At 46.0% G+C, this 144,179-nt stretch overlaps 2 protein-coding genes and 1 non-coding gene across 10 annotated transcripts; 1 reads left to right on the forward strand and 2 right to left on the reverse strand.

The window, feature by feature from the left end:
* The first annotated feature begins 78,220 nt into the window (after nt 1–78,220).
* On the forward strand, nt 78,221–78,302 carry TRNAS-AGA (transfer RNA serine (anticodon AGA)). Its single transcript has one exon. It is a non-coding gene; the product is annotated as a tRNA-Ser (tRNA).
* Nucleotides 78,303–78,669: 367 nt separating this feature from the next.
* Nucleotides 78,670–85,672, reverse strand: LOC123160037 (uncharacterized). Of its 7 annotated transcripts, none has more exons than XM_044577858.1 (11): nt 85,510–85,672; nt 84,946–85,006; nt 84,762–84,818; nt 82,037–82,157; nt 81,252–81,319; nt 80,560–80,700; nt 79,831–79,872; nt 79,703–79,735; nt 79,311–79,444; nt 79,075–79,173; nt 78,670–78,992 (listed from the first exon to the last, which is right to left on the reverse strand). In XM_044577858.1, exons 4-11 carry the CDS (start codon nt 82,129–82,131, stop codon nt 78,864–78,866), a joined length of 741 nt encoding a protein of 246 aa, XP_044433793.1. In that variant the 5' UTR covers nt 82,132–82,157; nt 84,762–84,818; nt 84,946–85,006; nt 85,510–85,672; the 3' UTR covers nt 78,670–78,863. The 7 variants fall into 7 exon arrangements, with proteins under 7 accessions (XP_044433793.1, XP_044433791.1, XP_044433794.1 ...); XM_044577856.1 differs by having other exon boundaries at nt 82,037–82,161; XM_044577859.1 differs by having other exon boundaries at nt 84,946–84,998; nt 85,510–85,613.
* A 17,673-nt stretch (nt 85,673–103,345) lies between these two features.
* LOC123161641 (uncharacterized) lies at nt 103,346–109,632 on the reverse strand. 2 transcript variants are annotated; one of them, XM_044579452.1, is made up of 3 exons: nt 109,242–109,632; nt 106,419–108,574; nt 103,346–105,823 (listed from the first exon to the last, which is right to left on the reverse strand). In XM_044579452.1, exons 2-3 carry the CDS (start codon nt 108,541–108,543, stop codon nt 103,758–103,760), a joined length of 4,191 nt encoding a protein of 1,396 aa, XP_044435387.1. In that variant the 5' UTR covers nt 108,544–108,574; nt 109,242–109,632; the 3' UTR covers nt 103,346–103,757. The 2 variants fall into 2 exon arrangements, with proteins under 2 accessions (XP_044435387.1, XP_044435388.1); XM_044579453.1 differs by having other exon boundaries at nt 109,095–109,632.
* Nucleotides 109,633–144,179: the final 34,547 nt, after the last annotated feature.

The raw sequence follows: 144,179 nt of genomic DNA on the forward strand, positions 1-144,179 counted from the left end.
CGTGTATCTCTTTGTGTTTCGAGGATCTAGCACATGTGTGACTGTATCTTGTTGGTTTGAGTGATTCTCTCGTGTTTCCTCTCATTTTCCCCCTCGTGTTCTTCATGTTCCTCGTTGGGATCCGCTCCTTTCCTGAAAGATCGGCCATCTAGGGTACCACCCTACATCACTTGGGTTTCGATGCAATGAAGAGCCTCCTCCTTCTCTCCTGACCGAACATGTAGTCCTTTCGGTTTGAAAATGGAAGGATGGTGCATTGCTCTATATGTTATTGTCCATATATCTGTCCATGGGTGAGCTCACAGAATGGTGGTAGAGTACATGTGAAAGATAAAATCATCTGAAACTCGGTTTTTCAACCTGGATCCGGCCCCTGAAAAGTTGTCGACGCCGACGAAGAGCATGATGGACGCGTACCACGTTTAGTTATGCTTGTTTTGGCCGGTAATGGAGCTCAAATGGAGTTCGTATGGCCAAATTGTGGTCCTTTTCTGCATACAACATCGGGGGACGGCCCATGGATTCTACTTTCAGGGTAAGTTGATCGCGCCGACGAGCCATCTTTCACCATTCGGGATGCCCTATAATTTTTTGTGTGCATAAACATAATGAGGAAGAGCTGTTATGTACTTTATCATTTAAGAATAATGCATCTGATGGTGAAAAAGTGAGGGTGGTAGCGGGGCGGGCGATAGACCATGTAAAGCATGAATTCTTGGGTTTCGATGCAACAAGGAGCCTCCTACTTCTCTCCTGACTGAACATGTAGTCTTTCTAGTTTGAAAATGGAAGGATGGTGCATTGCTCTAGATTTTATTGTCCATGTATCTACCCGTGGGTGAGCTCACAAAAGGGTGGTATAGTACACGCCAAAGATAAAATAATCCGAAACTTGGTTTTTCAACCTGGATCCGGCCCCCGAAAAGTTGTTGACGCCGATGAAGAGGGTGATGGACACATACCATGATTAGTCGTGATTGTTTTGGCCGGTGATGGAGCTCAAATGGAGTTCATATGGCCAAATTCTTGTCCTTTTGTGGATACAACATCGGGGGACGGCCTGTGAAATCTACTTTCAGGGTAAGTTCACTGCACCGATGAGCCATCTTGCACCATTCGGGATGCCATATAATTTTTTGTGTGCATAAACATAATGAGGAAGAGCTGTTATGTACTTTATCATTTAAGAATAATGTATCTACTGGTGAAAAAGTGAGGGTGGCAGCGGGGCGGGCGATAGACCATGTAAAGCATGAATTCTTGGGTTTCGATGCAACAAGGAGCCTCCTCCTTCTGTCCTGACTGAACCTGTTGTCTTTCTGGTTTGAAAATGGAAGGATGGTGCATTGCTCTATATGTTATTGTCATATATCTGTCCGTGGGTGAACTCACAAAAGGGTGGTGGAGTACACGTCAAAGATAAAATCATCCGAAACTTGACTTTTCAGCCCCCGAAATGTTGTCGATGACGATGAAGAGGGTGGTGGACGCGTACTACGTTTAGTTGTGATCATTTAGGCCAGTGATGGAGCTCAAATGGAGTTCATATAGAAAAATTGTGGTCCTTTCGTGGATAAATCATCGGGGGACAGCCCGTGAAATTAACTTTCAGGGTAAGTTGATCGCGCCGACGAGCCATCTGTCACCATTCGGGATGCCCTATAATTTTTTGTGTGCATAAACATAATGAGGAAGAGCTGTTATGTACTTTATCATTTAAGAATAATGCATCTGCTGGTGAAAAAGTGAAGGTGGTAGCGGGGCGGGCGATAGACCATGTAAAGCATGAATTCTTGGGTTTCGATGCAACAAGGAGCCTCCTCCTTCTCTCCTGACTGAACATGTAGTCTCTCCGGTTTAAAAATGGAAGGACAGTGTATTGATCTATATGTTATTGTCCATATATATGTCCGTGGGTGAGATCATAGAAGGGTGGTAGAGTAAACGTGAAAGATAAAATCATCCGATACTCGGTTTTTAACCTGGATCCGGCCCCCAAAATGTTGTTGGCACGGACGAAGAGGGTCATGGACGCGTAACACATTTAGTTGTGATCATTTTGGTGGGTGATGGACCTCAAATGGAGTTCGTATCGCCAAATTGTGGTCCTTTTGTGGATACAACATCGGGGGATGGCACGTGCATTCAACATTTAGGGTAAGTTTGCACCATTCGGGATGCCCTATAATTTTTAATGTGCATAAACATAATGAGGAAGAGCTGTTATGTACTTTATCGTGTAATAATAACGCATCTGTTGGAGAAAAAGTGAGGGTGGTAGTGGGGCGGGCGATAGACCATATAAAGCATGAATTCTTGGGTTTCGATGCAACGAAGAGCCTCCTCCTTCTGTCCTGATTGAACCTGTAGTCTTTCCGAATTGAAAATGGAAGGATGATGCATTGCTCTATATGTTATTGTCCATATATCTGTCCGTGGGTGAGCTCACAGAAGGGTGGTAGAGTACTGGTGAAAGATAAAATCATCCGAAACTCAGTTTTTTAACCTGGACCCGGTCCCCGAAATGTTGTCGACGCCGACAACGAGGGTGATGGACATGTAGCACGTTTATTTGCGGGTGATGGAGCTAAATGGAATTTGTATCGCCAAATTGTGGTCATTTTGTGGATACCATATCGGGGGATGGCCTGTAAATTCAACTGTCAGGGTAAGTTGATCGCGCCGATGAGCCATCTTGCACCATTCGGGATGCCCTATAATTTTTCGTGTGCATAAACATAATGAGGAAGAGCTGTTATGTAATTTATCATTTAAGAATAATGCATCTACTGGTGAAAAAGTGAGGGTGGTAGCGGGGCGGGCGATAGACCATGTGAAGCATGAATTCTTGGGTTATGACGCAACGAGGAGCCTCCTCTGATGTAGGGTAGAACCCTAGATGCCCGATCTTTCACGAAATGGAGGAGATCCTACGAATAACACAAGGGGAAACATGAGAGGAATCACCCAAACCAACGAGATTCGATTACACATGTGCTAGATCCTCGAAACACAAGAAGATAGACGATCCATATAAAACAAAGGACGATACAAGAAGTAACTAGTTCATCTCCGTGAGGAAGCCTTGAGGGGGTCTTCCCATGAGGGGTCTTGAATCCGCTTGTGGAATCTTCTCCGAAGAGGTCGTGAACTCTAATGGAGAAGTAATGATGTAGGGTAGAACCCTAGTTGCCTGATCTTTCACGAAAGGAGCGGATCCCAACGAGGAACACAAAGAACACGAGGGGAAACACAAGGGAAAACACGAGAGAATCACTCAAACCAACAAGATTCGGTCACACATATGCTAGATCCTCGAAACACAAAGAGATACATGATCCGAATCCAACAAAGGACGATACAAGAGGTAACTAGTTCATCTCCGTGAGGAGGCCTTGAGGAGTCATCCCATGAAGGGGTCTTGAATCCAAAGTGGATTTTCTCCCTAGAGGTCGCGGTCTCTCTCGGTGGAGTAGAACCGTATGGATGAGCAAAGCTCTATCTCAAGTATAAGCTAAACCAATGCTAACCCTAGAAAGAGGGAGGAGGAGTATATATAGTCTAGGAGGGCGAAGGGGTATAGGGGCCTCGGCCCTTTACTGTGTGCAGACAGACGGGGCCGGACGTCTGGGCGTCGGGCCTGATGTCCGGGCCTTCTCGAGGGGACGGATATCCGGGCTAGGGGGGCAGATGTCCGGGCTGGCGGGGTTGGCCTCGGTGCTCTCTGGATAGAGGGCGCTGGATTTCTGGACTTGGCCGGATGTCCGGGGCCTGTAGGTGCTTGGCGGCTGCTGTGGACGACGCTCCAGGGGCCGGTTGTCCGGGGCTTGGGGCCGGATGTCCAGGACCTGGGGACTTCTCCGGTTCCTTCCGACGTTCTTCTTCGGGAGGGCCTTCTTGGTACCTGATCATGCACAACATTCCGGACTTAGGTAGTAGCCATGTCTCGAGTTGTAACATCCCAAATTTTCAATTTGGAATGTTACACATGGATCATTCATGCATATCATATTTTATTGCATTTCGTTTCGCGATCCTCGAAATCCTAAGCAACTCAAGGACCCTCGAAGAGAGTTGGGGATTTCATTGTTTTCATATTTGAATTTTATCAAATATTGAAACGAGGATTATTGGTTTTAATTATTTTTCTCTCCAAAAATATTTCAGATTAAAATATATGAGAGAGATAATATGAATTCTCCAAAATAATTGAAGTATTGGAGGAAAAATATTAAAATCAAATATTTGATTTTATTCGGATTTTATTGCTATTTTATTTGCAATAGAAAAATTGCACGTTTTTCAAATTTGCATTTTAGGGCCAAGAAAATGTTCATCTTGTTCTAAATATTTTATTTAGATGGTAAAATTTGTTTTGGCATTTTTAGATTTTTATTTACATTTCTAGGATTTATTTAAGTTTCGGCAAAATTATTAAAAAAAAATCTTCTCTTCACCGACTGGGCCGAAGCCCAGCCAGCCGGCCCAGCCCAGCCGCGTCGTCCGCCTCGTCCCCGACGCGGAGACCGCCGCCGCCTGCGGCGCTGAGTCTGCCCAGGACTCTCCCCGCGCCGCCTTGCCCCCTCCCCCAAGCTAGCCCCCCTCCTTTATATACGCCGCCTCAGACCCCCTCACCACCACCCGAAACACGCCGCCCGCCGAACCCCGCCCCCAGCGCCGTCGCCGCCCTGCCGCCTAGTGCCGCGCTGCCGCCTGCCCTTGCCACCGCCGCTGCCCACGCACCCCGCCGCCGCAGCCCACCTCACCAGAGCCACCCCACCTAGGCGGAACTCGTCGGAGGTATAAGCCGATGTTGCCGACGTTCGGTTTTATTTTAAAACCAATCTGGTTTTTTTTTAGAAAACCCTAGGTTCGTTTTTTTAGGATAGGTCGGTTTTTTCAGTTTAGTTTATTTAGCGGACGTTCGTCCGTATGTTTGTTTTAACGAACGGTGTTCACTCATTAGCCGCAGACAGCGAATGTTCGTTCATTAGCCTGTTCGTCAGTTTTTCTTTTTCTCGGATTTTTCGCGATTATTTTCGATCGCGATTTCTGATCTGATTTTCGTTTCAGTTTATCTTTTCGCTCGTTTATCGGAATCAGGCGATTCAAGCGCCTAGATCTTCGTCTCAAAACCCTCTTTCTGTTTAATGAAATGGAACAAGATTTTAGTACTTTAAAATTTGACTTTAGTCCAGATTAGTAAACGGATCTTGTTTCTTTAGCAGTTTGAGTTTCGTTGCTCCGTTTGATTTGATTCTTTTTGCAAACCGGAGTTCTTAAGTTGAACTTTCTGGTTAGTTCTTCTTATTTGAGATTTATCCGTGCTTCTTTGCTTGATTGCTTATGTATGCTATTGTTTGTTTGCGATAGAATTTCCGGAGTGCGAAGCGTGCTACTACGAGTCCCTAGGTTTTGCGGATCGTCAGCAAGGCAAGTAACACATTGATCATACTCTTTTCATACCCAGTTTTTATGCATTAGCTCCAATCCTCAAACATTGCAAGATTAGGATGTGATTAACATGTGGGTTGGGAAGTAGTTGATGTGGTAGAACCTATTGCCATGTTATATTCAAACCCTTGGGAGTTACTTTTACGTATTGCTTATATTGCTATGCTATGCTCATAGACGTGGTTTGGGTGAGTGAATCCATGACAGATGTGAGATGATTTAATTAATGGTTCAACTTAAGGTGGCAACTTTAATACACATCTGGGTGGATTGCTTGTTGGGCACCTGGAGAATCCAGTGTTGTCCTAGGATATCCCGGAGTACCCGTGTGATAATCCTAAGGTCCGCCACCCAGGCTCAAAGGGAACTAAGATATTTTCATGCTAGAAACTTCCGTGTGCAGCCACAAGCTATTATGGGCTCTAGCATAGTTGAGTAGGTTGCATGAGCTCTTGAAGAGTGGATCAGCAGGTAGAGGGATGTAGGTTGGTATGCTCTGCCCGGAGTAAAGAGTTAATGTTTCTGAAAGACTGTGTCTCGGTCATCCGTTTCTCAAACACCATGTAGTGCCAGAAATCCAACGGAGGAGATCGAGCCTTGTGGGTAAAAGTGCGCAAACCTCTGCAGAGTGTACAATCTAATCATGGTTAGCTGTGTCCCCGGTTATGGATATCTTGAGTATCTAGTACTTGGATTATCCTAAGTATCTCATCACTCTAAATTAATATTGTTGGGTTGATAATTACTTTTAATTGGGATTGAGTTGGAGGAACCTTCTCAATGATGTTTCAACTACCATGATAGTTAAAATAAAACTTATTCCTTTGTTATAGGGGGAAATTGGCTTTTCGCAAAGCTATAACCATAGAGCTTTCCACCAGCCAAATATGCATGTAGTGATAGCATTATTTTGTTCTTGCTCTACTGTGTTATATTGCCAGCATATTCCATGTGCTGACCCATTTCCGGGCTGCAACGTATTATGTTGCAAACTTTTCAAATGAGGAGTAAGGTTCGTTAGGTCGTTGTCGTGCAGCTCAGCTATGCCGTTGGAGTTGATGGACTCACTTTATCTTCCAAGCCTTCCGCTGTTATCGTATTAGATGGCCTTAAGCCATATTTATTGTAATAAGTTCTCTTCTGAGACATTCGATGTAATAAGTGTGTGATTGCTACTCCATTATAAATCCTTCGAGTATTGTGTGTGTCAGCATTACCGATCCAAGGATGACACTGAAGCACAGAGACTTGAACGTTTGAGGTCGGGTCGCTACAAGATGGTATCAGAGCACACGCCGAGTGTAGGACACGACCACTAAGATAAGCAATAGGTCACTCTTCTCCACTCATTTCTGACTCCTCTCCATTTTCTACTCTTTAGGATGGCGGATTTGAAGAACAAGTTTGCACAACCGGATGAAGACACACCTTTTGGACGCCACTTGAAGGAAGTCACTAGGTACCTGAACATCAGAATACCAAGCTTCACCAGGACTTACAACGCCACTTTACCAGAAGAGGAGCGCTGGATGATTCAAGTTCAAGTTCCAGGAAGGACGTTCTCGCCAACCACTAAGCCCATAGAATTTTCTTTTGAAGCACCCACCTGTAGTCTAGGCAAGAGCATGGCAGCCCACATTACCATGGGACGCATTGGAGAAGTCTACAACAAGGATCTCAAGGACACTATTTATCAGATATGTGGGCGCCGAGATGAGCAATGGGAGATGATCAGCACCAAGAAGGACAGATCCATTGCAGCTTTCATCTAGGAGTTAAACCAGCACATGCGACGCGAGGAGAATCAGATGTGCGCAGACATGATATATTTGAAGAAGGCGAAGACAAGGATCATCGAGCTGGAAGAAGAACTTAAGTCTACATGCGATGGATATGAGGAGGAAATTGCAACACTATTGGAGAAGAATGACGACTTGATAAAGAAGATCGGAGTATTCATGGGAGACCCCATGCCAGGAGGAGAGGACAACAACTCAATTTGCCCGGAGAACTACATCATCATCGATGACACTGACTCTGACCCAAGTGAAGATGACTTTGAAGACAAAGCTGGAGCAGACATCATGGAGTCTTCCACCGATCAAAATTTCTAGATGACCACCAAATGATTAGTAGTATTCCCCCATGTATATAGTAGTAGTTGAGCACTTTTTACGATAGTTCTAGACCGTTTGTATAACCTTACTTGATTGATTGAGTGAAATGATTGTGTTTGTCTCATATGCATATGGGTAGTGCTTTCTCACTAGACCCCTTTTCTATTCTAATCTCTCCCCTCTAAACCCGCCAGATGCCTCCAAGACGTGACACCAGATTTGCCTTCCCGCTAGAACTCACTCAGTTGATCCAGCAGCAGAATGCCTTGATGCAATTGTTAGTCCAGAACCAAGGCAACACCAAGAACAAGCCGCCTCCAGTTGACAACTTAGCTCGCTTTCTGAGGTTGCAGCCGCCGGTGTTTTCCAGTAGCACCGAGCCTATAGTAGCATATGATTGGCTACGCCATATTGGAAGGGAGTTGACCACCGCAGGTTGCATAGATGCTGAGAAGGTGTGCTTTGCCGCACATCAATTGGATGGACCAGCAGCCTCATGGTGGGAGAATTATATGACCACTTTCCCCATAGCCAACGTCACTTGGGATCAGTTTCAGCAAGCTTTCTGTACAGCCCATGTCTCAACTCGAGCTATGTGCATGAAGAAGCGTGAGTTTCGCAACTTACGCCAGGGGAACCATACTGTGGCTCAGTACATGGATGAGTTTAGCAAGTTATCTCGCTATGCCCCTTACGATGTGGCCACAGATGCTGCGAAGCAGGAGAAGTTTATGGAAGGGCTGAATGATGAAATGAGCATGCAGTTGATGGTGGCAACATTCAACAACTACCAGGAGTTGGTAGATAAGGCTCTTATGATTGAAGGGAAGCAACAGCAGATTGAGAGCCGTAAGAGGAAGTATGGACAAGGAAGGTATAACTCAGGAGCTCAGCAGAAACCTCGCCTAACCCCGAACTCGGGAGGACTTGTTCATAACCATGGAGGTTATAACCATAAGGGAGGAAGTTCGCACAACCACAATGGTTCTAAGAATGGGACTTGGAACGGAACAAGCAACAATCAGAACCACCCCAATCCAGCCACACCCGCCAAGAGAGACCTAAGTCACATTACTTGCTTCAAGTGCGGGAAGACTGGACACTATGCCACGGAGTGCCCTGAAGCGAAGAATGGAAATGGTAATGGGAGCGCTGGGAAGAAGCCCAATCCATTCAACAAAGGACAAGTGAACCACGTTCACATGGAGGAGGTTGAAGAGCACCCAGACGCAGTTATTGGTAAGTTTTTGGTTAACTCTTTTACCGCCCTTGTTCTTGTTGATACTGGTGCATCACATTCATACATATCAAGGGGATTCGTGGATAAGTTTAAACTACCAACCCAAACCCTTAGGACCCCTCTGTTAGTGAGTTCACCTGGAGCAGAGTATATGGCTAGTCGATGGTGCGACCAGATACCCCTAACCATTGGTAACCATGTTTTCCCGTCAGACCTAATAATTTTGGAGTCACAAGGATTGGATGTGATATTAGGCATGGACTGGATGTCAAAGTATGGAGGAAGCATTGACTGTGCTAGTAAGTCGATTTATCTCACCACCCCGGAGCAAAAACGGATTAAGTATGTATCTAGGCATGCGCCTAGGAGGAGCCAAGTAAATACCCTCACGGGAGTTGTTTAGGAGGAAGTGCCTATAGTGAAGGATTGCCCGGATGTTTTTCCAGAGGAGTTATGAGGCATGCCACCGGATCGTGACATCGAGTTTTTGATAGAGCTATTGCCAGGTACAGGGCCAATATCAAAGAGACCATACCGGATGCCCGCAAATGATCTAGAGGAGATTAAGAATCCGATCAAGGAATTATTGGAGAAATGTTATATTCGACGGAGTTCATCACCATGGGGAGCCCCAGTGCTTATGGTTGAGAAGAAGGATAAGTCTCTAAGAATGGTTGTTGATTATCGTGCGTTAAATGAGGTGACGATCAAGAACAAATACCCACTGTCGATGATCAATGATTTGTTTGACCAACTGCAAGGAGCTAAGGTGTTTTCAAAGATCAATCTGCAATCAGGGTAACACCAGCTGAAGATTCGTGAGAAGGATATACCAAAGACAACATTCACCACACGGTACGGGTTGTATGAATATACGGTCATGTCATTTGGACTGACTAACACCCCTGCCTATTTCGTGAGCATGATGAACAAAGTGTTCATTGAATATTTGGATAAGTTTGTTGTGGTGTTCATTGATGATATAATGGTATACTCAAAGAATGAGGAGGAGCACGAAGAGCATTTGCATTTAGTTCTCAAGAAACTCTGGGAACACCAATTGTATGCCAAGTTCAGCAAATGTGAGTTTTGGTTGAAGGAAGCCGGACTCCTTGGATATGTTATATCAGGAGAAGGTATAGCAGTAGACCCCACCAAGGTTCAAATAGTCACTAAATGGTTGGCACCCACTTCAGTTAGCGAGATCCGCAGTTTTCTTGGACTCGCAGGATACTATCAAAGATTCATTGAGAATTTTTCCAATATTGAAAGCCAATGACGGAGTTATTGAAGAAGGATACCAAATTTAAATGGACGGAAGAACGTGAGGCAAGTTTTCAGGAGTTAAGAAACGTTTGACTACAGCCCCAGTGCTGATTCTGCCGGATATCCGCAAGGATTTCCAAGTGTATTGCGACGCCTCTCGCCTAGGACATGGAAGTGTGCTTATGCAGGATAGAAGAGTTGTTTTATATGCCTCACGACAACTAAAACCGCACGAATTGAATTATGCCACGCATGAGTTGGAGTTAGCAGCAGTAGTGCATGCGCTCAAGACTTGGAGACATTACCTTATTGGAAATCGTTGTGATGTGTACACGGATCATAAGAGTTTGAAGTACATTTTCACACAGAAGGAGTTAAACCTTAGGCAGAGGAGATGGTTGGAGCTTATAAAGGATTATGACAGGAAGCTACACTATCATCCAGGCAAGGCCAATGTCGTAGCAGATGCCTTGAGTCGGAAGAGTTATGCTAACACCCTAGTGACCACGGGATTGCCAAAGGAGTTAGCAGAGGATCTCAGGGAACTTCGATTGGAGATTGTTCCTAGAGGTTTTGATGCAACAATGGAAGTTCAGTCTACATTGTTAGGAAAGATTCGGGAGGCACAGAAAGATGACAAAGAGATTGCCGAGATAAAAGAAAGAATGGGCAAAGGAAAGGCCAAAGGTTTTCGTGAGGATGAGCACGACACCTTATGGTTGGAGGACCGTGTTTATGTGCCCAATAACATAGAGATCAGGAAGTTAATACTTCAGGAGGCTCATGACTCCCCATACTCGATACACCCCAGAAACACCAAGATGTATCTGGATTTGAAGGAACGTTTCTGGTGGACTGGTATGAAGAAGGATATTGCCAAGTATGTAGCTATATGTGATGTGTGTCAGAGAGTGAAGGCAGAGCATCAAAAGCCAGCAGGATTGTTACAGCCTATGCCGATACCCGAATTGAAGTGGGATAAACTTGGCATGGATTTCATCACTGGATTGCCCAGGACCAAATCAGGATATGATTCTATATGGGTAGTAGTTGATCGCTTGACCAAAGTGGCTCACTTTATCCCAGTGAAAACAACCTATACCAGTGCGAAGTTGGCCAAGATATACATGACCAGGATCGTATGTCTGCATGGAGTTCCAAGGACCATAGTATCAGATAGAGGAACATAGTTTACCTCAAAGTTTTGGCATCAACTGCACCAGACTTTGGGAACGAGATTGGAGTTCAGTACAACATTTCACCCACAGACGGATGGACAGACTGAGAGAGTCAACCAAATTCTAGAGGATATGTTGAGAGCTTGTGCGCTGGATTATGGATCTAGTTGGGATGACAATTTGCCCTACGCAGAGTTCTCATACAACAATAGCTACCAGGCCAGTTTGAAGATGGCACCGTTCGAAGCCCTGTATGGATGAAGGTGCAGAACACCATTGATGTGGGATGAAGTTGGAGATCGACAGTTGTTTGGACCAGACTTGATCAAGGAGTCTAAAGAGAAGGTTAAGTTGATTCACGATAGCTCAGTCCAGGCAGAAGAGTTATGCTGATTCAAAACGCAAGGAGGTAACCTATGAAATTGGAGATAGAGCATATTTGCAAGTGTCACCCTTGCGAGGAGTGAAACATTTTGGAGTCAAGGGAAAGTTAGCCTCAAGATTTGTAGGACCTTATCGAATTTTGGAATGTATGGGAGAAGTTGCCTACAAGTTGGAGTTACCTGAAGGACTGTCAGGAGTTCATGATGTGTTTCACGTTTCACAGTTGAAGAAGTGTCATGCTGAGATGGCGATATACCGTTAAGAGATACAGTACCCTTGGAGGCAATTCAGTTGGACAGTGATCTGACCTATGAGGAGAAGCCAGTCAGGATTCTTGAATTTTCCAGCCGAGTCACCCGCAGCAAGGTTATCAAGTTTTGCAAAATTTAGCGTAGCCACCATACCGAGGATGAAGCCACCTGGGAACGAGAGGATGATCTTCGCAAAGACCACCCACACCTATTTTCTAGCCAACCCGAATCTCGAGGGCGAGATTCATCTTAAGGGGGGTAGGTTTGTAACATCCCAAATTTTCAATTTGGATTGTTACACATAGATCATTCATGCATATCATATTTTATTGCATTTCGTTTCGCAATCCTTGAAATCCTAAGCAACTCAAGGACTCTCGGAGAGAGTTGGGGATTTCATTGTTTTCATATTTGAATTTTATCAAATATTGAAACGAGGATTATCGGTTTTAATTATTTTTCTCTCCAAAAATATTTCATATTAAAATATATGAGAGAGATAATATGACTTCTCCAAAATAATTGAAATATTGGAGGAAAAATATTAAAAATCAAATATTTGATTTTATTCAGATTTTATTGCTATTTTATTTGCATTAGAAAAATTGCACATTTTTCAAAGTTGCATTTTAGGGCCAAGAAAATGTTCATCTTGTTCTAAATATTTTATTGAGACGGTGAAAATTTGTTTTGGCATTTTTAGATTTTTATTTATTTTTCTAGGATTTATTTAAATTTCGGCGAAATTATTTTAAAAAATCTTCTCTTCGCCGACTGGGCCGAAACCCAGCCAGCCGGCCCAGCCCAGCCGCGCCGTCCGCCTCGTCCCTGATGTGGAGGCCACCGCTGCCCGCGACGTCGAGTCCGGTCAGGACTCTCCCCGCGCCGCCTTGCCCCCTCCCCAAGCTAGCCCCCCCTCCTTTATATACGCTGCCCCAGACCCCCTCACCACCACCCGAACCCCGCCGCCACCTAGCTCGCGTCGCCGCCGCCGTCGCCGCCCCGCCGCCTAGCACCGCGCCGCCGCCTGCCGTTGCCACCGCCGCCGCCGCAACCCACCTCGCCAGAGCCGCCCCGCCTCGTCCTGACCTCGCCGGAGGTATAAGCCACCGTTGCCGCCATTTGGTTTTATTTTAAAACCGATCCGGTTTTTTTAGAAAACCCTAGGTTCATTTTTTTAGGATAGATCGGGTTTTTTTTTCGGGTTTAGTTTATTTAGCGGATGTTCGTCCGTACATTCGTTTTAACAAATGGTGTTCACTCATTAGCCGCAGACAGCGAACGTTCGTTCATTAGCCTGTTCGTCAGTTTTTCTTTTTCTCGGATTTTTCGCGATTATTTTCGATCGCGATTTCTGATCCGATTTTCGTTTCAGTTTATCTTTTAGCTCGTTTATCGGAATCATGTGATTTAAGTGCCTAGATCTTCGTCTCGAAACCCTCTTTCTGTTTAATGAACTTGAACAAGATTTTGGTACTGTAAAATTTGACTTTAGTCCAGATTAGTAAACGGATCTTGTTTCTTAAGCAGTTTGAGTTTCGTTGCTCCGTTTGATTTGATTCTTTTTGCAAACCGGAGTTCTTAAGTTGAACTTTCTAGTTAGTTCTTCTTATATGAGATTTACCCGTGCTTATTTGCTTGATTGCTTATGTATGATATTGTTTGTTTGCGATAGAATTTCCGGAGTGCGAAGCGTGCTACTAAGAGTCCTTAGGTTTTGCGGATCGTCAGCAAGGCAAGTAACACATTGATCATACTCCTTTCATACCCAGTTTTTATGCATTTCCTCCAATCCTCAAACATTGCATGATTAGGATGTGATTAACATGTGGGTTGGGAAGTAGTTGATGAGGTAGAACCTATTGCCCTGTTATATTCAAACCCTTGGGAGTTACTTCTACGTATTGCTTATATTGCTATGCTATGCTCGTAGACGTGGTTTGGGTGAGTGAATCCATGACAGATGTGAGATGATTTAATTAATGGTTCAACTTAAGGTGGCAACTTTAATACACATCTGGGTGGATTGCTTGTTGGGCACCTGGATAATCCAGTGTTGTCCTAGGATATCCCTGAGTGCCCGTGTGATAATCCTAAGGTCCGGCACCCAGGCTCAAAGGGAACTGAGATATTTTCATGCTAGAAACTTCCTTGTGCAGCCACAAGCTATTATGGGCTCTAGCATAGGTGAGTAGGTTGCAGGAGCTCTTGAAGAGGTGGATCAACAGGTAGAGGGATGTAGGTTCGTATGGTCTGCCCGGAGTAAAGAGTTAATGTTTCTGAAAGACTGTGTCTTGGTCATCCATTTCTCAAACACCAAGTAGTGCGAGAGATCCAACGGAGGAGATCGAGTCTTGTGCAGAAAAGTGTGCAAACCTCTGCAGAGTGTACAATCTAACCATGGTTAGCCGTGTCCCCGGTTATGGACATCTTGAGTATCTAGTACTTGGATTATCTTAAGTATCTCATCACTCTAAATTAATATTGTTGGGTTGATAATTACTTTTAATTGGGATTGAGTTGGAGGAACCTTCTCAATGATGTTTCAACTACCATGATAGTTAAAATAAAACTTATTCCTTTGTTGTAGGAAAAAATTGGCTTTTCGCAAAACTATAACCATAGAGCTTTCCACCAGCCAAATATGCATGTAGTGATAGCATTATTCTGTTCTTGCTCTACTGTGTTATATTGCCAGCATATTCCATGTGCTGACCCATTCCCGGGCTGCAACGTATTATGTTGCAGACTTTTCAGACGAGGAGTAAGGTTCGTTAGGTCGTTGTCGTGCAGCTCAGCTATGCCGTTGGAGTTGATGGACTCACTTTATCTTCCAAGCCTTCCGCTGTTATCGTATTAGATGGCCTTAAGCCATATTTATTGTAATAAGTTCTCTTCTGAGACATTCGATGTAATAAGTGTGTGATTGCTACTCTGTTATAAATCCTTCGAGTACTGTGTGTGTCAGCATTACCGATCCAGGGATGACACTGAAACACAGAGACTTGACCGTTTGAGATCGGGTAGCTACACGAGTGGATCGTATGTAATATCACTAAGTAAAGAAGTCACCTCGGTCTCGAGAGCTCTAACTCGTTCTCGTGTCATGGTCCTTTTGGCACTTGGTGAGACAATGGTAGGTCCATGGGGATGACCATAGGATGCTCCATATCATCTCCCCTCCCTTGGGAAAGATCCGAACTCGGATCAAAATCCTCATCACCATAGTAGGGGGAGAGATCTTTGACGTTGAAGATGTCGCTCACGGAGTACTAGTCGCGTGGGGTGCTGATCTTGTAGGCATTGTTGTTGTAGCGTTCAAGCACCTTGAAGGGACCATCGGCTCGTGGTAGAAGTTGGGACTTGCGTTGTTGGGGAAGCGGTCCTTGTGAAGGTGTAGCCACTCAAGATCTCCAATGTTGAATACCATGGGTTGTTTGTTGATGTTGAGCTTTTTCGCGAGTCATTGTACTTGGCGCTCGATGGTGTGCATTGTATCTTCATACATCCTCTTGAGGTAGTTCACTGGGGCACTCGCGTCCATGTTGATGCGCTCTTGTAGTGGTAGGGGAAGAATGTCCAATGGGGACAACGGGTTGAAACCATAGACAACCTCGAAAGGAGACTTGCCGGTAGTCGAATGTCTTGCACGGTTGTAGGCGTACTCAGCGATGGGTAGGCACTCCTCCCACTCCTTGATGTTCTTCTTGATCAACACACATAGTAGAGTGGAGAGTGTTTGGTTTGTCACCTCCGTTTGGCTGTCAGTTTGGGGCTGGTATGCCGAAGAGAACAAGAGCTTGATTCCGAGCTTGGCGCATATGGTCTTCCAAAAGTAGCTTAAGAACTTGACATCCCGGTCGGAGACAATCGTCTTTGGCACTCCATGTAGGCGCAAGATTTCCCTACAAAAAAGATTTGCAACATGTGAAGCATCGTCTATCTTGGTGCATGGTATGAAATGTGCCATTTTAGAAAACCGATCCACAACAACAAACACAGAATCCTTTTCATTTCTAGTTCTAGGCAAACCAAGGACCAAATCCATGCTAATATCTTCCGATGGGTGATATGGAATTGGAAGGGGCATATAAAGACCATGGGATTCTGCTTTGGACTTAGCTTTGTGACATGTAGGGCATGGGTTGGTGAAGCGTGAGACGTCGTGGAACATCTTGGGACGAAAGTAGTTCTTGGATAGCATAATGAATGTCTTGTCGCATCCAAAGTGTCCCATTAGTCCTCCTCCATGAGATTCTTGCAAAAGTAACAAACAAAGAGAAGACTCGGGAATACATAGTTTGTTAGCTCTCATAAGATAATCATCTTTGATGTAATAGCGTTCCCAAGATGTATGAGTCAAACATTTGGCATATGGAACAGGAAAAGTAGGATCATGCGCATACAAGTCTTTTATGTGCTCAAAGCCAATGACATTCAATTCAAGTTTGGTAACACACATGCATACGCGGGAAAGATCATCCGCCACAACATTTTCCTTACCTTTGATATATTTGATGACATAAGGAAATGACTGAATGAACTCACTCCACTTAGCATGACGCTTGTTCAATTTGGTTGGACCCTTGAGATATTTAAGCGTTCATGGTCGGTATGAATGACAAATTCATGAGGGCAAAGATAATGTTCCCATTCATGCAAAACGCGCACTAAAGCATATAGCTCTTTGTCATGGATGGGATAATTAAGTTGCGCGCCGGAAAGGTTTTCACTAAAGTAAGCTATGGGGCGCTTTTCTTGCGTTAACACACCTCCTATGCCATTACCACTAGCATCGCAATGAATTTCAAAGGGTTTTTCAAAGTTGGGTAATACATCTTGGCATTCCTGCAATAGAGAAGATACCACTAAAGGTAGATTGTGAGAATTGTTAGTTATGGGTGCCTCGTCCTTGCACAAAAGGACATAGTGCATGACACTTGATGGGTTCTAAAACACTTCTCTTATCTCACTTTTGGTGGCAAATAGGACTAAGTTCTTCTAGTCACTCGTCGTGGAGGCACTCAATTTTGGCTTGTGGCGCTCACTCTCTTTTGGGTGGTTCGCTCTCTCACTATTCTCTCCATGATGGGTGGCTTGCTTTTCGGCGATCACTTGGCTAGGAGACATAGGTCATAGCACGTACTCCTTTCTCTTCATCTTGAAGCTATAGTGATTTGTTCGCCTGTTGTGGATGACATCTCGGTCAAATTACCATGGTCGCCCAAGAAGAAGGTGGCAACCGAACATCCGAACAACATCACACTCCAAAATGTCTTCGTATGCTCCGATCTTGAAGGAAACTTGCACCATATAGTCGACTTGGATTGTGCCGGAGTCGCCTAGTGATTGAACTTTGTAGGGATGCGGGTGCTTCATCTTGACCAATCGGAGCTTGGAGCATATCTCTTCACTTGCCAAGTTATGGCAACTCCCTCCGTTGATGATGACCTTCATAGACCTTCCATTGATGCCGGCCTTGGTGTGGAAGGTATGGCATCTTTGGTCTTTGTCTTGTTGATGTTGAAGTGTCAAGACCTTGGAGACGACGAGAGCGGGGCTCGGATCCTCGTCACAAAAGACATGATCATCTTCATCTTCGTTCACGCGCCGGTGCATGGCCACTTGCTCAAGGGCTTCCAATTCCTCTTCACTCATGGAGTCATAGGTTCCGTCATCGTTGAGGATCATGGTGTGCTTGTTGGTACACTCAAAGGACTTGTGGCCTCGGCCGCCAAAGGACGTGATGGAATTTGTCTTGACGGTCTCATCGGTTGGAGTTGTATATGATGAAGATCTCGGCTTGAAGTTGCTTGTAGTAGGAGGACGACTTGAGGTTGTCGAAGTTTTCATGAAACTTGATTTGTCGCCGTTGCTTATAGAAGGCTTGGTTGAGCTAGAAGGTGTTGGAGTCGTTGAAGCTTGGGTGTTGGAGAAGCCGTAGCTCTTGGAAGAGTACTTGGCATACTTGAAGTCATCTTGCACTTGTCGTTCTGCCTTGGTAGCTTGATGCAGTAACTCGATGAGGTTTGAGTAAGGTTGGAAGTCGGCGATCTTCTTGATAGGATGATTGAGTCCATTCAAGAAACGTGTCATAGTTTGCTCATCGTCTTCCGTGACATTAGCTCTTATCATGGCAATCTCCATTTCCTTGTAGTACTCTTCAACGCTCTTGGTTCCTCACTTGAGGAGTTGGGGTTTCTTGAAGAGGTCGCGGTTGTAGTAGGTTGGCATGAAACATGCTCTCATGACATCCTTCATTTGCTCCCAAGTGGTGATGGGTGGTTCACCTCTTGCTTCTCGTATCTCAATGACTTGTTCCCACCATATGAGGACATAGTCTTGGAACTCAAGGGATGCCATGGCGATCTTCTTCTCTTCCTCATAGTTGTGCATATGAAAGATCTTGTCGACCTTCAATGCCCATGAAAGGTACTCTTCGGAATCATTTCTTCCCTAGAACTTGGGCATGGTGAACTAGAGCTTGCTGTAGCGTTGCTCATCATTATGTTGGGGTCGGGGATGATGCTGCCCATGTTGTGGAGGATTGTCAACCTCATGTTGCTCTTGTCTTGGAGGATTGTCATTGTCGAGTTGCTCTTGACGAACTTGTGGTTCTTGTCGAGCTTGCATAGGAACTTGAGGAGCTTGTCGGGGAAATCCGATGCGGAGCATCCTACAGTCATCCCCATGGATCTACCTTCGTCTCCCAAGACACCACATGGACCGATGAAACGAGCTTATGCAAGGGCTATCGTGAACGAGGTTAACTCTCTCCTTGTTAAACTCTCCTTTGACCCACTTGAAACATGGCTACTACCTCAAACGGAGATGCTTTGTGTGCTTAGGTACCAAGGAAGCAACCAAGGAGAAGTTACGGTGCAACATGGACAACAAGAGCATGAAGAAAATCTTCCCAACGCAGAAATCCCAGTACAACCGCCCATGTACCGCCCAACTACCGCCCGACCGGCATAACCTCTTGACTACCACCCAACTAACGGTCCAGCTTCTGTAATCGAGCGGTGCAAGGCCGGTACAGCGCCGGTTTGTCCCCATAACAGCCACCAGACCGGTACAACCGCCCCAAGCACCGGTATAACAGCTGAGCACATCCGGAAACACCTCCAGGAAGCAGTACCTGAGCTCCAAGTGGTACAACCGCCACCATGACCGGTACTACCGCCCTGCCTGTGCACAGTGTAAGGGGTTTCACCCCATGTATCCCTAACTTACCTCTTGGACTACATATACTCGTCCCCCAGCTCCGTATTAGGGTTAGCGTTGTGTTAGCTCATATGCGAGATAGAGCTTCGCTCATCCATCCGGATCTACTCCACCACGAGGGACCGACACCTCTTCGGAGAAGATCCACCTTGGATTCAAGACCCCCTCACGGGTGGACCTCATCAAGATCCCCTTTGGAGATGAACTAGCTACCCTATGTATCGTCCTTTGTCGGATTCGGATCGTGTATCTCTTTGTGTTTCGAGGACCTAGCACATGTGTGATCGTTCTTGTTGGTTTGAGTTTTCTCTCCTCGTGTTTTCCCTCGTGTTCTTCGTAGGATCCCTTCCAATCATGAAAGATCGGCCACCTAGGGTTCTACCCTACATCACAATCGTGCTTGATAGTACCTCTCTTGGTCTTCTTCACGAAGTGCCCCTTGTTCTTCGTGCCTATGGCGGTTGCATGCGGCAATGGTGCGGCTTGTGTCGTGGAGTGCACGTTGCGCCTCAAGTGCTTGCGCTTTTTGTCATAGTTGTTCTTGACGTTGTGCCTTGACATCTTGCTCGTCTTGGTGTTGTCTCGCTCATTCTTCCTCTTGTTGGCGTAGACATTGCCGTTCTTGTGCTTGCGCGAATGTAACTTGGTTTTGATGATGACGATGCTCTTGCGCTTGAAGTTGCTCTTAATGATCTGTGTCGTGTAGGGGACTGCGGTTTTCTTGATGATCTTGACACGTGGCTCATCGAAGAGTGTTTGATGTCAGAGTACTTAAGCCGGAGATGGTGTCGTCGGAGTGTCGACTCGAGCGGCTCCGTCTTGAGTAGGACAAAGAGGAAGAAGAGCAGTTGACCAACAAGGCACGAATCTCGTCCATTCTTGCATTGCTCTTTTGTTTTTGTTCGTCGAGCTTATTGTGGAAGTAGTCTCTTGTACGTTGCTCGGAGAGGCGTAAGCCGGTGGCGAGATTGTCGATGAGGTCGCTCATTGCTTGTTGTTCTTGATGCAAAGCTCGTTGTGCACCAAAGAGGTGGCTCTTGGTGATGTTGGAGGACATGTCATCATCTTGCTCAATGAAGAGTGGGTTGGTAGAAGAACTTGGCCTATCCAGCATTCCAAGCAAATATGTGAGTGGGTGAAAGAGAAGAACTTATACCAAATGTACCTTGATCGATGTTGAAGATGAATCAATGATCACTCAAATGTGTAACAAGGAAATGGCACAATTGGCACCAATTCTTGCTGGTTCTCACACCTAAATCTTATAGTGGAGCTCGGTTAATATGGTGGCACAAAATTGATGCAATTGTTAGTGAGACTCAATAATGTTGGAAAAGATTTGCAAATTTGCAATGCAACAAGTAGACCAATAGCAAGATATGGTACACGGAAACACACACACGGATAGATAAATGGGGTCGTGCAACCAAGGAATGAGTCAAAATGTGGAATCCATGAAAATGCTCTTGTTGCACAACACTAGAGAGACGCTAGCACGATTGCACAATAGGTGGATAGGAAACTTGTGCACAACCTACTAAGCAAAAACAAATCTATCCAATTTCTAGCAGTATTAATTCTCGATGATATGATCCATGATCAAGTATAAATCTAATGTAGTAATTATGGCTGCTAAAGCTTCTAGTCTTGTCTTTTGTTAAAAGCTTGTTGGTCTTGTATTGAGTCCTCATCATACATAAAGAAATATGCATGATATGTTGTGACACAAAAGAATATACCAAGATATGTACCAAAATGATATGGTATGTATGCAATGGGAGCTATGATCACTAATGTGCACAAGTTGCGTTGCGGGCAATACTCAAAGGCTAGTCTAGATAGGCAAGATATGCAAAATTGGGCTATGGTGGTTATCAATGTAATGGCAAGGAGTAGACAAAGCTGTCGTTGAGGTTACCGTCCTTGCTTATGGTTGAAGGTGTTAAAATTGTTGAGCGGTTGTTGTCGATGACGAGTCCGTGGTGAAGATGAGTGGCGGTGGTGTTGATGTCGAACCGTCCCTAAGTTGCCGAAACGCGATAGGATACAGAAACTGATGCGGAGCATCCCATGGTCATCCCCATGGACACTACCTCGACTATCCAAGCTATAAGTGGACCCATGACAAGAGCAAGAGCTCGTGCTATTCAATCCGAGGTGACATCACTCCTACTTGAGTTTCCCTCTCCTTCGAGTGAGACATGGCTACTGCCTAAGTCCGAGGCGCTATGTGTGATCAAGTACAACGCACAAGCCACGAGCCGAGAGCTGAAGAAGAAGAAGAGACATGCGTCAGCTCTCTGTTCAGCCCGGAACTTCCGGCCAGAGCCCAGAACTTCCGGCCGACCTGGAGCTTCCGACCTCCGACGAACCAGACCAGCCCGGGCGTGCCAACTCTCTGGTTAGCCCGGAACCAGCCCGAAACCTGGGCTGGACCTTCCGGCCCCCGGACGCCAGCTTAGCTTCTCTCGTGCCAACTCTCTAGTTAGGCCGGACCCTCCCCGGAACCTGGTCCGGTACTTCCGGCCATGCCTGCGTGCAGTGACTTGGGCCGAGGCCCGTGTACCCTTTCGCCCCCGAGACTATATATACTCTTCTCCTACCTACATTTTAGGGTTAGCAAAGTAGTAGCTCATTGAGAAGCTTTGCTCTCCACTTGATCCCCTTCTCCTTAGGAGTTCACGGCCTCTACGGAGAAGATCCCCCAAGTGGATTCAGAACCCCTAATGGGAAGACCCCTCAAGACCTCCTCACAGAGAAGATCGTGCCACTTTTATCGGCCCTTGTTGATCGTGGATCTTGTATCTCTTTTGTGTTTCGAGGATCTAGCATATGTGTGACCGAATCTTGTTGGTTTAAGTGATTTCTCCCATGTTTCCTTTATGTTTTCCCTTTGTGTTCTTCGTGTTCCTCGCGGGATCCACTCCTTTCGTGAAAGATCAGATATCTAGGGTTCTACCCTACATCATTAGGGTATCATGAGCCACGTTGATCACGATTTCGGAGCCTCCCTTTTTGTTTTCTTGCCTAATTTTGTTGTGATCCGTTCCAATTTTGAAAATCCTCACAAAAATAGCCCTCCCAATTTTTTGTGATTTGTTGGTGTGATGAAGTTTTCTTGGATTTGATTCATGAATTTTGTGTGCGGCTCGTAGATCTAGCTTCCCCGCCCTTCCTTCCACCCAAATTTTTCTTTTCTCCTTCAGATTTGGGGTTTTCCCGAATTTTTCCGCCCAAATCCAAGATCCCCAATATCATGTTCTTGCAGAATCGCAACCCCCTAGAACTTTCGGCTCCTCCCGGACCTTCCGCCACCGGGCCTTCCGGTCTAGACAGAAAGTCTGCACTTCTTCGGTGACCTCCGCTAATTCGACAACTCCGACTACGGTGCAGCGGCATCTTCGCCAACATACTGTAGACCGTGCACTACGACATCAGCAACAATCACATCATTTTGACACTTTCAACCATAGGCAAGGACGGTAACTTCGATGGCATCTTTGTCTACGCCTTGCCATTGCAATTGATAACTCCATAGCCTTCGTCTTTGCGTCCCTTACCCATGGATACTAGCCTTTGAGTATTGCCAACAACGTCACCTGTGCACATTAGTGATCATCATCTCGTTGCATATATCATATCATATCATATCGGTATCTTGATATCATCTCTTGTGCCACAAGGTTGTCATAGCATATACACAATTGCTACCTTGGTTCATCAACTTTTGCATGAGAAAGATCCAAACAAGCTTTTAAGCAAAAGAGGAAATGATGAGGACATCAATACCATTGTTACATCCACAGTCCCTACTACTATACATACTGGACCAATTACTAGAGCTCGTGCATGCCAATTAAATTACCTGGTACTTTCATTTCTTGGTAATGATTCTAATGTTCATGAGAATATGATGTTGCCTAAATTGGATACATTTTTTGCTTACAAATGAAGGGATGGACATTGGAGCAAGATCAAGCATGGAGATGATGGCATGCGCAAGGGGAACAAGAACGAAGTTACAAGTGATGATTTCAGGACTTTGAAGCCACCATAATGAGTGCATGAAACCTTGGACGAAATATACAAGATGCCACTTCATAAATTTAGTCCAGAGGCTATTATAGGTGTTGCGCCACCTTATTTTTGGGCTAGGCCCATGTAATTTCGAAATAGTCAAGTATAGGTTGTTTGTAGGGTCCGTATGTGTGGAGAAACAAGAGTTAGGGTTGGTTTCGTACCCCTCCTCCACGGGCCATTAAATTCCCCCCTCTTCCTCCAAATATACAACCCTTAGGGCATCGTTTAGACTTTGGGTTTTGTTTAGATTAAAAGTTTTCCATAGCTGCAACTTCATGTACTTCGTTTGTGTTCAATGACCAGACAAAGGCGTCACAGAAACCCACCTTCATTAATAAAACTTTCCTCATATATTTGCAATATCCATATTGCAATCTCAGTTTCTTACTTGTTCTTCGTTTGCTCGCAGGAAACAGACCCTAGTAGTCAGGTTGATCGTGGTCCAGTGTGGTCAATAACCTCTCGGACTTGGTTTAGCGATTGCTAAGGCGTGACGTCCTCGCACGTTCGTAGTCAGATCGTCAAAGTCTACTCCTCCGAAACGATATTCACCATCTCATCGAAAGACGGGACACCTTTGCCTCTATCAAGTGGTATCATATTTCCAGGTTGCTCGGTGAGATTTTACAATTTTTCGTAGTTTAGATCGAGTCTGTTCTTCATACCTACAGTCCACGGAAAAGCAAAAAAAATATTTAGGGTTAGTCATCTTATCCAAACCAGTTTGAGCCATTGCATAATCTTTTTATGGTTTTTTGCTTTGTTGAATTTGCGGTTGCATCGTCGTGTCCAGTTGCGGGTCTTAGCGTCTAGTCTTTTAGAGTTTCGAGTTCTGGTCATAAGTTGTCACGTCGCCGCCGCACCATCATCATCGCCCCTGCCATCTACCACCACCGCTTATCCGCCACCGATCCATATCCATATACCATCACCAATCCGTATCCATATACCACCACCAATCCATATCCATATACCACCACCGCTACCATATACCACCACCGCTGCCATATCTTACCATCATATATCCACCACCAATCTGAGTTTTTTTCATATTAGGTTTGTTTTCGAGATCCATCTATTTTCCGATTTGTGTTTCCTTGCCTGAGTAGGTTTCGGAGACCCCCGGCAGTTTTTCGGCCAAAATTTCAGCAGTCGAAAATATTTTTTCCCTATCCTGTTTTTAGGCTTTTCTGAGTCTTTTGAGACACTCGCCATCATAGTGATTTTTTGTCGCACTTTTTCATCGTTGCTGCCCTGATTTTCGAAAAAAAAGTTGTCAAAACAATTTCGTGCCTATCCTGTTAGTTTGACTTGGGAAGAGTTTTGAGACACTCGCCATTATAGTGATTTTTCGCAAAAAAAAGAGGAGCGCAAAAAATTATACAATTTTTTTTAGAGTGTGCTTTGTCCTTGTTTACATGTCGCGCTGTGATTTTTTTCGTGTTCTAGGCTCGCGTCTCTAGTACGGTCTAGCTTAGGACCAGCACAATACCGTCGTCGAGCGTTTATTCAACTTTGCATCTCTGAATTGATTATTGCTGACCCTTTTTGCTACCATATTATAAGCCTTCCTAGCTCCACATACATCTACGTCGTGCGTTTGACTCTCCCTGGTAATCGCTCTATCCAAGCTTTGAGAGTTTTGACTACAATGGTTGCCGATCACCGCCTGCTGCTAGGTAATGTCGGATTTCGGGTTCTGGCAGACCCTTGAGGTTCGAACACTGGGATGCGCGCGGAGATCTCTCCCCTACCGATATACGTCCGATCTCCTCACGTGATCTAAGCTAGAAACGAGGAACAACACAAGGGACACGAGATTTATACTAGTTCGGGCCACCATTGTGGTGTAATACCCTACTCCAGTGTGTGGTGTGGTGGATTGCCTCAGTGGCTGATGATGAACAGTACTAGGGAAGAACAGCCTCACGAGAGGTGTTCTTGAGCTGGTGCGATGAACTGCTTGGGCGAGTTCGATCGCCTCTCTCTCTCTCTCTCTTTCCTAGGGCTCTATCCGATCTGGTCAGATCCTTCTTACTCTGTGGTGACTAGCTCTATTTATAGAGGCCCTGGGCCTCTCCCCAAACAATGAGCGGGAAGGGTGCCAACAATTGGCCATTTTGAAGGGGAACATCTAGTACAAGTTATCCTGACCAAAGGTGGTCTTCGGCTGCCAAAAGCACTAGTGATGACGCCGTCTTGGGCTCCACGGTGACCTCCATCCTGCTGCTCTGTTGGTTTTGGTCTAGTTGCACCGGAATGGTAACCTTTGCTTGATGCCTTGGCTTGTGCTTGCCCCCTTTGCACCGAAAGGGAAACAAGGACATTGCGCAGGCCGGTGCCCGCCTGGCGCCCGCCTGGTCTCGATCGTCATGGCTTGCATCATGGGCTCCTCGCGAGGTACCCCTGCCTTGATCTCTCCGCCTCCTCGCGAGCCTGCCTAATGAGGCCGCTCCTGAGGAAGCCTCTTGCCGTCCGCCCCGCGAGGCTTGGCCCCTCGCGAGGGTCCTGAGCTTGAGCTAATAAAGATGGGCCGCGTTGGGACCCCACTTGAGCCACGCCGCAGGCCGCAGGCAGGCAAGTCTGGGGACCCCCGTTCCCAGAACGCCGACAGGTAAGAACTGGTAAGAATTTGAGATTTGCTTGACGGATTTGTGACACCCACCACCACCAACAATTAGAAGTCTGTAGGGTCATATTCTTGTGTGTTTCTATTGCTGCTAACCATGGCAGGATCACAAGCCGACCAGATTAACTGGGAGAACTTGACGAACAACGAGCTTCATGATAAGTTTCAGCAAATGATGAGTGGACAAGTGGAAGATGTGCTAAACCGATTTGAAGAGGCCATGGAGAAGATAGATGGCATTGAGAAGGCGTTCGAAACAAAGCTCGATAACAAGTTTAATGAATTACTCACGCGTCTTCCACAACCACTGCCCGCTGCACCTGTTGCACCTCTACAACAACAACAACAACAACAACAACAACAACAACAACAACAACAACAACAACAACGCCTTCCAAATCAAGTGGGACAGGCACAGCACGTTCCCCTTGAGCCTGGTCAAACTTCTGGTGCCGCTGTACCTACTGTTGATGCTTCTGTAGCTCATGCTGCTACTGTAGAGGTGGAGGACCATTACGAGGATGAGGTTGATCAAAATCGGAACTACGTGCAACCACCAGCACGACCACCACCAGGTCGTCCTCATGCATATCATCACAACGGTAGGGCTGCATCACCACCAGAGGTACGAGGTCATGACCATCTTCCTAAACTAAAGTTGAATATTTCACCAATTGAGGGTAGATATGTTCCTGATATATATCTTACTTGGGAGTTAGAAACTGAACAACAATTTACATGTTTACAATATCCTGAGGAGAGACGTGTTCCTGCTGCTGTTTGTGCTTTCACTAGTTTTGCATGTGTTTGGTGGTCTGAACATTGTAGATTATATCATATTCCATCTACTTGGGCTGCTTTCAAAACTGCTATGCGTACTCACTGGGTTCCACCATATTATCAACGTGAATTACTTCAAAAATTGCAGCATTTAAGACAAGGAATTTTTTTGTAGAAGAATATTATCAGGAATTACAAACTGGCATGATTATATGTGGTATTGTTGAGGATAATGAAGCTATGCTTGCACGTTTTATGGGTGGATTAAATAAAGAGATTCAGACCATTCTAGAGTATAAGGAATATAATAATATCACTCGTTTATTCCATCTTTCTTGCAAAGCTGAATGTGAAGTGCAGGATCGACAGGCATTGGCACGTACTAACTTTTCTGCAGGTCAACCTTCATCATGGACACCGCGTCCTTCCTTACTTCCACACGTTCTGCTGCACCGGCACCTCCGTCAGCTGCCTCCTTCAACTATGATACAAGAAAGCAGGCACAACCACCACTATCTGCCAAGAGCACACCTTCTAGGCTTGCACAGAGCTATTCTTCATCCATGGCATCAACAGGGCAAACACATGATATTATTTGTCGTCATTGCAAGGGTGGAGGTCATTATGCGAAAGAATGCCCATCTAAGCATGTGATGATTGTTAATGAGGATGGTGGGTATGAGTCGCGAGTAACTATGATGAGGAGACTTTGACTCTTATTACAAGTGAAGAACACGATGGAGATGATTTTGATCATGAGACGCAATACATGGCTGCTGAAGATGCTAACATGTATGAATGTATAGTTGCTCAAAGTGTTTTGAGTGTGCATGTTACACAAGCTGAGCAAAATCAGAGGCATAATTTGTTCCATACAAAGGGAGTTGTGAAGGAACGTTTTGTTCACGTCATCCAGATGGAGGGAGTTGTAACAACTTGGCTAGCATGGAGATGGTGGAGAATCTATCTCGCACTACAAGACCACATCCACATCCTTACTACATCCACTGGTTCAACAACAATGACAAGGTTAAGGTAACATGTACTGTTCGTGTGCATTTTAGTATCTCTACATATGTTGCTTATGTTGATTGTGATGTGGTACCCATGCAAGTGTGTTCCTTATTACTTGGTAGACCATGGAAATTTGATAAAAAATCTGTACACCATGGTAGAAACAATCAACATACTCTTGTTCATAAGGATAAACATATTACTTTGCTTCCCATGTCTCCTGATTCCATTTTGAAAGATGATATTAATAGAGCTAATAAAGCAAAACAGGAGAACAATAAGAGTGAAAATCAGATTGTGGCAAAAGAATTTGAGCAACAAATGAAGCCTAATAATAAACCATCTAGTGTTGCTTCTGAAATTAAATTGAAAAGTGCATGTTTACTCTCCACCAAGTCTGATATTAATGAGCTAGATTTTAGCAAATCTGTTTGCTATGCATTTGTGTGCAAAGAGGCATTATTTTCATTTGAGGACGTGCCTTCCTCTTTGCCTCCTGCTGTTACTAACATTTTGCAGGAGTTCGCTGACGTCTTTCCACAAGACGTGCCACCAGGATTACCTCCTATTAGAGGGATTGACTTAATTCTCGGTGCATCGCTACCCAACCGTGCACCATACCATACCAATCCAAAGGAGACGAAGGAGATTATGCGTCAAGTCCAGGAGCTGCTCGATAAAGGTTATATACGCGAATCCCTTAGTCCTTGTGTTGTATGGTGGAACCCTAGAGGGAGATCTTTCACGAATTGGAGGGGAAATCCCCAAAAACACGAAGAAAACGAAGAACACAAGAGAGGGGAAACACTCAAATTGACTAGATCCAATCACACATATGCTAGATCCAAGAACACACAAGAGGTCACAATGATTCAAGGACAACAAAGAAAAGATACAAGGTAACTAGTTCGTCCCAATCCTATGAGGAGAGAGGTCTTGATGATCCTATGATGGGGATCTTTCCCTAGATGGGGGGCTTGAATCCACTAGGGATCTTCTCCATAGTAGGTCTTTATCTCCATGGGAGAGGTCTCTCTCACACAAGAGGAGGTACAAGGAGCAAAGCTCACTAATGTCTCTCATATACTTTTCTCTCCTTCTAATGAACTAGGGGAGGTGTTTATATAGTCTAGGGACGAATTGTGAGAGACAGGGGGATACAAGGGTCCAAAACTCAAAAGTGCATGCTGGCACATGGAGGGGTTCGCGCACCCGGACCGGTCAGGGCCACCGCCCGAGGGGTGGCTGTAGGGGGCCGGGCACCCGGGGGTTGATGGCCCGGCACCCGGTGCAGGCTGGGGCCAAGCCCAGGAGGAGGCCGGGCACCCCGGGGTGGCGGGGGCAGCGCCCAGGCAGGGGGCCGGGCACCCATGGCGGCTAGGGGCTCTCCCAACTGGCTGTAGGAGGTGGCCAGGCACCCGGGCTGCTGGTGGCCGGGCACCCGGGGTAGTCCGGTGCCTCCTTTGCTTTGTGTCTCAAGCGTCCTTCTTCTGTCTCCTCCTCCATAGGTGCTTGCGTCTCCATCCTCGCCTCTTCACGGTCTTCTTCTTGGTACCTAAGAGTGCATTGAGTTTCCGTTTGAGGTAGAATCTGACTCTCGTGTGAATCCGAAAGAAACTTGAAGAGGAAAGAGTTAACCTCGGTTTCGACGGCGAGTGCGCAAACTCTCGTCATAGGTACTCTCCGTGCTTGTGGTGGTGGTGTGACGTCCATGGTGATGGTCGAGGGATGCTCCGCATCATCTCCCCCCCCCCCTTGGGAGACATCCGTCCATGGATCGTGATCTTCATCACCATGGGAAAGAGAGGGCGTCGCCGTGTAGAAGTGGACAATCACCAAGTACTCAACATCTTCAAGATTGAAATGGGCACTCTCCAATGTCGCGCCGTCTTGTGTTTCCTTCAAAAGGAGAAAGTACAACAAACACTTGGAAAAACAAATGTGGTTAGCGTTAGTGCAAAACCAAGCATTCAAGAGGTGATTCACCAAACAAGTGTCGTCATCTAGCATAGCATATGATGTGACAAGGGATTGTGACATGTCATGTAAGCACATAAATCGAGCAATATCAAGGACATCATGGAAACAAGCATGTAAAAGTGAGGTAGCGATGCAAATATGTGTGACAAGAAGATAAGCATCTACCTCAAGCTCATAGCAATCATGCATAAGGCGTTCAATAAATGGTCTATGGTATGCATATGAAGCATTCACAACACCAAAATAAATGAAGTGTCTAAAGTGCACGACAATCCAAGCGTAACGTGCATGGGGTGTAGTGAATATAGCATGGCAATAGTGGCTATCAACCGCATGAAAAGAACAAGTATGAATCATCGGTGATGCGACAAGGCAAGCAATCATAGGAAGCAAGTCGTGTAAGCTAGTAGTGCGAAGATGCAACATACGAGAGGAAATCATGGCAATCATCTTATGTGAGCAAATAATAGGCATAGGCAATGCACATGACATACCACAAGCACGATTACAAAGCAAGATCAATGTATCATCATAGGAATGGATCACAAAGGAAACGTGGCAAGAAAAAGCAATGTCTCCACCAAGCTTGCAAATACACATACAAGTAGTAGAATCAATCATCATGTGTAATGCAAAGCATGGGTCACAAATGCATGGTAAAGGCATATGAATAAGCATGTCATGCAAAGTGAACATGGCAAGATGGGCATATAATATGTAATGGACAATAACCCATAGCCAAGTGAGGGCCATGTAGAAGAAATGCGCGAAGTCTTTGCGCGAAGAGAGCGGTGGGAAAGACAATCCATGGGATCCGAAGTCATCATTGCTCTCTAGAGCTCGTTTTGTCAACTCGTGGGATTTCAAGGTTGACAAGTATTCATGGGTACCTACACAAAAAAAATACAAAGGAAAAATTGTGTGCGCGTGATAGATGTACACATCATCCATTATGATGCGTACGTGCATGTGTTAGTTAGCACGAAATATCCAATGCTCAAATAAATGAGATGTGTGATATAGAAACATGTCATCCATCATGAGAGGTTTGTTGTTACGTATAGTATAATGGAGACTCAAATTTTTTAATGCATCATAAGAAATATTTAGAGCATTGTTATTCATGGAATGCATATGGTGCACGCAATCATGGGAATCATGCAAAGTATGGAATGCATCAAAATTTCCTAATATGTATGAGGAAACTGTGGGGGTCTCCTCATGAGAAATGTTGGACACATCATATGGAGAAAATGGACAACATCCAAAACAATGCATATTCGAATCTAGGTGGTCATGGCATGGCATATGAGATAAATGATGCAAAGGAAGCATATCAATATCATCACAAGAAAAACAAATGCCAATAACCATTGGCTTGTCATCTATGCCATATGTGCAAATTGGGTTAATTTTAATGGCATATGCATAGTCACTATGAAGAGATTGCAAATATGACATATGGTTGATCTCATGCATAGCATATGACAAGTCAAGCGGATTGTCAAACATGATGTGACCGAGAGAATTATCACAAGAAATCCTATGTAACATGGCATCGCAACTAATAAACTCCACATGGCAATCATCAAACTCATCATAAATGGGTAAATCATCGCATGGGGAAGTCACACTAGCACGAAGCATGGTAATAGCTGGATCAACATCATGCAAGCAATCAATGTCAAGAATGTCCACAAGTGGAACTAGAGCATCACCTTCACCTATTTTACCATTCTCAATCCGTTCATGTGGTGTAGGTGAGGTGGCAAAGACCAAATGGTGGTCATCTTCATCGTGATGGAACCATGTGGGGGTGCATCATATTCCACCATGGCCATCGTCTTATCCAAAGGAAGGACGAAGTCGTCGCGAATCGGCGCGTCATCATATATGGGACCTAGCCCCAAATGAGAAGACACAATAGAGGTAGAGGTTAAGTTATTAGAAATTGAAATGGCCACACATGCCCTATCAACTACCTCACTCTCTCTATGTGGTGGTGGTTCACTCACTCTCTCAAGGTAGGTGCATTCAATGTCACATATGGTGGAGTCACTCAAATCACTCAAGCGGTGGTGGTGGTGGCTCTCCTCACATGGGAATTGGGGCAGCTCATCATATATGGGGCTAGTGGTGAAGTCACTCTCACTCTCAATATGGTGGAAAAAGTCACTCAAGTCATCATGCGTCACCGTGGTCGAAGGGAAGATCCCATGCTCAACCATGTTGTCGTCGTCGCCGTGGATGAAGGCCGAAGATGTCACCTCATCACTCTCCTCCGTGACCGAAGGGAAAATTCCATGCTCGATCATCTCGTCACCATCACCGTGGATGAAGGCCGAGTAGGCGTACTCGTCGGAGGTAGGCGAAGATGTCGTACGTCCAAAGACAAAGATGCCTTGATAACACTTGGTGAAGATGCCGAAGTTGTGGTAGTAGTCGTAGCTTCTTCTCGGTGGTGACGGTGTTGTTGTAGTCGATGCCGCTCTTCGTTTCCATACACCTTGGGCTTGCGGTCGTCTCGGCGGTCGTCTCGAAGATGATGACGGTACCGCATGGTACTCTCATCGTGTGGCCGTTCTGAAGACTTGCGACTGGAGCGTCTCTACCTTGAAGATGACGAAGACTTGTAGTTGGCCCACACGTGTCGGATGTCATCCAATTGTGCATCCGATTTGGTGTCGATGTAGTCCCTTGTCCGTGCTTCGCTTTGGTGAATGTCGACGGTGATTCGCTCAATGCCTCGCATTGCTTGTTGTAGTCCGAAGATGGACGTTTTGGTGCTGTAGTTGTTCGCACCGTCGTTGTCGTGGAAGACCAGAAATGAAATGCCTTGCCTATCCATCACAAGACTCGAGCACATGTAAGTGGAAGAAAGGAAAGAACTAGACCAAATGTACCTTTCAAATCTTGAAGATGGATCAATGATCACTCAATAATGTATCAAGGAAATAACACAATTGGTACCGGATCTTGTCAATTCTCACACCAGCACAAGTAAGGCTTATGGTGGAGCTCGGTGAGGATAGTGTCGGTGTACAAAAGGAGGGGTACACTTTTTGTACCCCTATAACTGTGCATGGGCAGTCTGAGCCACGGGCACCACCACACCAAGCAAGGAAAGGGAGGTGAGCCAGGGAAAGACCAAAGCTCAAGAGGACTGGAGCAACGCCAAGGCCAAGACCACGAAGAGCAAAGGGGACGAAGCGGACTCCCCCGGCAAGATCCTTGCCGGGAGACAGTTTTAGCAACCCCGGCAAGACCCTTGCCGCGGCAACTCGCCCCACACCTATGGAGCAGATCACCCTTGAGTTCACTGCCCCCATGGGGCAAGGATTCGGGAGACATCCCCATGGTGGCATGCAGATCTTTGTGAAGGTATTCAAGATAAGTTACGCACTATAGAAGATGACGACCCTTGGCGGGATCCCAACCAAGGAAGACCACAAGCCCCCCGGCAAGCGCCTTGCCGGGAATGACAGCAGGCACCTCGGCAAGACCCTTGCCGGGGCCCCGGCAAGGCCCTTGCCGAGGACACCTGCAGGACCACCATCAGGCCCACGCCAACCAAGTCTCCACCGCCATTCGCGTACAGCTGCCGACCCAACCAACTAGGCAGGCACCTGCGTGGTGGCATGCAAATCTTCGTGAAGACACCACCACCATGCCACCTCAGCTGCCTGCCTACCTACATGGCACCACGGGCATCGCTGGCCAGGGCGCGTGTCGACGCGAGGAGGAGCGGCGACGGACGGGACAGGCTTCGCCCCCGTCCGCGATAAAGCAAGGACACCTAAGCAAGACGCATTAAATGTGCCTTGTCATGTAACGCGAGGGATAACCTCGCATCACTCTATCCTTTCCACCTCCTGTGTGCCACTGTGGCGACCCCTTTTTCTATAAAAGGAGGCCCGGGGCGACCAGGAGAGGGATTCGGCTTTTTGGAGCTCCTCACGCCCCATAGCTAGCTCAAGAACATAGATATACAATCCACCAAAGCAGGAGTAGGGTTTTACGCATCCTCGCGGCCCGAACCTGGATAAATGAACCGTGTGCTATCTGTTTGATCCGCTCTTCTCACGACCCCGCACCCCGCTAACCATAGTAGGGATTCTTGTGATCCCATAGGTGTTGTTCCCACCGACATCTTTGGCGCGCCAGGTAGGGGGCGCAGTTGTGAGAATCGGCTCTAGCAGTTAGCCCAGCATTCCTTCGTATTCGTGGCTCTTTGGAGAAGGAAGGAGGCCGGAAGATCAGCACTCGAGCGACTACAAACAGGAGCTAAGTCACATTAAACCCCGGATATTTCCATTCTATTATATAAAGTTATTATCCTCGAAGTTGTCGTTCTTTGTACAAAAAGAAACCTGTACGAAAATGGGGCCCTCCCCGATTGGCAATGCCTTTGTTCTGTTTCGAGTCCGCTCAACAGTTCAAATGGCTGCGTTGGAAACGGTAGGGTAGCCTTCAGCAATTGGCAAGGCTCTCGACTCTGACTTGAGTCAAACTCGATAGTTCAAGCGGCTGCGTTAAGGGTGGTAAGGTGGCTCACCCGGCAGCATGTTCGCCCGGCAGGCCAATGGGGACCCGTCCCCAAAACGCCGCCCTGGGTTTCCGCGCTGGCAAGCCTACCCAGCTAGCGTAGGGTGGACGTACAAAGAGGTAACAAACAGGGAAATAGCATGCATAATCCCAAAAGTACTTCAAAGTTATGTTACATCACATCATTGCTGTGGTTCTAACTAAAGATAAAATTTGTCTTGGTCGAGAACCCGCAGCGGCGATGAAGAACGGGATGCCTAATTCCGACGCTGGCCTTCCACCCTCTTGATTTCGTCGATGCAGTCGATGATGGGCTTGATGCGCTCCTTGAGCACCGTGAGGTCAGTACCATCAGGCAAGCTATCCATCGCGACTTCAAAGTCAAGGTCGGGATTCTAGTACGTCATCCTGGTGAGGACCTTGGTCACGACCCTCCGGCAAAGTCGCCGGGCCTCCCCGGCCGACGTGGCCGCTCTACTGGAGTGGGGATAAGCCAAGGCTCCGAGGACGCCCTCGAAGAACTGGGTCAGCTTGGCGTTGACGGTCCCGCTGCGCTCAGGGCATACCTCACATTTGGCATCCCCATGGTGGCCAACTGCGAGGTGACCCTGCCTGGGACGTCCTCCAGACGGCTGATCCATCTGTTCTCGCCCGCCACATATTCCTGGTGGGAGGCGGCCTCGTTCGCCCACAGTTGCTTCTCCTCCTCCAGGCTCCTGGTCAAGGTCTCCTCCCGAGCCGTGCTCTCCGACAACATCTTCTCGAGATTCTCCAGCTTCAGCTTGAGATCTCTGATGGAGTTTTGCGCTTCGGAGAGCTCCCCGGCCCTGCTGATGACCGCTCCTTGCGCCTCTACCAAGGCGTTGTTGAGCATGCTCTTCTCGTTGGACAGCTTGAGGGCCTGCTCCTTCAGCTTGTCCCGCTCTACCTCCAACTCCTTCACCTTGCCGGCATGGGCCAGAGCTTGGGCATCGAGTGCCTCTTTGTGCCTCTGCTCCAGCTCGCGAGTCCGTCGCACGACAAGGGCCTTGAGCTCCTCATCCTTGCCACGGAGCGTTGCGGCAAGCTTCGCTTCACGCACGAAGAGGTCCTCTTCCTGGGAATCCAATGCGGCTTGATGCTGGTTCCGGGCGGCCTCGGCCGCGGCAGCCAAGTTCACTGCCTTTTCCTGGGCCTTCTCGATGTCAGCCATCTTCATGGTGAGCTTTACATCGCGCTTGGCCAATTCCTCCTGAAAGGCCCTCTGCTCCTCGCGAGTCTGGTGAAACCAGGTCTGCGTCTCAGCAACGCGCGCCTTGAAGTCCACCTCCGCCTTGTCCACCGTTGCCATCCTGGACTTGACCTTGTCCAGGCAAGCACGGTAGAGCACTTGGAGCTTCCGGAAATTGGCCCCCATGGCACGGAAAAGCTGCTCTTGCGGAGAACCATCGCCGCCAACGCCCGGCTCATTGACCACCTCGAGCCCGGTGGCGGCAAGCACCTCACCGTCAAAGACTTCCCCTTCGGCGGGCGCTCGGGAACTTGACGCCCCTGGAAGATGGACGAAAAGATCGTCGCCCACCTTCAGATAGCTGCCGGGGCCCAAGGTTGAGGAGGAGGGAGGCTGATCATCAACCACCTCTTCCTCGGCAGAGGCCTTGCCGGCTTCCCCGGCAGGCCCACCGCTGGCACCCTCGGCAGAAGCCTCGCCAGTCGCCTTGGCGGCCCCCGCAGCGGTGTCCTCAGCGACATCCTTGGCAGCCTCATCGGCGGCGACCTCGTCAGCATCCTTGGCGTCCTCCTCGGTGGCAATCCTGTCGGCCTCCGCCGCGGCCTCCTCAGCAATATTCCCAACAACAGTGTCCACGCCCTCCATATTTGTTGAAGGAGGGCCTGGGCAGTAATGGGAGCAATGAAGCCAAGAAAAAGAATAAGGAAAAAACAGAGACGGAGGACAGGCGACTCACCAGTGCCAGGCTGTGAAGCAGAAGTCCCCTCCCCGCCAGCATTTGGCGCCGTGGCAGAGTCACCAGCGCCCAAGTTCCCCTGTTCCTCCATGGGTGTGGGCTCCGTGCTTGATGCCCTTGCCGGGGACGCCCCTCGCGGCGGCGTAGTCGATGGGGGTGGTGTGTTGGGGGTAGCCCTCCGCGGCTCCTCCTGCTGCTGCTCCCCTCCTACAAACACGATAAGGTCAACACCATAGCATCGAACGCCTACCACATGTCAAATAAGAGGAGGGTAACGAACTTACGCTGGGGGCTATGCCGGGGGCTGCTGTCCGGGCTGCTCAACAACACCAGTGGTGTCTTTGAAGCCCCAGCCGAGGGCTGACTGCTCGCCGAGGCCTTCGCCCTCTTCACCCTCTGGGCCAACGTCTCTGCATCCCTGCAAAAGCAAAAACGGATCAACATGAGTGACTTAATTTGGGGAAATGGAAATGGCAGTAAGAAACGGAGTACTTACTCGTCATCCATCTCCTCTTCTTCCACCACTTTCCTTTTCCTCTTCGGGCTGAGAGGCCCAAGATCAAAAGGGACCTCCGTGTCAACATCCGAGTCGACATCTGCCAGAGGAGGCGAAGAAGGCGGAGTTTGTGCACGCCCGGATGAGGAAGGGACTGTTGCCTTCTTCTTCTCAGCGGCCTTCATCAGCCTCTTCGCTGCCGTGGCCCTCGTGTGACGCCCGGACCCCTCCAGGGTCAATTGAGGCCGTGTGGCCCTGCCGTGCCGGACCGGCTCGCCGGAGCCAGACCGCCACAGGACTCGCCCTCTTCCCCTGGCTGGCGTCGAGCCCGCCTCCACATCCTCCTCCCTCGACGACTCGTCGGCCGCATCTTCGACAAGCAGAGCTCCCGTGTCGGTGCTGCTAACCTCCCCGGAGGCCGCCGCCCACCGGGTGAGCTCCTCTTCCTCCGCAGCTGTTGCGGCCTTGTCCTCCACACCCCCGGCGCTGCCGGCCTCCATGGCAAGTTGTGCCTCCCTCGCCCTAGTGGCGATGTAGTCCAGCTTTGCCTGGGTGGTGTCCATGACAAGCCACCGCTCGGCGTCAGCATTGACATATACCTTGATCAAGGTGTCGAAGAATTGCTACACATCGGCATCCTTCGGCTCCTTCCAGCTCGGGACAGGGCTGTGCGCGTTACAGTCCGGCATCATAGCGATGATCTCGGACTGACGTGAATTATTGCACAACGGGACCACCCCCGCTGGCAACTTGAAAAACGACCCCTTGATGGCCTTGCCGACCTTTGCGGCAGCCCTCGCGGCCTTACCGGTCCGTTCGACCTCGCCATCACGACCCACATCAAGCTGAAAAAGCCGCTGGCAGAAGTGGACATGCGCCATCACCGTGAAATTGTGGTCGAGACCAGGGCGGAGTCGCATGATGTCAGCCGGATTCGTAAAGAGCCAGGCTGGCCTCCCCTTGTTATGCAACGGGGCGATCCGGCGGCGAATGAAGTCCGCCCCGATCATTTCAAGGGTGAGTCTAGTCCGGGTCAGCCGGATAATCCTGGTGGTAGCGACAGTGAGCCTCTCGTCGGCGGTGTCAACATCGCTCCAATCGCTACCACAGACCGGCGGCACTCGGCGGACCTTGCAGAATTCCGGCGGGTCTTCATCTTCAATCCAAGACCACCGGCCACGCCATTCCTCCCACCTCTCCTTCACCGCACTGTCCGGGTACGCCCCCTTGGATCTTGGGATCCAGGTGACGCAACCAGAGACGGCACCTCCCGGTTGGATCTGAGGGGAGAAATAATGGCGGAAGAGTGCTGTGTTCGGCTGCACCCCGGCAAAGCCTTCGCAAAGATGCGCCAAGAAAGCCATGCACGCCACTACATTCGGAGTAAAATCCAAGAGGCGAAAACCGAAGGTGTGCATAATGTCGCAGAAGAAATCGGAAAAGGGGGGCATAACCCGCAAGAAAGGTAATCGACGAAAAAGGGATACCGATTTGGGGAAGGATCGGCGCAAGCGGCAGGAATGACGCGCATCGCCGGATGTCCCGAATTCTCTCCCCCCGTCTTCACTCCCCATAGAGGCCTGAAGGAGGCCCAGAGCTCATGAACATCAACCATCGAGGGGAAGAAGAAGGCGGATTTCGTCCGGTCCCCTGATAGCGCACTCTCCGGTGGCTCCATAGTCCCAGCGCCCTTAGCCACCCCCTTGCCCTTGGCGGATTTGGGTGCCATGGCGGCTAAGAAAGTTGGAGGACTGAGGGAGGGGGATGGCGAAGCAACAACGGCATGCAATGACGGAAGCTTAGGAAGGAAGGAAGGAAGAGAGGAAACGGCGGTCTGAGATAGGAGAAGGCACGAGGAAAGAGGAGAAAGTGAGCAGCGCGCCCACGGGTATTCCTTCTTATGGGGAAAATGCGGGCCTCCTCCTTTCACATTAACTGTGACGTGACACATGCATGCTGAGACCAACCCCATGCATGCCGCCCACGTCACACACGCCTCCCCATGCCGCACCACCCGCGGGAGTCGTGGGAAGCGCAGCGCGTGAAGAATCTTACCACGGTAAAAACCGCCCCGCCTTCCCACGCACCGTTTTTGGGCCTAGCCCAACAACGCGTTGCGCTTATGTGTGGCCCAGGCCCGGGGGCTCCTGTCAGTTTACAAAAAGAGGGGTACACTTTTTGTACCCCTATAACTGTGCACGGGCAGTCTGAGCCACGGGCACCACCACACCAAGCAAGGCAAGGGAGGTGAGCCAGGGAAAGACTAAAGCTCAAGAGAACTGGAGCAACGCCAAGGCCAAGACCACGAAGAGCAAAGGGGACGAAGCGGACTCCCCCCTCAAGATCCTTGCCGGGAGACAGTTTTAGCAACCCCGGCAAGACCCTTGCCGTGGCAACTCGCCCCACACCTACGGAGCAGATCACCCTTGAGTCCACTGCCCCCATGGGGCAAGGATTCAGGACACATCCCCATGGTGGCATGCAGATCTTTGTGAAGACATTCAAGATAAGATACGCACTATAGAAGATGACGACCCTTGGCGGGATCCCAACCAAGGAAGACCACAAGGCCCCGGGCAAGCGCCTTGCCGGGGATGACAGCACGCGCCTCGGCACGACCCTTGTCGGGGCCCCGGCAAGGCCCTTGCCAAGGACACCCGCAGGACCACCATCAGGCCCACGCCAACCAAGTGTCAGGACCCCGACTCAATGCCACATCAATCTAGCATGTAACACCTCATATCACTTTGTGGCCTCACGCACGGTATTCCCACGGGTGTCACCTTACCTTTACCCGGGACCGTTTGCGCCTTTTGGCACACGTATATGAAAGTGTCGCTAGCATCTATATGATAAGGAGCCCGGGCTGACATGGCTAGTCGTAAACCCAAAGTGGCACAAACTTACAGGGACAGGCATCCATGACCCAGCATCGAACGTGTCGGTCATCAGCGAGTGAATCCAGGCTGTAGCACTGGGCTAGCAGGACTCCGGTGAACCGGGCTGTAGCGGGCTAACAGGACTCCGGTATTCATCGCGTGACATTTCCCCGAAGGGACAGACACAGGAACGAAGAAGGACACATGCCGGCCAGCCTAAGTGTTCCGGAGCAGTAGCAAGCTACCATGGCTCGGTGGAAACACTAGGAGACATTTCCCGGTAAGAGAGGCTACTAAAGATAAACAACTAGATAGTCAGATCCCACACATACCAAGCATTTCAATAACATACACACAATATGCTCGATATGTGCAATACAACATGGCATCACAAATGACTCTACGACTCAGATAGTTTATTCAATAGGCTCCGAGGAGCGAGATATTACAAACAGGGGTCTCATGACCCAACAATCAGAGCATACAAATCAAAGCACAAGCGGAAGCTTAACATGTCTGAGTACAGACAACTATAAATGAAAAAGGCTGAGAAGCCTGACTATCTACCAGATCCTGCCGAGGGCACAAGATCGTAGCTGAGGTAACAAGCTAAACGTCGAAGTCCAAGCGGAACTACTAGTGAGACTGAAGTCTCTCTGCAAAAACATAAAATAGGCAAACGTGAGTACAAATGTACCCAGCAAGACTTACATCAGAACTAACTACATATGCATCATTATCAACAAGGGGGATGGTGGAGTTTGACTGCAGCAAGCCAGCTTTGACTCGGTGGCTAACCTGAACTACGACCGCAAACAACTCTTTTGAGGTGGCGCACACGAGTCCACATATTCACCATATCAATACACCACTATGGATCCGCTCTCGTCTCCCTACGAGAACGCCATCCATAGCACTCACGCTTATCTTGCGTATTTTAGGGTATCCACTTTCACTTGTCTATGAACTGTACAAGGGGTCCAAGTTTCCATATCCAAGGAATCCGGCTATTCGAATAGATGATGTTAACCCTGCAGGGGTGTACTTCTTCACACACGCTCTCGCCACTTATCGCCCTGTACACGTCATGTACCTCGGCAACCTTCAAGCGGAAGCCGGGCGAGGGAGTCGGCCACGACCTGACTAACCGAACAAGTCTCTAGTCCAGGTTTATCGCCTATTCGGGTTCCATCCGCAAGGAGATCCGGCCGGGGTGTCGCTCACGGCCCCAAACGATGTGAGCAGGGTTCCCAAGCCCACCATCCGGGTGCCACTTGGTACACCGTGCCACTGTGCCTAGTCTGTCCCAAGCCCACCTGTACCGGGTGCCACTTGGTAGACTACTAACACTACCTACAAACACCAGAAACTAGTTGCAACTCCTGGACAGAGATCATGTTGATTAATAAGTCGAGAGGGGTCGAGTTACCGGAACCCAATGTGTGGTAGTAACTGGTCATGGATCACAAACACAGAACTTAGTTCCTGAGGACGGCTGCAATGAGACAACCCACCATGTACTCCTACATGGCCTCTCACTGCTACCTTTACCAAATCGTGTTCACACACTTAGCTCACACACAGTAGGACATGTTCACACGCCTCTGATTCATCCCCGATGAATCAGACCTGACTCAACTCTAAGCAGTAGCAGGCATGACAAACAAGCATGAATGAGTAGGCACAACAGGGCTCAAACAACTCCTACTCATGCTAGTGGGTTTCATCTATTTACTGTGGCAATGACAGGTCATGCAGAGGATAAAGGGGTTCAACTACCGCAGCAAGTAACAAATATGTCGTTGTTGTCCTAATGCAGTAATAGAGAGCAGGAGCGAGAGAGTGGGATTGTATCGGAATGAACAAGGGGGTTTTGCTTGCCTGGCACTTCTGAAGATAGCATTGAGTCTTCATTAGTGTCAACGATCACATCATCGGTACAACGTCTACCGAGGGGGAACAACACCGGCAAACACAGAAGAAACACGATCAATGCAATGCACAATATGATGCATGCTATGACATGGCAATATGAATGTGTTTTGGGCTAATGCACCTAGCTATGATTTAAATGAAGTTGGTTTGAATACAAGATTCAAATTCAAACTCCATATGTGATTATTTAAATGCTCTTTATTTGTTTTGTCCAAAACAGAGGACAAACATTGCTCAAACATGCATGAAAACGGTACAGATGGATTCCTTGAATTTTTCTGATAATTTTTCATATATAATTTATTTCATTTGGAGTTACGATTAAATTACTATGAATTTTAGAAGTTTTGGACATTTTCTGAAAATAATAAATCATTTAAGATTTATTTAAATTCCAGAAAGGAATTATTGTGTCAGCATGACCTCATGCTGACCTCAGCAGGTCAGCGGGCGCCTTCCAGGTCAAACTGACCTGTGGGCCCTGCGTGTCAGTGTCTGGACTAACTAACCTAATTAAAATTAACCCTAACTAACTTGGTTAGCCGGGCGGGGCCCGCATGTCAGTGAGTCAGTGGCTTAATTAAAATTAGTTATTAACTTAACCAAAAGTTAGCAGGGGACGGGCCCACACGTCAGTGACCCAGGGGGGTCAAATCCCTGGTCAACCGGGGCTAATCCACCGGCGTCTAGCCGCCGGCAACGACCAGACGCGGCGGTGGCTCGCCGGAGTTGCGCCAGATACGACGGATCGACGCGCCAAGGGCACCAGGAGGTAGCCCGTGCCCGTGCGCATCTAGGGGGACCAACGGGAGGTGTGGGGGTGGCCGGGGTTCGCCGGAGTGGAGCCCGAGGCGGCGGCCAGAGCTCGAGGGTTCGCGGGACCGGCGCTGCGGTGCACGGGAGGACGAGTGGTTAGGTGCTTTGGGTTCCTAAGGTTGCGGTGAGCACGCTGGTGGGCTCGGGAGCGAGCTGCGGTGGCTGTGGCCACGGCCACGCCATGGCCGGCGGCGAGATGCTTCGGTCATGGTTGGGGATCGGGGCTAGAGCTCGCGAAGGACGACGAGGAAAGGGGGAATCGGGTCAAAGGCTCACCGCGGAGCTGCAGGGATGGTTAGTGGGCTCGGGGGCGCGCCGGAGTGGCCGAATCGGCGGAGAAGGGCGCCGGGGCCGAAGCTTGAAGACGATGACGAAGGCGGCTGCTCGGGGCCCTTCTAGTCGCGTGAGACGACGAGGAGGACGAGGGCGGAACAGCGGAGCTCGGAAGCGCGTCGGAGAGGAGAGGGGGTGGCGGTGGCCGCGAGGGAGCTCGTCGGCGGCGACGGCTGCGTTCGGGCGAGTGAGAGAGAGGAAGCAGAGGAGAGGGATGAGCTCGAGGGAGTGAGCGAGAGGGACCAGGGGGCTGCGTGGCGATGCTAGAAGGCCGTGGCGTTGCGGTGGAAGCAGGAGGTGGCAGGGGAAGCAGGAGGTGGCCGAGGCGCGTGGCCGCGCGCGCCGGGCGCGTGCCCGTCCTCCTGGCAGAGGAGGAAGGCGACAGGGGGGTAGCGGTGGCGGGCTGGGCCGCCAGCTGGAGTTGGGCCAGGTAAGTGGGCGCCAGGTAAGTCCTTCTGCTCTTTTTTAAATTTTCTGTTCTGTTTTATTTTTATTTAATTCTTTTGCCACTGTTTTGAATTTAAAATAATTCAAACAATGCCAAAAGCTCCTCTGAATATTTTTATTTGGCTAGATGGACTTTTCCAAAAGCTCATAAAATATTTCAGGGGTATTTGAAATTATATTCTAGTTATATGAATATAATTCAAATTCAAATAGCTAATGATTTAAATTCAAAGTCCCAAAAATAAATCCTTTTAAAATGTTCATTATTTTTGGTTTGGATCAAAACCCTTGCCAAAAATATTAAACATCTAAGAAGAGCATTTTGGAACAATGAATGAGATTTTAGGGTTTTTGCCCTTCTTTTATTTAGGGTTTTGAGGCTTCTGAATTCCTCAGTTCAAGTTTCAAAAATTTAAACATGATGCACAGATGGAAGCAAGCATAGGTCAGGCCAGAACTAGGGATGTGACAACTCACCCCCACTAAACAAGAATCTCGTCTCGAGATTCAAGCGTAGGGTAAGATGAAGGGGAACGCAACCTAACACAATCTTCACGATCCAGGTTGCCCTTCATAAGAACATTGATTCGATCACCATCATTGTCTTGATGTCTTGCTCCGAGAACTCCAACCAACATGACATGGAGGGAAGAAGGAGACTCTAGAAGCGTCAATCTTCTCGAAGATCGAACAACTCAGGATTAACTCACGGAATGAGACATAGCAACCTCTCTCGAGCTGAGACACTAAACATACATCCATGGGAATGGAGTGAAGCAGATGACGAAGGTTCACTAGGTAGACAACAATTTCACGCTTAAGAAGGTGGTAATTGATTGTCAACGTAGCGAGGAGTTGAGTTGCCATGATACCACCACGAGGCATCTTAGGGATGGTGACTCGTAGATATATCCCCTTAAGTGGCAAAAAGAATTACCTTTGATTCAAGGATCATTGAAACTCTTTATACCAGCTTAAGGCAAATCATAATCGATCATTTAGAGGGGTTCGGTAGAATGGCATACTCGAACTTGGATGATGTGGATTACCTTGTTGAAGACAACGTAATGGATGAATTTGCTTACCACCGGAAATGGAAGAGACCCATGGTAGAATGGCACATTGGTGGTGCAAGCTGGGAACAGAATGCAAATGCTGGGAATGATTCTGGTAACTGGGGAAGAACCCAGCAATAGAGAGTGAATTCACTGTTTGAAAAGGTCATAGCATTGCCGAGGAAACTAAGAGCACTATGCAGTCAATGTCGACGATCAAACCTAGCACTTGCGCGTGCTCTCAAGAACTTGAGCATTTCCATAATCATCAAGATTTTACCAATATCCGTGTCAAGGATCCTGGCAACACAACTTACTACCATGATGAATACCGGTGGAAGATGCAGATGCAAAGGAAGATAACACTTTCTCAGATTTCACCCTTGGCGGGGCCAAGGAAATAAAATCTGGATGATCGACCGAGAGACATTTAGCACTCCGCTTCTAATGTTCTCCTTGACGTGCTAGTGTAACCCATTCATAGATATGGTTTGATAATGAGAACATCAAGTAAAGGTCGGACTTCGGGAGCAACAGAATCCATAAGGAACAGTTACGGAGGTAAATCCTACGAAATCCTTATGGGGAGGTGGCCAACTTCCTCAAACAAGATACTACAATAATAGGTCTTCCAGCTGGGTGTGTTGGCCACGACATCCACTTTACCGGTTATCGAGGGACCAATATTATAGTTCTTGGGAAATGTTCCAACCATCATATCTGCCTGAGACTCAGATCTGGTTGGTGTCAGGATATTCCAGACTCATCGAGTCTAGGAAGAAAAATGAAAGTTTGCAACACAAATCGACGAAATGACATTGCGAGATTCTCGAGAAATGAACTACGATAGCAAGCTCCAAAACATGAGCTGGTTCTGCTACACATGTGTGAACACGCTGCCTCAGACAAACATGATCACATGGTAGTCTTACAATAAAACACTACCGAGTTCTAGTTGGGAACCATCAGCGAGGATATCAAAGTTCTTTCATAAGTCCGGATTAGCTCTTATGAAGATACTCCTTCTCCTTGAACAAATCAGTCAGTGGCTTGGTGTGCTAGGATACACATATGGAATGAAGATGATCAGTCTATCAAACCACAGAATACTTCGCACGTGCATAACTGACTTGGGATGGTTCCAGAGGAGGTAAAAACATGCTTTCTCGAATTCACGGCGGCAACTTACATCAAATGCACGTGAATCAAAGGAAGTCACTTCTTTCATCCAAACATATACTTCATGAACGGGGCATGAAGAAAATGCCTATAAAAGTTTCCAACACTAGGTTGATGTTCAACAAAATCATGGAGGAGATAAGGATGTTGTCAATGGGCTCAACAACAATTCATCGGAATTTCCATATCACTGGACTTCCACCATCATGTGAACACGGTGATAGCATTGGTCAGACCAAAAGATGTAATGGTATATGCTCGAGGGATCAACCACGAGTAAGACAACATTACGAGCATCGTTGGTACTGATTTGATTGACGATAGCCCACACTCAAATCAAAGGATTGATAAGACAATAGGTCCAGCAACTGATCACAGGGACCAATCGATGAAGATATCATCTTTCTTCAACACACACTACACAAGAATATCCCTTTGGAACGAACTAAGTTAGGCAAGCTTTTATCTTCCAACTCTCCAAGTTGTTGTCTAGCTTAACCAACTAGCTCAGGGATATCTAACACCGATTTTTGGGGAAGGGGGTGGTTTACAAGAAACCAACTTGATCACGAGCTCAACATAGCGGTCAGGTGACAACCTGGTAATACTTCCGAGAAGATATTCGGAAAATCACGAACCACCGGTATGTTACTAAGCTCGAGAGCAATCTTTCTTTTCAGGGCAAGATGATATGATCAAATGAGCGAGGACTTGACAACATCCTAACTCATCAATCAAAGAGTGCACCAGGAAATAAGGACTAGGTAGCACAATCAACCTTAGGGCGATGATTCAAAAATCAACATGCTAAGAATGAGGTTATTGTCCATTAACTACCAAGCAACAAGGTTGCTAGGAGTATTGAATTCACACATCACGATTCACTTGTCGGCATTCCGGTTGCGACAACACGGAACCGAGGGATGAATAATGATGGCGAGAAGTATCACTACATCAAGAATTCACAAGAGCCGGTGCAATCCTCATGAAAATCCTGACATAAAGACGGTAATACTTCAGGGTAGAACAGAATCAAAAGCTGGGCTGGCATTTTGATCTGCGGAGCATGACTACCTTGACCCAATCCTAGATATGGATGAGGTACTGGAGTTCATTTCTCCTAGTCATTCTGGAATAGAATGGCTTGATGGACCACAAGAGTAATAGGTATCGATGAACGATTGCACGCATACTCTAGACTATCAATTGATAGACGAGGGCCAGAAAACAACTAAAGAGGGACAACTCAAAGGAACATATGATTTTCCAAGTTGTGGATGCATGGACTAGCATGTCGAACGAATTCAACATATTTCTTCCGGATAACCCATGCAGAAAGGTAGAACTGGCAGAGTCACAATATAGAATCGAGAACCCATCGAGAGCACTCTGATTGTGATCTTTCGATCAGCGAGGAACATCTGCCATAAACGGTTCATAGTATTTGGAAGAAGGAAATACCACGAACATCGAGGACTAATGCAAGGGTTACTAATAACCTAAAGGAACGAGAAAAACTATCAACATGAAGCAAGTAGGGTGAATCTCGGGTTCAAAACCCAGGAGTAGAATACCTACTACTAAGTGGCATCACGGGATGCTTTCGAGGATAAAGGCCAGAATCATCACACTGGGACACAAATCATGGCTAAATTACTAGATGATCCCCTAAGACACCTAGGGTCATAATACCAGCTCCAACATATATGTCAAGGCAATAAAGTACCTCAACTCACCGATTAGTGTGGTTAATCTGGCCCAAAGGAACATCGAAATGGGAGGAAGGAATTTGCAAATTGCTTCAAACTATTTAGAAACCTGGGATGACTCGGACAGCATAACGGCTGTAAATGCTCAGAAAAGATTTGAGACATTCACAAAATGGTGGCATAACCACTCAGAAGCACAATACCAAGGTTTCGAGATCAACAATTAACATACAGAAGTCGTAGGAGCTGAACTCAAGTTTAAATTGAACAATCTTATAAGTCTACGGATTAGTAACACGTGATCCTGATAGATAGATGAGAAGGCCTAGTTCCTTAACCCCGTAGGAAGGATAAGATGACTCGGATCAGAAGGGCATAAGGTATAAGGAGTAAAAAGAGCCTTACGTTCCATCCCACAATCAATTCCCTTATATAACTAAAGAATTTCTAGACTCAACTTCGACCAGTTTGGCTTGGTAATCCTACAGGCAGTCAAGCTCTGATACCAACGCTGTCAGGACCCCGACTCAATGCCACATCGATCTAGCATGTAACACCTCATATCACTTTGCGGCCTCACGCACGGTATTCCCACGGGTGTCGCCTTACCTTTACCCGGGACCGTTTGCGCCTTTTGGCACACGTATATGACAGTGTCGCTAGCATCCATATGATAAGGAGCCCGGGCTGACATGGCTAGTCGTAAACCCAAAGTGGCACAAACTTACAGGGACAGGCATCCATGACCCAGCATCGAACGTGTCGGTCATCAGCGAGTGAATCCAGGCTGTAGCACTGGGCTAGCAGGACTCCGGTGAACCGGGCTGTAGCGGGCTAACAGGACTCCGGTATTCATCGCGTGACATTTCCCCGAAGGGACAGACACAGGAACGAAGAAGGACACATGCCGGCCAGCCTAAGTGTTCCGGAGCAGTAGCAAGCTACCATGGCTCGGTGGAAACACTAGGAGACATTTCCCGGTAAGAGAGGCTACTAAAGATAAACAACTAGATAGTCAGATCCCACACATACCAAGCATTTCAATAACATACACACAATATGCTCGATATGTGCAATACAACATGGCATCACAAAATGACTCTACGACTCAAGTAGTTTATTCAATAGGCTCCGAGGAGCGAGATATTACAAACATGGGTCTCATGACCCAACAATCAGAGCATACAAGTCAAAGCACAAGCGGAAGCTTAACATGTCTGAGTACAGACAACTATAAATGAAAAAGGCTGAGAAGCCTGACTATCTACCAGATCCTGCCGAGGGCACAAGATCGTAGCTGAGGTAACAAGCTAAACGTCGAAGTCCAAGCGGAACTACTAGTGAGACTGAAGTCTCTCTGCAAAAACATAAATTAGGCAAACGTGAGTACAAATGTACCCAGCAAGACTTACATCAGAACTAACTACATATGCATCATTATCAACAAGGGGATGGTGGAGTTTAACTGCAGCAAGCCAGCTTTGACTCGGTGGCTAACCTGAACTACGACTGCAAGTAACTCTTTTGAGGTGGCGCACACGAGTCCACATATTCACCATATCAATACACCACTATGGATCCGCTCCCGTCTCCCTACGAGAACGCCATCCATAGCACTCACGCTTATCTTGCGTATTTTAGAGTATCCACTTTCACTTGTCTATGAACTATGCAAGGGGTCCAAGTTTCCATATCCGAGGAATCCGGCTATTCGAATAGATGATGTTAACCCTGCAGGGGTGTACTTCTTCACACACGCTCTCGCCACTTACCGCCCTGTACACGTCATGTACCTCGGCAACCTTCAAGCGGAAGCCGGGCGAGGGAGTCGGCCACGACCTGACTAACCGAACAAGTCTCTAGTCCAGGTTTATCGCCTATTCGGGTTCCATCCGCAAGGAGATCCGGCCGGGGTGTCGCTCACGGCCCCAAACGATGTGAGCAGGGTTCCCAAGCCCACCATCCGGGTGCCACTTGGTACACCGTGCCACTGTGCCTAGTCTGTCCCAAGCCCACCTGTACCGGGTGCCACTTGGTAGACTACTAACACTACCTACAAACACCAGAAACTAGTTGCAACTCCTGGACAGAGATCATGTTGATTAATAAGTCGAGAGGGGTCGAGTTACCGGAACCCAATGTGTGGTAGTAACTGGTCATGGATCACAAACACAGAACTCAGTTCCTGAGGACGGCTGCAATGAGACAACCCACCATGTACTCCTACATGGCCTCTCACCGCTACCTTTACCAAATCGTGTTCACACACTTAGCTCACACACAGTAGGACATGTTCACACGCCTCTGATTCATCCCCGATGAATCAGACCTGACTCAACTCTAAGCAGTAGCAGGCATGACAAACAAGCATGAATGAGTAGGCACAACAGGGCTCAAACAACTCCTACTCATGCTAGTGGGTTTCATCTATTTACTGTGGCAATGACAGGTCATGCAAAGGATAAAGGGGTTCAGCTACCGCAGCAAGTAACAAATATGTCGTTGTTGTCCTAATGCAGTAAAAGAGAGCAGGAGCGAGAGAGTGGGATTTTATCGGAATGAACAAGGGGGTTTTGCTTGCCTGGCACTTCTGAAGATAGCATTGAGTCTTCATCAGTGTCAACGATCACATCGTCGGTACAACGTCTATCGAGGGGGAACAACACCGGCAAACACAGAAGAAACACGATCAATGCAATGCACAATATGATGCATGCTATGACATGGCAATATGAATGTGTTTTGGGCTAATGCACCTAGCTATGATTTAAATGAAGTTGGTTTGAATACAAGATTCAAATTCAAACTCCATATGTGATTATTTAAATGCTCTTTATTTGTTTTGTCCAAAACAGAGGACAAACATTGCTCAAACATGCATGAAAATGGTACAGATGGATTCCTTGAATTTTTTTGATAATTTTTCATATATAATTTATTTCATTTGGAGTTACGGTTAAATTACTATGAATTTTAGAAGTTTTGGACATTTTCTGAAAATAATAAATCATTTAAGATTTATTTAAATTCCAGAAAGGAATTATTGCGTCAGCATGACCTCATGCTGACCTTAGCAGGTCAGCGGGCGCCGTCCCGGTCAAACTGACCTGTGGGCCCTGCGTGTCAGTGTCTGGACTAACTAACCTAATTAAAATTAACCCTAACTAACTTGGTTAGCCGGGCGGGGCCCGCATGTCAGTGAGTCAGTGGCTTAATTAAAATTAGTTATTAACTTAACCAAAAGTTAGCAGGGGACGGGCCCACACGTCAGTGACCCAGGGGGGGTCAAATCCCTGGTCAACTGGGGCCAATCCACCGGCGTCTAGCCGCCGGCAACGACCAGACGCGGCGGTGGCTCGCCGGAGTTGCGCCAGAGACGACGGATCGACGCGCCAAGGGCACCAGGAGGTAGCCCGTGCCCGTGCGCATCTAGGGGGACCAACGGGAGGTGCGGGGTGGCCGGGGTTCGCCGGAGTGGAGCCCGAGGCGGCGGCCGGAGCTCGGGGGTTCGCAGGACCGGCGCTGCGGTGCACGGGAGGACGAGTGGTTAGGTGCTTTGGGTTCCTAAGGTTGCGGTGAGCACGCTGGTGGGCTCGGGAGCGAGCTGTGGTGGCTGTGGCCACGGCCACGCCATGGCCGGCGGCGAGATGCTTCGGTCATGGTTGGGGATCGGGGCTAGAGCTCGCGAAGGATGACGAGGAAAGGGGGAATCGGGTCAAAGGCTCACTGCGGAGCTGCAGGGATGGTTAGTGGGCTCGGGGGCGCGCTGGAGTGGCCGAATCGACGGAGAAGGGCGCCGGGGCCGAAGCTTGAAGACGATGATGATGGCGGCTGCTCGGGGCCCTTCTGGTCGCGTGAGACGACGAGGAGGACGAGGGCGGAACAGCGGAGCTCGGAAGCGCGTCGGAGAGGAGAGGGGGTGGCGGTGGCCGCGAGGGAGCTCGTCGGCGGCGACGGCTGCGTTCGGGCAAGTGAGAGAGAGGAAGCAGAGGAGAGGGATGAGCTCGAGGAGTGAGCGAGAGGGACCAGGGGGCTGCGTGGCGATGCTAGAAGGCCGTGGCGTTGCGGTGGATAGTAGGAGGTGGCCGGGGAAGCAGGAGGTGGCCGAGTGCGCGTGGCCGCGTGCGCCGGGCGCGGTGCCCGTCCTGCCTGGCAGAGGAGGAAGGCGACAGGGGGGTAGCGGTGGCGGGCTGGGGCCGCCAGCTGGAGTTGGGCCAGGTAAGTGGGCGCCAGGTAAGTCCTTCTGCTCTTTTTTAAATTTTCTGTTCTGTTTTATTTTTATTTAATTCTTTTGCCACTGTTTTGAAATTAAAATAATTCAAACAATGCCAAAAGCTCCTATGAATATTTTTATTTGCTAGATGGACTTTTCCAAAAGCTCATAAAATATTTCAGGGGTATTTGAAATTATATTCTAGTTATATGAATATAATTCAAATTCAAATAGCTAATGATTTAAATTCAAAGTCCCAAAAATAAATCCTTTAAAATGTTCATATTTTTGGTTTGGATCAAAACCCTTGCCAAAAATATTAAACATCTAAGAAGAGCATTTTGGAACAATGAATGAGATTTTAGGGTTTTTGCCCTTCTTTTATTTAGGGTTTTGAGGCTTCTGAATTCCTCAGTTCAAGTTTCAAAAATTTAAACATGATGCACAGATGGAAGCAAGCGTAGGTCAGGCCAGAACTAGGGATGTGACACCAAGTCTCCATCGCCGTTCGCGTACAGCTGCCGACCCAACCAACTGGGCAGGCACCTGCGTGGCGGCATGCAAATCTTCGTGAAGACACCACCACCGTGCCACCTCAGCTGCCTGCCTGCCTACATGGCACCACGGGCATCGCTGGCCAGGGTGCGTGTCGACGCGAGGAGGAGCGGCGACGGACGGGACAGGCTTCGCCCCCGTCCCCGATAAAGCAAGGACACCTAAGCAAGACGCATTAAATGCGCCTTGTCATGTAATGCGAGGGATAACCTCGCATCAGTGTATCCTTTCCACCTCCTGTGTGCCACTGTGGCGACCCCTTTTTCTATAAAAGGAGGCCCGAGGCGAGCAGGAGAAGGATTCGGCTTTTTGGAGCTCCTCACGCCCCATAGCTAGCTCAAGAACACAGATATACAATCCACCAAAGCAGTAGTAGGGTTTTACGCATCCTCGCGGCTCGATCCTGGATAAACGAACTGTGTGCTATCTGTTTGATCCGCTCTTCTCACGACCCCACGCCCCGCTAACCGTAGTAGGGATTCATGTGATCCCATAGGTGTCGTTCCCACCGACGGATAGTGGCACAAAAAATTTATGCAAAATGTTAGCAAGAGTCAATAATGTTGGAAAAGATTCACAATTTCGCAAGTGAAACAAGTAGACAAATAGCAAAGGGTGGCACACGGAAACAAACACATGGATAGATAAATGGGGTCGTGCAACCAAGGAATGAGCACATAATGTGGAATCCACGGAAAACGCTTGTGTTGCATAACTCAAGAGAGACACTAGCACGATTGCTCAATAGGCGGATACGACACTTGTACACAACCTATCAACTTTCTATCCAAGTATGTTATATATGTATGATGTTCCCGGTGTTCTTCTCAAGATGATCCAAGATGATCGGATATGACAATCTTATGTGCAATGTGGTATGATGCTATGGCTCTCACTCACAAGCTCTTTGCTCTCTTTTCCTTTTTGCTTAAAAGCTTATTCTTTTTTTATATGGCCACTATGCAAAATTCACAAACCAAGATAGCAATTCTGTATATGCGGGAACAATCTTGTGACACAAGAGATGATATGATACCAAGAAGATACCAATATTATACGGTATGTATGCAATGGAAGGTGCAGATCACTAATGTGCACAAGTAACGTTGCCGGCAATACTCATTGGCTAGTCTCGATAGGAAAGTGACGCAAAATGGGCTAAGGGGTTAACAATGTAATGGCAAGAATGTACAATGATGGGATACCATGATACCAAGATGATATAGAGGTTACCGTTCTTGCTTACGGTTAGGGTGTCAAAATGGTGAAGTGGTCGATGTCGAGTCCTTGTTGAAGGTGAGCGGCGGTGTTGTTGAAGTCGAACCGTTCCTAGTTAGCCGAAACACCGTAGGAAATGGAAAAACCGCAAACTCAAAATCTCAAAGGAAAATGTCAAATGGTGGTAGCAGAATGTGTAGGTGGTTCCGGAGTTAGCAATGCGGAAGTGGTGGTGGTGGTTGATGACGAAGCTACCATCCCTATGAAGGAAATATGCCCTAGAGGCAATAATAAAGTTATTATTTATTTCCTTATTTCATGATAAATGTTTATTATTCATGCTAGAATTGTATTAACCGGAAACATGATACATGTGTGAATACATAGACAAACATATAGTCACTAGTATGCCTCTACTTGACTAGCTCATTAATCAAAGATGGTTATGTTTCCTAACCATGGACATGTGTTGTCATTTGATTAATGGGATCACATCATTAGGAGAATAATGTGATTCACATGACCCATTCCGTTAGCCTAGCACTTGATCGTTTAGTATGTTGCTATTGCTTTCTTCATGACTTATACAAAGTTCCTGCAACTATGAGATTGTGCAACTCACGTTTACCGGAAGAACACTTTGTGTGCTACCAAACGTCACAACGTAACTGGGTGATTATAAAGGTGCTCTACAGGTGTTTTCGAAGGTACATGTTGGGTTGGCATAATTCGAGATTAGGTTTTGTCACTCCGATTGTCGGAGAGGTATCTCTGGGCCCTCTCGGTAATACTCATCACCTAAGCCTTGCAAGCATTGTAACTAATGAGTTAGTTATAAGATGATGTGTTACATAACGAGTAAAGAGACTTGCCGGTAACGAGATTGAACTAGGTATTGGATACCGATGATCAAATCTCGAGCAAGTAACATACCGATGACAAAGGGAACAACGTATGTTGTTATGCGGTTTGACCGATAAAGATCTTCGTAGAATATGTAGGAACCAATATGGGAATCCAGGTTCCGCTATTGGTTATTGACCGAGAATAGTTCTAGGTCATGTCTACATAGTTCTCGAACCCGTAGGGTCCGCACGCTTAACGTTACGATGACAGTTTTATTATGAGTTTACAAGTTTTGATGTACCGAAGTTTGTTCGGAGTCCCGGATGTGATCACGGACATGACGAGGAGTCTCGAAATGGTCGAGACATAAAGATTGATATATTGGACGACTATATTCGGACACAGGAAGTGTTCCGGGTGATTTCGGAGAAAACCGGAGTGCCGGAGGGTTACCGGAACCCCCCCTCCCCCGGAGAGTTAATGGGCCACATGGGCCTTGGTGGGAAGAGAGAGGGGCGGCCAGGAAGGGCCGTGCGCCCCCTCTCCCTCTGGTCTAAATTGGACTAGGAGGGGGGGCGGCGCCCCCCTCTTTCCTTCCCCTCCTCTCCCCCTTCCTTCCCCTCCTAGTAGGAGTAGGAAAGGAGGAGTCCTACTCCTACTAGGAGGAGGACTCCTCCTCCTGGCGCGCCCAACAAGGGCCGGCCGGCCTCCCCCCTCCCTCCTTTATATACGGGGGCAGGGGGCACCCCATAGACACACAAGTTGATCTACGGATCGTTCCTTAGCCGTGTGCGGTGCCCCCCTCCACCATATTCCACCTCGGTCATATCGTCGCGGAGTTTAGACGAAGCCCTGCGCCGGTAGAGCATCATCATCGTCACCACGCCGTCATGCTGACGGAACTCATCCCCGAAGCTTTGCTGGATCGGAGCCCGGGGATCGTCATCGAGCTGAATGTGTGCTGAACTCGGAGGTGCCGTACGTTCAGTACTTGGATCGGTCGGATCGTGAAGACGTACGACTGCATCAACCGCGTTGTCATAACGCTTCCGCTTACGGTCTACAAGGGTACGTGGACAACAGTCTCCCCTCTCGTTGTTATGCCATCACCATGATCTTGCGTGTGCGTAGGAATTTTTTTGAAATTACTACGTTCCCCTACACCCTAAGTAGCCGAAACACCTTAGGAGACTCAAGTCACCACTCAAGCAACCACAAATGCTATATGGAGCAAAAATGGGTTAGGTGCGGAAAGCTATGGTGGTTTTGCGGATGATATGGTGGATGGCCTATGCAAAGATACAAAAATGCCAAAATTTTGATGGAGTAAAATGGTGTTGGAACCTATGTATATGGAAGGGGGATTTCAATAGCTACTCAATGAGCTAAAGAACGTCAAATCGGACTCCGGGAGCGAAAGTTATGGCCAAAATGGTTTTTGTTGGTGGGCTGATTCGGGGGGGTGCGGGTGCCCGGGGGTTGGAGGTGCGGGCACCCGGGGTGATCGGTGGGGTTGGGCGGAAGAAGTGGCCCAGGGGTCCGGGTGCCCGGGGGTAACGGGTGCGGGCACCCGGGGTGGTCAGCGGGGATGGTCGGGGGATCCGGGTGCCCGGGGGTGTCGGATTTGGGCGGAAAGTTGTGGCAAAATGGGAGAAATTGGTGGATTTCGTGGAGGGAAAGGTGGAGATGGATGGGGGAAGGCTAGATCCACTTGAAACCAAGCAAATACATGGATCAAATCCAACAAAACCTCATCAAACCAATAAATCGCAAAAAATTGGGGTTATTTTTGGTGGGGAATTTTCGAAATTGGGGAAGAACACAACAAATTAGGCTAGAGAAAAAGAAGGGGGCTCCAATTTTGTGAGAAACCATGGCTCATGATACCAAGATGTTGTACGGTGGAACCCTGGAGGGAGATCTTTCACGAATTGGAAGGGAAATCCCCAAGAACACGAAGAACACAAGAGAGGGGAAACACTCAAATTGACTAGATCCAATCACACATATGCTAGATCCAAGAACACACAAGAGGTCACAATGATTCAAGGACAACAAAGAAAAGATACAAAGTAACTAGTTCACCCCAATCCTATGAGGAGAGAGGTCTTGATAATCCTATGATGGGGATCTTTCCCTAGATGGGGCTTGAATCCACTAGGGATCTTCTCCATAGGAGGTCTTGATCTCCATGGGAGAGGTCTCTCTCTGACAAGAGGAGGTACAAGGAGCAAAGCTCACTAATGTCTCTCATATACTTTTCTCTCTTTCTAATGAGCTAGGGGAGGTGTTTATATAGTCTAGGGACGAATTGTGACAGAGAGGGGGATACAAGGGTCCAAAACCCAAAAGTGCGTGCAGGCACGCGGAAGGGTCCGGGCACCCGGGGTGAGACTGGTCGGGCACCCGGACCGGTCAGGGCCACCGCCCGAGGGGTGGCTGTAGGGGGGCGGGCACCCGGGGGTTGATGGCCCGGGCACCCTGTGCGGGCTAGGACCGAGCCCAGGAGGAGGCAGGGCACCCGGGGGTGCGGGGAGCGCCCAGGCAGGGGGCCGGGCACCCGGGGCGGCCAGGGGCTCTCCCAGCCGGCTATAGGAGGTGGCCGGGCACCCGGGGTAGTCCGGCGCCTCCTTTGCTTTGCGTCTCGAGCGTCCTTCTTCCATCTCCTCCTCCATAGGTGCTTGCGTCTCCGTCCTCGCCTCTTCGCGGTCTTCTTATTGGTACCTAAGAGTGCATAGAGTTTCTGTTTGAGGTAGAATCCGACTCTCATGTGAATCCGAAAGAAACTTGAAGAGGAAAGAGTTAACCTCGGTTTCGATGGCGAGTGCGCAAACTCTCGTCATTGGTTCTCTCCATGCTTGCGGTGGTGGTGTGACGTCCATGGTGATGGTCGAGGGATGCTCCGCATCACCTTGTGTTGTTCCTATTATTCTAGTGCCGAAAAAGGATGGTACATCGCGTATGTGTGTTGATTGTATTAATAATGTTACTATTCGTTATCGTCACCCTATTCCTAGGCTAGATGATATGCTTGATGAATTGAGTGGCTCTATAATATTCTCCAAAGTTGATTTGCATAGTGGATACCATCAAATTCGTATGAAATTGGGGGATGAATGGAAAACAACATTTAAAACTAAGTTTGGATTATATGAGTGGTTAGTCATGCCTTTTGGGTTAACTAATGCACCTAGTACTTTCATGAGATTAATGAACGAAGTTTTATGTGATTTCATTGGACGATTTGTGGTAGTCTATTTTGATGATATACTGATTTATAGCAAATCTTTGGAGAAACATTTGGAGCATTTACGTGCTTTTTTTGTTGCTTTATGTGATGCACATTTGTTTGGTAACCTTGGGAAGTGCACCTTTTGCACTGATCGAGTATCTTTTCTTGGCTATGTTGTTACTCCACAGGGAATTGAAGTTGATAAAGCCAAGATTAAAGCTATGGAGAGTTGGCCGCAGCCCAAAATGGTCACACAAGTGAGGAGTTTTCTTGGACTCGCTGGTTTCTATAGGCATTTTGTGAGAGATTTCAGCACCATTGCTGCTCCTCTCAATGATCTTGCAAAAGAAGGATGTTCCTTTTGTTTGGGGTACCGCACAGGAAGAAGCCTTCACGGTATTGAAAGATAAGTTGACACATGCTCCTTTACTCCAACTTCCTGATTTTACTAAGACTTTTGAGCTTGAATGTGATGCTAGTGGAATTGGATTAGGAGGTGTGTTATTACAAGATGGCAAACCTATTACATACTTTTTTGAAAAAATGAGTGGGCCTAGTTTGAACTATTCTACTTATGATAAAGAATTATATGCTCTTGTTCGGACCTTAGAAACATGGCAACATTATGTATGGCCCAAAGAATTTGTTATACATTCTGATCATCAATCTTTGAAACACATTAAAAGTCAAGCAAAACTGAACCGTAGACATACTAAATGGGTTGAATTCATTGAGACTTTCCCTTATGTCATTAAACACAAGAAGGGTAAAGAAAATGTTGCTGCTGATGCATTGTCTCATCGTTATTCTATACTTTCACAACTTGGGTTACCTCTGTGACATCCAAGATGAACCGGACCTTGAGCAGCCACATCGCCCCCTGCGGCCCTGCCGTGACGACTGGATGCCCGTGGACGCCTCCAACCGCTCCCGACGTTGCCACCACGCCAACGCCTCCTTCAGCCACCGCACCATGCCCGCTCCTCCCCACATCCATCTCGCACCTCTCCAGCACTGAGGCGGAGAGATGGGGAACTGGGGCGCCTCCACACCTCGGCAACGACCCTAGCCTAGCCAAAGCGACAACTCCCTCCGACGATGACGTGGGGGAGGGCTCTGATGGTGAGGGTCACCGGCGGCCTGGGCGGGCGCATCCACAAAGAAGAGAAGGGGGTGGGGATGCGGCGGGAGGGGGAACCGAGAGATGAGGCGAGAGTCAGCCTGATGCCCATTTATATCGGGAAAGGGCGGCGTAGCAGTGTCACGGGATTGGACTCGAGGCTTCGAGAGAGACAAGAAAAATTATACAAAATCGCAGTGCAGGACACGTACAGCCTAGAAGGCCCAGTCAAAATGCAAACCTCTTAAGAAAACACACGTGAAAAACACTACAGGCCCAAGATGAAAAAAGAGATATGATCGAAGGTTCTACCATGGGTCACACGCGTCAAGTCCACATAGTGGGGATAGCAAACGTGGCAAATGAAGGGAATGAAGCACTTCCGTCACATGCGTAATTTTTACAGCTACCGTGAAAAAAATTCCAAAAAACCCAGGTAAATCGAACCCTTACGGGCCTAGTCTTCTTAGTATTCGTAGAATATGTAGGAGCCAATATGAGCATCCAGGTTCCGCTGTTGGTTATTGACCGGAGATGTGTCTCGGTCATGTCTACATAGTTCTCGAACCCGTAGGGTCCGCACGCTTAACGTTCGATGACGATTTGTATTATGAGTTATGTGATTTGATGACCGAAGTTTGTTCGGAGTCCCGGATGAGATCACGAACATGACGAGGAGTCTCGAAATGGTTGAGACATAAAGAATGATATATTGGACGATGTTATTCGAACACCGGAAGAGTTCCGAGAGGTACCGGGTAAAAACGGAGTGTGGGAGGGGTTACCGGAACCCCTCGGGGAAGTAATGGGCCAACATGGGCCTTAGGGAAGAGACAGGACAGGCCACGAGGAGGTGGTGCCCCCCCCCCATGGGGAGTTCGAATAGGACTAGGGGAGGGGGGCGGCCCCCCTTTTCCCTCTCCGTCTCCCTCTCCCTTCCTTCTTTCCCCTTCCACCAAGTGGAATCCTACTAGGACTTGGAGTCCTAGTAGGACTCCTCTCTCTTGGCGCGCCCTACATGGGCCGGCCGGCCTCCCCCTCTCCTTCTTTATATATGAAGGTAGGGGCACCCTAGAACACATAAGATCAATTGTCTTAGCCGTGTGCGGTGCCCCCTCCACAGTTTAATACCTCAGTCATATCTTCGTAGCGCTTAGGTGAAGCCCTGCGTCGGTAACTTCATCATCACCGTCACCACGCCATCGTGCTGACGGAACTCTCCCTTGTCCTCAACTGTATCAAGAGCTTGAGGGACGTCATCATGTTGAACGTGTGCTGAACACAGAGGTGCCATACGTTCGGTGCTTGGATCGATTGGATCATGAAGACGTTCGACTACATCAACCGCGTTACTAAACGCTTCCGCTTTCGGTCTACGAGGGTACGTGGACACACTCTCCCCTCTCGTTGCTATGCATCTACTAGATAGATCTTGTGTGATCATAGGAAATTTTTTGAAATACTGCGTTCCCCAACACATCGATCCCTCATCTCCGGCGAGACCTCTTTGCGGCCCGGCGAGGCATGGCGCGGGGCCACCTCCGGCTTCCCGGCCTCCCTGCGATGCTTCCAGAGGGTATGCTTTGAGACTGGGGCCTCCTGCCATGGCACGATGCGCCAAGAAGACGCCACCAAGAGGGCCTCCACCATCGCCCCCACAGGGGCCTCCGCCGCGGCCGAGCTCTCGGACGCCGGCGAGAGGCCGAGGCCGGAGACCACGGGGCGCTCCCCATGGCACGAGGAGGAGACGGAACACGGACTGGCCGCAATGGCGTGCTGATGTGGCGACCTCAACGGAGGGAGAGCTAGCGCAGAGGACGGGTGGCCGCCGTTGCCGGAGCGGGAGGGTGGCCGCCGTAGCCGGAGCAGCTAGCGACGGGAAGGTGGACGCCGGCGCCGGAGTAGTGCACGGCGGGGAAGAGGAGGAGGGAGAGGGAGCGCTCTAGGGGGAGGGAGCGCTCTAGGTTAGGCTTCTGTCTTCCACAATTGTATTAATTGCGATCACGACTAGAAGGTCTTTTGTCATTGTAGGACCTTGACTTGGAACTTCTTTCTTTGCTTCTACTCTTGTAGAACTTGTTGAAGTTCTTCACCATTAGGCTCAATTCTTCATTGAAGACTTGTTTCTCACTTGATGATGTAGGAGCATCACATGAAGCTTTGTAAGCACAACTAGACTTGTTGCGAAGCTCTTCTTTATCCTTGAGTGACATCTCATGAGCAAAAATTCTACCAATGACTTCTGTTGGCTCGAGATCTCTGTAATTGGGCATCATTTGGATCAATGTGCACACGGTATCATATTTTCCATCCAAGGCTCTTAGGATCTTCTTGATGATGAATTTGTCGGTCGTTGATGTCGCTTGAAGGTACGTCGGTATTTCCCCAAAGAGGAAGGGATGATGCAGCACATCGGCGGTAGGTATTTCCCTCAGATATGAAACCAAGGTTATCGAACTAGTAGGAGAACTAAGCAACACAACGTAAACAGTCCCTGTGCATGAACAACAACCACTCGCAACCCGACGTGTTAAAGGGTTGTCAATCCCTTTCGGGTAACGGCGCCAGAAATGGTGCGTGGACGGGAGAAAGTTGTAATAGATTGAATAAATAGATCACAAATAAAATAAAGTGCAGCAAAGTATTTTTGTATTTTTGGTTCTCAAGACAACTGATTTTGTTGAATTCTTCGGGGCATAATCCGTTGAAGAGGATATCGCAAGCTTGAGCATTGTATTGCAACATCTTCAATTCTTCCACGGTTGCTTCACGATTCGGTTCCCTTCCATCGAAGAATTCACCTTGCAGCCAATACACACAATATCCCAAACGGCGGGGTTATGTCCAAGAATATGCATTTTCATCTTATGCTTCCAACAAGCAAACTTAGTACCATCAAAGTAAGGACCTTTATGGTGGTAATTTGGCTCTCTAGATGCCATACTCTCCTAGGTTGTGAAACCAAGGTTATGATCACCAAAGCTATGAAAATCAAGGCAAATGGAGACCAAAGCTCTGATACCACTTGTAGGATCGGAAGTAGGTCTAGAGGGGGGTGATTAGACTACTTGACCAAATAAAAATCTAGCATTTTCCCAATTTTAAGTCTTGGTAGATTTTAACAACTTAACACAAGTCAAGCAATCAACCTACACATGCAATTCTAAGAGTATAGCAGCGGAATGTAAAACATTGCATATGAAGGTAAATGGAGAGGTTTGGAAAGGCAAATGCAATGTAGACACTGAGATTGTTGGCGTGGTTCCAATAGGTGGTGCTATCGTACATCCACGTTGATGGAGACTTCAACCCACGAAGGGTAACGGTTGCGCGAGTCCATGGAGGGCTCCACCCACGAAGGGTCCACGAAGAAGAAACCTTGTCTATCCCACCATGGCCATCGCCCACGAAGGACTTGCCTCACTTGGGTAGAACTTCACGAAGTAGGCAATCTCCTTGCCCTTACAAACTCCTTGGTTCAACTTCACAATCTTGATGGAGGCTCCCAAGTGACACCTAACCAATCTAGGAGACACCACTCTCCAAAAGGTAATAGATGGTGTGTTGATGATGAACTCCTTGCTCTTGTGCTTCAAATTATAGTCTCCTCAACACTCAACTCTCTCTCATAGATTTGGCTATGGTGGAAAGATGATTTGAGTGGAAAGCAACTTGGGGAAGGCTAGAGATCAAGATTCTTGTGGCTGGATTGGAATGTCTTGGTCTCAACACATGAGTAGGTGGTTCTCTATCAGAAAATGAATGCTGGAAGTGTAGGCACGTTCTGATGGCTCTCTCACTTATGGAGAGGAGGGTGGAGGGGTATATATAGCCTCCACACAAAAGATCCAACTCAGTCAGACCGAATGTATGAACTCGGTGAGACCGATTCAGTCCAAAATGTGGACGTTAGGATTTTGGTGGGACCGACATGATCAACTCGGTGGGACCGATGAGCTAGGGTTAGGGCAAAACTTGATCTCGGTTTAACCGATTACTTCAACTCGGTGACACCGATTTCAGTAATAGGTTAACAGAGAGTTGGTTAGGCAAACTCCGTGGGACCAATTGCTCCTTTCGGTGAGACCGAAACGTTACCAAAGAGAAACAGAGAGTTTGCACTGCGAACTCGGTGGGACTGATCGCTCATTTCGGTGAGACCAAAATATTACGAAGGGAAATAGAGAGTTTGCAGTCCCATCTCGGTGAGATCAAGGTCCCTATCGGTGCGACCGAACTGATTAGGGTTTCTGGATATGGCTATGTCAAGTCAACTCGCTGGTGCCGGATGAATCAAATCAGTGGGGCTGAGTTTGACTTTAGCTTTTGCACATATTTGGATTTGAGAAGATGGTTGAGGGATTTGGAGCATATCACTAAGCATTTTGAGCAAGTAGACCGTTAAGAAACACCTCATCCCTTTTAATAGTATTGGCTTTCCTATGGACTCAATGTGATCTTGGATCACTAAATAGAAATGAAGAGCCTTGAGCTTTTGCCAATATTTGTCCTTAGCATTTTGAGGGGTTCACATCTCTAGTCCATGCCATGCCAATCATTGAACTTTCTGAAATAATTATCTTGAAAGGATATTAGTTCAATGAGCTATATGTTGTTATGAATTACCAAAACCACCCAGGGATTAGTTGCACTTTCACACGGCCACCCACCGGCGGATGTAACAGGTCCTTGTCGAGGGTCAGGTTGATCGACCGATTAAGAGGAGTGTTCCACCTAGTCGTGGACCCTTGAGAGCTCTGAGGTTGCGTGCACTGCCTTTCCAGTTCGTCTTCCAGTCTTGTCATTTGGTGATCGGCGGAAAATTCCCCTAACTTATAATCATAATGGTACCAGCCCCTGACATAGTTATATTTGAGGGGGTCTTTGTATTGCTCAAAGTGGTTTGGGATGCCCTTTGTTGTAAGTATAGTGACATGCTTGTCCCACACGGGCTTCTTCCCAACAAAACCACGGCTTCCAAGGGTGTGGTTACTTCATGTCTTTGGTCGCATGTCCCTCCTCCATGTCGACTGGCTCTGCACTACAGGGTTCTCCTGATTTTGCATCTTGAAAATGTTCCGGTCATCTTCACTAATGGTAGGTCACTTCTTCTGGATCTTGAAGAAACCTCCGTGAAGCATTTTCTGGCAGTTGATTTCCAAGAACTCAGGTTCTTGGAAAACTTGTTGATTGCATGGTTGTTTACTTGGTTCTTTGGGTACGATAGCTTGTCATACTTGTTAGGAAACTTGAATCTTGCGTGCACCCTTCTTATGAGGAGTTCTCGGAGATTATGTTTGCCAAAATCCCTTATATCGGACTCATGGATGGAGCAGACTTCTCGAAGGATGAAACCTAGGACGTTGCCGCGGTGAGCCGAGGCCTTCCACGGACTAACAGGCTCACCAATGGATTTAACTCAAGTGACCACAAGCATGTTAGTGCCGATAGCATTTCAGCTCCTAGGTTTCTGCTACTTCTTGGATTTTGGAGCATCCTCCGCCTCCTCCTCATCTCAACAGAATACTCATTTGTATCATCTTCACTAGTACTAGCACCCTTATCAGGATTACTTTCCTCGCCAGGAATATCTTTGTAGCCGTTGCCTCTCACATAGCAGTCATTCGGATTTATCTCCTCCTGCTGAAGATCTTCATCATAATCTTCCTTTCCCTGCGCATCCGTAAATGCCTCTTCTCCGTTGCCTGAATGTGTCAAAGAAGAGCCCACATCGGGTTATCTACAAACAAATAGGACATATACTTAATTTGTATAAGTACAAAATTTCGGCATTACATTTGCTAAAAATAGGACATATTGGTGCTAGAAATTTGACAAAACAGAAATTAATCAATGTTTCGCCAAAACATTGGCAACCCTATAAAGTCCCTGCAAAAAGATACATAGATATATACCGCAAACAATGCATAGCCAACACAAAAATTCAACAACAATTCATCACATGCATCCATCTAAAAAATTCGACAGCGATTGTAACAAATATGTCTATGGACAATTAAATGTTCGTGATTTCAATCACATTTCCTCAAATCCATGTCCAAAACAACTCACAATGTTACAACTACAACTAATTTACTCTAAAATATAGATGTGTAGCAATTGTAACAAATATGTCTCTGAACTTAAAAAAAAGGAGAGATCTCACTTATCGGCGAAATCGAGGTGTTCGCGCCTGGGTAGGGCAACGCTGCACGCTTTGCAACCGGAGCTGCCAGAGGCGAGGTCGAGGTGGTTGGGGTCGGCGGCGCGACGGTTGGGGAGGGGGTAAATCAGCGACATGATTGGTGGGGGAGGGGGCGAGGGCAGCGCGAGCGGCAGCGGCGTTCGAGGAGCTCGACGGTTGCGTCGATGGCACGAGATGAGGCGATGGGCGATGACGAGGGTGGCGGCGGCGGTGCGAGAGAAGTGGAGTGTGTGTGAGCGCGATGCAAAACTTTGCCTATGAAAATTTCCCCCAAATCGGCTAAGACAATGTGAAAAACAGCTATGGCGTTGGTGACAAATCGGCTAAGACAATGTGAAAAATAGATATGGCTTTGGTGTCAGGGGGAAATATTCACAGGCAAAGTTTTGTTTCACGCTATTTTTCACGTAGCTATTTTTAACCAATAGTCTAATTGAATTTCTAAAGTTCAATACAAATGGTGAATAATAAAAGATACGTTAGATACAAGTGCTGCTGAATAATAAAAGATATATAAAATCAACTGCGGTGTCGTTTCTGAATTCTCTCGACGGAAATTTCTACATCCAACAACGTGCTTCGGCTTCTTTTTGTACACTTTTGTTTTGAGCTGGACTTCATCTTCTTCTTGACAGAGGCCAGATTGTTGGTTGTCATGGTCATCTATATCTTCCTTCTTGGACAGGTCTTTATCGCTCTATTCTTTCTACCTTTAATTTGTACAAAAGTTTTCTCACTTCCTAAACCTCCGCACGGCCTTCTTGTCCGTCCAGGTGATTTTCATGTTTGGCTTTTTTCTTCATGCCTCCTTCTAGCCCATCATTATGTGCCGCCACTTCGACTTCAGCACCCTCCTCGTCCTCACCATGACTTGTCCATCGTGTGTAACCAGGCATGAAACTATGTTTCAACAAGTGTATCTTCACACAACCAGTAGAAGGGTCGTTTCGCCTTTGCGATTCATATCTTCCCACACCGCCTGGAAGAAGTGATTTATAGTTCAATTCATATATATCTGTGTGTGTGCGTGTGCGTGCACGCGCACACGTGTGGGCGTGTGTGCTTGTGCGTGCTTGTGCGTGTGCGTGTGTGTGTGTGTGTGTGTGTGTGTGTGTGTGTGTGAGAGAGAGAGAGAGAGAGAGAGAGAGAGAGAGAATCGTTCACTTCATACAATTGCCTAAAAAATAGTCAAAAAATATTTCAGCATTACTACCTTTTGCTAAAAAATGGAAACCTAATATTGGGCACATTACCTCGATTAGATAGTCGTCGATAGATCAAATCCATCGAGGGCAGAGGACGGCTGAGAGACACAAGATTGACAAAAATTAGAAGAGATAATGTTCAGAGCTTGAGCTAGCCACATCTATCTATATATAGAGCTGCATATACTTACAGCGTGCGACCATTTAGAACGTTAGCACAATATATCTGTGAACTGATTGTGGACCCCATATCATATGCTGGTGACGTTGAACAAAATATCACGCCAAAAGTATAAGAAATAGTGCTGGCGTGGTTATTTTTGCGACGTCAGCAATATTCCGCGGATGGTGTGGATGATGGGACCACATACAAGTGGTGTTTCCTAAAATTCCTACGCCAACAATAAGCTCATAGCGATGGCGTACGAATTATGCATACGCTAGCACTATTTGAAAAATATAGTGTTGGCGTTGATCGAAAATGACGTGCCACCAATGAAAATTGTTGCTAGCCGTTTTTCCACTAGTGCATGGTTCACAGATAGCTCTGGTACATATGAGGGTCCAGCCGACAATCATGCGGGCTCGATGGGAGTTGTGCGCGGGTGCTCAGGGGCGGTAGTCAGCGGTGAGGTGCTCCACTATCTATCGGTATGTGTGATGACCACTCCGACACGGCGGATTGCGATGGCCATCGAAAGGTGTTTGCAAGTGATATTTCCCCTAGATCCAATGGTAGCCTTTGGCGGTGATATGCACTCTATGGACGACGACTTGACACAAATGGTATGGTTGTGTAGCGGCAGAAGTCGGTTTTTCCAGCACAAAGCATGCAGTTGCTAGGATCATGGAAAAATGGTAGCGGCAAAACATGATTGACTCTGATGGTGGTGCCTTTTGAGTACCCGGTCTTGAACGAGGTGAAAACCTAGGCCAGGCATGTGTTGGTTATACCTAACAATGATGATTTTTTTTTTTGTCGTTACCTTGCTAAAGGCATTGTTCGGATATACTTGAATTGTTTCTTCTTGGTGAAAACCTGAACTCTAGCCTTTGGTGGTCGGATCCGATGACGGCAGCACTTGAGTGTCACTTCCTTTTAACGAGTCCAAATTATGTGATGATTTTGATAGTTATTTTGTGACTATATGATAGGCTTTGTAAAAATTTACCATATTCGTGCACTACTTTTTGTCGGTATTCCTCACGTAACATCTTTTGGAGCAAATATAGTTTTATGGAAGGAATCCCAGAAAATGATGATGGAATCACGTTAATTAATGTGATAATAAACAACCATAAAAAGGAATGAAGCGAAGGGATAAAGGAGGAGCTCGTGCGGTGCTTCCAGAGCCAAAGGCGGCCTAGCATACGAGTGCGCCCGCTCGTGTGCCCAGTCGTATGAGGTGCCAGCGCCATCGCCTCCACTACTTCCATTGCGGTCATATGGATTGTCTAGCTCTTTTTATAAGTTCACACTTTTGCTTGCGTTGACTAGTGACTGAAGCTTAACATGGTATCAAAGGCTAAGGTCTTGAGTTCAATCCTAGCTTTCGCATTTATTCAAAAATTGCGGCCGCCCATGTTTGTGTCCACACGTATAGGTCTCTTGAGGCATACCTTTGAGTATATCCATGTGTTGACTTTCTACATCACACGTGAGAGGGGGTGTTGAAGAGTATATGTAGATTGTCTAGCCCATGCAGAACCTCGAACACATGAGTGTGCGAAGAATCAATACACGTAGATGTGGGGACTTGAAACATTGGGGGGGGGACAAATTTAAGGGTCCACGAGAAGGCTGCCATAGTGTGTTGGAGCTGGACTATGGTTGGACCGTGAGAGAATACTAAGGCTGGTTGTAATGGGAGTATCATAAGAGCAGCTCCAGCCGCGTCCCTAACAAGCCCTCCAAGGCCACTTTTTAGCGTCGGCGCTGCAAAAACGGCCCAGTCGCGTCCTCAGGAGCCAAATTTTCGCCCGTTAGGCACGAAACTGGTGCCGGCGGACCCAGACTAAACCCGGCGCACTGGGGGCGCCCGAGGGCGCCGGGGTAATCATTTTTGGCGCGAAAGAACGGCAGGCCCGCAGAGTCAGCGACCCCCGCGCCTCGTCGTCCTCATCGCCTCGGTTTCCCGTGGGGAATTGCTACCTCTTGAGCACTGCGTTGGATTTCCCCGAAGAGGAGAGGATGATGCAGCAAAGTAGCGTAAGTATTTCCCTCGGTTTTTGAGAAGCAAGGTATCAATCTAGTAGGAGGCTACGCTCAAGTCCCGCGTACCTGCACAAAACGATAGCTCCTCGCAACCAACGCGATTAGGGGTTGTCAATCCCTTCACGGTCACTTATGAGAGTGAGATCTGATAGAGATAATATTTTTGGTATTTTTGGTATAGAGATGCAAAGTGAAAAGTAAAAGGCAAAGTAAAAAAGCAAAGCAAGATTAAAGTGATGGAGATTGATATGATGAGAATAGACCCGGGGTCCATAGGTTTCACTAGTGGCTTCTCTCAAGAGCATAAGTATTCTACGGTGGGTGAACAAATTACTGTTGAGCAATTGACAGAATTGAGCATAGTTATAAGAATATCTAGGTATGATCAGGTATATAGGCATCACGTCCGAGACAAGTAGACCGACTCCTGCCTGCATCTACTACTATTACTCCACTCATCGACCGCTATCCAGCATGCATCTAGAGTATTAAGTTAAAAACAGAGTAACGCAATAAGCAAGATGACATGATGTAGAGGAATAGTTTCATGCAATATGATAAAAAAACCATCTTGTTATCCTCGATGGCAACAATACAATACGTGCCTTGCTGCCCCTTCTGTCACTGGGAAAGGACACCGCAAGATTGAACCCAAAGCTAAGCACTTCTCCCATGGCAAGAAAAACCAATCTAGTAGGCCAAACCAAACTGATAATTCGAAAAGACTTGCAAAGATAACCAATCATATGTAAAAGAATTCAGAGAAGATTCAAATATTATTCATAGATAGACTTGATCATAAACCCACAATTCATCGGTCTCAACAAACACACCGCAAAAAGAAGATTACATCGAATAGATCTCCACGAGAGAGGGGGAGAACATTGTATTGAGATCCAAAAAGAGAGAAGAAGCCAACTAGCTAATAACTATGGACCCGAAGGTCTGAGGTGAACTACTCACACTTCATCGGAGGGGCTATGATGATGTAGAAGCCCTCCATGATGACGGCCCTCTCCGGCGGAGCTCCGGAACAGGCCCCAAGATAGGATCTCGTGGATACAGAAAGTTGCGGCGGTGGAATTAGGTTTTTGGCTCCGTATCTGATCGTTTGGGGGTACGTAGGTATATATAGGAGGAAGGAGTACGTCGGTGGAGCACCGAGGGGCCCACGAGGCTGGGGGGCACGCCCTAGGGGGGCGTGCCCCCCACCCTCGTGGCCGCCTCTTTGACTCCTTGGAGTAGGGTCCAAGTCTCCTGGATCACGTTTGGTGAGAAAATCACGTTCCCGAAGGTTTTATTCCGTTTGGACTCCGTTTGATATTATGTTTCTCCGAAACTCTGAAATAGGCAAAAAACAGCAATTCTGGGTTGGGCCTCCGGTTAATAGGTTAGTCCAAAAAATAATATAAAAGTGTAAAATAAAGCCCAATATAGTCCAAAACAGTAGATAATATAGCATGGAGCAATCAAAAATTATAGATACGTTGGAGACGTATCAGGCATCCCCAAGCTTAATTCCTGCTCGTCCTCGAGTAGGTAAATGATAAAAAGAGAATTTTTGATGCGGAGTGCTACTTGGCATAATTTCAATGCAAATCTTCTTAATTGTGGTATGAATATTCAGATCTGAAAGATTCAAGGCAAAAGTTCATATTGACATAAAAAATAATAATACTTCAAGCAAACCAACAAAGCAATTATGTCTTCTCAAAGTAACATGGCCAAAGAAAGTTCATCCCTACAAAATCATATAGTTTAGTCATGCTCCATTTTCATCACACAAGAATGTTCTCATCATGCACAACCCCGATAACAAGCCAAGCAATTGTTCCATACTTTAATAATCTCAAACTCATAAACTTTCACGCAATACATGAGCGCGAGCCATGGATATAGAACTATGGGTGGAATAGAATATAATGGTGGGGGTTATGTGGAGAAGACAAAAAAGGAGAAGATCTCACATCAACGAGACTAATCAATGGGCTATGGAGATGCCCATCGATTGATGTTAATGCAAGGAGTGGGGATTGCCATGTAACGGATGCACTAGAGCTATAAATGTATAAAAGCTCAACAAAAGAAACTAAGTGGGTGTGCATCCAACTTGCTTGCTCACGAAGACCTAGGGCACTTGAGGAGGCCCATTGTTGGAATATACAAGCCAAGTTCTATAATGAAAGATTCCCACTAGTATATGAAAGTGACAAAACAAGAGACTCTCTATTATGAACATTATGGTGCTACTTTGAATCACAAGCATGGAAAAAGGATAGTAGTATTGCCCCTTTTTATTTTTATTTTTTTAGGCCTTCTTTTTTTTTCTTTGGCCTTTCCTTTTTTTGGGACAATACTCTATTAAATGATGATCATCACACTTCTATTTATTTACATCTCAATGATTACAACTCGATACTAGAAGAAAGTATGACTCTATATGAATGCCTCTGGCGGTATACCGGGATATGCAATGAATCAAGAGTGACAAGTATGAAAGAATTATGAATGGTAGCTTTGCCACAAATACTATATCAACTACATGATCATGCTAAGAAATATGACAATGATAGATGTGTCATGAAGAACGGAATGCTGGAAAGTTGCATGGCAATATATCTCGGAATGGCTATGGAAATGCCATAATAGGTAGGTATGGTGGCTGTTTTGAGGAAGATATAGGGAGGTTTATGTGTGAAAGAGCGTATCATATCACGGGGTTTGGATGCACCGGCGAAGTTTGCACCAACTCTCAATGTGAGAAAGGGCAATGCACGGTACCGAAGAGGCTAGCAATGATGGAAGGGTGAGAGTGCGTATAATCCATGGACTCAACATTAGTCATAAAGAACTCATATACTTATTGCAAAAATCTACAAGCCATCAAAAACCAAAGCATTACGCGCATGCTCCTAGGGGATAGATTGGTAGGAAAAGACCATCGCTCGTCCCCGACCGCCACTCATAAGGAGGACAATCAAATAACACCTCATGTTTCAAATTTGTTACATGACGTTTACCATACGTGCATGCTACGGGACTTGCAAACTTCAACTCAAGCACTTCTCAAATTCACAATTACTCTACAAGCATGACTTTGATATTATCACCTCCATATCTCAGAACAATTATCAAGCATCTAACTTTTCTTAGTATTCAACGCACTCAAAAGAAAGTTCTACAAATCTTGAATACCAAGTATTTTATTATTAAGCAAATTACCATGCTATTAAGACTCTCAAAATAATCTAAGTGAAGCAATGAGAGATCAATAGTTTCTATAAAACAAATCCACCACCGTGCTCTAAAGGATATAAGTGAAGCACTAGAGCAATACTATCAAGCTCAAAATATATAAGTGAAGCACATAGAGCAAAACTATCAAGCTCAAAAGATATAAGTGAAGCACATAGAGTTTTCTATTAAATTCCAATTCATGTATGGCTCTCTCAAAAGGTGTATACATCAAGGATGATTGTGGCACACTAACAAACAAAGACACAAATAATACAAGACGCTCCAAGCAAAACACATATCATGTGGTGAATAAAAATATAGCTCCAAGTAAAATTACCGATGGAAGTAGACGAAAGAGGGGATGCCTTCCGGGGCATCCCCAAGCTTTGACTTTTTGGTGTCCTTGGATTATCTTGGGGGTGCCATGGGCATCCCCAAGCTTAGGCTCTTGCCACTCCTTGTTCCATAATCCATCAAAAGAATTTACCCAAAACTTGAAAACTTCACAACACAAAACTCAACAGAAATCTCGTGAGCTCCGTTAGAGAGAAAAAACAAAAGACCACTTAAAGGTACTGTAATGAACTCATTATTTATTTATATTGGTTTTAAACCTACTGTATTCCAACTTCTCTATGGATTATAAACTATTTTACTAGTCATAGATTCATCAAAATAAGCAAACAACACACGAAAAACAGAATCTGTCAAAAACAGAACAGTCTGTAGTAATCTGTAACTAATGCAAACTTATGGATCTCCAAAACTTCAGCCAAAATAGGAAGACCTAGGCAATTTGTTTATTGATCAGCAGCAATTGGAATCAGTATTTTATCATGTTCTGGTGAGTTTTAATAATTCGGGCACTGAACGCAAAGTTTCTGGAAATTACAGCAAGATCAAATAACTATCATCCAAGAAGTTCCTATAGGTTTAACTTGGCACAAACACTAATTAAAAGACAAAACCACATCTAACCAGAAGGTAGATGGATTATTTATTCCTAAACAGAAGCAAAAACAAAAAAAATTAAAATAAAATTGGGTTGCCTCCCAACAAGCGCTATCGTTTAACGCCCCTAGCTAGGCATAAAAGCGATGATAGATCTAGGTATTGCGATCTTTGGTAGGCCATCCATAAGTGGCTCTCATGATAGTTTCATATGCCAATTTTATTTTCTTTCTAGGAAAGTGTTACATGCCCTTTTTAATGTAAATTGAAATCTAATATTCCCTTCCTTCATATCAATAATTGCACCAACCGTTCTAAGGAAAGGTCTACCGAGAATAATAGGGCAAGAAGGATTGCAATCTATATCAAGAACGATAAAATCTACGGGCACATAATTCCTATTTGTTACAATAAGAACATCATTAATTCTTCTCATAGGTTTCTTAATAGTGGAATCCGCAAGATGCAAGTTTAGAGAGCAATCATCAAAATCACGGAAATCTAGCAAGTCACGCAAAGTTTTGGGGATAGTGGAGACACTAGCACCCAATTCACACAAAGCATAAAACTCATGATCTTTAATCTTAATTTTAATAGTTGGTTCCCACTCATCATAGAGTTTTCTAGGGATAGAAACTTTCAACTCAAGTTTCTCTTCATAAGATTGCATCAAGGCATCAACGATATGTTCGGTAAAGGCTTTATTTTGACTATAAGCATGAGGAGAATTTAGCACGGATTGCAACAAGGAAATACAATCAATTAAAGACCAACTTTCATAATTAAATTCCTTGAAATCCAATATAGTGGGTTTAGCAACATCTAGATTTTTATTTCTTTCAATCCCACTTTTATCAATTTCATCATCAAGATCTAAATACTCCGAATTTTTAGAACGCCTTCTAGGTAAAGGAAGATCATATTCAGTTTCATCAAGATTCATATTGCAAAACAAATATTTAATAGGGGACACATCAATAACTTTTAGATCTTCATCTTGATTTTCATAAGAATTGGAAGAACACGCTTTAATAAAGGCATCTTTCGTAGCACGCATCCTAGCGGTTCTTTCCTTGCACTCATCAATGGAAATTCTCATGGATTTGAGAGACTCATTGATATCATGCTTAGGAGGAATAGATCTAAGCTTTAAAGAATCAACCTCAAGAGAAATTCTATCAACGTTCCTAGCCAAATCATCAACTTTAAGCAATTTCTCTTCAAGCAAAGCATTAAAATTCTTTTGTGAATTCAATAACACTATTCTCAAATTCAGAGGGCATCTTATTAAAATTTCCATAAGAGTTGTTGTAGGAATTTCCATAATTATTAGCAGGATTACTAGGATAAGGCCTAGGATTAAAATTTCCTCTATACGCGTTGTTACCAAAATTATTCCTACCAACAAAATTCACATCCATAGATTCATTATTATTCTCAATAAAAGTAGACAAATGCATATCATTAGGATCAGAAGAAACACTCTTAGTAGCAAATAATTTCATAAGTTCATCCATCTTTCCACTCAAAACATTGATTTCTTCTATCGCATGCACTTTTTTATTAGTAGATCTTTCAGTATGCCATTCAGAATAATTAACCATAATATTATCTAGGAGTTCAGTAGCATCTCTAAAGTGATTTCCATAAAAGTGCCTCCCGCGGCCGAATCTAAAAGATTTCTAGAAGCAAAATTCAATCTGGCATAAAATTTTTGTATAATCATCCACAAATTCAAACCATGAGTAGGGCAATTATGTATCATTAATTTCATTCTCTCCCAAGCTTGTGCAACATGTTCATGATCAAGTTGCTTAAAATTCATAATATCGTTTCTAAGAGAGATGATCTTAGCGGGAGGAAAATACTTAGAGATAAAAGCATCTTTGCACTTGTTCCAAGAATCAATACTATTTTTAGGCAAAGACGAAAACCAAGCTTTAGCACGATCTCTAAGCAAAAAAGGAAATAGCTTCAATTTAACAAAATCATTATCGACATCTTTCTTCTTTTACATATCACATAAATCAACGAAGCTATTCAGATGGGTAGCGGCATCTTCACTAGGAAGGTCGGCGAATTGATCTTTCATAACAAGATTCAACAAATCAGTATTGATTTCACAAGATTCAGTATTGGCAAGCGGAGCAATCGGAGTGCTAAGGAAATCATTATTGTTGGTATTGGTGAAGTCACACAATTTGGTAGTATCTTGAGCCATCGCAACAAACAAGCAAACCAACACACGAGCAAACAAAAAGGCAAGCAAGAAAAAGGCGAACAGAAAGAGAGAAGGAGATTGGGAAAGAGAGGGCAAATAAAACGGCAAGGGTGAAGTGGGGGAGAGGAAAACGAGAATGCAAATGGCAACTAATGTAATGCGGGAGATAGGGATTGTGATGGGTACTTGGTATGTTGACTTTTGCGCAGACTCCCCGGCAACGGCGCGCAGAAATTCTTCTTGCTACCTCTTGAGCACTGCGTTGGATTTCCCCGAAGAGGAGAGGATGATGCAGCAAAGTAGCGTAAGTATTTCCCTCAGTTTTTGAGAACCAAGGTATCAATCCAGTAGGAGGCTACGCTCAAGTCCCACGTACCTGCACAAAATGATAGCTCCTCGCAACCAATGCGATTAGGGGTTGTCAATCCCTTCACGGTCACTTACGAGAGTGAGATCTGATAGAGATAATATTTTTGGTATTTTTGGTATAGAGATGCAAAGTGAAAAGTAAAAGGCAAAGTAAAAAAGCAAAGCAAGATTAAAGTGATGGAGATTGATATGATGAGAATAGACCCGGGGGCCATAGGTTTCACTAGTGGCTTCTCTCAAGAGCATAAGTATTCTACGGTGGGTGAACAAATTATTGTTGAGCAATTGACAGAATTGAGCATAGTTATGAGAATATCTAGGTATGATCATGTATATAGGCATCACATCCGAGACAAGTAGACCGACTCCTGCCTGCATCTACTACTATTACTCCACTCATCGACCTCTATCCAGCATGCATCTAGAGTATTAAGTTAAAAACAGAGTAACGCCTTAAGCAAGATGACATGATGTAGAGGAATAGTTTCATGCAATATGATAAAAAAACCATCTTGTTATCCTCGATGGTAACAATACAATACGTGCCTTGCTGCCCCTTCTGTCACTGGGAAAGGACACCGCAAGATTGAACCCAAAGCTAAGCACTTCTCCCATGGCAAGAAAAACCAATCTAGTAGGCCAAACCAAACTGATAATTCGAAAAGACTTGCAAATATAACCAATCATACATAAAAGAATTCATAGAAGATTCAAATGTTATTCATAGATAGACTTGATCATAAACCCACAATTCATCAGTCTCAACAAATACACCGCAAAAAGAAGATTACATCGAATAGATCTCCACGAGAGAGGGGGGACATTGTATTGAGATCCAAAAAGAGAGAAGAAGCCAACTAGCTAATAACTATGGACCCGAAGGTCTGAGGTGAACTACTCACACTTCATTGGAGGGGCTATGATGATGTAGAAGCCCTCCGTGATGACGGCCCTCTCCGGCGGAGCTCCGGAACAGGCCCCAAGATGGGATCTCGTGGATACAGAAAGTTGCGGCGGTGGAATTAGGTTTTTGGCTCCGTATCTGATCGTTTGGGGGTACGTAGGTATATATAGGAGGAAGGAGTACGTCGGTGGAGCACCGAGGGGCCCACGAGGCAGGGGGCGCGGCGCGCCCCCCACCCTCGTGACCGCCTCTTTGACTCCTTGGAGTAGGGTCCAAGCCTCCTGGATCACGTTTGGTGAGAAAATCACGTTCCCGAAGGTTTTATTTCGTTTGGACTCCGTTTGATATTCTGTTTCTCCAAACTCTAAAATAGGCAAAAAACAACAATTCTGGGCTGGGCCTCCGGTTAATAGGTTAGTCCCAAAAATAATATAAAAGTGGAAAATAAAGCCCAATATAGTCCAAACAGTAGATAATATAGCATGGAGCAATCAAAAATTATAGATGCGTTGGAGACGTATTAGGAATCAATGCCAAGGCTATCGCCAGTCAGCCTTCCATTGATCCCTCATGGGCGGCGCAGTGCGGCGACGTGCCCCCTCCCGCCACGCGTACACACGTTGTCCCCCCCCCCCGGCCGCTATAAAATCCACCCCTTCCCTTGTCGGTGGACACACCCACCCGCAGCCACCCTCTCTTGCCGCCGACGCCCTTCCCTCTCTCCCCGTCTAGCCATCGCGTGCACGCTCAGCTGATGGGTGAACGGTTCTCCGGCGACGCGGCGGCGGCCAGCAGCTTTGGCCGCCACTCTCTGCATGAACGAGAAGCCCACCTCCTCCACGAGGCGAACTACCCGGCGCCCCCCGACATGCGTGCGTCGGGGCGGTGGAAGCTCAGCGCCGAGGGCGTCCCGGTCCCCCCGTTGCCCGACGTCGAACACCCCGGCTACTTTCACGCCGAGATTGAGCGTGTGCGGGTCTCTCTGTCGGGGAAGGAGCGGGCCCTCTACAACGTCGGCAACCACGATGCGTGGGGGGCGTACTTTGAACGCCGGCAGGCGGAGCGGCTTGTCACCATCAACAACGCACTGGTGGTAAGGGGGCGCAACAACAGCGACGGTCGCCGCCTGTGGTGGGGCGCCCCGGCCGCACGCTCCATGCCATCCTCGAGTACCTCTAGGGAGGCAACGATCCGTCGCTCGAGTAACTGGCGGCCCCGGCCCCCCACCGGAACGGCGACCATGGCTGCCGAGGCGAATGCTGGGCGGGTCCTCCTCCTACTACTCCCGATCCTCCTCCCACTCCTTCGGGCCACTGGCGCTCGTCAGCGTCAAGGCTGAGCCCGTGGAAACGCTTCTCGTCCGGCGCACCCGCGGTGCCGCCCTCGTCATCAACGAGGGCGGCCGCGCCTCCTCAGCTCCTACATCCCGCCTCGTCAAGCCAAAGATGGAGCTGGGGCTCGCCCCCGTGAAGATCGAGCACGCTGGCATGACCGCACTCGAAGACGAGGCCGCCATGAAGTGGGTGCGGGAGGACTAGGTGCGGCTGGAGATGGAGCGCCAGCGCCGCGCCCTAGAGGAGATCGCCGCATGGCGCTGTGGCCGCAACGAGGGAGGCGTCGTCGTCCTCGAGGACAGCGACGACGAGGCGCCGCCGCCGGCCAAACTAGTCCGCTAGAGCAACCCCGGGCAGGGGTCCAGCAGGGACGGACGTGTGAAGAAGGAGAAGGAGGACGGCGGCAACGGCGACTACGCCGCCTTCAGCAAGTTCTTCGACCTGTAGGCGCGGCAGCAGGCCGTTGTTTTCTTTTTTCATTAGATTTTATGTTTTCTATATGTAAAAAACCGTGGAACGCCTAAATATCGCCGAATCTATGTCGTGTTTGCCGAATTTTGGCCGAATGTCTTTTTAAAAGTATTTACAAAAAGTGCGTCTGAGGGCGGCGGTTGGGAACCCGATCGCCCCCACGCCGAGAACATCGCCGGTTCGCCCCCAAGCGGCGCTTTTTTCTAGCCCCTGGGAGGGCGAGCGGCTGGAGATGCTCTAAGTAGTATCATGCATGTCAAACTACTCCATCCGTACACGAATAAGTGTACATTTCGCTTTTTTTCTAAGTCAAAGTTTTAAAATTTTGATCAATTTTATAGGTAAAAAATAGCAACATTTATGACACTAGATTAGTATCAGTGGATCCGTTTTGAAATATACTTTCATAATATACCAATTTGATGTCATATATGTTACTACTCTTTTCTATATAGTTCCTCAAAATTTTAAAACTTTGACTCGGGACAAAAGGTGATGTACACTTATTCGTGGATGGAGGGTATCATATGCATGATACCAATATATGATACTCTCCATTGTCAGCAGCCTAACAGTCCCTGGCATCGGAGAGAGCGGCGACGACAGGGTTCGTCCATTCGTCGAAACTGATGTGGAGAAGAAAGCAAACGAGAGGGTGAGCGTGAGCCAAAGGGCCATGAGAGAGAGGGCGAGAGAGAGGGAGGAAGCAAGGGGGGAGAGGATTAAAGGTTAGAGGTCGGTGTACTCGTACATCCATTCGTAGCGGTGGTCGAGAGGAGGCGGCGCTGGAGGTGAGGACACAGCGGATTTTACTCCGCGTATTAAATTTATCAAACTAAACTTTGTAAAATTTGGCATTGTGAATGTTGGTTTTTTTTATACATTTGGTCAAAGTAGAGGTACTTTGATTTCAGACAAAACTTAACTATAGCGGTGGATTGGTACTGTCCCCTTTTAGGGTAACAAAAGAAAATATTCTCGCAAGTGGTCGTGCTGGAGTGTTTATCGGGCATGACTAGAAATCATGTGGGCTTTGCCCGCGCAGGTTCGAATCCTGCCGACCACGGTTTTGATTTTTGTCAAATGTTTGGTCAAATTATTATTAGTTAATAGTGTTATTCCACACAAAAAGATTATAACTCATATTTTTTTCACTCGTCTATTTCAATATCTGACTTAGCGTGGGGTGTCACTTGGTGTTGTGTGGGTGACGAGATTGGCATTTCAGTCAAAGAGATTAGCAGGAGTGCTTGCTTCTTCACCTTTGTGGGAGAATCTACTTAATTTATGTTTACATTTTACTCCATGGATCATTTTAGTTAAGATCGTTATTCCACGAATTTTTTTTCTAAAAATCACATTTTTTTCCCGCCTATTTCAATATTTGACTTAGCTTGGGGTGTTGACTTACAAACTTGGAGGCCAAACCGAACTAACAAACATTAGGAAATAACCAACTTGGGAATCAAGAAATATCTCTAAAAGATCTAAACTGCTAAGGGTAAATAGGGGATACATATCCCTTTAAGTTTAGGCGGGGCCCTTTCTAGCCCCACATAACAATGCTTGCAGCAGAATCATTGTCCATCAGGCACTAGTTTACCGTCAGGCGTGGTCCGCTCCGCTTCTACGAAATGAATTTCCAGGCAAGCTGCATCACATTGTCATCAATGTACGGCCGCAAGTCCCACATTAGACAATAGCCATCTAGCTCCGACGATGGTGTTTTAAGGCACAGTGCCTTGACTATCTTCTCCTGCAGGATAGCAAACTTCTGTCACAAAATAGCAACCAAAAGTAAACAGAGAGTAGTGGCATGTAGATGCTTCTATGCGAACCTGCATCGAATAATCCAACTTTAACATATTGTGAACCAGAATCATAACGCTCGAGTAAGATACTGCGCTGTCCAGCGGATCCACAGACTGCCCTTCATCCTGGTAAAATATGGTGCCAACATTTTTGGGTGAGGCTTAGTCAATGTTCCTACAGGCCATAGTATTTTAACGAACTAAAAAACTCGAGGCTGAAGTAATAAAGCATGGGACGAAGAGACTGCAAATAGAATTCACACCTCACAAGAATCTGCTGGCAGGTTATCATCATCATCAAAGCAATCTGAAGCTTCTAAGATACTAAGGCTGGCTGTTAGCGTAGTGCTATAAACATCCTCGGCCAGGCATTCAAGTTCTTCAATCAAAACTTTAGCTGGGCAAAATAAAGTGGAAAACACAAAAATATTAGACAGCACGGGCCAGTTAGTAAGGCATGAGCAGATGAATGATGAATTTAAGTTTGATATCCACGAAAAGAGAACGTGAAGGTTCATTGTTGTGCACACTAAAATGAGGACGTGACAGTGAAAGAAAATGCTTCTACTGGTAAGTACCGTGTGTCTTTCAGAAAGAGGAAAAGGGAGAAGGAACGAGGAAATGCAAAAGTTCGAACAAAGACGAGTGTGCATGCCTCTGAATAAATTCGACCGTCGCAGCTGTTTTACTGCAGTTAAGTAACAACACCTTTTCTGAGACCATAGAATAAGTTATGCAGTAATGATGTGACACCGGCACACTCCAACAGAGAGATGTAGCTACCTTTATTTATATGGTCCTCAAGTTTTTCCTCGCAAGATTGTACTGCAAAAATTTACTCTATTATCAGACAAAAATAGTTATAAAGGTCTGACTAAATGTAAATATGTTTATTACAAATGGGAGATACTAGTTTCAGCCAAATAGACATGTCCAAAGATAAGAATCATGCATAATATACTAGGGTCCTATATCAACATCCTAGTGTTACAAAGAGTTACTAGAATTTATAATATCTTTTGGTACCATGAGTTCTGGCTGATTTCCAACAGAGCCGGTATTTTCCCTAACAATCAGAATCTATCCACTGTCACTGAGCTCAAACTCTATAATTAACACTCCAATATAATCAGATCTTCTATCAATAACCTTACAATTAAACTAATAGGTCAAAACCTGAATATAGATATTGCAGTTGTGCCCTGCTGCCACAGTAACCACCATGCACAATACTTCAGCATCGTGGGTTTCACAAGAGGGCCTACCCATTTGTTCCCGCGAGCACACTAAAAAAGCTGAAGCATTGTAGTATTCTGCATGGCATTTTCTGTACTGTGAGTTACATACGCACAGCAGTGTAACTTCATCTAATCACCTAGATATAAAGACCACCAGGAAGAAATCCAAATGGAAAAACATATCTGCTAGATTAATAATTAAACAGCAGCTCTCCACTACAGAATTATAGATACACGATACACTCAGGCACAGGAAATGTGACTTTTAACTTACACTGGTTAATATTCCGGATACTTTGGTGCTGAAGGTGGCAGCCTGCTTCAAGATAGGACCTCAGTCGATCAGTGTAGTTAGATTTGACTAACTGACTGACAGCATCCGATTCCATGGGAATCATTGGTCTTCGAAAATGCTCTGACATAAGTGAGTCATGGAATTTGAACATAAGTGCAAAAAATAATAGGGGACTGTGCAGTATCTGTCAACACAATAATGTTCAGAAATCCAAGCAAGATTTTTATGCATTCATAAACTTAACTGGCAAATGACGCTTCATTCACCAAAGCTTAGAGCAGAAATTTACTTCATGAAAAAAATTACAGCTTCAAGAAATTACCAAATAAAACTGTTGAAATACGAAATCAATTTATCACTTTGTTCAGTATTACAGTACAAGAAATGCTAGTAGAAAATGTTGACATCTGTGAGAGCAAATGATGAAGGTTTCTACTTTAGCAGTTTGGCACCATGGCTGGAGCACACTTTAGGACCCTGGCTGCTTACATATCTTCTAAGTTCCTAACTATCAATAGGTCTGACATGTCAGCAAATGGGGGAATCACTAGACCTATTAACAGTACAAATAGGGATTCTAGGAAAGGGACTTCCATAAAAATTTGGTCAGACAATACAATACAGAGCAAAGGAACCAACACTGGGATATTCAAGGAGAAGAATGAACCAACCTAATTCCTGACGGAACTTTACAAGAAACATTTTTCCGGCATCAACTAGCTCCTCATATTGCGTAACCCTGTCGACGATAACAACACGCATATATATATGATTAGTACAAAAAATTCACAACCACAGGAAAAATATATAAATAAAATCACAACAGAAGTGTATATGCAAAGCAAGGGAACACATGCTGGTTATATCCTACAAAATCAGCTGGGCATATATCACCAAAAAATGTTCTCCAAAACACACAAAACAAGGGAGTAATATATCGTTCCTTCCAAATTCAAGTCAAGTGACAAACTGAAACTAATGGCATAAAGTCATAAAATAAAGTTCACACACAATTCAAAGGGAAATACTAGACACGACTCCTTGAGATGGCTGATGCTTGTTAGCACATTGTTGGTCCAAAAACAAGTGGATTGTTCTACTAGCAATTGTAAATGAAGTTACAACACAGTTATAGATTGATAAGTTTTCAGTTATGAAATAGCATCATTTTCGAAGATTAGATAATAATTATTTTGATACACATGTACTGCGACATTTGGTGAAAATCTATATACATGTACTGTGACATTTTAACTGAGTTACCCGATGTCAGTACTAAATGTTGAAAACTTTCTGTCGATATCTGGTTCTCTACTCCTACCAATTGTGTCGTCGAACCATGTTAATTCACAATGGGCTTTTGTTTCCAACTATAGCTCCGCCAATTCACTATGTCCACTTCAAATGGTGAATCAATCAAGTGTATGGTATTAAAAAGATTGAGGCCATTAATTACTTGGTCATGAAATCAAAGAAGCAGCGCCGAGCTTCCTCCTCGGACATTGGCGCCAACAACGGGGACACCTGATGTACTGCTGCTTCATCCACCATAAGGTCCAGCTAAACCGGTAAAAGATCTGACTGAAAGAAAAAGGAAAAAGAAATAGAAGTCAGGTTGGAGGAATTTGATGATCTATAACAAAGTTGGTGGATCTTTGATCATATATATCCAAAGTTAGTCAGTCTTTGATGAAATATTCAAAGTTAATTGTTTGATTTGATGATATATGTTGAAGACGTCTTTACAAATACAAAACAACAAATACAAAACAAATAAACTATACAAAAATATACTAATATGCCCTTGTTGGACCGCTACTCTCCAGCACATTGTTTGGGTGCGCTGCGAGGAACTCCTCGGCGGATATGGTGTGGGCATACTCGTCGTCCTGGCGACGAAGCGCACATCCCTATACACAACAAACACAGATCTTCAAGAGCACGGACAAGTCAGCTTCATCGGAGCCAGGATTGCAGCGAACCCCGGGCCAAAAACTAAGCGCTTATGACCAACGGCGGATCTAGGGTTTGAAAACAGGGTGATCCACCTTAAAAAAATTGACACCAAAATTATATACATGTGTATGTGTTCATCAGGTCATGTATTGTACTCGACATTACTCCCTCTGTACTGAAATGCTCAACTACAAGTATTTCGGTACAGAGGTACTCCCTTCGTCTCATAATATAAGAACGTTTTTGACACTAGTGTAGTGCCAAAAACGTTCTTATATTATGGGACAGAGGGAGTAGTAGTTAGCAACTTGCTCTTGATTATTTTTGCTAGCTAGCTGGGATCATCATTCGTGCTCTGGATAGCAATTACGTAGCAAACAATTAGCAACCTGGTCCACCTCAATCTCACCTTCGGCTCTGGACAAACCGCAAATCGACTCTGCAAAAAAGTGGTTGCAGGCTGCTGCTCAGCTCCCAGCTGCTAGCTTGTTATGTTGCACGTCTCCAGGCCCCAGGTCCCAGGGTGCACGCCTACACACCGCCGGCCGCCCGGCAGACTGATGTGGCTGGGCGCGGTGGGCGGCTCCAGCGCGGCAGCAGCAGCAGGGCGCAGGCGCGCAGCCACTTGCAGGCAAGGCGGCTTGAGTTGGAGGGCGGGGAAGGGTGCAACGTGCCGGCTACGGCGGGGCGTCCGGGTCCGCCGGGGGGCGGCTGGTGCGGGAGAGAGGACAGAGCGAGCAGGCGTTGGGGCAGAGGAGTCGGTCCTGCTGGCCTGTTGTGCTGCGGGTCGGGACGACTGGGCCGTTTGCTCGTTTTTTTTCCTTGGACATTGGCGCCAATGTCCAAGGAGGAAGCTCGGCGTTGCTTCTTTGATTTCATGACCAAGTAATTAATGGCCTCAATCTTTTTAATACCATACACTTGATTGATTCACCATTTGAAGTGGACATAGTGAATTGGCGGAGCTATAGTTGGAAACAAAAGCCCATTGTGAATTAACATGGTTCGACGACACAATTGGTAGGAGTAGAGAACCAGATATCGACAGAAAGTTTTCAACATTTAGTACTGACATCGGGTAACTCAGTTAAAATGTCACAGTACATGTATATAGATTTTCACCAAATGTCGCAGTACATGTGTATCAAAATAATTATTATCTAATCTTCGAAAATGATGCTATTTCATAACTGAAAACTTGTCAATCTATAACTGTGTTGTAACTTCATTTACAATTGCTAGTAGAACAATCCACTTGTTTTTGGAACAACAATGTGCTAACAAGCATCAGCCATCTCAAGGAGTCGTGTCTAGTATTTCCCTTTGAATTGTGTGTGAACTTTATTTTATGACTTTATGCCATTAGTTTCAGTTTGTCACTTGACTTGAATTTGGAAGGAACGATATATTACTCCCTTGTTTTGTGTGTTTTGGAGAACATTTTTTGGTGATATATGTCCAGCTGATTTTGTAGGATATAACTAGCATGTGTTCCCTTGCTCTGCATATACACTTCTGTTGTGATTTTATTTATATATTTTTCCTGTGGTTGTGAATTTTTTGTACTAATCATATATATATGCGTGTTGTTATCGTCGACAGGGTTACGCAATATGAGGAGCTAGTTGATGCCGGAAAAATGTTTCTTGTAAAGTTCCGTCAGGAATTAGGTTGGTTCATTCTTCTCCTTGAATATCTCAGTGTTGGTTCCTTTGCTCTGTATTGTATTGTCTGACCAAATTTTTATGGAAGTCCCTTTCCTAGAATCCCTATTTGTACAGTTAATAGGTCTAGTGATTCCCCCATTTGCTGACATGTCAGACCTATTGATAGTTAGGAACTTAGAAGATATGTAAGCAGCCAGGGTCCTAAAGTGTGCTCTAGCAATTGTTTGGACATTGAGATACTAATTACAACAAGTATTTGAGCTTAAAGAAAAAAATTACAGCAAGCATTTTTGAACATAATGAAAGACCGAACAAAACAAGAATTTCAGCAAGTATCTCTGTCCCTCTACAATGCATGACTACAAATGACACCAACATGTGAACAGATGGATAACTACTTAGAACCAAAACCAACATTCTTTTTCCACTGTTAAACAAGAATTCAATAGCACACCGTATGTGTACAAATGGACAACTACTTAGAGCCAAAGCTAACATTCTTTTTCCGCTGTTAAACATTTTACTAAAGAACAGAATAGGATTTAGGGGAGAAATAACCTCAGATTGTAGTTGTGCTTGTGCTGCTAGATGTAGTGACGGTGGCCTTCAACTCTCCTGCACCAGAAAATTAAATCAATCAATGAACTACACATGAGCAGAGACCACGCATCTACCAGCCCCTGCACGCCGGAATATTTCAGAAAAAGAAACAGGAGATTAGACAGTGGGGTGTATGTGTTACCTCAATTGAAGGAGTTGTGCTGCCAGATGTGCTCACGGTGACCTTGAAATATCCTGCGACACTAGATAATATACAATCAGTTCCCACCAAAAAACAGATAATATAGATCAGTCTTGTACACACACACATGAGCAGACTCTAGCACACACACTCATGAACATTATGCATCAGTCTGCAACAGTAAACTTCAGAACACACACACGCCAATGCAGCCGAGCGGATTCAGCCGTGCACATGCAGCCGAGCGCGGCACCGGATGCACTTGCGCTCGCCGTGGAGAAGCTCCCGTGTGCACTTGCGCCGCTCGTCGGGGAGTCCTTCTCCACCTCCGCCTGCAGGCCCTGGTGGCGAGCTCCTCCCATGGCCAGGTTCCCCACGGTGGGCATGGGTGGCCTCCTGGTGCCGCTCGCGCCTCCTCAAGCCCCCAGCCGTCGCGCCGCCGCCTCAAATCTAGCCAACGTCGCCCCCATGCACACCCTCCGCAACGACCAACCGGCACACACGATTGATGGAGGTGGGAAGATAGAAAGAAAGGAGGAGAGAGGGAAAGAGTGGAGGATTCACCTCTCGCCGGCCTCTCTGCTAGATGCGGCGCCGCCGCTGTTGCCGCCGCTCACGGAAGAGAGATGAGTAATGGGGTAAGTGAGGGTTTCGCGGAGGGGTGAGCGGGGGTCAATACGCGAAAATATTGTTTCGCGCCTGGACGAAGCGACGCGCGCGCGGGGTGGCTGCCGCGACCCGCTCGTTTTTCGCGGGTGACCCCAGCCCCGTTTTTGGCGAATATTCGAGGCATCTGGTTGCCCCTATCCTCCCTCGCCTCGGATCCAAACATGTGGCATCCCTGGATAAAAGGGCTATCCATGTCCCTTAGAGGATATCCCTGCAACCAAACACATCCTTGATCGAACACCTGCTGGACTTGGTGCCCGCCATCAACGGCGTCGAGAAGGAGCCGGAGGGTACCTAGCTACGGATGGATCAAGGGTGGATGACGTTGTAGTACAAGGCGAGTGGGCGCATAGGTGGGGGCTGCGGACGTCTGGCAATGCCTGGCGGTGGCCGAAGAGGTACAGTGACAACGTTGGACGAGGAGGGTGTCTATGTAAAGCAAGAGGGAGCAGGGGCGGAGTGGAAGATAATGTTACCATGAAGGGGTTATCCACTACTAGGAAAATGCTTATACACAGTAGCATAGTAGTAGCGCTGTAAAATAGTAAGTGTTGCTACTACTTAACAGTAGCGCTCGGGGACTACAAGCACTGCTAATATGAGCATAGCAGTAGCGCTGGACCTAGAAACGCGCTACTACTAAAACTGACAGACCGTTCCAGGCATTAGGGATACTAGTAGCGCTCATTGGTAGAAAGCGCTACTACTATTGATATTAGCAACAACGCTTTTCCCTTACCAACGCTAATGATATATTCAGTCCCTCCTAATAAGACCAAAGTTTAGTCCCACCTCGCTCCGAGAACAAAAAATTTACCACCTTAAATATGGTGCTTCTCAAACTATCACAACCACTTGGTCTTCATTGAACTCTATGTGTAGGATCTGTGGCCGCAACAGGAATCTTTACCGATTCTTAAACCGGAGAAGATTCCTATTGACAATTTAGATTCTACACAAAAAGATCATTGATGACCAATGTATTTTTGAAATTTTTTACATGCTTAGCGTTAGCAGTAGTGCGTTTTTACAGAGAGCGCTACTGCTATTGGTTTTAGCAGTAGCGCTTTTCCTTAGAAAGCGCTACTGCTATAGACTTTAGCAGTAGCGCTTTTTACGGACAAGCGCTACCACTAAGGGCCCTTATCCAAACCGGCCGGCCCGCGCGCGTCACTCTCCCCCTCACACTCTCTCATCGCCTCGGTCGCCACCGTCGCCGGCCTCCTCCACCCCAAGGTCGATCCGTCCCTCCTCCTCCTCCCCTCCTCCTCCCTCTCCGGTGCTCGCGGCCCCCTCCTCCTCCTCCCTCTCCGCCGGCGGTCCCCTCCTCCTCCTCCCTCTCGGCCGGCCCCCTCCTCCCTCTCCTGCTCTCTCCTCCTCCCTTCCCCCTCTCTCCTCCTCCCCCTCCTGCTCTCTCCTCCTCCTCCTTCCCCTTCTCCTCCCTCCTCCTCCTCCTTCCTCCTCTTCCTGGCCTCCTGCCACCTCCTCCTCCCCCCTTTCTGTAAACAGGTTTTAGTTTTTGTTAAATGTAGGTTTTTGTTTTTAGTAAATGTAGGTTTTTAGTATATTTTGTTTTTAGAAAATTTGAATAAGTAATTTGAGAAGAATAAGTAAATGTAGATCTTTTGAATAGAATAGGAAATTTTTAGAAATTTTGAATAAGTAAATTTGAATAGAATAAAATATGAAATTGAAAAATAAGTAAATGTAGGTCTTTTGAATAGAATAGGAATTTTTTATAAAATTTGAATAAGTAAATTTGAATAGAATAGGAAATTATAAGTAAATTTGAATAGAATATTAGTAGCTTATGGAGTTTCACTAAGTACTAAGATGATGATAATAATGTTTTTGTTTATATTTTGTTTTTGCAGAAATCAAGGAGCCCCTGCATCATCCCCGCCGTCGTCCGTCGTCGCCGACCCCCTCCGACCTCGATCGAGGTGAGACCAGCCACCCCATGTTGTTAATTTAATTGTTGGAAATATGCCCTAGAGGCAAGAATAAAAGAGTTATTATTATATTTCCTTGTTCATGATAATTGTCTTTATTCATGCTATAATTGTATTACGCGGAAATCGTAATACACGTGTGAATACATAGACCATAATATGTCCCTAGTAAGCCTCTAGTTGACTAGCTCGTTGATCAACAGATAGTCATGGTTTCCTGACTATTGACATTAGATGTCGTTGATAACGGGATCACATCATTAGGAGAATGATGTGATGGACAAGACCCAATCCTAAGCATAGCACAAGATCGTGTAGTTCGTTTTGCTAGAGCTTTTCCAATGTCAAGTATCTTTTCCTTAGACCATGAGATCGTGTAACTCCCGGATACCGTAGGAGTGCTTTGGGTGTACCAAACGTCACAACGTAGCTGGTGACTATAAAGGTGCACTACAGGTATCTCCGAAAGTGTCTGTTGGGTTGACACGGATCTAGACTGGGATTTGTCACTCCATATGACGGAGAGGTATCTCTGGGCCCACTCGGTAATGCATCATCATAATGAGCTCAAAGTGACCAAGTGTCTGGTCACGGGATCATGCATTACGGTACAAGTAAAGTGACTTGCCGGTAACGAGACTGAACGAGGTATTGGGATACCGACGATCGAGTCTCGGGCAAGTAACATACCGTTTGACAAAGGGAATTGTATATGGGGTTGATTGAATCCTCGACATCGTGGTTCATCCGATGAGATCATCGAGGAGCATGTGGGAGCCAACATGGGCATCCAGATCCCGCTGTTGGTTATTGACCGGAGAGCCGTCTCGGTCATGTCTGCGTGTCTCCCGAACCCGTAGGGTCTACACACTTAAGGTTCGGTGACGCTAGGGTTGTATGAATATAAGTATGCAGCAAACCAAAAGTTGTTTGGAGTCCCGGATGAGATCCGGACGTCACGAGGAGTTCCGGAATAATTCGGAGGTAAAGAATTATATATAGGAAGTGCAGTTTCGGCCACCGGGAAAGTTTCGGGGGTCACCGGTATTGTATCGGGACCACCGGAAGGGTCCCGGGGTCCACCGGATGGGGCCACCTATCTCGGAGGGCCCCGTGGGCTGAAGTGGGAGGGGAACCAGCCACTGGTGGGCTGGTGCGCCCCCCCCCCCCTGGGCCCCCCTCTGCGCCTAGGGTTGGGAACCCTAGGGGAGGGGGCGCCTCCACTTGCCTTGGGGGGCATTCCACCCCCTTTGCCCCCCCCCTAGAGATCCCATCTCTAGGGCCGGCGCCTCCCCCCCCCTAGGGGCCTATATAAAGGAGGGGGGAGGGAGGGCAGCCGCACCTGAAGTTTTGGCGCCTCCCTCTCCCCTTGCTACACCTCCTCCTCCCGTAGTTGCTTGGCGAAGCCCTGCCGGAACTCTGCTGCATCCACCACCACGCCGTCGTGCTGCTGGATCTTCATCAACCTCTCCTTTTCCCTTGCTGGATCAAGAAGGAGGAGACGTCATCCGCTCCGTACGTGTGTTGAACGCGGAGGTGCTGTCCGTTCGGCACTTGGTCATCGGTGATTTGGATCACGACGAGTACGACTCCCTCAACCCCGTTCTCTTGAACGCTTCCGATCGCGATCTACAAAGGTATGTAGATGCACTCCTATCACTCGTTGCTTAGATGAACTCATAGATGGATCTTGGTGAAACCGTAGGAAAATTTTTATTTTCTGCAACGTTCCCCAACAGTGGCATCATGAGCTAGGTCTATGCGTAGTTCTCTATTGCACGAGTAGAACACAAATCTGTTGTGGGCGTAGATCTTGTCAACTTGCTTGCCGCTACTAGTCTTATTTTGCTTCAGTGGTATTGTGGGATGAAGCGGCCCGGACCGACCTTACACGTACGCTTACGTGAGACAGGTTCCACCGACTGACATGCACTAGTTGCATAAGGTGGCTAGCGGGTGTCTGTCTCTCCCACTTTAGTTGGAGTGGATTCGATGAAAAGGGTCCTTATGAAGGGTAAATAGAAGTTAACAAAATCACGTTGTGGTTATTCGTAGGTAAGAAAACGTTCTTGCTAGAACCCAATTGCAGCCACGTAAAAGATGCAACAATAATTAGAGGACATCTAACTTGTTTTTGCAGCAATTGTCTTGTGATATGATATGGCCAAAAGTTGTGATGAATGATGAATGATATATTGTGATGTATGAGATCATGTTCTTGTAATAGGAATCACGACTTGCATGTCGATGAGTATGACAACCGGCAGGAGCCATAGGAGTTGTCTTTATTTTTTGTATGACATGCGTGTCATTGAAGAACGCCATGTAAATTATTTTACTTTATTGCTAAACGCGTTAGCCATAGAAGTAGAAGTAGTCGTTGGCGTGACAACTTCATGAAGACACGATGATAGAGATCATGATGATGGAGATCATGGTGTCATGCCGGTGACGAAGATGATCATGGAGCCCCGAAGATGGAGATCAAATGAGCTATATGATATTGGCCATATCATGTCACTATTATATAATTACATGTGATGTTTATTATGTTTATGCATCTTGTTTACTTAGAACAACGGTAGTAAATAAGATGATCCCTTATAACAATTTCAAGAAAGTGTTCTCCCCTAACTGTGTGCTGTTGCTAAAGTTCGTCGTTTTGAAGCACCATGTGATGATCGGGTGTGATAGATTCTTACGTTCACATACAACGGGTGTAAGACAGTTTTACACATGCAAAACACATAGGGTTAACTTGACGAGCCTACCATGTACAGACATGGCCTCGGAACACAGAGACCGAAAGGTCGAACATGAGTCGTATGGAAGATACGATCAACATGGAGATGTTCACCGATGATGACTAGTCCGTCTCACGTGATGATCGAACACGGCCTAGTCGACTCGGATCGTGTAACACTTAGATGACTAGAGGGATGTCTAATCTAAGTGGGAGTTCATTAAATAATTTGATTAGATGAACTTAATTATCATGAACTTAGTCTAAAACTTTTGCAAATATGTCTTGTAGATCAAATGGCCAACGCTCATGTCAACATGAACTTCAACGCGTTCCTAGAGAAAACTAAGCTGAAAGATGATGGCAGCAACTATACGGACTGGGTCCGGAACCTAAGGATCATCCTCATAGCTGCCAAGAAAGCATATGTCCTAGAAGGACCGCTAGGTGAAGCACCCATCCCAGAGAACTAAGACGTTATGAACGCTTGGCAGTCATGTGCTGATGATTACTCCCTCGTTCAGTGCGGCATGCTTTACAGCTTAGAACCGGGGCTCCAAAAGTGCTTTGAGCAACACGGAGCATATGAGATGTTCGAGGAGCTGAAAATGGTTTTCCAAGCTCATGCCCGGGTCGAGAGATATGAAGTCTCTGACAAGTTCTACAGTTGTAAGATGGAGGAAAATAGTTCTGTCAGTGAGCACATACTCAAAATGTCTGGGTTGCACAACCGCCTGTCCCAGCTGGACATTAACCTCCCGGACAAGGCGGTCATTGACAGAATCCTTCAGTCGCTCCCACCAAGCTACAAGAGCTTTGTGATGAACTACAATATGCAGGGGATGGTGAAAACCATTCCTGAAGTATTTTCAATGCTGAAGTCGGCAGAGGTAGAAATCAAGAAAGAACATCAAGTGTTGATGGTCAATAAAACCACCAAGTTCAAGAAGGGCAAGGGTAAGAAGAACTTCAAGAAGGACGGCAAGGATGTTGCCGCGCCCGGTAAGCCAGTTGCCGGGAAGAAGTCAAAGAATGGACCCAAGCCTGAGACTGAGTGCTTTTATTGCAAAGGGAAGGGTCACTGGAAGCGGAACTGCCCCAAATACTTAGCGGACAAGAAGGCCGGCAACACTAAAGGTATATTTGATATACATGTAATTGATGTGTACCTTACCAGTAATCGTAGTAACTCCTGGGTATTTGATATCGGTGCCGTTGCTCATATTTGTAACTCACAGCAGGAGTTGCGGCATAAGCGGAGACCGGCGAAGGACGAGGTGACGATGCGCGTCGGGAATGGTTCCAAGGTCGATGTGATCGCCGTCGGCACGCTACCTCTACATTTACCTACGGATTAGTTTTAAACCTCAATAATTGTTATTTAGTGCCAAGTTTGAGCATGAACATTGTATCTGGATCTCGTTTGATACGAGATGGCTACTCATTTAAATCCGAGAATAATGGTTGTTCTATTTATATGAGAGATATGTTTTATGGTCATGCCCCGATGGTCAATGGTTTATTCTTAATGAATCTCGAACGTAATGTTACACATATTCATAGTGTGAATACCAAAAGATGTAAAGTTGATAACGATAGTCCCACATACTTGTGGCACTGCCGCCTTGGTCACATTGGTGTCAAGCGCATGAAGAAGCTCCATGCTGATGGACTTTAGAGTCTCTCGATTATGAATCATTTGACACATGCGAACCATGCCTCATGGGCAAAATGACCAAGACTCCGTTCTCCGGAACAATGGAGCGAGCAACCAACTTATTGGAAATCATACATACCGATGTGTGCGGTCCAATGAGCGTTGAGGCTCGCGGAGGATATCGTTATGTTCTCACTCTCACTGATGACTTGAGTAGATATGGGTATGTCTACTTGATGAAACACAAGTCTGAGACCTTTGAAAAGTTCAAGGAATTTCAGAATGAGGTAGAGAATCAACGTGACCGAAAGATAAAGTTCTTACGATCAGATCATGGAGGAGAATATTTAAGTCACGAATTTGGTACGCACTTAAGAAAATGTGGAATCGTTTCACAACTCACGCCGCCTGGAACACCTCAGCGTAACAGTGTGTCTGAACGTCGTAATCGCACTCTATTGGATATGGTGCGGTCTATGATGTCTCTTACCGATTTACCGCTATCATTTTGGGGATATGCTCTAGAGACAGCTACATTCACTTTAAATAGGGCTCCGTCTAAATCTGTTGAGATGACACCGTATGAATTATGGTTTGGGAAGAAACCTAAGCTGTTGTTTCTAAAAGTTTGGGGATGCGATGCTTATGTCAAGAAACTTCAACCTGAAAAGCTCGAACCCAAGTCGGGAAAATGCGTCTTCATAGGATACCCTAAGGAAACCATTGGGTATACCTTCTACTTAAGATCCGGGGGCAAGATCTTTGTTTCCAAGAACGGATCCTTTCTAGAAAAAGAGTTTCTCTCGAAAGAAGTAAGTGGGAGGAAAGTAGAACTCGATGAAGTACTACCTCTTGAACCAGAAAGTAGTGCAGCTCAGGAAAATGTTCCTGTGGTGCCTACACCAACTGGAGAGGAAATTAATGATGATGATCAAGGTACTTCGGATCAAGTTGCTACTAAACTTTGTAGGTCCACAAGGACACGTTCCACACCAGAGTGGTATGGCAACCCTGTCCTGGAAATCATGTTGTTAGACAACGGTGAACCTTCGAACTATGAAGAAGCGATGGCGGGCCCAGATTCCAACAAATGAAGCCATGCAATCCGAGATAGAATCCATGAATGAAAACAAAGTATGGACTTTGACAGACTTGCCCGATGATCGGCGAGCGATAGAAAACAAATGGATCTTTAAGAAGAAGACGGACGCGGATGGTAATATTACCATCTATAAATCTCGACCTGTCGCTAAGGGTTATCGGCAAGTTCAAGGGGTTGACTACGATGAGACTTTCTCTCCCGTAGCGAAGCTGAAGTCCGTCCGAATCATGTTAGCAATTGCCGCATACTATGATTATGAGATATGGCAGATGGACATCAAAACGGCATTCCTTAACGGACATCTTAAGGAAGAACTGTATATGATGCAGCCAGAGGGTTTTGTCGATCCTAAGAATGCTAACAAAGTATGCAAGCTCCAGCGATCCATTTATGGGCTGGCGCAAGCATCTCGGAGTTGGAACATTCGCTTTGATGAGATGATCAAAGCGTTTGGGTTTATGCAGACTTATGGAGAAGCCTGCGTTTACAAGAAAGTGAGTGGGAGCTCTGTAGCATTTCGCATATTATATGTAGATGACATACTCTTGATGGGAAATGATATAGAACTTTTGGACAGCATTAAGGCCTACTTGAATAAGTGTTTTTCAATGAAGGACCTTGGAGAAGCTGCTTACATATTAGGCATCAAGATCTATAGGGATAGATCAAGACGCCTCATAGGTATTTCACAAAGCACATACCTTGATAAGATTTTGAAGAAGTTCAAAATGGATCAGTCCAAGAAAGGGTTCTTGCCTGTATTGCAAGGTGTGAGATTGAGCTCGGCTCAATGCCCGACCACGACAAAAGATAAAGAAGAGATGAGTGTCATCCCCTATGCTTTAGCCATAGGATCTATTATGTATGCCATGCTATGTAACAGACCTGATGTAAACCTTGTCGTAAGTTTGGTAGGAAGGTACCAAAGTAATCCCGGCAAGGAACACTGGACAACGGTCAAGAATATCCTGAAGTACCTAAAAAGGACAAAGGACATGTTTCTTGTTTATGGAGGTGACGAAGAGCTCGTCGTAAAGGGTTACGTCAATGCTAGCTTCGACACAGATCTGGATGACTCTTAAGTCACAAACCGGATACGTGTATATGTTGAATGGTGGAGCAGTAAGCTGGTGCAGCTGCAAGCAGAGCGTCGTGGCGGGATCTACATGTGAAGCGGAGTACATGGCAGCCTCGGAGGCAGCGCATGAAGCAATTTGGGTGAAGGAGTTCATCACCGACCTAGGAGTCATACCCAATGCGTCGGGGCCGATCAAACTCCTCTGTGACAACACTGGAGCTATTGCCCTTGCCAAGGAGCCCAGGTTTCACAAGAAGACCAGGCACATCAAGCGTCGTTTCAACTCCATCCGTGAAAATGTTCAAGATGGAGACATAGATATTTGCAAAGTACATACGGATCTGAATGTCGCAGATCCATTGACTAAACCTCTTTCACGAGCAAAACATGATCAACACCAGAACTCTATGGGTGTTCGATTCATCACAATGTAACTAAATTATTGACTCTAGTGCAAGTGGGAGACTGTTGGAAATATGCCCTAGAGGCAATAATAAAAGAGTTATTATTATATTTCCTTGTTCATGATAATTGTCTTTATTCATGCTATAATTGTATTATCCGGAAATCGTAATACACGTGTGAATACATAGACCATAATATGTCCCTAATAAGCCTCTAGTTGACTAGCTCGTTGATCAACAGATAGTCATGGTTTCCTGACTATGGACATTAGATGTCGTTGATAATGGGATCACATCATTGGGAGAATGATGTGATGGACAAGACCCAATCCTAAGCATAGCACAAGATCGTGTAGTTCGTTTTGCTAGAGCTTTTCCAATGTCAAGTATCTTTTCCTTAGACCATGAGATCGTGTAACTCCCGGATACCGTAGGAGTGCTTTGGGTGTACCAAACGTCACAACATAACTGGGTGACTATAAAGGTGCACTACAGGTATCTCCGAAAGTGTCTGTTGGGTTGACATGGATCGAGACTGGGATTTGTCACTCCGTATGACGGAGAGGTATCTCCGGGCCCACTCGGTAATGCATCATCATAATGAGCTCAAAGTGACCAAGTGTCTGGTCACGGGATCATGCATTACGGTACGAGTAAAGTGACTTGCCGGTAACGAGACTGAACGAGGTATTGGGATATCGACGATCGAGTCTCGGGCAAGTAACATACCGTTTGACAAAGGGAATTGTATATGGGGTTGATTGAATCCTCGACATCGTGGTTCATCCGATGAGATCATCGAGGAGCATGTGGTAGCCAACATGGGTATCCAGATCCCGCTGTTGGTTATTGACCGGAGAGCCGTCTCGGTCATGTCTGCATGTCTCCCGAACCCGTAGGGTCTACACACTTAAGGTTCGGTGACGCTAGGGTTGTATGAATATAAGTATGCAGCAAACCGAAAGTTGTTCGGAGGCCCGGATGAGATCCCGAACGTCACGAGGAGTTCCGGAATAGTTTGGAGGTAAAGAATTATATATAGGAAGTGCAGTTTCGGCCACCGGGAAAGTTTCGGGGGTCACCGGTATTGTACCGGGACCACCGGAAGGGTCCCGGGGGTCCACCGGGTGGGGCCACCTATCCCGGAGGGCCCCGCGGGCTGAAGTGGGAGGGGAACCAGCCCTTGGTGGGCTGGTGCGCCCCCCTGGGCCCCCTCTGCGTCTAGGGTTGGGAACCCTACGGGAGGGGGCGCCTCCACTTGCCTTGGGGGGCACTCCACCCCCCTTGGCCGCCGCCCCCCTAGAGATCCCATCTCTAGGGCCGGCGCCCCCCCTGGGGGCCTATATAAAGGAGGGGGGAGGGAGGGCAGCCGCACCTGAAGTTTTGGCGCCTCCCTCTCCCCTTGCTACACCTCCTCCTCCTGTAGTTGCTTGGCGAAGCCTGCCGGAACTCTGCTGCATCCACCACCACGTCGTCGTGCTGCTGGATCTTCATCAACCTCTCCTTTTCCCTTGCTGGATCAAGAAGGAGGAGACGTCATCCGCTCCGTACGTGTGTTGAACGCGGAGGTGTTGTCCGTTCGGCACTTGGTCATCGGTGATTTGATCACGACGAGTACGACTCCCTCAACCCCGTTCTCTTGAACGCTTCCGCTCGCAATCTACAAAGGTATGTAGATGCACTCCTATCACTCGTTGCTTAGATGAACTCATAGATGGATCTTGGTGAAACCGTAGGAATTTTTTTATTTTCTGCAACGTTCCCCGACATTAATTTAGGTATTTTAGGTGTTTAATCTTAGAATAATGTAGTATGAACCCTAGTTATGATCGAATCATGTTCAAAATGTAGGTTTTTAATTAGGTGTAGTAAATAGAATTTAGGTGTTTTAGGTGTCACATTTGTTGTTATTTTTTAGTTAAAGCAATTATTCCCGCATCGACGTTGACGATGCCTATCCCACATCCTCATCGTCGACTCGATGGAGGAGGCCTGGGCTCGGTGAGGAGCCATGTACAGGACTGGGCTTCGCCGGGCTGGTACTGGGAGGTGCTACCTTCTGGGGGGCGCAACTTGGTGAGAAGCCAGCCCATCATTGACCCGAACCTTCTTTGGTGGCGGTCGCGTGGGCCAGTGAGGGTGCGGAGGCTTGAGGACCCCGCGGAGGTGGTACATCACCGTGTCAGCGAGGAGGATGAGCACGTCCGTCGCTACATGGTTGCGTTGGAGGGCAGGTTCTCCAATATCTAGGAGGTTCTTCAGGGATCTCACTGGAGCTATGATCATGTGATGGTTCCTTCTCTTTGGGTGTGCACCGCCCACGCCGATACCCGCCGTTTGCTACGGTTTTAGCTGTATTAGTGATGCTATATGTATGATACTATTCGAGATCTATTAGTGATAATATTCGACGATGTACGAACGAAAGAGATGATTTAGTTTTGCTTATTGAATGAATGCTAATTTCAATACTATTTTATTTTACAATTTGGTTTTGCTTATTGAATGCTCAAATTGGAAAACTACTCCATCAAGTTTGAATGCTCATATGATGTAGATATAAACATGTATATGTTGTGTTGCACAAATAGGATATGTGCTTGCCCAAGTGGCCGGCCATGTTTGCAGGTTACACCTCCTATAGTGGCCTATGTTTTGCCGGAGTGTTAATTAATTTCCGTTCCGGCAAATTTCAGGCGCTCGATATGTCCTTTTTTAGCAAAGGTCATGCCGGATTTTTTCGTGAATTCTGGTGACTTGTGCTAGAATATGTAGGAAATATCGAGTGGCATGGATTTTCTAGAAAAATAATTAAATGACATTTTGGGTTGACTTTAAGTCTGTCGAGGCTCCATCATCGAAGGTTGAAAAATCAGTGAGGGAGTGTATACACCATATATGAGAGAGGACGAACAAGCCCGACTGTTGTTGTGGGGGTCGTTTCTCCTTCTTCTCCGGGTGCTAGACCTTTGTTATGCACTAGGGGAAGGAGGAGTAACGACCATCACCGACGGTCGCAAATGTCAGAGAGGAATCAGTGAGTGAGAGTCTCCACCACCACCAACGGTTGAATGTATACACCACATGAGTTGAGAGTTTTCAAGAAAAAGACTTGACAGACCGATAGTCAACCTGTGATGAATAATAATGATCTGATTTAATTTTTGTAGTACATATATTGAATTTTAATCTTTGAATTATGAACGTAGGAAATGTCGTCATCGGACAATGAAAGTCTCCCGGGGGAGTGCAGCTGGTACAACGACGAATGAGGTCTGTGCGACAGGCCTCACCTGGACGAAGATCGGCTCTTCAGCATTAAGCTCCAAGAGACCTTCGATGTTGAAACGGTACGCAACGACGACAAGTGTTTTTTTGTAATTAAGCATGACTTCAACTATTTCAATGTTTAATTTTTATATTTTACAATTTGAGTAGCTTAACCCATGCCATGCAAGACACTATGTCTTGGAGAGGATGGATTTTGAAGACCATGAAAATTTCGAAACAAAGAAAATTCACCTAAGGACCCATCATGGTATGGATTTTGAAGTAAATCTGTACAATTCTGAGAGCGTAACCCATTTTGGTTGCAAAAATTGGGAAGCACTTTGCAAGATGTATGATTTTTATGAGGGTATGCTTGTCACCATGGATCTTGGTGATCCTGACATCGACCAAGACAATATGGACATTTGGGTCGTTATTGATACACTTCCAATTCTACCGCTATGTGAGTTTCTCAAACATAGTTATTAACTAATTTATATTATTTATTTCAAAATAGTTGATAACTTATTTCCATTGATAGCTTATTTTCATTCTTCAAACAATGTGCGGAAGATGGTAGACAGAAACTACTACATCGATGGCTCTGAGTTAACTTATCAGGAGAAAAATCATCTGATCGCATTTTGTACTAATCTTGAGAATTGCAATACCTATTATCAAACTCCTCCACATTATGGTGAATACGTGCCACTAGTGCACGTGTTGAACCACGCTAACATCCATGGACATGCCATGGTAAGATTTTTAACTATTACGACATCCGTGCATCTTTTGCATAAATTCTTTTAAAACTTAAGTACATTGCTAACTACGAAGTTATTACTATGTTTTTCAACAGAAAATCCCGTCGGATTGTGTGCCTCATCTGATGTATCAGAATGGTCGCCTTGATGTTTTGAACATACAACCAGGTCATCCTATGAGTCACACATGTGAATATCGGATTTCTAAAAACAGTGAAGACCTGATAATCAAAGAATGGAAAAAAATGTATGGTCAGTTGTAGGGAGGTTCTGGGAAGCAAGATCGTGCGAGAGGCAAGAATTGAAGACAGGATAATCTCCATTCTCCATAATGGAGAGTCAGGGGCTATATTGTTTTATGCTATTTTACCTAGGAGAAGGTAGTAGGTCCTAGCTAATACTCATAATTATGTGCTAAGAACAACTAAGTATGATTGGTTAGATGACTATGATGATGATGTGGTATCGGTATAAGTTGTATGATCGATGATGATGAGTATGACTTGTTATTATGATACCAATGATGAGTTATTTATTATTATGATCGATGATGCATGATGTTAAGTTGTTATATGAGCATGATAAGTTATTATATATATATCAGTAGATGAAATGAACATGGATTAGATTTAAGTGGAGGCAACATGTGGCGCACATCAAAAGTACTACTAATGCAAACTAGATCAAGTTTGGATTAGTAGTACTTTCGACATGCTCCACATGTTGCCTCCACTTGAATCTACTCCACGTTCATTTCACCCACTGTTATATATAATAACTAATCATGATCATAAAATCATGTGATGAAAGTATTGTATGTAAAACCACAACGAAAATAAGCTGTATTTTTAAAAATACAGGAAAAGTTAGCAGCAGCGCTTTTTAGAAGAAGCGCTACTGCTACTTAGTACTATTAGCAGCGCTTTTCAAAAGAAGCACTACTGCTAACTAGGTATAGTTGTAGCGCCTTAGTGGTAGCGCTGGTACAAGCGCTACTGCTAGCTCAAAAACAAGCGCTATTACTAGGGTTTTCCCTAGTAGTGATCGATGGGTCTGAGGTGTCAGAGTCTTACGTGGCGGTGATCTGGATTACCGCAAAGCCCCTCCACCCCCAGTTTGCTTTCGATTTGCAGAAAAAAGATGTCCGGACCAGTCAGCGAATGGATACATGACCGCGTTTGATAGGAACACACGTCTGGACCGCGCGGCCTGGAAGGTTGCGGACAGTTTGAGGGTCTATGGTTGAGATGCCCTTACCCCTTGTGGGGCTCCCGCAAGGGTTACTTTCTTGGCATGCGAGCTCTCAAGTAATGTGACCAGAACACCGCCCCATGTTGCGTGATGGGCGCTCCCTTTGGATTTCTTTTTTTAAATACATGTTTCTGGGTTTTAGATATTTTTTGTTTTTTGGCTTTTCGGTTTTTGCTTGGTTTTCTCTAAGTTTTGGAGGATTTTTTTGGAGGGGCGAGGAGGGTGGTTCTTCTCGAGAATAGTGCTTTTCTGCAAGAGGCACACCATGTGCTAAGCACAGTTGTCCTTTCAAAATAAAGAAAAACACAGTTTGTGCCTCACTAGAAAGCATAGTTCTGCTTCTTGTGGAGGCACATATTTACTTCCACACTCGCGAGTGTTGAGTATCGTGATTATTAGGAAATCTAGGATAGAGTAGGATATTATTTTACCTTGCCTTGTACTCCAAAATGATTATGTACTCCTATATATATGCCCATCAGACGCAAGCAATACAACAAACTATTCCACCAATTCCTCTCTCTCCCTTCTAACATGGTATTAGACTGCGTCAGACTCGTCGGCTGTCTCTGCTCAGGCGTCGCTGCTCCATTGGTCGCTCGGGCCTCGCTGCCCGGGCGTCGGTGTTGCTTTGGCATCCCGGGTGTTGGTGCTGACGCGCTCGAGCGCCCGACTTCCCATGCCGTCCGTCATCGCTGGCTTCATCTCAGACTCTGCCTCCACCGAGCGGCATCCCCGACCTCACGCGCAATCGGCTTGATCACCCGCTCGCCACCGTGATCCGCCCCATCTACGTCGCACGACCGACCTGGCCAGTCGGTGGTGCGCGCCTCCGCGGGTCCCGTGAAGATCGTTCCCGAGTTCAGCGCGCCCCTCCACCAATCGAGCATTGGGCTGCCATTGCGTCGCCCCGTCGGGCCGCAGCGCCGCCGCCCCGTGGTTCTTCTCTCGGTTGCACCGACCCGCGTCACCGCTACATCGCCCCTTCAGGGCGGAGTGCCGCGGCCCGCGGTCCACAGCCGCCCCGATGTCGTCCGATCCAGGTCGTCCACGTGGTTGCACCGACCCACGAGCCGCCGCTGCATCACCTCGTCGGGCCGTAGCGAGCGTGGCATGCGGTCCATGCCGCCGTCGCGAGACTGTTCCCGTGGTTGCACCGACCCCGGGTTTCGGCACTTCGCCGCCCCTTCGGGCTGTAGCGCTGCGGCTCGCGGTCCCCGCCGCTGCCCCGAGGTTTTCACGGGCGTCGCCCCCCTGCCCGACGCCACTGCGTCGCCCCTTCGGGCCGTAGCGCCGCGGCCCGCGGTCCACTCCGCCGTCACCACGCGTCGACCTCCCGTGGTATGCGCCGCGCCGTCTTCCTTGGAGTGGGAACACCACCGTCCGCGCCGGTCTTCGTCACGCGCTGTCAGGGTTCTTCGCCTACTTCGAGCACCGCCGCCGCGCTCCTAATCTAGCCGCCGCTACCCCCGTAGCCGCCGTCGCTCGTCCACCTCCTTCGTCTTCATCCAGCACTAGCCCATCGCCGTCATCTACCTCGACCACTTCGTCTACTCTGATAACCGCGGGCGACATCGGCCCCGCACCTATTGGCGCCGCAACCGTCATCGAGTTCGTCTCTGCTAGCCTCTCCGACTTCTTTGACATGGCGTACAGCTCGTGTAGGTCCCCTTCTACGCATGCCCGGTGCTGGCAACACCGATGCATGCCTTCGTCCATGATGTGTCCCCGGGCCTGGCAAGCCTGGATCGGCGCTTTGTCAACTTCGTCTTCGTTCGTCTACGCATGCCCGATACTGGCAACACCGATGCGTGCCTTCGTCCACGATGTGTCCTCGGGCTTGGAAAAACCCCCGCGACGCGTCGTCAACAACGTCTTCTTCTCGGCGCACCACTACTTCGACACCATTGCGCCCATGACTAACTCGACGCCTCCTCGCGCCTGCGGCTCCACGGTGACTTCCTCGACACCGGCTACCCCGGCTCGACATCGACCACGGCATTATTCGCACGGTTACCTCGAGCACGGCTCCACCACTTACGCTCTTGGCTACCTCGACAAACGGAACAAAGGGCTACGGCCTTGCTTGAGCAACCTCGTCGGTTTCCACTCCAGCCACGACTTCGCGATGCATCGACCGTTACGATTGTGGGGGAGTGTCCGTCGGGTGCCTTCGGATTCTTCACCAGTCTCACCATCTGCGTCGCTACCGTTCTGACTGCAGGGGGATGTTGAGTATCGTGATTATTAGGAAAGCTAGGATAGAGTAGGATATTATTCTACCTTGCCTTGTACTTCAAGATGATCATGTACTCCTATATATATGCTCATCAGGCTCAAGCAATACAACGAACTATTCCACCAATCCCTCTCTCCCTTCTAACAGCGAGAAGCACAACTTGTGCTTCCACGATAAGCACAAATTTACTAATGAAAGCACAGATTTAAGTTGTGCTTCTCAAAAAAGGAAATACACGGATAAGCTTGAAAGGAAAAGCACACTTATGTAAGAAAACACATATTTGCTTTCGTGGGAAGCTCGACCTATTTTTTTTTCTTACTCTTTTTGGTTTTTGATTTTTTTCATGAAAAAAGTTCATCGACACCTATTAGCATGAGATCTAGTTTTGAAGATCTCGACGTGAGAAATCCAACAATGAAAATGGTTCAGTATTTGGACGCACAGTTCGGGAGATAAAACATTTTAAATAAACGAATCTACGGAAAAAAACACCAGGTTGCGAGAAGTGACGCACATGCAGTACCCCACTTGTTGGCACCTGAGAAGGTGGGGAATGACATTTGTTAGGGTTACCCCGTAACTAGTGATTTCGCTAATACCCATCCAGCAAAAAAAAAAAAACTCTCCAAATTCTCTGGTTTCTCAAAGGAAAATTTTCCTTGATCTCAAACAAACAAAACACCTAATTCTCTGGCTTCTCAAAAGAAAAATCTCCTAATTGTCTGTGGTATGTACATGGCGACCCAAAATCACAGGGCATTGATGAACAGGTATATCGTTTCACCATTTACAAACACATTATGGTTATATTGGGAGCGCTATACGAGGGGAAAAGGCGATATACAGAAACGAGTTTACGAATCTTAGCACAGATCAGCGACCCACAGTCGACGTGGCACAAATCTTCTCCCAATACACCAAGGCTGTTTTTGATCTACCAGGATTAGTTCAGTGGCCCATAGGGTGTTTTGCTATCTTGTGTCTGGTAGCAGGGTTTAGCAAAGGTTCTACTAGTTCTCTTCATGAGGTAAAGAAAATTTTTGCAGGCAAAATAAGCAGACTGGATGCTACTCCCTCTGTTCTAAATATAAGTCTTTAGATTTCAATGCGGACCACATACGGATGTATATAAACGTACTTTAGAGTGTAAACTCACTAATTTTAGGACTACATACTTATATTTAGGAACGGAAGGAGTATAAATCTGACAGGCATGTTTCTATTCACACCTGCAGTTCCGAAAGTACCAGTCCAAGTGGAAAAAAATAGATTGTAAGCATGCACTCAGCCTTGTGTACTCCCTCTATTTCCAACTGCACAAGCTCTCTTACATCAACCAAACCATCTCACCTCCATCAAGTAGCGAAAGATAATCTACATTACATGATAGAATCCACTGTTCTCTCTCCCTGTCACCACACCACACTGCCCGAGCTAACAAATTACAGACAGCGGAGGGAGAGAATGCAAGGGCAAAAATAGAATCAAATTGAATACAAACGGTCAAAACCTCAAACGGAGAAGGAAAAAAAAATACCATCCACAAAAATCTAGAGCAAAACTTCATATTTCCAGTGTTGGAAACTATATGAACCCAAGTACCGTGGAGTGCTTTCATAAGGGAACCAAGAATAAGGTTCTTCAACTTGCATTCCCTTTTACCAATCGTACGATAGTAATTCAGTGTTGTTCACTTGCGTCTCTTCCGTCGCGATCATCCTCGGGCTCCATTGCCTTTACAGTACTTTTCTCATGGCCATCAGACAGCTTCTTGAACACTGCATTCATGTCATCGATGGTCTTCGCCTCGATACAACTCATGTTGCTTTCAGGCTCCCCATCATCTCCGGCCAAATGCAGACTTTCAACATGTGCTCCTTCTGGAAGACTGTCGTGTCTCGGGCGCTCGACAGCCTCTGCATATCCAACTTTATCTTCGTTTTGTTCAAAGTAATTGTTCACATCAACACTAGAGTGTTCCTTTGGAACAGCAGAAATGTCCTCCACTGATTTTGCATCAATGACATGCAACTGTCCAGATCCCTCCAAAGGCTCTGAGTCGATATCAACGCCTGAGATAAGTGCGGTTTCAGCGTCAAGGATGGGCCCATCAACCCCACCAGCACTTGCTTGTTTAAAGGCCATCTCTATGTCCTCCAGGGACTTGGCATCAACAGCCATCATCTCAGCATCAGTTTTAGCTGTCCCAAGCTCATTTTTAGTAACTTCCAGTTCAGTTGCTCCAACTGCTAAGTATGCTTCTGACAGAGTATTGACTGAAGGTGTTTCTGTGACTTCTGGCTCGTGGCATGGTAGGTGTTTCTGTAGACTTTCAACATGTGTTCCTTCTGGAAGACTGTCGTGTTTCGCGCATTCTGCAACCTCTCCACATCCAACTTCATCTTCGCTTTGTTCGAAGCAATTGCTCACATTAACATTAGAGTGTTCCTTCAAAGCAGCAGAAATGTCTTCAACAGATTTTGCATCAATCACATGCAGTTCTTCAGAACCCTCTAAAGGCTCCAAGTCAATATCAACGCCTGAGATGTGTGCGGTTTCAGCCTCATCAACACCACCACCACTCGCTTGTTTAAAGGCCATCTCTATGTCCTCCAGGGACTTGGCATCAACAGCCATCATCTCAGCATCAGTTTTAGCTGTCCCGGGCTCATTTTTAGTAACTTCCAGTTCAGTTGTTCCAACCACTAAGTATGCTTCAGATGGTGTATTGACTGAAGGCATTTCTGTGACTTCTGGTTCGTCGCATGGTAGATTCAAGTCTCTGTTCATTGCTTCAAGAATCCTTCGCCGTGGATTGTAGACAGTTTGCTCAGGATCATCATGAGATGATCCTAATGACCAACTGAATTCAGGATCAGTGCCGCTTAGATAATCAACCAATGGGGACAGACCGCCAGAGTCTAATGCACAGGCATCTGATGTGGCAGTGTCACCAGAAGTCTTAGGGCTAATCAAGGAGTCTTCTGCAACACCATCGGCAGGGTTGTAAGTACGGGAGCTAAGATCAGGCACCTGCTGATCCAGTCTCACCGGTTCTATCCGGAAGTCTCCCACCGCATCCAGTTCCGACAGGAAACTTTCATCAATACCGTTATCCTCTAAAGGCTCAGGATAGATTCTATCAGCATCATCATCATCAGAATCAAGTAGATAATCAGAAGTCATTTCTTCATTCATATCAACCATATCCACCCTGTCAGGTTCAGAAGCCACCGAAAAAAATGGGTTTGAGACATCTTTAGGTTCAATCGATGGAGATTGGTTGGAACCACTCGCACCAGGAGGACACAAGGAAGCAACCACAGAACTTGGGCTTACTTCCGATGCAACATCAAAGTGCTCTTCAATTACATGCAAGTCAGTCATGGCAGTACCAGAACCAGTAAACGCTCCAGTTTCATGCTTTTCTTCCATGTTGAAGTTCTCGAGAACCCTCTCCTCAGGGATAGGGTGAAGGTCCATAGATATTGCTGGTAATGTTTCCTTTTCAAAATCAGTTAGCAAGTCCTGAGGCCCATGAATAAGGTTTTGTAATGGGATTTCATTGCTTGGACAGGACATGGAATCAACATTTCCATCTTCCTCGGCAATACTGGTGGCACCAAGACCAAGGTCCCTTGATCTCAATTCATGATCTTCAGCTGGCCTAGGAGAAGAAAGCCATTCTGAGACTTCAGCTGTTATGTTTGGTGCTATAGAAGACTTGGCACCCAGGACGCTTTCACCTGGACAAGAGTACATCCATTATATAATAAGAAGACAATACGACCGAAAAAGAGAGAAAAGCTAGAAATTCCCATCCACCCGTTAATTTTGTGGACCTATTTTATTAGTGGACTACGACCGACAAACCTTCACAGCGGTACTTCAGATTACAGCCGATAGATCATCATGAATGTAACTAAACAGAACTGAACCGGTAAATCTTCATCACCGCGCCTAAATAGTTCACAACCAATGGACCATCACAACTATACTTAAACAGATCGCAACCATGGTCATCTTAGACATGTATTAGAATTATTATGCTATTTACAATAATAACACCAAAATGGTTGGCGGGCTGTTTGATCCAAAATTAAACAATGGGGTGGAATCGACTACGGCCGTTCATGATCAATTTAGACACGATTTTGGAGAATACCCATTAGTCGTGATACTATATTTAGTACACTTACAAAAATCCATCAGTTGGATATATATCGACGCTGATCCGTTCAGGTAAGGATGTTGAGCGGGAAATAGTGCTAGTTGTTCAAATAAAACTCTATCGTGCGCGGGGTATTCATTCATTTAAGTTGTCAGATGTAAGTTGCTTACCATCCCCATCATCCCAGCTAAGCAAGTCACCAACTGGATGAAGTGGCACCGTAGAATTCCCATCTGACTTGAGCATGTAATTGTCATCATGACCCTTCCCTTTTGTTGAGACAAGATATGCCTCTCTTTCTTCGGATCTTTCGAAGACAAAATGATGCAGAGCAATCTCACGCTCATCAATGTCACTGTTGTCTAGTTCAACATCCACGGAGTTGATACCATCTGAACATTCACTGCCAGCATCTGCAAGGTCACTGTCCTGTCTCAGGAGAGCTGGTGACTCATGCTCCCTGTGCACATCCTTTTCATCGAGGTCCTTGTGTTCCTCCTGATCGGCAACCGAAGAAGCCATATCAGATTCAGTAACAGAACTCAATTTGGACTCACTCTTGTCACTGAACTGCCTTTGAAAAGTACTTGTGCTCCCTTCTACTGTCTCAGGGACAAAATATGGCCTCAATCTAGACAAACGTCTCTCCTGCGTAGCATCTGTAGTTCCAAAGTTGAAGCTCTCGTGCCTTCTAAATATTTCACGATGAGAAGTTTGTGGTGATTCCCCAGGGCTTAAATTATCATGTGCAGAAACGCCACTTTCACTGGAATGCTCAAGAAAATCAAATGGGTTCTTTCTTGCATGCAGGATTGAAGGAGCTGAGCCAGGAATTGCCGCCTCGTCAGAATCATATGGAAGGTCAAACGGGTTCCTCCTTGTTACTGAGATGTGTGATACTTGTGCACCAAAGCGTGATAAGTCATCTCCGCTTTTCCCATTGGCATCCGTTAGGTTACTGTCAATGTCAAATATTATATTCTTCCTGGATCTTCGCCTAACCATCAAAATCTCCAATCTACGGTTTCTTTCCATCTCAGAGTATCCAAGATCCATCAGATTCTTTGCATCATCTGCTGTCCAAATAAATGCAGCTTCCTGACCTTCATCTTTCTTGTTCTCCTCACCACCATCTTTAGTATCATTGTTGCCATCATCATCATCATCATTACTATCATCATCCATTTCATGATCCTGCGAGGAGACATGTGAATCACTGTCTGAATCATCATTAGGAATGGGATCAGGACGAGTGAAATCAGCACCCAGAAGAGGGTCGATTTCATCAAGAACTGGTGCAATGTCAGTCATGGATGCATCAGGTGAAGAACTCTCAGCCCCATCAGAGTCAAAACCAGATGAACCATCCTGACTGCCAACTGATGCCCATGGTGAACCAAGAGAGGAATCAAGGAGATTTTCCTCAACGGCCTTGCTAGTATTAACCTTAAGCACATCAAGCTTTTTATTCTGCCGCACAGAAACTGCATAAGTTGGTCTGCTAGTTCCAGCTGTCCCATCAGTCAGCTTCTCTTCAGAGAAATCACTCACTTTGCTAGCTGCTAGATTCAGATTCTCCTGCATTTCAGCATGCTTATTAAAATTCTCACTGGATGAGAACATGTCCAAGGGTGCATTCTTCTCATCCAGACCTTCAAATAAGCTAGCGTTCCTATCAGCCATATCTGTCACAAAAAATGAATCTGCGAATTGCATTCCCTGGTTAAAGTTTAAGCCCTCCCTAATCCCAGCCTCTCCACGGAAATTGACCATGGAAGGAAATGGAGTTAATGTTTTAGGTTTGTCGCCATGTTCAAACCTCTCATCTTCTTCATCAACTCTTCTCAGAAGAGGAACCTCATCATCAAGCTGAGTAGACCTCTCTCTGACAGAACCTGTCCGCTTTGTTTCCCTTTCTTTGAAGTTTTCTGTAGTATTCCTAAAACTAGGCACCGAAATTCTCTGATCTGACCCAAACTGAACATCCCTTGAAGAATTCTCCATCTTAAAAGCTGGAATCTCTGGAGTAGTCTTGGTATCCTCATCATTAGCTTCAGGTAGGTTCGTGTCTCCATAACTCAGTAGGATTCCCAGAAGAAGAGTGGTACATATAATTACAGGTGAAGAGGAAAGAAGGAACGCAAAGAATCCCGGGGCAGATCTGTACAATAAGTAGAGCAAAACACCCAAACTGAACAGGACTGGATGTTCAGAGACACATCTGTAGCTTGTTCTAATGGAGGACCTCAGAACTTTCTTGATACACAGACCAACTTGTTTTGTCTCAAGAGCCATGGCATGTACCCTCTCAGTCTCCAGCACAAACCTAGCATTGCAAAAAATACAGAAATATTCAGTTGGTTCATCTAGTAAAACATAGAATTTTGTATCACTTGGTGCATATAAAATTATTTCCAAAAAAAATCTGTTATGCTAACTTAACAAATCAACGCAAGTTATGGTTTGTTCCTAATTTTTAAGAGAGCCGAGCTAATCCGAATAACCACAGTTCAGTAGACCAACTGCACCAATTTTTTGCAATTGAGCCAAATACAAGATGGTTAGATCCATAGGAGAACTAGCTAGTAAAATTAGATCGGGAGTACCCTAGCGCAAACATAAGGCGAGCTAATAAGCAACTCTTATTAAGAAATTGCCCAGCAATTGGCAATTCACAAATCAATTTCCTCAACAACAAAGAAAAGGCAAGCCCGTTACCAGGCAGATCATCGCTGGTGGGACACTATCTAGCATCAAAAGAGCTTCAGATGCGAAATCGATAAGCTAAACCCCGACTAGAGTCTAGAGAAGGTGAGTCATAGCACGAACAATGGAAACGCCATCACCTTTACTGCTTATCGAGCACAGATCTTCCCCACGGAGAACTCAATCCCCGGCCACAACGAACACTAGACAGAGAATCAAGACACGAGCGTAAGCGATCCCGTCGGTCAGGGACCCCCAGGGCTCGCTATCTATGAGCAACAGCGTACCTCCGAGGAAGCTCTGGCGGGCGGGCGGGCTGGCGGCTACCACGAGGCTCGGGCGGGGAAAGCTCCAAGAAGCGGAAGGAACAAAACAGCCGGAGCTGAACTCCTGTGCTGTGCTGGAACCCAGCGACCCGGCCAAAAGGAGGAAGCCAATAGCAAGAAGCGATCGGCCGAGCGCCGGGGTCAAATCACAGCGGCGTCAGCGCAGAAATGCAGTGCCGGGCGCCTTCGTCTCCCCGCGGTGGGGCAGCAGCTGATAGAAGTGCGGGTCGGGAGCTTGGACCGCCGCTTTCGGCGGCGACTTCGCGGTGCAGCGAAGCGGATTTGGTGGCGGTGGTGGGGGGCGGCGATGGCGAGGAGAAGGGAAAGAGAGGAGAAAAAAAAAAGAAAGGGGAAAAGGAAGGGGGGCAGTGGCGGAGAAAGCGGAAGGGAGTGGGCGGGCCCGGCCTTTCTGTCTCTCTGTTAATGCGGCTGTCCCACTTCGTTTGACTGGTAGGTGGGTGCCACGTTGCGTGGGCCCGGGATGTCAGGGGAGAGGGCGGGCCATGCCTACGTGGAGGAAGGCGACGGCGGCGAGGAATTTTCCTTTTCTCTGCTGGGCAGGCTGGCGGGCAGGGTCTGGCTGGTGTCGGACCGGCGGCACCGGCCACGGCGCGGACGATCATCCTTTTCGCTGCTGCTGCCGTCATATTGTTGCGGGTTGTTTTCGCTGTGGACCACGCGCACGCGCGCAAGAGAGAGAGAGAAGAAGGGTGGAAATGATTTGAGCGTAGCTCATATTGTTACGGGTTTTTTATGAGACAAGTAGGATTCAAGTCTTAGATTTTGCATTGGGGTTCACATTCTAGACTTATAACACATGCAGCGACATGTGCTCTTTACTTTCGTGTTGAAGCCTCGCGTGACCTCCGCGCTCCTGAGCCCGCCGTGTGTCCACCTCAAACCCCGCCGCCTGCCACTCCGGCCGCGGCGGCCACCTCTCCCTCTCCCACGGTATGGCTTCGGGGTCCCGCTCGTCATCGGCGTCCGCGCGCCGTGCTGAGGATCGTCCGGTGGTGTCGGGGTTAGGTCTTTCGTCATCCTCGGCCTCCTCCGGCCCCCATGAGCAGGCGGAGGTCTCATCTCGCCTGCGTGCGGAGGTTGACGCTCGGCGGCATGAGGCTCCATGGGTGCAGCCGCCTCCTTCCAAGCGGTCCAAGTGGCGACGCCGCCTTGACCAAGATCCTCGGCTGCAGCGCCATCCTTCCCCACCTCAGCCTCGGCGCGAGGTCTCGCCGGAGATGGCGGGCCTGTGCTTTCGCTGCTTCCAAGACGACCACTTTCGGCGCGACTGCACCAACGAAGAAGTCTGCATCAGGTGCGGGCGCTCTGGGCATGGATCCCGCAACTGCGACCGCCCACGCAACCCGTCGCCGCCGGAGGTGCTGCGCCGCATCGTTGCGGACCGGGTGGCTCGTCGGGGCGCCGGCGCGGCTTCCGCGCAAGGTTCACGGCCGGCTGGGGTCGCTGGTGCTAGTTCCAGCCGGGAGGGCTCTCTCCAACAACCGCGCCGGGGCATGGCGCCACCACCGCCGCCGCCCCCCGCTCGTGATGCGGCCAATCCTGTGTGGCCCCTGCTCCAGGCGCCGCGGCTCGTTCTTCCGACGGACTCGGAGTTTGATCCCAGGGATGTGTGCATCGTGCGCCGCTCTCACTCCCTGGACGAGATGGAGAGGCGCCTGCAGCTCTCCATGGTTGCCTATGCCGCTGGTGCAAGGAGAGACATTTCACCGGCGTTCATCCTCGAGGCCCTGCAGGCCAAGGCGGGCATCGAGGCACACTGGGTGTCGGTGCATCGTTACCATCCGGAGGACTTCCTCATCGTCTTCGCCCGGCCGGAGTTCAGAAACCGGGTGTCGGCTATGCCGACGATCGATCACTGCGGTGTGCGCCTCGTCTTCCGTCAGTGGAATAGGCAAGCTCAGGCCACGCATGCGGTGCTCCGATTCAAGGTTCTGCTGGAGATTGAAGGTATCCCTCCGCATGCTTGGGATAGAGAAGTGGTGGAGAGGCTGCTAGATTCATCGTGCCTGGTGGAATCCATTGCACAGGAGACGGTGACCAGGGAAAATCTTGCTTCGTTCAAGCTCTCTGCCTGGACGGCAGAGCCGGAGGCGATCCCCACCCTGCGCTGGTTGGCGGTGCCAGAGCCAGGGCCGCAGCTTCACATGACAGAGCCGGCTGTTTTGCATTACAAGGTCCTGATTCATCTGGATGAAGTGACTGACTTTCAGGAGGCAGACGAGCCATGGTTCCTGGGCGGCTCCTCGGACAGCGGGCAGAGTGGCATCCCCGACGAGGACAGCATGGGCGGCGGCGGAGGTCCGACGACGACACGGCGACAGTGGCAGTCAGGTGTGCGGGATGCCAGAGGTAGTTTGTCGGGAGGGCTTAGTGGAGGCGCTGCCATGGATGAAACTCAAAGAGGTGGCCGGAGGGCCGGCGGCCAGGACTGGCGGTTGTCACCCATGGAGGCGCCGCCGGTGATTCCTGTGCGAAAGTTCACCGGTGTTCGTGATAGGATCTCGGTCAGACCATCTGCTTTTGACCGGCTGACGAGGAGGGTGGAGGAGGCACATGATAAGGATCCGTTGGAGCGACACAGTGGGGTCACGGAAGAGCTTTTGACCAGGGAAGGAGATCAAAACTTGAACCAGGACAAAGAGGCGCAGCTACCGAGGAGGATTCTGGCATCAATCATTACCGTGCCATCCCCGCCTCGCGACAAAGATGCGGGCCAGCTGTCTCTGGTGGTCGCATCAGGTGGGGGCCTGCAGCCTCCCGTGGCTGGTCAGGAGGAGCCTGGCCTCACTCCGGTGGGAACGACGAGGCAGGAGGTCCAGGATGCGGGGCCACCGGCATCGGAGCATGTTGCCGGATGGACGGGAGTGGATAATTACGGGATAGCCCCAATCATTGGGCATGAGGAGACGCCCTCCCAAGACACGACGGCTGTACCCACGCGAGCTCAGCCGGGTCAGGAGATGGGATCGACCGGGGAGACAATAATTGCGTCCAGTGGAGACCAGGTGGTGGGTCCGACTGCGGGGGTAATGATGTTGAGGAACGTAGTAATTTCAAAAAATTTCCTACGCACATGCAAGATCATGGTGATGCATAGCAACGAGAGGGGAGAGTGTTCGTCCACGTACTCTCGTAGACCGTAAGCGGAAGCGTTATGACAACGCGGTTGATGTAGTCGTACGTCTTCACGATCCGACCGATCCAAGCACCGAACGTACGGCACCTCCGAGTTCTGCACACGTTCAGCTCGATGACGATCCCCGGGCTCCGATCCAGCAAAGCTTCGGGGATGAGTTCCGTCAGCACGACGGCGTGGTGACGATGATGATGTTCTACCGGCGCAGGGCTTCGCCTAAACTCCGCGACGATATGACCGAGGTGGAATATGGTGGAGGGGGGCACCGCACACGGCTAAGGAACGATCCGTAGATCAACTTGTGTGTCTATGGGGTGCCCCCTACCCCCGTATATAAAGGAGGGAGGCGGGAGGCCGGCCGGCCCTTGTTGGGCGCGCCAGGAGGAGGAGGCGTCCTCCTAGTAGGAGTAGGACTCCTCCTTTCCTACTCCTACTAGGAGGGGAAGGAAGGGGGAGAGGAGGGGAAGGAAAGAGGGGGGCGCCGCCCCCCCTCCTAGTCCAATTCAGACCAGAGGGAGAGGGGGTGCACGGCCCTTCCTGGCCGCCCCTCTCTCTTCCCACCAAGGCCCATGTGGCCCATTAACTCTCCGCGGGGGGGGGGGGGTCCGGTAACCCTCCGGCACTCCGGTTTTCTCCGAAATCACCCGGAACACTTCCGGTGTCCGAATATAGTCGTCCAATATATCAATCTTTATGTCTCGACCATTTCGAGACTCCTTGTCATGTCCGTGATCACATCCGGGACTCCGAACAAACTTCGGTACATCAAAACTTGTAAACTCATAATAAAACTGTCATCGTAACATTAAGCGTGCGGACCCTACGGGTTCGAGAACTATGTAGACATGACCTAGAACTATTCTCGGTCAATAACCAATAGCGGAACCTGGATGCCCATATTGGTTCCTACATATTCTACGAAGATCTTTATCGGTCAAACCGCATAACAACATACGTTGTTCCCTTTGTCATCGGTATGTTACTTGCCCAAGATTTGATCGTCGGTATCCAATACCTAGTTCAATCTCGTTACCGGCAAGTCTCTTTACTCGTTCTGTAACACATCATCTTATAACTAACTCATTAGTTACAATGCTTGCAAGTATTAGGTGATGAGTATTACCGAGAGGGCCCAGAGATACCTCTCCGACAATCGGAGTGACAAAACCTAATCTCGAATTATGCCAACCCAACATGTACCTTCGAAAACACCTGTAGAGCACCTTTATAATCACCCAGTTACGTTGTAACGTTTGGTAGCACACAAAGTGTTCTTCCGGTAAACGTGAGTTGCACAATCTCATAGTTGCAGGAACTTTGTATAAGTCATGAAGAAAGCAATAGCAACATACTAAACGATCAAGTGCTAGGCTAACGGAATGGGTCATGTCAATCACATCATTCTCCTAATGATGTGATCCCATTAATCAAATGACAACACATGTCTATGGTTAGGAAACATAACCATCTTTGATTAATGAGCTAGTCAAGTAGAGGCATACTAGTGACTTTATGTTTGTCTATGTATTCACACGTGTATCATGTTTCCGGTTAATACAATTCTAGCATGAATAATAAACATTTATCATGATATGAGGAAATAAATAATAACTTTATTATTGCCTCTAGGGCATATTTCCTTCAGTCTCCCACTTGCACTAGAAATAATCTAGATTACATAGTAATGATTCTAACACCCATGGAGTCTTGGTGCTGATCATGTTTTGCTCGTGAGAGAGGCTTAGTCAATGGGTCTGCAACATTCAGATCCGTATGTATTTCACAAATATTCTATGTCCACAATGCTCTGCACGGAGCTACTCTAGCTAATTGCTCCCACTTTCAATATGTATCCAGATTGAGACTTAGAGTCATCTGGATTGGTGTAAAAGCTTGCATCATTGTAACTTTTTCGACGGGCTCTTTTATTATCTCCATAATCGAGAAACATCTCCTTAGTCCTCACTAAGGATATTCTTGACCCATGTCCAGTGATCTACTTATTAGATCAAAATTGTATTCCTTTGCTAAACACAGAGCAAGGTATACAATAGGTCTGGTTCACAGCATAGCATACTTTATAGAACCTATGACTGAGGCATAGTGAATGACTTTTCATTCTCTTTCTATTTTCTGCAATGGTCGTGTCTTGAGTCTTACTCAACTTCACACCTTGTAACACAGGCAAGAACTCCTTCTTTGGTTGTTCCATTTTGAACTATTTCAAAAATTTATCAAGGTATGTACTCATTGAAAAATCTTATCAAGCGTCTTGATCTATCTATATAGATCTTGATGCTCAATGTGTAAGCAGCTTCACCGAGGTCTTGCTTTGAAAAACTCTTATTCAAGTATCCTTTCATGCTATCCAGAATTTCCATATCATTTCCAATTAACAATATGTCATCCACATATAATATTAGAAATGCTACAGAGCTCCCACTCACTTTCTTGTAAATACAGGCTTCTTCAAAAAGTATGTATAAAACCATATGCTTTGATCAACTCATCAAAGCATATATTCCAACTCCGAGATGCTTGCACCAGTCCATAGATGGATCGCTAGAGCTTGCACAATTTGTTAGCACCTTTAGGATTGACAAAACCTTCTGGTTGCATCATATACAACTCTTCTTTAAGAAAACCATTAAGGAATGCAGTTTTGTTTATCCATTTGCCAGATTTCATAAAATGCGGCAATTGCTAACATGATTCAGACAGACTTAAGCATAGATACGAGTGAAAAACTCTCATCGTAGTCAACACCTTGAACTTGTCGAAAACCTTTTGCGACAATTCTAGCTTTGTAGATAGTAACATTATCAGCGTCCGTCTTCCTCCTGAAGATCCATTTAATCTCAATGTCTTGCCGATCATTGGGCAAGTCAATCAAAGTCCATACTTTGTTTTCATACATGGATCTTATCTCAGATCTCATGGCCTCAAGCCATTTTGCGGAATCTGGGCTCACCATCGCTTCTTCATAGTACGTAGGTTCGTCATGGTCTAGTAACATAACTTCCAGAACAGGATTACCGTACCACTCTGGTGCGGATCTTACTCTGTAAGACCTACGAGATTCTGTAGTAACTTAATCTGAAGTTTCCTGATCATCATCATTAACTTCCTCACTAATTGGTGTAGTAGTCATAGGAACAGATTTCTGTGATGAACTACTTTCAAATGAGGGAGCAGGTATAGTTACCTCATCAAGTTCTACTTTCCTTCCACTCACTTCTTTCAAGAGAAACTCCTTCTCTAGCAAGGATCCATTCTCAGCAACGAATGTTTTGCCTTCGGATCTGTGATAGAAGGTGTACCCAACAGTTTCTTTTGGGTATTCTATGAAGATGCACTTCTCCGATTTGGGTTCGAGCTTATCAGGTTGAAAACCTTTTTCATATAAGCATCGCAACTCCAAATTTTAAGAAACGACAGCTTAGGTTTACTGCTAAACCATAGTTCATACGGTGTCGTCTCAACGGATTTAGATGGTGCCCTTTTTAAACGTGAATGCAGCTGTCTCTAATGCACAACCCCAAAACGATAGTGGTAAAACCGATAAGAGACATCATAGATCGCACCATATCCAATAAAGTGCGGTTACGACGTTCGGACACACCATAACGTTGTGGTGTTCCAGGTGGCGTGAGCTGTGAAACTATTCCACATTGTTTTAATTGAAGACCAAACTCGTAATTCATATATTCGTCTCCGCGATCATATCGTAGAAACTTTATTTTCTTGTTACGATGATTTTTCCACTTCACTCTGAAATTCTTTGAAATTTTTATTTCAGACTTATGTTTCATCAAGTAGATATACCCATATCTGCTCAAATCATTTTGTGAAGGTCAGAAAATAACGATACTTGCCACGAGCATCAACACTCATTGGATCGCATACATCGGTATGTATTATTTCCAACAAGTCAGCAGCTCGTTCCATTGTTCTGAAGAACAGAGTTTTAGTTATCTTGCCCATAAGGCACGGTTCACAAGCATCAAATGATTCATAACCAAGTGATTCCAAAAATCCATCTTTATGGAGTTTCTTCATGCGCTTTACACCGATATGACCCAAACGGCAGTGCCACAAATAATTTGCACTATCATTATCAATTTTGCATCTTTTAGCATCAATATTATGATTATGTGTATTACTACGATCGAGACCCAACAAACTATTTTCATTGGGTGTATGACCATCGAAGGCTTTATTCATGTAAACAGAATAACAATTATTCTTTGACTTTAAATGAATAACCGTATTGCAATAAACATGATCAAATCATATTCACGCTCAACGCAAACGCCAAATAACATTTATTTAGGTTTAACACTAATCCCGAAAGTATAGGGAGTGATGATGATCATATCAATCTTGGAACCACTTCCAACACACATCGTCACTTCACCCTCAACTAGTTTCTGTTTATTCTGTAACCTCCGTTTCGAGTTACTAATATTTAGCAATCGAACAAGTATCAAATACTCAGGGGCTACTATAAACACTAGTAAAGTACATATCAATAACATGTATATCAAATATACCCTTGTTCACTTTGCCATCCTTCTTATCCACCAAATATTCAGGGCATTTCCGCTTCTAGTGACCATTTCCTTTGCAGTATAATCACTCAGTTTCAGGCTTTGGTTCAGCTTTGGACTTCTTCGTGGGAGTGACAACTTGCTTGTCATTCTAGTTGAAGTTCCCTTTCTTTCCCTTTGCCCTTTACTTGAAACTAGTGATCTTGTCAACCATCAACACTTGATGCTCTTTCTTGATTTCTACCTTCGTCGATTTCAACATCACGAAGAGCTCGGGAATCGTTTTCGTCATCCCTTGCATAATGTAGTTCATCTTGGAGTTCTAGTAACTTAGTGATGGTGACTAGAGAATTCTGTCAATCACTATCTTATCTAGAAGATTAACTCCCACTTGATTCAAGCGATTGAAGTATCCAGACAATCTGAGCACATGCTCACTAGTTGAGCGATTCTCCTCCATCTTTTAGCTATAGAACTTGTTGGAGACTTCATATCTCTCAACTCGGGTATTTGCTTGAAATATTAACTTCAATTCCTGGAACATCTCATATAGTCCATGATGTTCAAAACATCTTTGAAGTCCCGATTCTAAGCCATAAAGCATGGTGCACAAAACTATCAAGTAGTCATCATATTGAGCTAGCCAAACGTTCATAACGTCTGCATCTGCTCCTGCAATAGGTCTGTCACCTAGCGGTGCATTAAGGACATAATTCTTCTGTGCAGCAATGAGGATAAACCTCAGATCGTGGATCCAATCCGCATCATTGCTACTAACATTTTTCAACACAATTTTCTCTAGGAACATATCAAAATAAACATATGAAAGCAACATCGCAAGCTATTGATCTTACAACATAATTTGCAAAATACTACCAGGACTAAGTTCATGATAAATTTAAGTTCAATTAATCATATTACTTAAGAACTCCCACTTAGACAAACATCTCTTGAGTCATCTAAGTGATCACGTGATCCAAATCAACTAAACCATAACCGATCATCACGTGAGATGGAGTAGTTTTCAATGGTGAACATCACTATGTTGATCATATCTACTATATGATTCACGCTCGACCTTTCAGTCTCCGTGTTCCGAGGCCATATCTGCATATGCTAGGCTCGTCAAGTATAACCTGAATATTCTGCGTGTGCAAAATTGGCTTGCACCCGTTGTAGATGGACGTAGAGCTTATCACACCCGATCATCACGTGGTGTCTGGGCACGACGAACTTTGGCAACGGTGCATATTCAGGGAGAACACTTCTTGATAATTTTTAGTGAGAGATCATCTTAAAATGCTACCGTCAATCAAAGCAAGATAAGATGCATAAAGGATAAACATCACATGCAATCAATATAAGTGATATGATATGGCCATCATCATCTTGTGCTTGTGATCTCCATCTCCGAAGCACCGTCGTGATCACCATCGTCACCGGCGCGACACCTTGATCTCCATCGTAGCATCATTGTCGTTTACGCCATCTATTGCTTCTACGACTATCTCTACCGCTTAGTGATAAAGTAAAGCAATTACAGGGCATTTGCATTTCATACAATAAAGCGACAACCATATGGCTCCTGCCAGTTGCCGATAACTTCGGTTACAAAACATGATCATCTCATACAATAAAATATAGCATCACATCTTGACCATATCACATCACAACATGCCCTGCAAAAACAAGTTAGACGTCCTCTACTTTGTTGTTGCAAATTTTACGTGGCTGCTACGGGCTTAGCAAGAACCGTTCTTACCTACGCATCAAAACCACAATGATAGTTCGTCAAGTTAGTGTTGTTTTAACCTTCGCAAGGACCGGGCGTAGCCACACTCGATTCAGCTGAAGTGAGAGAGACAGACACCCGCCAACCACCTTTAAGCACAAGTGCTCGCAACGGTGAAACCAGTCTCGCGTAAGCGTACGTGTAATGTCGGTCCGTGCCGCTTCATCTCACAATACCGCCGAACCAAAGTATGACATGCTGGTAAGCAGTATGACTTGTATCGCCCACAACTCACTTGTGTTCTACTCGTGCATATAACATCAACGCCTAAAACCAGGCTCTGATACCACTGTTGGGGAACGTAGTAACTTCAAAAAATTTCATACGCACACGCAAGATCATGGTGATGCATAGCAACGAGAGGGGAGAGTGTTCGTCCACGTACTCTCGTAGACCGTAAGCGGAAGCGTTATGACGACGCGGTCGATGTAGTCGTACGTCTTCACGATCCGACCGATCCAAGCACCGAACGTACGGCACCTCCAAGTTCTGCACACGTTCAGCTCGATGACGATCCCCGGGCTCCGATCCAGCAAAGCTTCGGGGATGAGTTCCGTCAGCACGACGGCGTGGTGACGATGATGATGTTCTACCGGCGCAGGGCTTCGCCTAAACTCCACGACGATATGACCGAGGTGGAATATGGTGGAGGGGGGCACCGCACACGGCTAAGGAACGATCCGTAGATCAACTTGTGTGTCTATGGGGTGCCCCTGCCCCCGTATATAAAGGAGGGAGGGGGGAGGCCGGCCGGCCCTTGTTGGGCGCGCCAGGAGGAGGAGTCCTCCTCCTAGTAGGAGTAGGACTCCTCCTTTCCTACTCCTACTAGGAGGGGAAGGAAGGGGGAGAGGAGGGGAAGGAAAGAGGGGGGCGCCGCCCCCCCTCCTAGTCCAATTCGGACCAGAGGGAGAGGGGGCGCACGGCCCTTCCTGGCCGCCCCTCTCTCTTCCCACCAAGGCCCATGTGGCCCATTAACTCTTCGGGGGGGGGGGGGGGTCCGGTAACCCTCCGGCACTCCGGTTTTCTCCGAAATCACCCGGAACACTTCCGGTGTCCGAATATAGTCGTCCAATATATCAATCTTTATGTCTCGACCATTTCGAGACTCCTCGTCATGTCCGTGATCACATCCGGGACTCCGAACAAACTTCGGTACATCAAAACTTGTAAACTCATAATAAAACTGTCATCGTAACGTTAAGCGTGCGGACCCTGCGGGTTCGAGAACTATGTAGACATGACCTAGAACTATTCTCGGTCAATAACCAATAGCGGAACCTGGATGCCCATATTGGTTCCTACATATTCTACGAAGATCTTTATCGGTCAAACCGCATAACAACATACGTTGTTCCCTTTGTCATCGGTATGTTACTTGCCCGAGATTTGATCGTCGGTATCCAATACCTAGTTCAATCTCGTTACCGGCAAGTCTCTTTACTCATTCTGTAACACATCATCTTATAACTAACTCATTAGTTACAATCCTTGCAAGGCTTAGGTGATGAGTATTACCGAGAGGGCCTAGAGATACCTCTCCGACAATCGGAGTGACAAAACCTAATCTCGAATTATGCCAACCCAACATGTACCTTCAGAAACACCTGCAGAGCACCTTTATAATCACCCAGTTATGTTGTGATGTTTGGTAGCACACAAAGTGTTCTTCCGGTAAACGTGAGTTGCACAATCTCATAGTTGCAGGAACTTTGTATAAGTCATGAAGAAAGCAATAGCAACATACTAAACGATCAAGTGCTAGGCTAACGGAATGGGTCATGTCAATCACATCATTCTCCTAATGATGTGATCCCATTAATCAAATGACAACACATGTCTATGGTTAGGAAACATAACCATCTTTGATTAATGAGCTAGTCAAGTAGAGGCATACTAGTGACTTTATGTTTGTCTATGTATTCACACGTGTATCATGTTTCCGGTTAATACAATTCTAGCATGAATAATAAACATTTATCATGATATGAGGAAATAAATAATAACTTTATTATTGCCTCTAGGGCATATTTCCTTCAAATGATTATGTCGAGTGGAGGAGACCAGCTGGATGATAGCCTTGCCATGCAAGCGCATGAGGAAAGAGACAGGACAACTGGATTAGCGGTGATTGGCCTGCATGCCTCGACCGGGGAGCCATCCATGCAAACTGAGAGCGCGATACGTGCGGAGGAAGGCACTGAGGGGATGACAGCCCAGGAAGCGGTGGCCTTCGGTAGGATGAAAGCATTCTGCTCCAGTATCATTAAGAGGCTTGCACCACCACTGATCAAGGAGGTTCAGGCGACCAGCCTTCGTCCGGAGGCAGACCCTTTCACGCCAAAGAGGACCACGCGGGCCGCTAGGCGCATGGCCATGAGCACGACAAAGGCGTCCCCGGCGGAAACAGTACTGATGAGAGCTTTGGGGATTGCACCGGAGGATCTGCAAGTGGACGATGACACGGTGCAAGAGCTCAAAGGGCTGTTCGATTCACCATTACGGGAGCAGCATGTGAGGGTCATAGCGGCGATCTTCGGCAAGAGCATGCCGAGCAGGCAGGACATGGTGAGGGCTCACGACACAGTGGTGTTGACCCACTGATCGCACCCCTGGAGGTGGTGTGGTGTTGGAGTTCATTGTTCCTCAATGGATTGCAACCCGGAAGTGCTTTGCTGGAACATGCAGCGCAAAAAGAAAGGCCGTAAGGGAGTTCGTGGCGACAATTCAGGTTAACTTGGTGTGTCTACAAGAGACCAAACTGCATGTAATTGATCAATTTGATGTAATGCAATGCGTGGGGCCATCTTTTGATGGTTTTGCCTATTTGCCGGCGTCGGAGACTAGAGGTGGCATTTTACTTGCATGGAACACCACAGTTATAACGGTGGATAATGTGGTGCTCGACACACATTGCATAACTGGTAGGGTGAACACTAAGGAGGGCAACAACTGGTGGATCACGGGGGTCTACGGGCCGCAAGGGGATGACGAGAAGCTCGTGTTCCTGAACGAGCTAAGGGCAAGAAGGGTGGCGTGCCCTGGCCAATGGGTTGCCATGGGCGACTTCAACATGATCTTGCGCGCGAATGAAAAGAATAACACGAACCTAAACAGAACCACCATGAACTATTTCAGGAGCTTTGTGGATGACAACGAGTTGAAGGAAATTTATATGCACGGAAGGAAATACACTTGGTCTAATGAGAGGGATAGTCCAACAATGACTAAGATTGATCGAGTGCTTGTTTCGGTGGATTGGGAGTTGACGTATCCGGACTGCCTACTCTAGGCTCTCTCCAGGGGTGTATCTGATCACGCACCCCTTCATATCTCCACCAGTGCTATGTGCAACCCTAAGAGAAGGTTCAGATTTGAGATCTTTTGGACCAAACTGGAAGGTTTTGAGCAGGCAATTGCGGACGCCTGGAGGTGTGACCAAGGGATCATGGACCCTTTCAAACGACTTGATGCCCTATTTAGAAATGCAGGAGCTGCTTTACAATCCTGGGGACAGAGAAAGGTTGGGAACATCAAACTGCTCATGGCGGTCGCGCACTGGATTATCCTTCGACTCGATCAGGCACAAGAAGGAAGGCTGCTAACTGCAGAGGAGCATTGGTTACGACGAACTCTGAAGTTGTCCCTACTGGGGATCGCATCCCTAGAGAGAACTATTCAACGCCAGCGCTCCCGGATTAGATGGTTGCAGGCAGGGGACGCCAATTCCAAATTGTTTCAGGCAGTGGCAAATGGGCGAAGAACAAAGAACTTCATCCCTCACGTAAAGATCAATGGGGAAATCATCACGGATCAAGAGCGTAAGCAGGAAGCTTTCACTGAGGCTTACGAGAACTTGATCGGGACTGCCAAGGCGAGGGACTGCACTCTGAATCTTGAGTACCTGGGGATGGAAACGCTAGACCTACATGATCTGGAGGGCATGTTTACGGAGGAGGAAGTATGGGAAGTTATAAAGGACCTTCCGGCGGATCGTGCTCCGGGGCCCGATGGATTCATTGGTGCTTTCTACCAGAAGGCCTGGCCCCTGATAAAACATGATATCATGGCCGCGATGCATAAGTTATACGTTGGGGATGGGCGAGGCTTTGGGAAGCTAAACAAGGCCCTGATCGTACTAATTCCCAAAAAGCCTGATGCCGAGGAAATAGGTGACTATCGGCCCATCAGCCTGCCCCACAGCTTCGCTAAATTATTCGCTAAGATGCTGGCCAACAGGGCACGACGGAGGATGAAGGAGATAGTCTCTACAAATCAATCAGCCTTCATTATGGGGAGAAACCTGCACGACAACTTTCTTTTGGTCAGACAGGTCGCGAAGAGAATATATGGCCGAAAGGAGAAAGGAGTTTTTCTTAAGCTTGACATCACAAGAGCGTTTGACTCCCTGTCATGGCCTTTCTTATTTGAGAAGGAAAGGGTTTGGGGATACCTGGCTGAGATGGATTGCAATTTTATTGCAGTCAGCTACCACCAAGGTGTTAGTGAATGGTGTCCCGGGAAGGAGTTTCGCTCACGCTTGTGGATTGAGGCAGGGGGATCCCATCTCTCCCCTGCTCTTTGTCATTGCAATGGAAGCCTTAACAGCAATGTTCTCCAAGGCCATGGAGGTAGGTACTATGAGTTCTTTCAATGGAGTTACGGCTACACAGAGGTTATCAATCTATGCGGACGACGTGGCATTGTTCATCAGACCCACCATGGCCGACCTAAACTTTGTGCGAGTTGTGCTGGACATCTTTGGAGAAGCATCCGGATTGAAAGTCAATTACAGAAAATCCCTTGCTATACTCATCCGTGGATCTGAGATAGACCGCAACTGTGTGACTGGGATTTTGCAGTGTCGCATTGGAGACTTTACCTGCAAGTATTTGGGAATCCAACTGTCCATATCTCAGCCGACAAGGCCGGATTGGCAGCCTATGCTGGATCGTGTGCATCACTACGTCCCGACCTGACAGCATGGCCTGATCCAGCGGCCGGGGAGACTAATCCTAGTCAAATCAGTTGTCGCTGCTCGGCCGGTGCATCACCTCATGATCCTGGACGCACCACAATGGGTATACGAAGACATAAACACCTGGCTCAGGTCCTTCTTTTGGGCAGGAAAGGAAAAATCTCATGGGGGCCAGTGTCTGGTGGCGTGGAACCTGATCTGTCGGCCGTACAACCTTGGGGGTCTGGGAGTCAAGAACCTAAAGTTACAGGCACTTGCTCTTCGAGTGCGATGGGAATGGCTCCGAAGAACGGATGAAGGGCGCCCATGGTAGGGACTGAAGCTCATTATCGATGAGGAGGCACGTGAGGTCTTTGATAGTCTAGTTTCCATATCAGTTGGGGATGGCAAGAGGATCTTATTTTGGAAGGATGGGTGGATCAATGGACGCACTGCGGCTGAAATCGCGCCAACCATCACAACTGTGGTACCTACTCGGAAGAAGAACACGCGCACTGTCCATCATGCACTTGGGGAATGAGATGGGAGCTTGATATCCCAGATGGACTCACCTTTACGATGCAAATGCAGCTCTACATGCTACAGCAGGCGATATCCCTGGTGGACAGGGATGAGCATCGACAAATTTACCTGGCCGGCAGACATCACAGGAGTGTATACTGCAAAATCAACCTACAAGCGACTGTGCATGGGACAAACTTCCTTCGAGCCTGCAGCATATATTTGGAAGTGTTGGGCGCCACTGAAATGCAAAATATTCATTTGGCTAGCGGTACAATATCATGTCTGGACATCGGACTGCAGAGCACGGCACGGCCTGCAGGACCATGCTTCCGTGTGCTTCACTTGCAACGGAGATGAAGATAACATGGAGCATATTTTGATGCAGTGTGCATACGCTCGTGAAACTTGGCACTTGATCTTGGAGCACTACAGAATGGACATCCAAAACCCCACCCCACAGAACACTTTGGTGGAATGGTGGACGGCAGCTAGGCAGAGCTTCCACAGGAGGGAGAGGAGAGGTTTTGACTCGCTCACTCTCATCACCACCTGGTCCTTGTGGAAACAAAGGAACGCTCGGGTGTTTGGGAGAATCGCTCAGCAGAGGAACCCAATGCAGATGACATCATTGATGAAATTAACGAGTGGAAGCAGCCTGGAGCAGGAGGGCTGCATAGATTAGAGAGAGAGTAGCTTGTAGGCTCTGTAGGTGTGGGTGTTGGTGGTGTCTCCTCGCCGTTGTTCGCAACGGTGGGAGCCTCTTGTAAATTGACTTGCTTTCTTCTATAAAAATATGGTACACCATTGGCGTACCCTCGAAAAAAAACATTCTAGACTTATTTAGATTTTTTTTGGCAATGTCCGTTTAGTGAGACGAGATGCTTCTGAAGCGTGTGTGGCGGCTTCATCAATCTCAAGAATATGGGTGAATGTATGTATATGTATGTGAGCATTTGTGGTTGTACTGTCTTTAAAAAATACATTCGTTGTTGCAGAAACAAAATTGATCCTTGTGTCGTTGGCTTTTTATAAAGTGTGAATTCTAGTGATCAAAACAAAGCATCAAGTATACAGACGTACACAATCAACGCTGAGAGCAATCCTAACTGGCATCATCATGTTTTACGTTTAGTTTTGTATCATGGGATTAGTCAAAATTTTACCACGCTCGCACACCTTTTTATTGATTTTATCAGGATCCTTAACGCGAGATGCAAAGAAAAAGAATCTTGTGATACGGTGTGAAAATCGTGTTAATTTACGTGATAAAAACATCTCATAAAGAGTACAAGGCAAGAACAGCAAAAATCAGCCACATGAGGGACTCCATGGAAAAAGACGACGTCTAGTACGAGCACGCGCGCTCGTACCAGCTACCGCCCCCACCTCGTGATCAACTATTTTAACCCTGTGCCTTCAAATTGAGAGAATAAGCAAAACAGAGACTAGAAACTCCACCAGACTCAAGAACCCTAGCCTCTGGAAGGGATCCGGAGAGTGGAATCGATACAAGGGTTTCAATACACCATCGTCTCGGTCAAGAGGACTACGTCATCCGCCATTTCCATCTCTTTGTAATGAAAAACCCTAGCGGATCCTGTTCTTGTATTACTTTGATCGTTCATCTATAATCATCATGATTTATCCTTTGGTGCTTATCGTTCTCATGTCCGAGTAGACTCCCTAGTTCTCGGGGATATGAAGGAAGCCTAGTAAGTTTAGTTGATGAACCCCGATAGGATTTGATATCCTCTTTGTATGTTCATGTTAATAACCTTCTCCATGTTAATTAGTTGAAGTCGATCACCCAACATTTACCTCTTTGGGAGAAAAGATTATTACCATTGATGTGATTGTGGGTTTTCGGAGGTATCGTGATGACATAAGCTACTTCCCTCCCTCCTAAACATTGCAATAGGGATCAATGGAGACTGTCTTTAGCTGCATCCATGGGAAACCCTTAATCACTGTTCTGGAAACAGAATGTGGGAGGAACCATTGTGGTGTATGTGATGTGTAGTTGCTGCATGTATGCATGCATTTGTACTTGGCTCTGCCCACTTTTAGAATGATACTATTGTTGGGGAACGTAGTAATTTCAAAAAAAAATCCTACGCACATGCAAGATCATGGTGATGCATAGCAACGAGAGGGGAGAGTGTTGTCCACGTACCCTCGTAGACCGTAAGCGGAAGCGTTTATGACAACGCGGTTGATGTAGTCGTATGTCTTCACGATCGACCGATCCTAGTACCGAACGTACGGCACCTCCATGATCTGGAAACGTTCGGCTCGGCGATGTACCACGAACTCACGATCCAGCAGAGTGTCTAGGGAGAGCTTCGTCAACACGACAGCGTGATGACGGTGATGATGAAGCTACCGGCGCAGGGCTTCGCCTAAGCACTACGACGATATGACCGAGGTGGATTATGGTGGAGGGGGCACCGCACACAGCTGGAAACAATCAACTTGTGTGTTCTAGGGTGCCCCCTGCCCTCGTATATAAAGGAGCAAGGCGGAGGCCGGCCGGCCTTGGGGCGCACCAAGGAGAGGGAGGAGTCCTCCTCCTAGTAGGAGTAGGACTCCCCTTTCCTAGTCCAACTAGGAAGGAGGAAGGGGAAAGGAAGGAGAGGGAGAGAGGAAGGAAAGAGGGGGAGCCGCCCCCCTCCTTGTCCAATTCAGACTCCCAAGGGGGGGGGGGGTGGCCAGCCCTAGGCCCTCTCCTCTCTCTCCCATAAGGCCCATGATGGCCCATTAGTTCCCCCGGGGGTTCCGATAACCCACCGGCACTCCGATAATTATTCGGTGACCCCCGAAACACTTCCGGTGTCCGAATATAGTCGTCCAATATATCAATCTTTATGTCTTGACCATTTCGAGACTCCTCGTCATGTCCATGATCACATCCGGGACTCTGAACTATCTTCGGTACATCAAAACACATAAACTCATAATACGGATCATCACCGAACGTTAAGCGTGCGGACCCTACGGGTTCGAGAACTATGTAGACATGACTGAGACACGTCTCCGGTCAATAACTAATAGTGGAACCTGGATGCTCATATTGGTTCCTACATATTCTTTGAAGATCTTTATCGGTCAAACCGCATAACAACATACATTGTTCCCTTTGTCATCGGTATGTTACTTGCCCGAGATTCGATCGTCTTATCTCAATACCTAGTTCAATCTCGTTACCGGCAAGTCTCTTTACTCGTTCCATAATGCATCATCCCGCAACTAACTCATAGTCACATTGCTTGCAAGGCTTATAGTGATGTGCATTATCGAGAGGGCCCAAAGATACCTCTCCGACAATCGGAGTGACAAATCCTAATCTCGATCTATGCCAACTCAACAAGTACTATCAGAGACACCTGTAGAGCACCTTTATAATAACCCAGTTACGTTGTGACGTTTGGTAGCACACAAAGTGTTCCTCCGGTATCCGGGAGTTGCATAATCTCATAGTCATAGGAACATGTATAAGTCATGAAGAAAGCAATAGCAATATACTAAACGATCAAGTGCTAAGCTAACGGAATGGGTCAAGTCAATCACATCATTCTCTAATGATGCGATACCGTTAATCAAATGACAACTCATGTCTATGGCTAGGAAACTTAACCATCTTTGATTCAACGAGCTAGTCAAGTAGAGGCATACTAGTGACACTCTATTTGCATATGTATCCACACATGTAGTAAGTTTCCGGTTAATACAATTCTAGCATGAATAATAAACATTTATCATGAAATAAGGAAATAAATAATAACTTTTTTATTGCCTCTAGGGCATATTTCCTTCAGTCTCTCACTTGCACTAGAGTCAATAATCTAGTTCACATCGCCATGTGATTTAACACCAATAGTTCACATCACCATGTGATTAACACCCATAGTTCACATTGCCATGTGACCAACACTCAAAGGGTTTACTAGATTCAGTAATCTTAGTTCACATCGCCATGTGATTAACACCCAAAGAGTACTAAGGTGTGATCATTGTTTGCTTGTGAGAGAAGTTTAGTCAACGGGTCTGCCATATTCAGATCCGTATGTATTTTGCAAATTTCTATGTCAACATGCTTTGCACGGAGCTACTCTAGCTAATTTCTCCCACTTTCAATATGTATCCAGATTGAGACTTAGAGTCATCTGGATCAGTGTCAAAACTTGCATCGACGTAAACCTTTACGACGAACCTTTTGTCACCTCCATAATCGAGAAACTTATCCTTATTCCACTAATGATAATTTTGACCGCTATCTAGTGATCTACTCCTAGATCACTACTGTACTCCCTTGCCAAACTCAGTGTAGGGTATACAATAGATTTGGTACACAGCATGGCATACTTTACAGAACCTAGGGCTGAGGCATAGGGAATGACTTTTATTCTCTTTCTATCTTCTGCCATAGTCGGGCTTTGAGTCTTACTCAATTTCACACCTTGCAATACAGGCAAGAACTCCTTCTTTGACTGTTCCATTTTGAACTTCTTCAAAAATTTGTCAATGTATGTACTCATTGAAAAAACTTATCAAGAGTCTTGATCTATCTCTATAGATCTTGATGCTCGATATGTAAGCAGCTTCATCGAGGTCTTTCTTTGAAAAACTCCTTTCAAACTATCCTTTTATGCTTTCCAGAAAATTCTACATCATTTCCGATCAACAATATGTCATTCACATATACTTATCAGAAAGGTTGTAGTTCTCCCACTCACTTTCTTGTAAATACAGGCTTCATCGCAAGTCTGTATAAAACTCATCAAAGCGTATATTCCAACTCTGAGATGCTTTGCACCAGTCCATGGGTGGATCGCTGGAGCTTGCACATTTTGTTAGCACCTTTAGGATCAACAAAACCTTCTGGTTGCATCATATACAACTCTTCTTTAAGAAATCCATTAAGGAATGTAGTTTTGACATCCATTTTCCAGATTTCATAAAATGTGGCAATTTGCTAACATGATTCGGATAGACTTAAGCATCGCTACGAGTGAGAAAATCTCATCGTAGTCAACACCTTGAACTTTGTCAAAAACCTTTTTCGACAAGTCTAGCTTTGTAGATAGTAACACTACTATCAGCATCCGTCTTCCTCTTGAAGATCCATTTATTTTCTATGGCTTGCCAATCATCGGGCAAGTCAACCAAAGTCTACACTTTGTTCTCATACATGGATCCCATCTCAGATTTCATGGCCTCAAGACATTTCGCGGAATCTAGGCTCATCATCGCTTCCTCATAGTTCGTAGGTTCATCATGGTCAAGTAACATGACCTCCAGAACAGGATTACCATACCACTCTGGTGCGGACCTTACTTTGGTTGACCTATGAGGTTCGGTAGTAACTTGACCTAAAGTTACATGATCATCATCATTAGCTTCCTTATTAATTGGTGTAGGAGTCACAGAAAGAGATTTCTGTGATGAACTACTTTCCAATAAGGGAGCAGGTACATTTACCTCATCAAGTTCTACTTTCCTCCCACTCACTTCTTTAGAGAGAAACTCCTTCTCTAGAAAGGATCCATTCTTAGCAACGAATGTCTTGCCTTCAGATCTGTGATAGAAGGTGTACCCAACTGTCTCCTTTGGGTATCCTATGAAGACACATTTCTCCGATTTGGGTTTGAGCTTATCAGGAGAAACCTTTTCTCATAAGCATCGCAACCCCAAACTTTAAGAAACGACAACTTTGGTTTCTTGCCAAACCACAGTTCATATGGTGTTGTCTCAACGGATTTAGATGGTGCCCTATTTAACGTGAATACAACTGTCTCTAATTCATAACCCCAAAACGATAGTGGTAAATTGGTAAGAGAGATCATAGATTGCACCATATCTAATAAAGTACGGTTACGATGTTCGGACACACCATTACACTATGGTGTTCCAGGTGGCGTGAGTTGCGAAACTATTCCGAATTGTTTCAAATGAAGACCAAACTCATAACTCAAATATTCTCCTCCACGATCAGATCGTAGAAACTTTATTTTCTTGTTACGATGATTTTCCACTTCACTCTGAAATTATTTGAACTTTTCAAATGTTTTAGATTTATGTTTCATCAAGTAGATATACCCATATCTGCTCAAATCATCTATGAAGGTCAGAAAATAACGATACCTGCCGCGAGCCTCAACACTCATCGGACTGCATACATTAGTATGTATTATTTCCAATAAGTCTGTTGCTCGCTCCATTGTTCTGGAGAACGAAGTCTTAGTCATCTTGCCCATGAGGCATGGTTCGCAAGCATCAACTGATTCATAATCAAGTGATTCCAAAAGCCCATCAACATGGATTTTCTTCATGCGCTTTACACCAATATGACCTAAACGGGAGTGCCACAAATAAGTTGCACTATCATTATTAACTTTGCATCTTTTGGCTTCAATATTATGAATATGTGTATCACTACGATCGAGATTCAATAAACCATTCACCTTGGGTGTATGACCATTGAAGGTTTTATTCATGTAAACAGAACAACAATTATTCTCTGACTTTAAATGAATAACCGTATTGCAATAAACATGATCAAATCATATTCATGCTTAACGCAAACACCAAATAACATTTATTTAGATTCAACACTAATCCCGAAAGTATAGGGAGTGTGCGATGATGATCATATCAATCTTGGAACCACTTCCAACACACATCGTCACTTCACCCTTAACTAGCCTCTGTTCATTCTGCAACTCTCGTTTCGAGTTACTAATCTTAGCAACTGAACTAGTATCAAATACCGAGGGGTTGCTATAAACACTAGTAAAGTACACATCAATAACATGTATATCAAATATACCTTTGTTCACTTTGCCATCCTTCTTATCCGCCAAATACTTGGGGCAGTTCTGCTTCCAGTGACCAGTCCCTTTGCAATAGAAGCACTTAGTCTCAGGCTTAGGTCTAGACTTGGGCTTCTTCACTTGAGCAGCAACTTGCTTGCCGTTCTTCTTGAAGTTCCCCTTCTTCCCTTTGCCCTTTTCTTGAAACTAGTGGTCTTGTCAACCATCAACACTTGATGCTTTTCTTGATTTCTACCTTCATCGATTTCAGCATCACGAAGAGCTTGGGAATTGTTTCCGTTATTCCTTGCATATTATAGTTCATCACGAAGTTCTCGTAACTTGGTGATAGTGACTAGAGAACTCCTGGAAGATTAACTCCCACTTGATTCAAGTGATTGTAGTACTCAGACATTCTGAGCACATGCTTACTAGCTGAGCAATTCTCCTCCATCTTGTAGGCAAAGTGCTTGTCAAAGGTCTCATACCTTTCGACATGGGCATGAGTCTGAAATACTAATTTCAACTCTTGGAACATCGCATATGCTCCATGGCGTTCAAAACGTCTTTGAAGCCTCGATTCTAAGCTGTAAAGCATGGTGCACTAAACTATCAAGTAGTCATCATATGAGCTTGCCAAACGTTCATAACGTTTGCATCTGCTCCTGCAATCGGTCTGTCACCTAGCGGTGCATCAAGGTCATAATTCTTCTGTGCAGCAATGAGGATAATCCTCAGATCACAGATCCAATCCGCATCATTGGTACTAACATCTTTCAACTTAGTTTTCTCTAGGAACATATCAAAAATAAAACACGGGAGCTAAATGCGAGCTATTGATCTACAACATAGATATGCTAATACTACCAGGACTAAGTTCATGATAAATTTAAAGTTCAATTGATCATATTACTTAAGAACTCCCACTTAGATAGACATCCCTCTAGTCATCTAGATGATCACGTGATCCAAATCAACTAAACCATGTCCGATCATCACGTGAGATGGAGTAGTTTTCAATGGTGAACATCACTATGTTGATCATATCTACTATATGATTCACGCTCGACCTTTCGGTCTCCAGTGTTCCGAGGCCATATCTGCATATGCTAGGCTCGTCAAGTTTAACCCGAGTATTCTGCGTGTGCAAAACTGGCTTGCACCCGTTGTATGTGAACGTAGAGCTTATCACACCCGATCATCACGTGGTGTCTCGGCACGACGAACTTTCACAATGGTGCATACTCAGGGAGAACACTTATACCTTGAAAATTTAGTGAGAGATCATCTTATAATGATACCGTCGAACTAAGCAAAATAAGATGCATAAAGGATAAACATCACATGCAATCAATATAAGTGATATGATATGGCCATCATCATCTTGTGCCTTTGATCTCCATCTCCAAAGCACCATCATGATCACCATCGTCACCGGCGCGACACCTTGATCTCCATCGTAGTATCGTTGTCGTCTCGCCAACTATTGCTTCTACAACTATTGCTACCGCTTAGTGATAAAGTAAAGCAATTACATGGCGATTGCATTTCATACAATAAAGCGACAACCATATGGCTCCTGCCAGTTGCCGATAACTCTGTTACAAAACATGATCATCTCATACAATAAAATTTAACATCATGTCTTGACCATATCACATCACAACATGCCCTGCAAAACAAGTTAGACGTCCTCTATTTTGTTGTTGCAAGTTTTACGTGGCTGCTACGGGCTGAGCAAGAACCGTTCTTACCTACGCATCAAAACCACAATGATATTTCGTCAAGTATGTGCTATTTAACCTTCAACAAGGACCAGGCGTAGCCACACTCGATTCAACTAAAGTTGGAGAAACTGACACCCGCGAGCCACCTATGTGCGAAGCGCGTCGGTAGAACCAGTCTCGCGTAAGCGTACGTGTAATGTCGCTCTGGGCCGCTTCATCCAACAATACTGCTGAATCAAAGTATGACATGCTAGTAAGCAGTATGACTAGTATCGCCCACAACTCACTTGTGTTCTACTCGTACATATAACATCTACGCATAAACCTGGCTCGGATGCCACTGTTGGGGAATGTAGTAATTTCAAAAAAATTCCTACTCACACGCAAGATCATGGTGATGCATAGCAACGAGAGGGGAGAGTGTTTTCCACGTACCCTCGTAGACCGTAAGCGGAAGCGTTATGAAAACACGGTTGATGTAGTCGTACGTCTTCACGATCGACCGATCCTAGTACCGAACGTACGGCACCTCCGCGATCTGCACACGTTCGGCTCGGTGACGTCCCACGAACTCATGATCCAGTAGAGTGTCGAGGGAGAGCTTCGTCAGCACGATGGCATGATGACGGTGATGATAAAGCTACCAGCGCAGGGCTTCACCTAAGCACTACGACGATATGGCCGAGGTGGATTATGGTGGAGGGGGCACCGCACACGGCTAGAAACAATCAACTCGTGTGTTCTAGGGTACCCCCTGCCCCCGTATATAAAGGAGCAAGGGGGAAGGCCGGCCGGCCTTGGGGCGCGCCAAGGAGAGGGGGGAGTCCTCCTCCTAGTAGGAGTAGGACTCCCCTTTCCTAGTCCAACTAGGAAGGAGGAAGGGGAACGGAAGGAGAGGGAGAGAGGGAGGAAAGAAGGGGCGCCACCCCCCCTTCTTGTCCAATTCAGACTCCCAAGGGGGGGGCGCGGCGCGGCCAGCCCTAGGCCCTCTCCTCTCTCTCCCATAAGTCCCATGATGGCCCATTAGTTCCCCCGGGGGTTCCGATAACCCCCCGGCACTCTGATAATTATCCGGTGACCCCCGGAACACTTCTGGTGTTCAAATATAGTCGTCCAATATATCAATCTTCACGTCTCAACCATTTCGAGACTCCTCGTCATGTCCGTGATCACATACGTGACTCCGAACTATCTTCAGTACATCAAACACACATAAACTCATAATACCGGTTGTCATCGAACATTAAGCGTGCGGACCCTACGGGTTCGAGAACTATGTAGACATGACGGAGACGCGTCTCCGGTCAATAACCAATAGTGGAACCTGGATGCTCATATTGGTTCCTACATATTCTACGAAGGTCTTTATCAGTCAAACCGCATAACAACATACCTTGTTCCCTTTATCATCGGTATGTTACTTGCCCGAGATTCGATCGTCTTATCTCAATACCTAGTTCAATCTCGTTACCGGCAAGTCTCTTTACTCGTTCCGTAATGCATCATCCCGCAACTAACTCATAGTCACATTGCTTGCAAGGCTTATAGTGATGTGCATTATCGAGAGGGCCCAAAGATACCTCTCCGACAATCGGAGTGACAAATCCTAATCTCGATCTATGCCAACTCAACAAGTACTATCAGAGACACCTGTAGAGCACCTTTATAATAACCCAGTTACGTTGTGACGTTTGGTAGCACACAAAGTGTTCCTCCGGTATCCGGGAGTTGCATAATCTCATAGTCATAGGAACATGTATAAGTCATGAAGAAAGCAATAGCAATATACTAAATGATCAAGTACTAAGCTAACGGAATGGGTCAAGTCAGTCACATCATTCTCTAATGATGCGATACCGTTAATCAAATGACAACTCATGTCTATGGCTAGGAAACATAACCATCTTTGATTCAACGAGCTAGTCAAGTAGAGGCATACTAGTGACACTCTGTTTGTCTATGTATCCACACCTGTACTAAGTTTCCGGTTAATACAATTCTAGCATGAATAATAAAACATTTATCATGAAATAAGGAAATAAATAATAACTTTGTTATTGCCTCTAGGGCATATTTCCTTCAACTATCTCTCCAACGAATCGATGATTTTTGCATGATTCGTGCTATATTGCTATCAACTTTAAACAATTTTGAAATGAATTTTATGAATTTATTGCACTAACATATTAATTCAATGCCCAGTGCTAGCTCATATGTTTTGCTATTGTGTTTCAAAAATACTCAAAAAAAGTCCCTGAAAAAAATCCAAAAAATGTGATTCAGAAGTTTCGAGAACAGGAGGACACCTAGAGACTGGGGCCCACACCAGAGGCTACCCCAGTGCCTAGGTGCATATGGCCTGTGGGGGGCTGGCTGGCCTTCGGTGCCCCATGGTCCATATATACCCCCATTTGCACACCCTAATGGTCGAGAAATTTTCCATCACCGCCACATTGCGTTTTTGAGGTGATCTTCATTTTCAACCGTGATCTGGACCTCTATCGGAGGGGGGAATTCATCTCCATCTTCATCAAACTCGATCATCGTGCTCCAAGATGAGTTGCGAGTAGTACATCCCCGGATATCAGTAGCCAATGTTGTAATCTCTCCTCCTAGATGTATTTTCCATGTTTAATACAATAACTACATAAGCTACCCTACATGATTGTAGTTTACCAAATGAGTTTATGGTGGTGATGTAGATTATGAGTAATGGATTAATTATATATGTTCAAAAAATTTCATGATTCATATTTGATATATGGATGCATATTTCCTTCTGGATGCATGTATTCTCTTGGCCAACTTAGATTGCTAGCATTGTGGAAGTGGTGCACATTAGTTTGGTTCAAGAGTTACAAGTAATCTACAATAGTGACAAAAAAATGAAAAAGTCTTGCAAGAATTGTTGCCACTGAGGGTTGAGGATTAGTAGAGGATGAATAATTCCCTAATCATAACAGTATGTCATCATTCTAAATACAATTACCCATGTTTACACTTAATGTCTAGATGTTGCAAAGTATCTCCATATGGGATATTTACCTAAAGATGGAGATTGATTCGATCTTTAGTATTATGGACGTACCTCAGTGGCAGTCTCCCCTTTGTCGTTTCCCTCGCTCCTGGCACTGCAGATGGAGCCACTCAATATTCCATGGATTTGGTTTTCCGTGCTGGAAGAGTTACACCCCCTGTAGGTGAAGTTGTGGAGGGAGCGAGCGATGGAGATGAAGCCATTCAATACACCACCAATATAGTCAGTCACAACGGAGGATACAGATGGTTTGTAGTTGAAGCTGTGGAGGAAACGGACGAGACGGATCTGCAATGACGTGTTCACCTAGATGGAGTTGATGCAGGAGCTGCATGAGACACGTGCACTCGCCCGCGATAAACCGAAATCTAAGAGACCGGCTGCAGAGGGAGATCAGTGATGACCCACAAGTATAAGAGATCACAACAATCTTCAAGGATAGTATTTCACCCAAATTTATTGATTCGGCACAAGGGGAGCCAAAGAATATTTATAAGCCTTAGCAGTTGAGTTGTCATAATTCTATGTTTCATGCTATGGTTAGATTTTTCTTAATTTTCCTTCCGTAGTTGAGGATGCTCGCGAGAGGGGGTAATCATAAGTGGGTTGCTTGTTCAAGTAAGAACAACACCCAAGCACTGATCCACCCACATATCAATTATCAAAGTAGCGAGCGTGAATCAACTAAACATGATGAACGTGACTAGATGACAATTCCCATGTGTCCTCAAGAACGTTTTCTTTATATAAGAAAACATTCCCGCTTGTCCTTTGATATAAAAAGGATTGGACCACCTTGCTGCACCTTCGTTAACATTGTTACTTGTTACTTGTTACGAATTGTCTTGCTACAAAACTATCTATCACTGCTTCTTTTAGTACTTGCGAAAATACCTTGCTGAAAATCACTTATCATTTCCTTCTGCTCCTCGAAAGGACTACAGTTGATCCCCTATACTTGTGGGTCATCAGTATGGCACACCGCCGCCACTCGATCAACTATTTTTACCCCCGTCGAATCTGATCATGGATCAGACGCTCACAGACACCAGAAACTCATCCAGAAGACAGAATCCTAGCCTCTGGAGTTCATCTAGAGGAGGCATTAGCAAGGAGAAGGAGTGGATCCTTCCCACCGCGAGGAAGAGGACAACATCATCACCACTATCCTCGTCATCCACTTTATCATCATCATCATCCACATCCTTATGACCTGCAACATCAAGAACCCTAGTGGATCCTTCGGTGTATCATTTTAACCACTCATCCATGTATTCCATTACCATTGCTAGATGTTTGTTGTCCTCATGTGTGAGTAGACCACAAGTTCTCGGGGATATGGATGAACCTTGGTATATGTAGGATATGAAACGTTATTGTGGATATGAGATCCCTTGCTGAATGCTTAGTTTAATACCTTCATGAATGTTGTGAAGGGGCCCCACTTAGCATTTGTGTCTTGTGGCTGTAATATCCCAAATTTTCTAAATTTGTAATGTTAAAAGAATCATATGCATATCATATATTTTCTTTGCATTTTGAGCTTTATTTGACTTGATTCAAAACTTTGTGAAACTCAATGATTCTTTGAGAGAAGAAAACATGACTTCTCCGATGTGTAAAAAGAGAGAGCTGGGAGTTTATTTGAATCAAATTTGAAAGTTGGATCAAAGTTGGAATTTAAATTCTTTTCTCCATCTACTCAAATATAATCAAGAGAGAAGATAAAAGGACTTCTTCAAAATAAGCGAGTTGGAGAAAGATTTTAAATACTAACGGTAATTTTGTTAATTTTGTTGTATAGATTGGAAAGTAAAGATTGCAAAATAAACGGCGACAGAAATAGCTAGTTGATGGGAGATTAATATGATGGAAAATAGACCCGGGGGCCATAGGTTTCACTAGTGGCTTCTCTCAAGATAGCAAATTCTACGGTGGGTGAACAAATTACTTCAAGCAATTGATAGAAAAGCGCATAGTTATGAGAATATCTAGGCATGATCATGTATATAGGCATCACGTCCGTGACAAGTAGACCGAAACAATTCTGCATCTACTACTATTACTCCACACATCGACCGCTATCCAGCATGCATCTAGAGTATTAAGTTCATAAGAACAGAGTAACGCATTAGGTAAGATGACATGCTGTAGAGCGATAAACTCAAGCAATATGGTATAAAACCCATCTTTTTATCCTCGATGGCAACAATACAATACGTGCCTTGCTTCCCCTGTTGTCACTGGGAAAGGACACCACAAGATTGAACCCAAAGCTAAGCACTTCTCCCATTGCAAGAAAGATCAATCTAGTAGGCCAAACCAAACTGATAATTCGAAGAGACTTGCAAAGATATTAAATCATGCATATAAGAATTCAAAGAAGAATCAAATATTGTTGATAGATAATCTTGATCATAAACCCACAATTCATCAGATCTCGACAAACACACCGCAAAAAGAATTACATCAAATAGATCTCCAAGAAGATCGAGGAGAACTTTGTATTGAGATCCAAAGAGAGAGAAGAAGCCATCTAGCTAATAACTATGGACCCGAAGGTCTGTGGTAAACTACTCACACATCATCGGAGAGGCTATATATGGTGTTGATGTAGAAGCCCTCCGTGATTGATTCCCCCTCTGCGGAGCGCCGGAAAAGGCTCCAAGATGGGATCTCATGGGTACAGAAGGTTGTGGTGGTGGAAATAGGGTTTCTGGTGCTCTCGGATGTTTTCAGGGTATATGAGTATATATAGGCAAAAGAAGTAGGTTGGTGGAGCCACGAGGGGCCCATGAGGGTGGGGGGCGCGCCTACCCCCTGGGCGTGCCTCCCTACCTCGTGGCCTCCTCGTTGCTTCCTTGACGTCCACTCCAAGTCTCCTGGATTGCGTTTGTTCCAAAAATGATCCTCGCGAAGGTTTCATTCCGTTTGGATTCCGTTTGATATTCCTTTTCTCCGAAACACTGAAATAGGCAAAAAAACAGCAATTTGCACTGGGCCTTAAGTTAATAGGTTAGTCCCAAAAATAATATAAAAGTGCATAATAAAGCCCATTAAACATCCAAAACAGATAATATAATAGCATGGAACAATAAAAAATTATAGATACGTTGGAGACGTATCACCCCGGTATCGTATCATCCCACTATCCTTTTGCTTTTACTTATCTTAGTTCGATCTTTTGCTTAGATAAATAAAGTTTAGTTCGATCCTTTCTTCTTTGAGAGTTTGCTTAGTGATCTATCATTGTAATCGTGTGCAAGTTATATAATAAAGTTAGTTTGTGTTTTCACTTTCTTTACTTTTATGTTGCAAATAAAGCAAAGAAATAAAAATAGAAAAAGAGAAAGAAAGCAAATAAGAGAAGGAAATAAGTCAACAAGATCATATACTAATCCTATGGTAGGTGATAGCACCACATAAGGAAAAGTATAAGTAAGAAAATTTTATTAGAGTTTGACAAACAAAGCTTTAGTCAGTGATGCAACTCAAGAAAGAATTAATAAGGGAAGGGAAGATTCACATATAAATATACTATCCTAGAAATCTTTTGTGATTGTGAGCCCTCATCGAAATATTATATGCCAAAATTGTTGACGTTGGACAAGGAAGACAACATAATGGTTTATATATGTTTATATTCACAAAGAAGTCATATTGTCATAGATCCTTTAACATGTGATGCTTGCCCCCTATCTTTGCTTGCCAAAATTCTACACTAAGTAGAGATACTACTTGTGCATCCAAAACCTTTAAACCCAAATCTTTTTCAAGTGTCCACCATACCTACCTAGGGATTGAGCAAGATCCCTCAAGTAAGTTGTCATCGGTGCAAAAAGGCAATAAAATTGCTTCTAAATGTGTGAGATTGTTTAGTGCAAGAGAAAATTGAGCGTTGCACGAACTTGGATGACAGAGAATAAAAGCGACAGACTACATAATAAAGATTGTCATCTTAAGGGGCAATGTAACGTGACGTTCTTTTGCATTAAGGGATTGAGCATACAAACAAATAAACGCATGGCAACCTCTGCTTCCCTCTACGAAGGGCCTATCTTTTACTTTTATGTATTTACTTTTATGCAAAGAGTTAAAGTTTTCCTTCTATTCCTTTTATTTTTCTCTTTTGGCAAGCATCTTGTGGTGAGGAAAGATCTAGGCACATATGTCCAGTTGAATATAGATAGCATGAGTTATTATTGTTGACATCACCCTTGAGGTGAGTATGTTGGGAGGCGAAACTATAAGCCCCTATCTTTCTATGTGTCCGGTTGAAACGTTTTTCTCATGTGTATGCGGTGAGTGTTAGCAATCATAGAAGACTATATGATAGTTGAGTATGTGGACTTGCCTAAAGGCTCTGACACGTGACCCTTCCTGAAAAGATGATGAATTTTAGTTGCAAGGTTGACTGAGGACATAGTTTATTGGTTTCTAATGGAGTTTTTGCTTTATACTTCGATTATGTGATGAACTGTTACTTATTCATGGGAAGTGTATGATAAAAGTTCTATGATGAAAGGTTTATGTTTAAATTTGTTGATGTTATAATAATCGGCATGATGCTTCTATGTTTGTATTTTGTTTTTTTCGACACCTCTCTCTCAAAGCATGTGGACCCACTTTTCGATTTCGGTTTTCGCTTGAGGACAAGCGAGGTCCAAGCTTGGGGGAGTTGATACGTCCATTTTGCATCATGTTTTCTTACTGTTATTTACAATGTTTTTATCCAAAATAATACTTTTTGGAGTAATTCTAAAGCCTTTTCTCTCTTAATTTGCAAGGTGCACACCAAGAGGGAGAATTCCGACAGCTGGAAATCTGGACCTGAAAAAGCTACGTTAGGCCACCTATTCTGCACAACTCCAAACAAGCTAAAACTTTACGGAGAATTTTTTTGGATTATTTAAGAAATATTGGAGCCAGTAACTACTAGAGGGGGGCCACCAGGTGGGCACAACCCACCTGGGCGCGCCAGGCCCCCCAGGTATGCCCTGGTGGGTTGTGGCCTCCTCGGCCCACCTCTGGAGCCCATCTTCTGGTATATAAGTCATTTTTACCTAGAAAAACTAAGGAGAGGACTTTTGGGGCGGAGTGCTGCTGTCTCGAGGCGGAACTTGGGCAGGAGCACTTTTGCCCTCCGGCGGAGCGATGCTGCCGGGGGAACTTCCCTCCTGGAGGGGGAAATCATCGTCATCATCATCACCAATAACTCTCCCACCTTGGGGAGGGCAATCTCCATCAACATCTTCACCAGCACCATCTCACCTCAAACCCTAGTTCATCTCTTGTATTCAATCTTGTTACCGGAACTATAGATTGGTGCTAGGGGGTGACTAGTAGTGTTGATTACATCTTGTAGTTGAGTACTATATGGTTTATTTGGTGGGAGATTATATGTTCAGATCCATGATGCTATTTAATACTCCTCTGATCATGAACATGTTTACTATTTGTGAGTAGTTACTTTTGTTCTTGAGGTCACGGGAGAAATCATGTCGCAAGTAATCATGTGAACTTGATATGTGTTCGATATTTTGATAGTATGTATGTTGTGATTCCCTTAGTGGTGTCATGTGAACGTCGACTACATGACACTTCACCATATTTGGGCCTAAGGGAATGGACTGTGGAGTAGTAAATATATGGTGGGTTGCGAGAGTGACAGAAACTTAAACCCCAGTTTATGCGCTATTCCGTGGGACCGATTGGATCCTAGAGTTTAATGCTATAGTTAGAATTTATTCTTAATACTTTTCTCGTAGTTGCAGATGCTTGCGGGAGGGTTAATTATAAGTAGGAGGTTTTTTCAAGTAAGAACATCACCTAAGCACCGGTCCACCCACATATCAAATTATCAAAGTAGCGAACACGAATTAAACCAGCATGATGAAAGTGACTAGATGAAATTCCCATGTACCCTCAAGAACACTTTGCTTATTATAAGAGACCATTTTGGCCTGTACTTTGTCTCAAAAGGATTGGGCTACCTTCCTGCATACTTATTGTTACTATCGTTACTTGCTCGTTACGAATTATTTTGCTATCAAACTACTCGTTACTTATAGTTTCAGCACTTGCAGACATTACCTTACTGAAAACTACTTGTCATTTCCTTCTGCTCCTCGTTGGGTTCGACACTCTTATTTATCGAAAAGAGCTACAATTGATCCCCCGTACTTGTGGGTTATCAAGGCTATTTTCTGGCGCCGTTGCCGGGGAGTGAAGCACCTTTGGTAAGTGGAATTCGGTAAGGAAACATTTATATAGTGTGCTGAAATTTATTGTCACTTGCTACTATGGAAAACAATCCTTTGAGGGGTTTGTTCGGGGTATCTTCACCTCGTTCGGAACCACAATTAATTGCCCCTCAACCTACTACACCTACTAAAAATATCTAATATGAAATTCCTTCGGGTATGATAGAACAACTGCTAGCTAATCCTTATGCAGGAGATGGAACCGAACATCCTGATATGCACTTGATATATGTAGAACAAATTTGTGGATTGTTCAAGCTTGCAGGTCTACCCGGAGATGAGGTGATGAAAAAGGTTTTCCCTTTATCTTTGAAGGGAAAAGCATTAGCATGGTATAGGCTATGCGATGATATTGGATCATGGAATTGGAATCATTTAAAATTGGAGTTCCACCAAAAAAATTATCCTACGCATCTAGTTCATCGTGATCGGAATTATATATATAACTTTTGGCCTCGTGAAGGAGAAAGTATCGCTCTAGCTTGGGGGAGGCTTAAGTCAATGTTATATTCATGCCCCAACCATGAGCTCTCAAGAGAAATTATTATTCAGAACTTTTATGCTCGGCTTTCTCGTAATGATCAAACCATGCGAGAGACTTCTTGTGCTGGTTCTTTTTTGAAGAAAACAATTGAATTCCGGTGGGATCTTTTGGAAAGAATTAAACGCAACTCTGAAGATTGGGAACTCGATGAAGGTAAAGAGTCAGGTATAAAGCTTAAGTATGATTGTGTTAAATCTTTTATGGATATCGATGTTTTTCAAAAGTTTAGCACTAAATATGGACTTGACTATGAGATAGTAGCCTCCTTTTGTGAATCATTTGCTACTCATGTTGAACTCCCTAAAGAGAAGTGGTTTAAATATCACCCACCTATTAAAAATGAAATTAAAGAACCGGTACCAGTTAAAGAAGAAACTATACTTTATAATGTTGATCCAGTTGTTCCTACTGCTTATATTGAGAAACCACCTTTTCCTGTCAGGATAAAGGAACATGCTAAAGTTTCAACTGTGGTTAACAAAAGATATGTTAGAACACCTAAACCAGATGAACAAATTAGAGTTGAACCTAATGTTGCTATGGTTAAAGATCTCTTAGAAGAAGATGTGGATGGGCATGTTATTTACTTCTGTGCAGAAGCTGCTAGAATTGCTAAACCCGATGAAAGGGATAAACATAGACCAGTTGTTGGCATGCCTGTCATTTCAGTTAAAATAGGAGATCACTGTTATCATGGTTTATGTGACATTGGTGCTAGTGTGAGTGTTGTTCCTTACACTTTATATCAAGAAATTAAGAAAGACATAGCACCTGTAGAGATAGAAGACATAGATGTCACTATTAAACTTGCTAATAGAGACACCATATCACCTTGTGGGATTGTTAGAGATGTTGAAGTCTTGTGTGGGAAAATAAAATACCCTACTGATTTTCTTGTTCTTGGTTCATGTTCAAATGAATTAGGGGTTTATTTCTTAGGCATGTGCTAGTAGTTAGTGGATTCGACGGGATTAGATAGGATTCTAGTAAATCCGATTGGATGCGATCCCAATCGAATTCAATCAGACCGATCTGTTCTTGTTTCGTACAGTGTGTGTCCTAGGATAATTTTCTTCTGCTACTGTTAGTGTGTCCTAGGATCTGTGTTCATGCTAGTAGCTGTGTTCATGCTAGAATCCCCAATGGTAGTGTGCTTTGCTAGGATCTGTGTTCATGGTAGGGTCTTGCTAGGATGTGTGTTCATGCAAATGGCATGTTCATGTTCAAGCTAGGATCATGTTCATGTTGTTGTTCATGTTGCTACATACATGTTCAAGCTAGGGGTTGTGTTGATTGTTATACGTTCATGTAGTAGGACCATTTTAGGATGCTGCCAAATGTGCATGGGTGCACATGGGTGCTATTGACACTTGCTGTTGCTATTTTTAGACGTTTCCATGCTTAGGATAGTGCACTGATGAATGGCAGTTGTAGAAAAGCAGATGCCACTGATCAGTGGCATTTGCTCATGGGCAACTACCATTAATCAGTGACACTTGCTGTTGGTAAAGTCCACTGATCAGTGGCATTTTCCCAATAGC

The sequence above is a fragment of the Triticum aestivum genome, chromosome 7B (assembly GCF_018294505.1).
Source record: "Triticum aestivum cultivar Chinese Spring chromosome 7B, IWGSC CS RefSeq v2.1, whole genome shotgun sequence".
NCBI classification, from domain to species: domain Eukaryota; kingdom Viridiplantae; phylum Streptophyta; class Magnoliopsida; order Poales; family Poaceae; genus Triticum; species Triticum aestivum.

Excerpts from the sequence above, each read along its gene's own strand:
- LOC123160037 (XM_044577858.1), bottom strand. The coding sequence starts at position 82,131 with ATGGTGGATGAAGCAGCAGTACATCAGGTGTCCCCGTTGTTGGCGCCA. Across the intron at positions 81,320-82,036 it reads TTCTTTGATTTCATGACCAA|GGTTACGCAATATGAGGAGC; the intron begins GTAATTAATGGC and ends TATCGTCGACAG. Across the intron at positions 80,701-81,251 it reads AAAGTTCCGTCAGGAATTAG|AGCATTTTCGAAGACCAATG; the intron begins GTTGGTTCATTC and ends CACTTATGTCAG.
- LOC123161641 (XM_044579452.1), bottom strand. The coding sequence starts at position 108,543 with ATGGCTCTTGAGACAAAACAAGTTGGTCTGTGTATCAAGAAAGTTCTG. Across the intron at positions 105,824-106,418 it reads TAGCTGGGATGATGGGGATG|GTGAAAGCGTCCTGGGTGCC; the intron begins GTAAGCAACTTA and ends ACTCTTGTCCAG.